The sequence below is a fragment of the Crinia signifera genome, chromosome 7 (assembly GCF_055691185.1).
Source record: "Crinia signifera chromosome 7, ASM5569118v1, whole genome shotgun sequence".
Taxonomy (NCBI): Eukaryota; Metazoa; Chordata; class Amphibia; order Anura; family Myobatrachidae; genus Crinia; species Crinia signifera.
The window spans coordinates 184,833,795-184,955,690 of NC_139223.1; the positions used below are offsets into that span (position 1 = coordinate 184,833,795).

The 121,896-nt window shown below is 45.4% G+C and overlaps 2 protein-coding genes across 36 annotated transcripts; one reads left to right on the plus strand and one right to left on the minus strand.

Annotated features, from left to right (window-relative positions):
- Positions 1-25,477: 25,477 nt before the first annotated feature.
- Positions 25,478-98,992, minus strand: PCBP3 (poly(rC) binding protein 3). Of its 33 annotated transcripts, none has more exons than XM_083154649.1 (16): positions 98,861-98,992; positions 94,945-95,065; positions 88,532-88,642; positions 59,346-59,449; positions 55,350-55,373; positions 54,541-54,573; positions 52,986-53,102; positions 51,635-51,766; positions 50,917-51,045; positions 48,009-48,083; positions 44,586-44,627; positions 39,112-39,187; positions 38,719-38,778; positions 32,846-32,898; positions 31,164-31,333; positions 25,478-27,721 (listed from the first exon to the last, which is right to left on the minus strand). In XM_083154649.1, exons 4-16 carry the CDS (start codon positions 59,412-59,414, stop codon positions 27,685-27,687), a joined length of 1,017 nt encoding a protein of 338 aa, XP_083010775.1. In that variant the 5' UTR covers positions 59,415-59,449; positions 88,532-88,642; positions 94,945-95,065; positions 98,861-98,992; the 3' UTR covers positions 25,478-27,684. The 33 variants fall into 33 exon arrangements, with proteins under 33 accessions (XP_083010775.1, XP_083010774.1, XP_083010762.1 ...); XM_083154648.1 differs by having other exon boundaries at positions 39,112-39,190; XM_083154636.1 differs by having other exon boundaries at positions 47,940-48,083.
- SLC19A1 (solute carrier family 19 member 1) lies at positions 98,892-118,131 on the plus strand. Of its 3 annotated transcripts, none has more exons than XM_083154623.1 (6): positions 98,892-99,123; positions 99,884-100,158; positions 111,306-112,059; positions 112,692-112,884; positions 114,570-114,711; positions 117,178-118,131. In XM_083154623.1, the coding sequence occupies exons 2-6, from the start codon at positions 99,898-99,900 to the stop codon at positions 117,358-117,360; spliced, it is 1,533 nt and encodes a 510-aa protein (XP_083010749.1). In that variant the 5' UTR covers positions 98,892-99,123; positions 99,884-99,897; the 3' UTR covers positions 117,361-118,131. The 3 variants fall into 3 exon arrangements, with proteins under 3 accessions (XP_083010749.1, XP_083010750.1, XP_083010751.1); XM_083154624.1 differs by lacking the exon at positions 98,892-99,123 and adding an exon at positions 99,155-99,279; XM_083154625.1 differs by lacking the exon at positions 98,892-99,123 and having other exon boundaries at positions 99,889-100,024.
- The last annotated feature ends 3,765 nt before the right edge of the window (positions 118,132-121,896 follow it).

A 121,896-nucleotide genomic window follows, 5' to 3' on the forward strand; every position in this document is an offset into this window, starting at 1 on the left:
CTGTAGTTAGTATTTCCTTTTGAGTTACCCCTGACGATCACTTCTCCTTTGTCCACTCATAGACCTAGCTGCATCGGGGTTGGAGCGGGCCTAACTCGCTCCTTCGAATGCGGCGGCCACAGGTGAAGCCTAGTTCCCGCAGGGATTGGTCATCTGCCCGGGGTACTCAACAGAGTTAGTATAGGGTTCGCTGTGGCCATCCTAACCGGCGGTCCCGGCTACGGGCTCACGCCTGACCTCCCATTCCGTTCCCGGTTTTCTAGACTCTGTGCCTAGCGGCAAGCCTAACAAGGGGGAGGGCTGATACCAGTGGTAGGGCAGATACCAGCGGGAGGGCTGACAGCAGGGGGGAGGGCGGATACCATGAACAGGGTAGACATTGCGCGTAGTGCTTACACCAGGGAGAGGGTTGACACAAGCAGTAGCGTAAAGCTGCAGGTGCGACTATGACAAAGATCACATGAGTGGCTGCCTGGGGTAGAATATCCGCGCCCTGTCATGCACCTGAGGAGTGTTACTAAACTGGTTGAGCAGCGACCATTTCCTATTGCTGGAGAGACCTTCCTGCAGATGACCATTCTCTGGTGACCCCTTCCACACGCCTCCGTGACCACAGCTTGTCAGAGAACACCCACCAGTGATAGGGCAATGAGTCCCATATGTAACCATGGCAGCCTACATGAAATGGAATGAAACCAGTCATAGTCATACTTTCATAAGATTAATTCCTAATTACCTGAATCACATGACATATGTCAGAATGTCTTCAGCAGAACCCTTATCTGGAGATGCCGCAAGCTGGAGGAGCTACACCTACATCAGCTTGTTCCACCAGGGAAATCCCCACCGCCTGTAGAAGCCACAATCATTATTCTCTAGATGTGGCTACTTGGGTGGGGCTGTTCCAGGGGGGGTGACAGGCTGTTATGTGGCGATCATTGTTTCACCGGTCCCCTCAGATCAATATGGGTTGTTAGGTCGACAGTCAAAAGGTTGACCACTATTGGTCGACAGTCAACACATCAAAAAGGTCACCATTTTTTGGTGTCTATGTCGACATAGGTTGACATGGACACCGCATTAGTGTACTGCGTCCTCTCATCTGGCTCTCAGCGCTTGCCAGGCTTTGGGATCTAAAGTATTTAAAAAAGTGTTTTTCAAGTGTCAACCTTTTGACTGTGGAGCTAATGAGCGCATCCCGTTCCTTTATCTAAGGTGCAGGTGTATTCCTTTCATCATCCCACACTTGGAGTGTATACAGTATTTAAACAATCGTGTTTCCTCTGCCAGCATAGAAGTACTAAGGTGGATACATGATCATCACCATATCCCTACCTACATACCTGTATTTCCCTGGTCTGTACAGAAGATTTGTCGACCTAAACCCATGTCGACCTTCACTCATGTCGAAATAGAACCCTGTCTAACTTGATGCCTGTCGACCCAACGGTGTCGACCTAATGACTGTCGACCTAAGTTGGGTTGACAATACGATCCACAACCGAAGAAGTATGGAATGACTGAATAGGATGCAGAGTTGGCAGTATATAGCTGAATATATGATCTGGTTAGAGGAGGAGTCAGCCTCTTGTTCTGGATCTTGCCGCCCTCCGCTTTTTAGTGATGGAGGGTGTTTTTTTGCGTTAGCTATCTTGGTGGGAAAGAATGGCTGGTTAACTGGTTTAGGGTCGTATTGAAAGGGTTTATTTAATTGCTTGTGGTTGTTTTTGGTGCGCTCACCTTCCTTGACTATAGGCATCTGCTTGATCACCCGGTCGGGGACAGCAACACCACCCGGAGGAGTGGTCTAGTGGATATCGCTTGTTGTTAGGATGTTGGTTAGATATCGTAGATGTTATGGGTGGGGTTAGAAGATAGCCGTTCTTTCTGGGCCACCATTATTTAATTCCTTTTAATTATTTTAAGTTAGAAGTGTTAAATAAATTTCGTTAACATTTTCCCACAGTGAGATTTTGACTAGATAGTCAAAATCTCCTAGGTTAGCCAAAATTTCCCAAGGTTTCTCCTGCTTAGTCAATATTGTCTAGCATAGATTGCGATAGACTATGCAGGCAAGGCAATTTTGACTAGATCACAGACTATAATTAGTTAGACAAAATTGCTTAGTCATTATTGGCCATTAGCCAATATCTCACCGTGTAGCGTCAGTATAGAAAAACTGGGAGATTCTGGCTAACCTTCTAGGAAATTTTGATGATCTTGTCAAAATCTCCTACCTAAATCTGACCGTGTGTACACCCCTTACGAGCCTTAGTTTATTCTGCCAGCACAGTAAATACAACTGTTCCTTATGAGTCCTTAGAAGCTGTTGGCCTGGACCCCACCCTCAATCATTTATGACTCACCTGTTACTTGTCATCCTGAATGAACTCATTTCCACCGTTCCGCTAGGAATGTTTCGGGGTCTTATATATAACAGGTTAGCTTTATTTTCCTTCATATTTTACAGGTTTCCATCCTTGTTCCTGGGATGCCCTGACTTACATTTTCCAGCTTGGTAACATAAATTCATCTTGACTGGTTTATTAACAGCAGAGTGTCCCCTGGGGTTCACACTGGAGAGCGCTGTTCTGCAGGAGTGTAATACACTAATGATGGGAGATCAGAGCCTTTGACTTTGAGGGGAAGCAGGGGGGGAAGGTGTGTTGTAGACAGGGTTTATAGCAGGTCCACAGTGTTGGCTCAGTGTAATACAGTTCTGGTGCCTTCATATCCTACGGCTTCTGGGCATTTTATTTTAACTTTTATAATTTTAAAACAAATGTCAGGAACGGAATGTTCAAATTTAGTGTTTTATTTGAGTCATTTTCAGAAGTCATAATGTTACTGTATAACATCCTAATCTAATGTTCCATTACAACGGTGCTAATTAGGCTACACATTTTGGGCCTGGTTATTTATGAACACACCTGCGATCCCATTACAATTTGGAGCAAACCTGCGCAAGATGTGGGCGCGCTGACACAGTGGCACAGAGAGGGGGTACTAATTACCTGAGCTTCTTGGAGGGGCTTGATGGGGGCCGTGTACTGGCAGGGTTTCCTACACCTCCACAATTAGGCCATGCCCCTTTTCATTACCGGAGCCAAGGAATCCTTTCTTCAGCCCTGGATAAGTGTAACCATCATCCTTCTCAGCAGGGACTATTACACCAGCCTGTGCTAGGCACAGATTTGTCTGAAACAGACCATTCCCTGCCCACTCATACTACTGTATGTGCAAACACCCAGTTGTCGCCCCATTACACTCATTTTCTCATAAGTTTAAAACTGGCTATGTTCCGTGAGTTTACATACTGTGCTATTCAGGGTCACTTTCTAATTGATTTGGACTAGTCCAAATGGAATAGAAAGTTAGGGGTCGATCCTATTAGGTGCGGATGATTCGCACTCGCGAATCATCACGGCACCGGGCACACTTTACGACGGACTGAATTTGCTTAAAAGTACTCGCACCTCCATAAGGGTGCGAGCAATTTTAAGTGAATTTGGCCCTGCGAAGGGTGCGAGATCGGCTTAATTTGGGTGCCTATTTAAGCGTTTAAACGGCACCCGAACAGCAACTCGCACCCTTCGGCACTAATAGAATCAACCCCTTAGTCTGATTCACATATGTAAATCCACATTCGATGCCGATTTGATACCGATGTGCGGCCCGCCAGCATCAGGATCGAAAGCAGAAATGGACTGTGCAGGTAAGTCTATGGGTTATTTCACATGCTCCGGCACCTGCCGGGTGGCGAAAACCCATACGGCCAGGAAGCCGTACAGCACACAGTAGTTTATCATGGAGGGGATGGCCACAGCCCGGCAGCCGTCCCTTCCAGTGGCGGGATCCGGCTGCAACCGTGCGGCAGAGCCGTGGCCGTCCCGTGTGAATGGACACAATAGTGTCCATTCACAACTAATGTGTGCAGCACGGCTCCCTGGCTGTGCAGGATTTCGCCGTCCGGCAGGAGCCGGAGTGTGTGAAACCGGCCTATCTCTGCTCCACTTGGGCTTCATAATCTTCAATAGATTTAGTTTCACTTCTCTGTTGGATGTGGTGGTTTGTAGCTGAAGTTAATAGTTGGAAGGGTTAAATGTTCCGAGCTCTTGTTGTATGGTTTGTGATTGGCCAATAGGATTGTAGGGGGAGGGGTTAGCAGAGGTTATATAGGTGTAAGGAATTGAGTATTCTTTCCCTATTCCTGGCAGTTGGAGTTTGTCTGTTTTCTTTGGTGGCTCTGTGTTGGCTGTGACCATGCTTCGAGCGCAGTCCCAGGCACTCCGCTAGCCAGATGCAAGGACTGAGCCTCGCACAAGGTTCTGCGTCCCAGGCACCAGCATCACCTGCACCCCTCCCTATGGTCCTCTGTGTTACAAGCAGAGGGTCAGTGTGTTTGTTACTGTTTATGAAGTTCTAGAATGACTCAGAGCCTCTTGTGTCTCCCCCGCAGGGTACATCCAGGGTGACGTGTAGCAGAGATAGTTTGGGATTTGTTATTCATTTATTCAGTACTAATTGATTTTACAGACTTGCTCAGGTTATAAAATACGGGAAATGTAAGACAAGAACTCTTCTATTGTAAAATATATTTTCAGTACAGAAGTTGCCAAATCAACCAATGAGCTTTGAGGGAGCATTTATCCAGTAGACTATATAAAATGGTAGGTAGATGCTGATTGGTGGCTAGGGGTAACATCTTCACTGGTCTACTTCTATGCTCTTTTCACTGCTTGATACATCAACACCTTTATCTCTCTCTCCCCTTTATCTCTCCAAGCTTCGAAACATCCCCCCATTGTTTCAAACGGAATATTCTCCTCCTCCTCACTACTTCAGAACTAGTAAAAACATGCACATTTCAGTTTATCAAATAAATGCCTATATTTCCAGGATATCTACAGATTTTTGAGAGATCTTCCATATCACAGGATAATGAGCAACACTACCACACCCCACCGATATCTCATGTGAAAGGAAAGGAAATGCAAGTGGGTGGCGATGAGGGGTTGGAATAGTCATGTCATTAGACTCCCCCCCCCCCAATGTCACATATTCCCTGTATTAATTTCCCCATTAAGGTGCCGGGGACTACCTGAAAACTTGGGTGTCTCCTGCACAGCCTAAGTAGCACACCTCCCAACATTCTTAAAACACAAAGCGGGACTCCCGGAAAGGGGGAGACTTCCGCAAAAAAGGTGTGGTTCCTCAGCTTCCCACATTTCTTGTCACTATGGGGGGCATGGCCAGAGGCTCTGTGAGCTTCTTGCCATGCCCCCAGCCCCTTTGCCTCAACATGGGACAATGCAGCCCATGGGTTAGACAGTGGGACAGTCCCAAAAAAAGGGTCTGTCCTGTGAAAATCGGAACAGTTGGAAGGTACTGTATGGATTAGACAAAAACAAAGGCTGATATTTATGTAATGAGTGTGGGTCATAGGGTTCTCACTATGAAGATCGGCCACTGAAGGTGCTCGACGTGGCTAAGGGGGACAGGATCGGAAGGACGACACAAACATTAGGTCGACAGCCAAGAGGTTGACATGAGTGTTTCACTTTTTTTAATCTGAACTTTGGCCTAAATCGACATGGACACCGGAACCGTGTACTACGCAAGTGCAGAGCGAGTCCTGCGCTATCCGGAGGGTGACAATGGTTTTTCAAAATGGGGGAGCAAAGACGCAGTGCCTGCACAATAAAGTACGTCCCTAGCAGGTCAATATTGTAGTCAGCAAACTTGGGGGGTGGGGAGCAGAGTAAAATCAGCCGGGGGAGAGTCGCAAAACTGTTTAATCTGTTCGTGGGCTCAGTATTACTAGTAACAAGCTGGAAGAATGATTGTGGCTATGAAGGAAGTGACAGCGAGGTGGGGGGTACCCCCCCTTCTATAATACAGTATTACGCAGTTTTAGCAGAAAAATATACACTAAACAGAACATCTGGAAATCCTAACTAAAACAATCTGCAGGGAAAAGAACTTGAAAGATTTTCCAGGCCCCCCCAGACCCAAGCTAATCGTCCCTGGGAGCACAGTCCCTGTGGTTTTATTTAGTAAATTTAGTGTGTGGAGTCCTGTATTAACCATTGGACAGAAGGCAGAATTTAGCAACAATTTACACAAACCAAGTGAGTGTTTATGTTCCCAAACTCAGCTGCTGGCCTGTGACTTCCTACACTCACTGACACGCACACCATATACTCCCACTATCCCAAAAAAAGGCATTATTATTTCTATGTGAATGGGGACAGAAATCACCCTGGTTCCTCTCACAAAACCGGATTCATGGGGGGTAGACACCAGAGGTCTTGCCCATAGTTGCCTACCCTCCTGCATTCTGCAGGAGACTCCCTGAAATAGCAGCAATCTCCCTCTCTCCCTCATTAGTTTAGCAATCTCCCTCACGTGACCTAGCCCACATTACACTGTTACATATTTGGGGGGGGAAAGGAACGAGAGGCAGATACAGTTACATTGCATCATCAGCACCATTTCCCGGCACTTTACCAAGTATAGTAGCTCTTACTAACTGCTTTGGGGCTCCTCTACATTTGTATATGTCATTTTAAATAAGTCAATTTCTGATGGCAGTCCTGCGTTAAGTGCTGCCTTAGCCTAGCCTCATCATACCTTCATCATTGTATATATCGCTGCAGTGAGAATCTACAACATTGGGGGACACAGGGCCAGATTAAGCATACCTCCCAACATTTGAGTTGAATGAGGGACTTCTAAGGGGGCTTGCCCTACCGATCAGGGGGCGTGGTGTCCCTGCCACAAAGCCACCCCCCCATTTTTACCACTATGGGGGCATGGCCAGTGGCTCTATGAGTTGCTAGCCACGCCCCCAGCCCCTCTGTCTCTGGGAATAGACACAGCGTCTATTCACCGCTGTTCTGCTAAACAGAGCAGCAGGTTGCAAGGGGGACTCCCAACTGCCCCCTCCCCTTAACCGTGGGACACTGCCAACCCCGGGGAAGACCGTCCCCCAAAAAATGGGGCGGTCCAGCAAAAATAGGAACAGTTGGGAGGTACAGTATGGATTTAGGTTTGTGAAAGCCAAGCAAACTTTTGGAGGCCCCTTACCAAACCCTCACGAGCTCACCTTCTATGAATCTATCCAATACGTTCTGTACAGTGACAGCACTTATTAGTTGACATGGACTCAGAGCTGGAAGTGGGGGCCATATTGTTGTGCCCCAATAGTGTAGAGGTGCTATGTGTGATCTTACATGTGGGCACCATAGAGTAGACATCAACGCCAATTATCTGGTACTGGGTACTGTGTGGCAGCACACATGAATAGTATCAGACAGAAATTGTGATACAGACATTTTCTTCTCACAGCAACTTGTGACCCCGGTATAGAAGTCCACTCACTGGTGGAAGTCACCGTACTGTTTTAATCATTGTCCTCATATCCTCCAACATTTATCTGTTTAAAAAACAATACAGATAAGCGAAGGGGGCGTGGTCATCGGTAAAGGGTGCATGGTCAGTAGTAAAGGGGGCAGCATAATTAGGCTGAGTCTTGCTACACTGATTGTTTAAAACCATTTTGGGGTAGGGCGGTTAACCGGTGCTGTAAGGCTACTGTTAACCGGAATGGAGAGAGCAACCTGTCAATGAGCACTGTTGGAGCCCATGTCTCCCCAGTATGAATGGCCATCGTTGCCTTTGCCATCGTTGCCTTTGCCATTGATGTCAAAAGTGCAACTGGCCATCGTTAGTGTAGTATCATTCAATGGATGACCATCAATGTTTTTACATATTGATGGTCATCCATTTTCTTTGAAAGATTGGTCTGTGGGCCAATCAAAATATGGGGGCGTGGCTTTGTGGGTGTCAGGGGTGGAACTATGCTCAGCACCTTGGGGAAAAAAGCAAAACAAAACTATTTGTTTAAGCTTGACATCGATGGTGGGAAATCATCTGGTTCTCCCCATCGATGGCAAAACGATTCAACATCGGCCATAAACCATTGATGAAACGTAAGCCACTTTCCTTGTAGTTCCACAGCCAGACATGGAAAGTGGACCTACAGTATGGACCTACAGTATGGCGAGGTCACCCCATCAAGCCCTGTAGCATGGCGGTGATCAGCGAAGCTAATGAGAGGACATGGTAAAAACGTATACTAAGGGTTTTACCAAAGTACAGATGGAAATTCATATCAAGATGTCAGATGGAGTACCTGGCAGGTGTAGAGCTGGAGAAGGTGGGGTATTGTGTCCGATGTGTGTTGTGTCCAATGGCCGGTGATGAAGCAAACAATGCAGGGCTGGTTCGGTCACTGTTTGTAGCACTGTGGGGATCTTTGGACCAGGGGTGCAGAATGGTGACTGACGCATTTCGCTGCTTCCACGTGTGCAGCTTTAACAAGGTCCAGGATGGAAACATTCTTCAAAGGAAGTGAAGTCTTAGAACATGAGGACATGCACTGATACTGGAGGGACTTCAGGGGAAACATGCCTTCACAGAAAGGGTAGTGGATAGGTGGAATAGCCTCCCATCAGAGGCTTGGGATAGTCATATAGAATTGAGACTACATAAAGATAAAAACAGGGCAGGCTAGATGGGCCAAGAGGTTCTTAGCTGGTGTCAAATTCTGTTTCTATCTAAGAGTGAGGTTTTGTAAGAGCCATGTAAGGTGGTGATGGGTCCTTATCATGTAAGAGGAGTGAAATGGTGTCCACCATGTCTATCTGACACCCCTCCTCCTCAGTACTGGTAAGCCAATATCACCAACATGGCCTGGCCTATCAATCAGCTGCTCAGTTATCAGCAATAACCAATTTTATTGATTTTCTTTTGCAGTAACCGAAAATCATTGTTATTTAGGATTGCAGTCATATTAACGGGCACAGGAATGCCAACATGGATGAGGATGCTGACGCCGAAATTCCAACAGCCGGCATCCCAACAGCTAGGATCCCAAACATAAGTATGCGGGTTAGGGTCAGGCCGGGGGAAGGGGGGGTGTTAAGTTTCTGCACTAGAAGAAAACTTAGGGCCAGATGAATCAAGCTATAGAGTGATAAACAACCAATCAACTCTCAACTGTCGTGCTACAGCCTGGGTTTGTAAAATGACAGGTAGGAGCTGATTGGCTGGTCGTTTATCACTCTCCACTTTATGAAGCTTGATAAATCTGGCCCTTAGGGTTAGGCTGCGGGAGAGGGGAGATTAGGGTTAGGCTGTGGGGTACACAGATTAGGGACTAAAGGGAGGGTTAGGGTAAGGCTGTGGGGGTGAAAGGTTAAGCTGGGTACACATCTTTACAATCGACGGGCCGTTCTTCCGTTCTGGGTCGGACGTTGCTGTTTAATTTTCATCCGACAGGACGGGCCCATATCAGAAGAAAAGTGCAGTGTGTACGCACGCTCGATCGATATGCTGGACGTTCTTGCGACTATACTGCCAAAGCTGGAACACCCATGTAGGCGTTCCATAGCAGCCCAAGAAGCGTTCACCTCTCCCCATGTATATTTAAAGAAATAATCATAATATACATGCACCCATCTTTATAGCAGGTCGCCGTAAAGTACACTATAATAGTGCCACAAAAGTAATTGCTGCAGTATGGTATATTGAGTGAATAGCAATAACATTATAAACTGGGGTAAATCAAAAATTGATAGACTACACTAGTTGCTGCAGTGTAGTATATTTAGTACATTGCATTCAGATAACACACTTGAATAAATCATGTGTGGAGGTGGCGCGGTTAATATGGTTCACGGAGCCGCGGCTCAGAGAGTGAAGCCGCTGCTCATGATATATATGTGCAGGCTGTCAGACAACAGATACAGGATTTGAGCAGCACAGGCAGTCAGACAAAAGCCCTTAAAAGGGCTAAGGATATTAATGCACAGTCGCTGTCATTTCAATTTTGCATTAAGTAATATAACACACACGGTTAGGAGCGCTCGCACGGCTAAAGGATGCCATACGAATGCTACAGTATGTATGGATCAGCCAATAAAGGTAGAGGTGATCCTAGTCATTAAATAGTCACTGAAAGTCCATATGATGTCAATATTCCTTATATCTGTGAGAGCCGACAATTGTGAAACAGAGAGAACAGGGGCGCAGTACTGTGGGTGGTCTGAGTGCGGCGTCCCGCTGCTCAGACAGATGTAAAGTTTTCAGGCACCTCTTTAGAGCATTGATGGTCAGTGGTTTTCCTCCCAGGACCTGCCAGCATTTCTGTATCCCACCTCTAATTTCAGGGAAAGCGTCTACAGTTAGCTGGCAGGCACAGATACAGCAAACTGCTATAAAGATGCGGAAAGCAACTACCTAGTCACTTTTCCGTATCTGTCCATAGTCACCCTGCCGACTGCTATTAAAGATGCGGAAAGCGACTACCTAGTCACTTTGCCGTATCTGTCCACAGTCACCCTGCCGGCTGCTATAAAGATTCGGAAAGTGACTACCTAGTCACTTTGCCATATCTGTCCATAGTCACCCTGCCGGCTGCTATAAAGATGCGGTAAGCAACTACCTAGTCACTTTGCCGTATCTGTCCATAGTCACACTGCCGGCTGCTATAAAGATGCGGTAAGCGTCTACCTAGTCACTTTGCCGTATCTGTCCATAGTCACCCTGCCTGCTGCTATAAAGATGCGGTAAGCGTCTACCTAGTCACTTTGCCGTATCTGTCCATAGTCACACTGCCGGCTACTATAAAGATGCGGTAAGCGACTACCTAGTCACTTTGCCGTATCTGTCCATAGTCACCCTGCCGGCTGCTATAAAGATTCGGAAAGTGACTACCTAGTCACTTTGCCGTATCTGTCCCTAGTCACCCTGCCGGCTGACGCGTACCCCGTCTTTATAGTGGTCCACCTATATATTTTGTTTAGGTTCTGTAATCGCACCTCTTTGTTTTGGTATGCCCTTAACCCAGCCCATTATGATAATTATGTTTATATATCGTGTCAAAAGCACAAATCGGGAGAGTGTGTACGGTGGCACAATCTTTTTCTTGCGACTGTTTGGACGGGAGTACATCGGACGTCGCAAGTAAAATTGTACAGGTGTGTACGCGCATATCGGCTGTTGTTTGTGGACGGTCCGACGGGTCTACGGTCAGTCGCAAGAAAACAGGGATTGTATAGATGTGTACCCAGCTTTAGGGTCAGGTTGCAAGCAGGGAGGGTTAGTTTTAGGGGCAGGGGGAGAGGGTTAGGTCACTATAGAAGCCCCTATCGGGATTTTCTGAACCAGCATCCACACTGGAGGGAAATGGTTGGTATTCCATTATTTCACGTATAAATTAATAGTGACTAGGTACCTGCAAATACTTAGCTGTATTGATCTGTTTCACCTCCTTGTGGACATGTTCAAAGTCTATTGCAACAGCTGGCTTAAATCAAAAGCACAGCGTGTAAGATTGTGTGCAGACAATGACGTAAGAAGACACATTATGATATTAGTAAGCTTTAAAGTCTGGGACTATGTAAAAACCGGACCCGGACTAGACTCCAGACCGCCGGACAGGATATCAAAATCTGCAGCCCAGAGCTTGTAGGGTCCGGTCCTGTCCGGGTGGTGTCTTGTCCGGGGGTCCCTGTGATCGCTATCACCAGGGACATGGGGGAAGGGAGATTACAGCCTCCCCGTGTGGTCCAGACGTCCGTTTTTTGCTACATGCCTGGACCATACAAGGAGACTTTATTCTACCCCTCCACCTCTACCTGGTTACAGGTGTCACAGTCAGCCCCCCCGGACAGGACACCCCCGGACAGGACGCTACAAGCTCCAAAATGCAGAATTTGATGTCCGGTCCGGCGGTTTTGTCCTAGTCCGGTTTTTACCCATACCCTTAAAGTCTCATAGCATCTTTGATCACCCATTAGAACGCAGTGTATTATATATGTATATGTAGTATACTACTACAGTGGTGTTGGAGCAGAACCCGTGTTCAGTGGTTTTAGTACGATATCCGTGTTTAGTTATGACATATGATTAGGGTGGGACTGTAGTGGTTACACTGTGCCCACAATGGTCAGTATAGAGATGCAATGGCTACAATGTTCCAGTTATGGTCAGGATGAGGCTATGATTCATTCAGAGTGGTTTTCAAGTGTGTCCCAATTCAGTGGGCATAGCGGGGCAGTGTTCCACGTAGTGGTGAGATAGGGTGTGGTAGTAACAGACACTTGAACATAAAGCCAGTCTGTTACAGAAGTCATTATACAGTTTGTACCACACCACGGCAGAAAACCCGTCATATCCAGCTATGAGTAGGACTTAGAGGGAGATTCATTCTGCCAGAAATAGCAGCATTGAAATGATTTAATTATAGGAATTTGCTGGGCAGATACAGTGGAAACATATATATACACACACACGTTACACAGAGACCAGAAGCAGGAATTGTGCTGTGGAGGACAAATCTGTGGACAAACAGAGCCCTCTAGTGGACAGTGACAGCAACAACAGCACTTAACCATTTTTTTTTATATTTACTTAAGCTGTTACTGTAAATGACGTCATTCAAGACAAGTTCAATAAAAAATTACTCTGCTTATTCTTATTTATACATCTATATGTCTGGTATACTAGAAATAAAAAAAGCATGTTAAGAATCACATTTATGATTCGGGCAGTGCGGACGGTGTAATGGTTACCGCCTCACAGCACTGAGGTTATGGGTTCGATTCCCACCATGGCTCTAACTGTGGGGAGTTTGTATATTCTCCCTGTAATTGCGTGGGTTTCCTATGGGTACTCCGGTTTCCTCCCACAAACCAAAAATATACAAGTAGGTTAATTGGCTTCCAAGAAAATTAACCCTAGAATGTCTGTGTGCGTGTACATGTGGTAGGGAATATAGATTGTAAGCTCCACTGGGGCAGGGACTAATGTGAGTGTTCAAATATTCTCTGTAAAGCGCTGCGGAATATGTGTGCGCTATATAAGAAACTGTAAATAAATAAATTAACTACTAGCTTATATATATATATATATATATATATATATGTGTGTGTGTGTGTGTGTCTCCTTTATATTTATCTATTCCTTCCCGAAACACACTTTTTTCCCAATCCCGTCACTTTCTCCCCACCACTTTTTACACGCCCCTTTCCCCTCTTTTTACTCTAACACCCGCCTGTCCATCTCCCTACACCCCTACTCTGTGACACAGCTCCTAACGGAACATCTATCACTGTGATGCCACTGATCCCGAACACTGTTGCACTAGCCGTCAGGGGATCGACTCCTTGCCCTTATACAGTACATTTCTGATGTATGGGTGCTTCAACTCTCTCATGTGCATCACTGACACAGGGAGGAGGGGGCCAGAGGTTATACCAACTGTCATTACATTTCAGTGTAATGACATCATTACACTGAATCATTTCACCAGTACAATTTATTATATAGAAACAAAACATAAAATACAATTTAAATTACAGCTGTACTTCTGTAGAGAGATGACAGCTACTGTATTAGCACAAAGCCATAAACAGATGCATTGACAATTAGGGAAGTTTCTCTATATAAATTACGATCTGCAATGTGAAGTTTTTATTAAACAGCTAATTCAGCTCTACTTCGGATAGGTCATGCCCTTGGCTAGTGCTGGATTCCAAACTCCACTGTTAAATCTGCCGAATGGAGAAGCCCTATTTGTTTCCACTCTTGTTACCCTCCCATATTATGCATTGTCACACATCAGGCTTCCAGCCAACTTTACCTGACACGGCGCTGCTGCTTCCTGACATTTGAGGCTCTTGTGGGCCACTAAAGACTCAATCAAGTAGGTAGTCGCAGGATCATTTCTCATATTGCTGTCAGCTGACTCTGATCACCAACCAGAAGCTACTCTAGGATCTGCTGATCCAAGGAGCCTATCGGGAGACAGAGCTCCCTATTTAAGGCTGTTCTGGTGAGCAGACCAGTGTCAGAACAACCTCACTCCTGTGACCTGCTAATGGCCGCTATGCCTTGGTATGGTTGCTAGTTGTGCTCCTGTTTGCTAGTTCCAGCTAGCAGTGGTTGTTTGCAAGTACCAGTATGTATTCTATACAGTGCACTAAAGTCTGCCAGTGCCCGTGTACATTCTACACAGTGCAGTGTACAAGTACTAGTATCTGTGCTAAGCAGTGCACTTCAGTCTGCAAGGACCAGTAACCAGCTTTACAAAAAAATGAAAAGAGGAGATAATGCCCATAGCAACCAATCATATTCTGTCTATTGTATTCTCGGATGCAACAGAGAAATGATAGACAGAATCTGATTGGGGTTGGTGCATTTCACTTTCATTGAGAAGCAGTAGTAGCGTTGGACAATGGACCTTATTTTGGTCTGTTAGCAGCCAGTGTTGGTTTGCACGGGGACCGATGTTTGCCGTTTGCGCAGGCGCAGCCGCATCGCTGCGCATGTGCATACGCCAGGTGCATGCGGTCATGGCGAACAGACTCTCACTGGGTGCACGCACCCAAGGCTGTGGCTGGAGGGGCGGCGGCGGAATAGTCGCGCTCATGGAAACGCCCAGCATTTCATTGGCGTTCCCATGTGAATGCTGGGCATTCCCATGGTAATCGGGCCATGACATCGGTGCCGGGGGCGGACAGCTGACATCACCGGATGTTTATGTTAAACATCCATTCGCAGGCCCTGGGTGAGCGTACCACCATTTGCAGGGTGGGTTCTGGTTGACTCACAAGGGTGCGAATTCGCATCTGAGCAAATCAAACAGAATAACCACCAATGTCTGATCAATATTTTCCATTATTTTTGATCAATGGCTGATGGATCCCAATCCCACTCATTTTGTCCATAACGCACCAAGTAGAACCACAGAATTGGTCAATCGAGTTTCTGAATGAATGGGAAATATTAAAGTGGACTTTTGAGAGTGAATTCACCTTTTTTTGTTCCTACCGTAAGTATTGTACAGTTTGTTCTGGAAATATTCATCTATATTTAACACAAGAACAAGGAAAAACAGTTTCCATGTAATGGCATTGTCACCTTAGCAGATAAGCCTTATAGATGAGCAGATCCAGGCATGCAGCTCCGTGTAACCCTCCTGCGTTGTAAGTACCCAGCTGATCATCCCCAACATGGATGTTCATTATTTTGTTTTTGCCAGGTTGTTACCTGGGGAGAGATGTATGAAGCTTTAGAGAGAGATAAAGTACCAACAATCCGCCTCTGTCATTTTCCAGCACTGCCTGTTTGGCTTGTTACTGTATCTCTCCTCAAGGCTTGGTACGTTTCCCCCTAGTAAGTGGAGTAATGTGGCAGGTTGCACAGCATCACCTGTGTGACATCTCTCCGGCACAATCTCACAAATCGCACGCATGCATATTCACAGCTGCAGTCCAGTATGTATCTGACAAGCACATGTCTTATCAGAAGGCGGAGAGACGGGACGGTCTGACACAGGCGGAGTACAGTAATATATAGGGTCTAATTCAATATGATTTTAAGTTTTGCAACTAACTGCTAAACTTCAACTCCTTGCACTAATACGTGAGGGGCACGCAGCAGAGGACAAGGCCACCCCGCATGCTGGGCTGCCATGTTTTGGGTCAAAGAAGCTGTATGTGATGTCATACGGCTGCGCTATAAGGACCACGCCCCCTCTAACACCGTGTCAACACCCTGAAAGCGCTCAAACGTCACCAACCTCCTGCCGCCAATTTGACTGCGGTCGCATTTTCCAGAATGCAACTGAAGTTTCAGGGCTTGTGCAAGCGCAGATTACCAAAAATCACCTGATAGCAGGGCTTGCTGAATTACCCCATTATCTCCAGATACAAGAGTAATATCTCTAAAACTTATCTTACTGAGACATCAGTGAATAGGAGTAAGGAAAAAGGGGCAAGGGATTAATTCCGCACTGAAAAGCGTCCTTTGGTTCGCCTTTTAGGCTCTATCTGCTATCTCTTAATTATTCTATATTGAGTTTTTTAAGGTATTAATTTATTTATTTTTGAAAAAGAGAGGTGGTGCTACCCTTCTCTAGTATTTGGATATACAATGAGAAAAAAAGGGGGGAGGGAAAGTAGAGAATTGGTGGGTGCACACTGCAGATAGCTGTATACGGCGGCCAACTGATAACAACAAACTTAAAAATTAACTTTTATTCGACATATTTGTTTAAAAAAGAAGTGTGCTAATTACATCTTCTTGTTAGAATGATAGTAAAGAAGTGATTAAAGTTTTGAAAAAGTGATTAAAAAGTTTGTGATATAGATGCTCTCTTATACTGGTGTTTCACTGACTCCTAATGTCTCCCCTCTCTGTTGTTTCAGAAAAAGGATGATGTTCAGTATGTGCTTGTAAGCTCTATCTCTGACTGGTGTCTCATCTGTCTGTTCCTACTGCATATTTCTCTTCCCAGCAAAATGCCTGGTACTGTTATGTGTGCAGTATCCTATTACAAAGTTGCCTTTTTCACGTTTATGGAAACTTTGTTAGGGATAATTGGATACAGTTATGTGTCACTTGTAGTCAGATGTAAGTTATTTTTAAATAAATCCCATCTCACACTGTTTATTCTCTTGTTTTTTTTATTTTTTTTGTGTTCTATTGCCCCACAACACCTTTTTTTTATGCAATCTTAGTAGTTTTTACTCTTACACAGTGCCAGATTAAGCCTTGGGGAGGCCCGGGGCACTTTAGACAGGGGGGCCCCCTTGCACTTGTCATTACTGGCCGCAAACTGCGTGGGGGAATATTACACTGTCAAAACACAGAGTAAAGGCAGTATAAACTTGGCCAATGGGTAACTTCAGGGGATATATATATATATATATATATATATATATATATATATATATATATATATAGTGCATGTATCTACATAGATTCCCATTCAGGTCCCAGGTAGAAGAAGAGGCGGCACTCAAACTGACTTTTTTAAATCAAGGTTAAGCTTGTATTAAATCATGAATATAAAAGGCAGTTCGACAACGTTTCAAGACCAATATAACGGTCTTTTCATCAGGTCCATACAATAATTACATAGTGCAAAATGTGGTCACAAAAGTATCTTACCTGGTAAGATACTTTTGTGACCACATTTTGCACTATGTAATTATTGTATGGACCTGATGAAAAGACCGTTATATTGGTCTTAAAACGTCGTCGAACTGCCTTTTATATTCATGATTTAATACAAGCTTCACCTTGATTTAAAAAAAGTCAGTTTGAATGCCGCCTCTTCTTCTACCTGGGACCTGAATGGGAATCTATGTAGATACATGCACTGTATATCTTATGTGGAAGGCACCCCGGCATCAACACAGTGGTCCTGAGTGCCAATCCCTTCTCGCTATATATATATATATATATATATATATATATATATATATATATATATATATATCGACACAGTATTGGCCAGCACACCTCAGTAGTATTCAGCTTGGGTGGTGCCTTCCCTGGTTTCCCTGCCGGGATTCCAAATCCATATACCTTCTGTAGGCGGCACTCACTTCATCAAGAAGACTCGAACACAAGGAGTAGTTGAAAATCAATTTTTCAACTACTCCTTGTGTTCGAGTCTTCTTGATGAAGTGAGTGCCGCCTACAGAAGGTATATATATATATATATATATATATATGTGCACAAGAAATGGATATAGAGAGCGCTATATAAGAACCTCCACCTTAGTGTGTTATACAACAGTGGGTACAGATTTTTACAACTTGTAAAATGATTTTATTAAAGCATGAATAATGGAATCGACGTCAGACATTATTGATGGTACATTTATGATACACGAATTTCAGATGAGTCGGGACCCAACGCGTTTCGTCGCTGTACGACTTCCTCAGGGGTAATAGACTCTAAGGGGGAAATTTACTAAAGGAAATTTGTAAAAAAAAATAGGTGTATTTGTATCCAGAAATACACTTATTTTTTACATTTACAATCCCGAAAATACGGCAATTCGTAGTCGTATTGATGTGCTATCAATACGAATATGAATTGCCGTATTTTGGGGATAGTAAATGTCAAAAATAAGTGTATTTCTGGATACAAATACACCTATTTTTTACAAATTTCCTTTAGTAAATTTCCCCCTAAGAGAATATAAACAGCCCTTTAGGTATTTATCATCATTTCTAATCAATGGTGTTTGGTGGTATGAATAATAATTTATACATACCAAATTTTCTGAGCTTTAGAAGATGTGTGTGGAGTTTTTAAAAAAACTTTTGTTTGACGCTGTGATGACGTCTAAAAAATTAAAACATATATATATAAATAAATAATGAATGAGGAGTGAGCATGTAATAGGGGGATATGAGTAAGTGAAGTAATGGCGCTTTTGGCCTCTTTAAGGGCACGTACCCTTTGATGCCGGAAAGTGAGATCCTGCAGAAAGGCTGGATTCGCTGTCCGAGATTGCAATAAATACCTAAATGATAATGTGCCTTATTAGTCCTGGGTGGGGTATCTATATATATATATATATGGGATATAGATAGGTGCAAACAGCGCTAGTAACCAAGTCCAGCAATAAACAGTTCTCTCAGAGTCCTGGGAGAAATATCACCAAAGTCCCAAAAGTTTATGGACTGCAGCTTCCTTTCCAGTAATATCATCCAGGGTCAGGATGTAGCAATCTAGAAATAAAATAGAGGAAAGGTGCGCTCCATGGTGCAGGTAAAAGATTTTATTTTGGAGACAAACAAATATACTCCGACAAGTTTAAAAGGCAAGTGCTCGTACCATATACAAACACGCTGTGGGTGGTATCCAGCCCACAGCGTGTTTGTATATGGTACGAGCACTTGCCTTTTAAACTTGTCGGAGTATATTTGTTTGTCTCCAAAATAAAATCTTTTACCTGCACCATGGAGCGCACCTTTCCTCTATTTTGTTTCTATATATATATATATATGAAGTCAGTGGACCGCGGCTCTCAGGACTTGGCGATGAATGGACACGTAGCCACTCTGGTGACGTTTCAGCCTCTTTATTAGGCTTTTCTCAAAAAATAGCTTACATTTTTTGAGAAAAGCCTAATAAAGAGGATGAAACGTCACCAGAGTGGCTACGTGTCCATTCATCGCCAAGTCCTGAGTGCCGCGGTCCACTGACTTCATATAGATTGGGGCCCAGCGGCTGCTGTGACCCCACCAAAGGAATCCCCATTGGTGAAGCTGAGTGCCGGCATCCAACACAGTATATATATATATATATATATATATATATATATATATACACATACATACATACCACATGAAAAGCCTGTGTTTGTCCCTCTGCACCTTACTCTGTAGGATACCTCACAGTCCCAGTGCTGCCTCTGATTAAAAACCCTCCCATGACTAGGCTGCTGCTTCTGTTATCCATGGGCCTGAGAAGCATGTAATGAGCTCCACCAATCAAAGCTCAGCACAAACGTCTCAGCCTCTGCCCTCTGGTGCAAAGTGTCATGGGACTTAGTCAACTCCCAGTAATACACTGCACACTTGTGCAATCAGTGTGCCTTGGCTCCCTGTGCTCAGCACCATTAATCATTGTCACATTGGCAGATAGGTGAAGCTGCAGAACTACCCCACTCCCATGCACAAAACCTTTAGCTAAAAAAAAAAAGTATTTTTTTTTATTTATTTTTTAAAATACATTCCAACCACAGGGGGCCCCTAGCTAGAGGGGGGCCCAGGGGCACTGACCCCTTGTGCCCCCATTATAATCTGGCCCTGCTCTTACATGCATTCTGATTCTGCTGTTTTTTTTATTTTTTGTGTTCTATTGTCCCACAACACCTTTATTTTAATGCGATCTTAGTAGTTTTTACTCTTACATGCATTCCGATTCTGCTCAGTGCTGTATACCCCTGTGATATGTCACTTAATACTTGGGTTTTCTGCAGCTTAATATGCACACTATAGTTGGGCTGACGTCACTCGTCGCGTACAATGCCTGAGCACTAGCCGTCCCTCCCGTTACTGACAGATACACACTATCCAATCTCAGGTCTTTTAGCCTTTATGTTGGATTCATGGGATATTAATGATCCCTACCTCATGCTGCTTAACTGATATACCGGTTTTCTCAAGCTGCTGCTTGTAGATAATCAAAGAGTTTATCTGATATTGATACTCTTTAGTAAGTACGTTCCTCTGCAGCTTATCCGGTATCAGTAATGTACAGTTTACTGTTCAGTCCTGTTTTGTGTGGTTCTGTATATTGTCGTTTCTGGGTCTTTATAGTGTGTATTAATCCCACTTAATGTAGGTTGTTAGGATTTATTACAGTGTGACCCTTAATACTCTTCTCGTTCACCACATACCGTGTGTGAACGCCGGCCACTTCTCCTGATATTGGCTCTCGATGTGCAAGTGGGGTTTGTGACAATCATTTTATTCACAGCATGTGTGGAGTGCCATAAGTATTTCAGATGTTTGTCGGCTTATGCTCTCATGTTTATGAGACCATCTCCAATAGAGATCGTTATTCACAACATATTATGCCCCTGACGTTCATCTCATGGAGTGTGTGAGCGCCGGCCACTTCTCCTAATGTTGGCAGCGCAATCTCAGTATGCAAGTGGGGTTTATGACAATAATTTTATTCCCAGCAATAAACATTCATAGATGGTCTCATAAACATGAGAGCATAAGCCGACAAACATCTGAAATACTTATGGCACTCCACACATGCTGTGAATAAAATTATTGTCACAAACCCCACTTGCACATCGAGAGCCAATATCAGGAGAAGTTGCCGGCGTTCACACATGGTATGTGGTGAACGAGAAGAGTATTAAGGGTCACACTGTAATAAATCCTAACAACCCAGTAGCGCACGCAGGGGGGGGGGGGGTCTCTGAGTACCCAGAAACTTCCCCAGGAGTCTAAGGGCCCTCAGCTGCAAGCTGAGGGTCCCCTCTTTCCAGGGGTACCAGAATTGTAAAAATCGGCCCTTGGAAACTGGAGATATCTGACTTCAAAGCAGTGGTCCCCATCCAAGCCTGTTATTTGCTCTTCCGAGTCAGATATTTCAGGTTCTGTCTGACTTAGAGTTTTTCTGAGGATATATTCCAAAAGCTGGGACTCTTCCCCTTTGAAGGACACTAGTAGCTTGTCTCTAATGTTCCCAGAACCAGAGATATCAGCCTTCCAGCAGCTGGCTACTGCTCCAGCTCCACACACCTGGTATGTAGTTTTATATTCTTGTTGGCAGATTGTTCTGCCTCCTGAACTCTGATCCCCTAGTCCCCAATACCATTTGGTAGGTGGGATTCTCTAGTTTTTAATTTCATTAAAATCTAAGAAATCTATTTCCGGGAACTGGAGATATCTGCAGTCAAGCAAGCTGTCCTCCCACCAGAAAATTATGAATAATAAGCCCACTCCACTATACACCCCTCCTCTGCTTATTAAACCTCCTTTACCACCCTGGAAGTTATGTATCAGGGCCCCTTCATTCAGCCCAATGCCCCCTTCTCCCACCTCATCTCCCACCATCTGTGCAGTAAAGGGGTAATTAGTGGAAATTACTGATCCAGGCCCTACATGCAGAGCGGTTGATATAATACCCCCTACCACCGGCAGGACATCAAAGCTTCCCCCACCCCTACCGCTGAAGGATCGGTAGGGGCCCCAATACATTGCTATGCCCAGGGGTCTACACTGCTGTTGACACCCCTGTATGTATGTATATGTATGTATATTTATTTTTATTATTATTATTATTATTATTATTATTTCTAAACATTTGGTCTATCTATAATACTTTTATGCCCCTTTCAGACCGCACTTTTAAAACGGTAAATTGCCGTTTTTTTACCGTTTTAAAACGGTAATGTGTGCGGTCTGAAAGGTCCAGTCCCACTTAACCGGTTAGAAAATGCCGTTTTTTCTAACCGGTTAAAATGCAGGGTCCTACCCGTTTCTGAACCGGTATTTTAGCGCAAAAATCGGCTCAGAAACGGTATTTAGGACCCAGCCAATGAGCTGGGTCCTAAATTCAGCACAGTGAATACTTAATGAGCGCTCATTAAGTATTCACAGCACTGGAGCCCCCCCCGCGCGTGTCGACACCCCCCCCGCGCGTGTCGACGCCCCCCGCGCGCGTGTCGACGCCCCCCACGCGCGTCGACGACCCCCGCGCGTGTCGGCGCCCCCCCGTGTCGACTTACCCCGTGCCGGTATCTCCGTTGTGGTTCCCGGCACTGCAGCTCAGTATGCTCGGAAAGCACTTATGAAAAAAGTGTCTTTCAGAAAATGGCTGCCCCCCATACGGAAGACAGTTTTTTTAAACTGGGTTTCCTATGGGGCAGCCATTTTCTGGAAGACACTTTTTTCATAAGTGCTTTCCGAGCATACTGAGCTGCAGTCCACAACGGAGGTACCGGCACGGGGTAAGTCGACACGGGGGGGGGGCGCCGACACGCGGGGTGGGGTGGGGGGGGGGGCGTCGACATGCGCGGGGGGCGTCGACATGCGCGGGGGGCGTCGACATGCGCGGGGGGCGTCGACATGCTCTCGGTCGACACGCGAGGGGGGGGGGGGGAGCTGCACGGAGGGGAGGGCTGAAGGCTGCACTGGCTTTGACCCTGTATTTGGAAAGTTTCCAAAAACGGGTCTGCCAGTGTCAAAAAATCGGCACTTAAACGGTAATATACCGTTTAAGTGCTGCGGTGTGAAAGGGGTTTTATCTGGCAGACCCGTTTTTGGAAACGTTTCCAAATACAGGGTCAAAGCCAGTTATGCGGTCTGAAAGCAGCATAACTGACCCGGCATATACTGGGTCACCTAAGTGTCCATCTCTGTGCTTTGCTCCGCCCCTCTGGAAACCCCCTTATGAAAATCCTGCGTTTGCCACTGCAACCTACATTTAGTGGGAGTAATACACACTATAAATACCCAGAAACGACAATATACAGAACCACACAAAACGGGACTGAACAGTAAACTGTACATTACTGATACCGGATAAGCTGCAGAGGAACGTACTTACTAAAGAGTATCAATATCAGATAAACTCTTTGATTATCTACAAGCAGCATCTTGAGAAAACCGGTATATCAGTTAAGCAGCATGAGGTAGGGATCATTAATATCCCATGAATCCAACATAAAGGCTAAAAGATCTGAGATTGGATAGTGTGTATCTGTCAGTAACGGGAGGGACGGCTAGTGCTCAGGCATTGTACGCGATGCCGACAAGTGATGGCAGCCCAACTATAGTGTGCATAATAAGCTGCAGAAAACCCAAGTATTAAGTGACATATCACAGGGGTATACTGTACAGCACTGAGCAGAATCGGAATGCATGTAAGAGTAAAAACTACTGTGAGATGGGATTTATTTAAAAATAACTTACATCTGACTACAAGCGACACATAACTGTATCCAATTATCCCTAACAAAGTTTCCATAAACGTAAAAAAGGCAACTTTGTAATAGGATACTGCACACATAACAGTACCAGGCATTTTGCTGGGAAGAGAAATATGCAGTAGGAACAGACAGATGAGACACCAAAGTCAGAGATAGAGCTTACAAGCACATACTGAACATCATCCTCTCTCTGAAACAACAGAGAGGGGAGACATTAGGGGCAGTACTCAATGAGAAAAATTCTCTGTGTTTTATGGAGAATTTTTGCTTTTTTCGCCTTGGACGGAGCATTTTGCTCTCCAAAAGTGAACCACCCTATTCAATGTGAAATATTCTCCGTCTTTCTAAGTGATTTTCGCCGTCTCTCTCCGTGTAGAAATTCTCCATCTTTTGATGGAGATCTGGAATGTGAACTTTTAAACTAAAAGGTTTTTTTTTTTTAATTTTGGTGTAAAAAAATCAGGTTTTTTTTTCTGTGAAGGGGCATGTTATTTTTATTCATGTGCTTATAGCACATGAATATATATTTAATTAAAAAAATATATATTTTTTTTAATTTTTTTTTTTTTTTACACAGTGCAGCCAGCAGGGGGCCGGAGCGCTCGAGCCGCTCATTAGATATTCATATATTCACTGCACCCGATCGTTAATATGCACGATCGGGTGCAGTGAATACTGGGTCCCCCGCTGGCTATAGGGGGGGGCAGCCTGTGCTGCCTGGGTCCTGGGGAGCCCGCCTCCCCTCCACATTCCTCTGGAGCAGCCTGGGAGACTATAATCTCTCTGGCTGCTTCCGTCCCCCGGCTCTCTGAAAGCTCCCTGCAGCGGACGCTCGTCTGCTGCAGGGGTTAAGACTCGCCGCGAGTGGCGGCGAGTCTTAAATACATTGAATAGTGGATAAAGTGCCGTGACGGAGAATCTCCAAACATGGAGAATCTCCGCAAAAACACGGAGAGTGCATGGAGAGCGAAATAAAACGCTCGCCATGCACGGAGAATTTTCTCATTGAATACTGCCCTAGGAGTCAGTGAAACACCAGTATAAGAGAGCATCTATATCACAAACTTTTTAATCACTTTTTCAAAACTTTAATCACTTCTTTACTATCATTCTAACAAGAAGATGTAATTAGCACACTTCTTTTTTAAACAAATATGTCGAATAAAAGTTAATTTTTAAGTTTGTTGTTATCAGTTGGACGCCGTATACAGCTATCTGCAGTGTGCACCCACCAATTCTCTACTTTCCCTCCCCCCTTTTTTCTCATTAAGACATCAGTGACCATGGGAGACCAATACTGTGATTACTCTGTGGGCCTTATTCTAGTTGACTCGGACGGATGCGTATTTCGGACGGCCACCGAGTGTTTTTAGCCCCGCCTAGCGTGCGGATCGCTCACACCGTCCGAATGCGGCCGAAGACGCCGAGCTAATGGACCGCGAGTGGATGTTTCATGTGAACACCTCCCCCATCCTCCGATGGTTGACGACCATTGAATGATGGACCGAGCGGTCAGGCAGCCCGGAGTGCTACAGACCACTCGGGCATTTCTCCGTATGTAAGCAGAGATATGGGCGGGCACCTGACATCCGCCTATGTCAGCTGTCCGTCCCCCCCCCCCCCACATGTGCGTCACGGCCGGATTACCATATGGAACGCCCATGAAACGCGGGGCGTACGCATATGGTACTGAGCCCAACGCCCCTGTCCACCCCCTGCTCGGATGGTTCCGTACGATCCTTATCTGCACGGAATTCACGCCGTGTTCGGACGTGCGAGACGTTTGCACATGCGCAAAAATGCCTCTGCATATGCGCAAACACAATACATCAACCGTCCCACCTAACACGCAGCCGTCCGACTCAATCAGAATAAGGGCCTGTATACTGTATATCAGGGGAGGCTCCAGAGGGAAGGCTGCAGCACAGTTTAAATTTCAAATAGGGAAGACACCAACTGTCACCAACTACCATTCAAATCTGACTCGCTGGCAGTTGGCGTTTCTCCACTATTTGAATTTTGAACGGTGCCGTAGCTCCTCCTCTGGAGCCGCCACTGCTGTGTACGTATTCTTACAACGCACCAGATATTGCAAGCCGGCTTGCCCTGACAAATAAGCAGTCGGAGTCTGTAATGTGCACAGAATAATATATATTAGACTTTTTGAATAAATAATTATTGCATACACATCAATATTCTCAAAGAAGAAGACAACATTATCATACTTAAATGAACTAAGTTTCATTCCACAGCGGAGACATCAGAAGCGAAGGGAGCCCCAATAATGAAATGAACAGTAAAATCAGATGCGTCTGGAGCAGGAGGAATGATCAGTATAATGGAGGATGAGGTCAAATAATCTCTCTGAGTACTGAGGTAATGAGGATGCATTGTTATTTGCCTTTCAGCAAAAATATATCTATGTACATACTGTAGCTGGTGTTAGGGACTGTCATTAAAACCTAATGAAAGCATAGCGAGAAAACGTTATCAGAAGCAGGGGGAAATACATTGTCGGAGTACAGAGGGATCTCATAAGAGAGGATCCGTAGGGCGGGAATTCTTCAGATGTATACCGCTTGCTGTTCCTTGTTTTGATGGCTGCTTTTTAAATAGAAAAAGATTACCCATTGTGTAAAAGGACTTGAACACCTTTGTACACCCCATTGTTGGTTACCCAAACCTCCCGTCATGTACTTTTTCCGGTGAGCCGCCATCTCTAGGTCCGCATTGTTACCGTCGGACGGTAAGGGTACAAGAGGGGAGGTGTGCCTAACCAGACGTGGTTGAACAAAAGGCGTTTACTGTCTTTAACCCTTTGGGGGGAGTATTCAATCCCGGCCGCTAATTCCGCCGGCGGAAATAACGGCCCCCAGCCTATCAAATACAGCCATTTTAAACAGTATTGAAGGCAGTTTTTCGACAAAACAGATCAGACTTTAAAACTATTTGGATATGTTTTGTCAGAAATAACCGTGGATTGTTGAATTCTTGGCCGTTTTTTTACAATCCGCGGCCATTTTCACCAATCCTCTGACTTTCAGACACTTGACAGCCGGAACATTGAATTCTGACTGTCGAGTTGCAGTCGAGAGAAACGAAAACGGCCTAGGTTTTCGACTGTCGGGAGGTTTCAACAGAATCCAAGATTGAATACCCCCCTTTGGGTGGCAAGTGAATTTCTCAAAATAGGTTTGAAAATAGCCAAACAAACATTTTTATTCATCATAATGACCTGTAATGTTTGCCTTTTTACACAACATTTTTTTATTTGAATTTATATAACAAATGTGAGCGACGCTGGCATTTTTAGCGAATATTTTGGACATCTCTCACAGAGATCTTGGCACTCAAAGGGTTAAAGAAATGTCCACAAGGAACATCAGTGGGAAGTTGTCATTTGAATATACCACACGAGGCCAAGAGCAAATCCTGCGCCATGTAGTCCGCTTCCTCTGCTCATCTTTGGGCACTTTCCGGCCTACTCAGTTCTCTGGGGGGATTATTTCATTTAATGTAGTGCAAAGAGCAATCCTCCAATGTAACTGACAGCAACCAATCAGATATTAACTTTGAGCACTGTAGAACAGGCATGGCCAAACTATGCCCCTCCCCAGCTGTTGGGGAAACTACAAGTCCCATCATGCCTTGTTACAGTTTTGCTATTAGGGAATGCTAAAAAATATGGAAAGGCATGCTGGGATGTGTAGTTTCACAACAGCTGGAGGGCCACAGTTAGGCCACACCTGCTGTAGAGTAATCAACTGTAACCGAATATCTGAGTGGTTGCTATGGGTTACAGCAAATGTAATCGATGTGATGTGAACATGCTAATTACCAAATGACTAAACACAAATCCATTCACGTTCAGTATCACATTACCAATCCATTCAAAATGAACAATTACAATAAATAAATGAAACAGCAGCGGACGATTCATTGGACAGAATGGACTTTCCAATATTTCCGTGTTATGATTGTCAATATTAATATTTACCCGTCAGCAAAGTGTATGCTGCATGCACGTGCCGCTGCCTGAACACCAATGTTATATATGCTGACTATGGAATCTAGCTAGAACATAGAAGTAATGCGGTGACCATGGCTCAGCATGCATGTATTGCAATACATATCAGTTGTACATATATGCAGGCCTGTAATGCAGTGCTGTCTTCCTGCGTGACTGGCATGTCACATGCTGGAGCCACATGTAACCATGAGCGGCTTTGGCAAGTCCTGCACCTATCATACAGCTCTGTCGTGTGGCAGGGAGGATGGAATAAAGCAAATGTTCTTGAAGACAGTCAGCAGTGGCCAGAGGAGTCAGAGGAGGAAGACTTAGGAGAGGAAGTTACAGCGCGCCCATTCCAGTAACCTCAGACGTCAGCCTGGGAAAGAGAAGATGGAGGGAGACGAGGACATGTAGGAGGGCGAGTGAAAGAAAGGGAAGGAAATAAGCGGAGAACACACACACAAAATGGCGTAACGTCACGGGGGGGGGGGGGTGTAGGTGTGAGGGGATTGAAGGGGAAAAAGAAAGACAGCAGTTAGTGACAGTAGAATAAAGTAACATATCCCATAATGCACTGTGGCTAGCAGCTTTCAGACTAGGTGGTGCTGACAGGAATTAGGTCCCTGGGGCGCGCTATACCGATATGCACGCAGTTGGCCGATGTTAGCAGGCGCCGCTGTGTGCTAGTCCGAATCATGCCCTAAATGTTCATCGTTATTGTAAAGTCAATGGTTTAGCACTGGGGATGTGGACATTCGGCCGACAGTGTCTGGGTCGACAGTCAAAAGGTCACCCACTGTTGGTTGACAGTCAAAAATTAGACACATGGAAAGGGTCAACATGCATTAAGTGTGCCGTGCACAGTGAGGCTCCGCGCTCGAAGCATTGCGAGCCATGTGGGGGGACGTAGTATTATATGGTATCCATGTCGACCTAGACATAAAAATAAAGAAACCTCATGTCGACATGTTTCCATCTCAACATTTTTTCATGCCGACCTTTTGCTTGTGTCAACCGATTTGACTAAATCGACCTAATGCATGTAGACATTTATGTGTCGACAATAGTGGTCTACTTCTTGACTGTCGACCTAATAACCCCTGCCCTAGCCATTTAAGATTAGTGACAGTTCACAACTGTAGACACCCGCGGCAGCGCCTCGTGGCTTGGCGCGGCTTCCAAAAGCCCCCTGCGATGTCCTTTCAAAAGTAACGAATAGATCACCTTTCAAAAGGAAATGGATCACGGTAAGGAACCGGGTCAACCTCAGCCAGACGTGAATCCTGGATTAGGAAGAGAACTTTCTGCACCCATTGTAACTGATAGGTAGTCTCTGATAATGGATGGGAACCGTCTGTCACATGTACATGATCAGGGAATGTGCGCTGAGGATACGGACAGCGTATATGGCCGGGCTAGGAAGGATTATTCGAACAAGATGTGAATAAATTGTGAAACTTTCTATCACATCATAAATTTAGGCTGTACCCCATCAGTGTCCTCACGCACTGTTCTATTTCTGATGTCTATGACAGCTGAGGCGCATGGAATTATAACATTCTGTTCACCAAGATCAAGGCTTTTGTCCGAGCCAAGATGACAATGGAGCATTTGGATACAAAAAGGTTTTTCATCAGCCATGAAACAAAATAGAGATTATTCAGGAAATTGTGTAACTAACACATAAAGAGCAGCGCAACAGCTCTCTATCGATCCAGATAAATGTTTGGATATGATGAGATACTTCCAAAAATGTCATTGTCTGGCTCAGGCAGATAATACTGTACATCCAGATTCAAACTCAGAGGTGACATAATTATTCTGGATAACTCGGAAAGGCAAATTCTTTCTCAAATGGACAAAACCATGTGCACTGCAAGTGGGGCAGATGTAACTTGTGCAGAGAGGATGCGTATTTTCGGACAGGAACCGAGTGTTCTTAGCCCCGCCTTCCGTACGGATCGCTCACACCGTCCGAACGCGGTAAGACGCCGACCGAACGGCCCGCGAGTGGATTTTTCATGTGAACACCTCCTCCATCTGTGGGAACCTCCCCCATCCTCCGATGGTCACTGACCATCGAATGCTGGACCGAGTGGTCAGTCAGCACCGAGTGCTCCAGACCACTCGGACATTTCTCCGTGTGAAAGCAGGGATATGGGCGGGCAGCTGGCATCCGGCTATGTCATATGTCTGTCCCCCAAGTGCATCACGGGCGCATTACCATACATTCGCACATGCGCAGATATGCCTCTGCACATGCGCAAACACCAACCATCGGCCGTCCGTCCGCATTCGGAGCCATCCGACTCAACCAGAATAACCCCCATGGTTTTGTCCATTTGAGAAGGAATTTGCCTTAGCGAGTGAAACAGAATAAGGGCCAAAATGGCCATTTCTGCGGAGAAAAAAAATGGTTATGCCCCATTCTGGAAAGCAGAGGAGGAACCTTGCATTGCACACTCTCCACACATTAATGCAAAATTATTATTATTATTATTGTCTCTCTGCAAGACATTGTTAATATTCTCTTTTCCTTAAGGTATCGGAGGTCTCCAAGGACCCTACAGCTCTTCCTTAGCCTACGGAGCATGTACCAGCTCCTAAGGGGTCATTTTACTAAGATGGGAGTTCCACTGAAGATGGGATTTTGCCCATAGCAAACTATAGTATTAGATTATTTCTATTATCTTCTTGTACAAAGGTTCCCAACCTGGGGAACATGAATCGGTACTTATGTAATATCTGGGCTCCCGTTTTTCTTATGAGACCGCATCCCCTCGCGGGGCTCGCTGCGCTGGCCACGCTTCGGGCACGGTGGCTCGCCACACTATATAAAATCAACTCCATGCGTAGTTGGATAGTAGGGGTATGAAAAAATGGGGTGCATTTAACATGGGAGCCCAGTTAATACATAAGTACCCATGAATCCCTGTGGATACACTGCAGACCGTATGGGAGTACTTGAAAATAATATTGGTAATGGTGGAAGAAGTCTCCCGAGGGTGGAAGACGTCTCCCTTTGCCGTATAGATGAACCACGTTGCGTCACTTCTGGTTCCGTCTGCAGTGCCCTCAGCGTCTCCTCGTACTTTGGCCCGACCAGCAATCCACTGGGAGCTACCTGCGCTGCCCTCAGACATCAGTGATCATCTGCCCCGCGCTGACACGGGTGGAGGAAGCAGCGGCATTAATCCTACAGGCGTTAGCGGGAACCCGGAAGGCAGTACACAGCCAGCGGTCAGACACAGAGGGTCACGGTTCCTGACCGCACACTACTCCTCCGCTACTCCACGCATACCGCTCACTTCCACTCCACTCGTAAGTACTGTGAATATTTCAAATTGAGAGGCGGTGCTCATAAATGAAAAAAATAATCAAAGTGTACGGGAGAAAAAAAAAGTCTGGGAACCGCTGTTCTAGAAGGTGTTAGATAAATAATAAGTAGAACTCCCATCTTAGTAAATTTACCCCTAACTGTCACATGTTTGAAAAATGACCATTGTGAGCTGATTGACTGGAGCACCATTTATCATACCCAAAGAGTTTTAAAACTTTGAGATAAACGAGCCCCTGTGCCTGAAAAATGACAGGAGCTGATTGGTTGAAAGTTCATACCCTTCCAGGGCTTAGTACATCTGCCCTATTATGGAACGAGCTTGGATTTAGCCACTGACAGTTAGGTTATAACAAGTGTCTCCTGCAGAACGTGTGATGTGGTTATACTGTATTGTAAAGGGATTCTTTATTATAGCAATTGGATTATTTTGTTTGTATCAGCCCCCTGGACAGAGAGCAGATGAGCAGACCCTGGGTACCTGGCGTTGATGAGGTACTGAGCGAGGCTGATGTTAGCTGGGCTCCCGGTGATAGTGATTTGACGCTCTGCTGACCCCTCCATGGCGCTGGCAATTTTGATCTGTGCTCCAGACATCTGTCGAATTTCATTGATTTTGGTCCCTTGGCGTCCGATGATGCAGCCTATTAGCTGGAAAATGAGAGCAGCCGAAACACGTCCATTGGTGGGAGAGTACAGGGATGACGAGGGGGATACACAATAGTCATTTGTACAGGTAATATGTTGTATCTGTTACTTCTACATACCCCTTCAGCACAGTGCTTGAAATTCTAAAGGTACACTATACTAGTAAGCCCGCCCGCAGCTAAAGCTTCGAAAGCTATTAGATGTAGTTTCACTTGCTGCCAACAGATGGCAGTGTAACTCCGCCCAAAGCTAGAAGATGTGGTTCGATGTAAACACTGTACAGGTGCACGGTGTCCCCTCCCATGGCTTGCTGTGCTTACCATGATTCGGGCAAGGTGCCTCGCTATTCGGGGCACACTGTTATAACCTAACTCTATGACCACTTGAATGATCCAAGCAAGCTGCACCAAAATAACATGAAAAACACATCAACCACGTGAACGTCAATGCTGATCAATATGAATAGGAGGCCACTGTAAATGTTGCACAATATGAAAAGGGGACAATAATGAGTCATGTTCTGTTCTGCTTATTCTTATTATGCTTATTAGTAACATGAAGGGCACTATGATGTTACACTGTAATGTGGTATAATATGAAAAGGAGGTACTATAGTGTGGAATAATATGAACGGGGGCACTCACTGTTACAATGAAATAATATGAACTGGAGAGCACTCTAATGTGGCACAGTATAAACAGGACAGGGAACAATGTAATGTGGCATAATATGAACTGGGGACACTGTGTGGCATTATGTGTATTGGAAGCCCTAAAATGTGGCATCATGTAAACCAGGGAACGACAATGGTTCATAAAATAAACTGGTGCACTACTATGCAGCATAATATTAACTAGGGCACTACTATGGTCCAGAATATAAATTAAGGCACAGTTATGGGGCACAGAATGAATAGCTACTGTGTAGAGGGATCTCTCAACAAGCAAAGGGACAAGGGTGCCTTCAGTATGTTTCTATGTGGCCAATAAAATTCTGGTTGCGGCCATGACTGTAACCCAGTTTCTGTAACAGGAAAGTTGTCTCTAAAAATAACAATGTTAGGGCCTGAGGCTTGTTCGCTAGGCTGAACGCGCCCCCCCAAAAGGAGGCTCCTGAAAATCAGGTCCTCCTCCCGGCCCCCCAGAAAGGTGGGCAACCCTTCGACTGACGCCCCCCCCCCCCCCCCTCACGGCAGCATTAATGTCCCGCAATTCACAACTTCTATGGGGAGGGGCAGGTGCAAGTCACGTCCTTTAGCCCTGCCCCCTCCTTGAAGACCTGTGAATTGCGGGATTAGCTGTACTGGGGGGGGGCATGGTGACGTCTACATCAGGCCCCGCCCCCCGAAGTGCTGCTGACAGTGTCCTCTCCGGGCTTCTACCATAGTACAGACCTGACACCTACATTGTGGCTCTAGAACCATAATGCAAGTTTTCTTCATTTTAATTTATTCAATAAGTTTTGGAATAAATGAATAAATACTGAAAGCAATTGATCAGGGATGATCGTACTCACATCATTTGGTATGGTGAGTTCATGAGTAGTTGCCTGGGGACTGGCATCCATACCTATTATGTGAAGAAGGGGTATTAGCGCGATATAAAACAAATGAATGTCCCCATTAATATCTCATCCTCAGCAGCTCAAACTCTTCTTAGTAGTTCAGTACGAAAAGGCTTATATCACAGGTATCGCCACTTTCACTCACCTTAATAGAAAAAGTACTTACAGGTATAAGGGTCTTACAGTGCCACTTACCTGACCATCAGCTATGCAGTTGGTATGTAGGTAGGTAGTGTTGTCATTTTATAATTCTTTGTACAACTCAAGTCACACCACCAAACGAATGATAATGGAGACCAACAGCACCTACCTGCGGCAAGCACGCTATCATAATAGCAATATAATACTACACGAAAAGCATGACTGGTATATAGCAAATGTCTAAGCAAACATGGAGTAAACACAGGACAATGTCAAGAAACGGTGTTGAGTAATTAGTGTCATGTAATGAACTGCACACAACACATCCGCCCAAACATTTATATATATATATATATATATATATATATATATATAACATACTGGTACTTATAGGGGTATATTTACTAAGGTGCGAGTTTATAGAAGCAGAAATGTCATCACAGTGACCAATCAGATTCTACTTAACATTTATCTAGCACCTTCATTCTCACCAGCACCTTGATAAAAAGGTCTAAGGACCTTGAAACGTCGGTTTTCTAAACCTGCTTTGCTGTCTATTTATTTGCCGAGTGCCGCCGCCCCCGTCCTCATAGCACCTTCTAGAAGGGGAGAGTTTTCCTGTTTGTTTTTTTAAAAACGGCAATCATTTACATGGCTAAATCAACCAGGTTTTTCTGTGTAAATGATTGCCGCTTTTAAAAAATGGGAAAACTCTCCCTAAATCTCTCACTTTCTGATTCTCTCATCCTATTACATTTGGTCCAATAGCTGTAACCTGATTGACCTCTATGGACAACATCTTCACTTATACAGACTCACACCTTAGTAAATATACCCCTCTAGCCTCTGTTGTACCTGAGATCATGCACAAAAGACAAACTTAAGAATATCTCAAATATTAAACACCAATCACAAAACAATCAAGATAAACCTGACATTGTCCGGCCTCAATTCCAGCCAAGAAAGAGAACAAACCGATCTAATTACTGCATTCCTGTTATATTAGTATTATGATTATATTTGAAGCTAAAGTGTGACAATTAGGGATTCTTATTTAGGACCATGATGAGGGAGGGATCTAGGAAGTGTGCTGCTTGTGACGAGCTGGTGTTCACCGAGGTGCACAATGACATGACCTGCACAGTACACATGATTGTCACAGCCAGGAGTTTCAATGCACCCCTGTGGCCAAGATACCCCCTTTGCAGGCTAACTCACACACCTGTCTTTGTTTATAATACAAATATACAGCACTGATCTCAGGGTCTGAGTCATTATACTCAATTTCGTATGTTAATTTGACAACTGAGCGAACCCATGGATCGCACAGAAATGTACATATGCATATTCAGTAGTGACAATCCCAACAGAAACAGCCGGGCTCTACCTCTTGATACACACTGGCCCAGTGTCGGAACTTGTGGGTGGTAGCCCCAGGTGCAAAAATATAATCCTCCACCCCAACCCAAGCTCACAATATGCAACACGGCAGTGGGTGACAAGAGTTGGCAGAGTGTGACAGGGAAACACAGTGGGTGACAGGAACAGAATGACAGGGGCAGCAGTGGGCTCCTTAGTGGGCCCCGGTGCACTGCTCCTGCTGCCGCAATGGTAGTTCCACCTCTGCAGTGGCCAGAAACACCTACAACAAGCTGGTCTCCGTTCACACACGCACCTGCTTGTGACTTTGCACACACTGGGTGGACACAGTGTTTTGCGATTTAGGTGCATGGCCAGAATTCTCAAAGACAGAAGAAACGTCCATTTCACAGATACGTTATGGTTTATAGTAATATTAAAGGAAAGGCCAGCAATGAAGATATGACTATTGCAGACATTGTGTAAGCCATTTCCCCAGTCAATGTCCAATGTCTCTGTCATTTCCAAGCTATAATTACAGCTGTGCTTATAAGTTTACATACCCTAGCAGATTTTGGGATTTTCTGGCCATTTGTCAGAGAATATGAATGATAACTCATAAAGTTTTCTTTCACTCATGGTTAGTGGTTGGGTGAAGCCATTTATTGTCAAACAACTGTGTTTACTCTTTTTAAATCACAATGACAACAGAAACTACCCAAATGACCCTGATCAAAAGTTTACATACCCTGGAGATTTTGGCCTGATAACATGCACACAAGTTGACACAAATGGGTTTGAATGGCTACTTAAGGTAACCATCCTCACCTGTGATCTGTTTGCTTGTAATCAGTGTGTGTGTGTGTGTGTGTGTGTGTGTGTGTGTGTGTGTGTGTGTGTGTGTGTGTGTGTATATAAAAGGTCAGTGAGTTTCTGGTCTCCTAAAAGACCCTTGCATCTTTCATCCAGTGCTGCACTGACGTGTCTGGATTCATGAGGAAAGCAAAAGAATTGTCAACGGATCTGCAGGAAAAGGTAATTGAACTTGATAAAACAGGAAAGGGATATAAAAAGATATCCAAGCAATTGAGAATGCCAGTCAGCAGTGTTCAAATTCTAATTAAGAAGTGTAGACCAACAAAAATTTCAGCTACAACTGCCAGGAAAATTGTTCGGGATGCAAAGAAAAATCCACAAATAACCAGCTGAAACACAGAACAGAAAAAAGTGGTGCGGTTGTTTCAAGATGCACAATAAGGAGGCATTTGAAGAAAAATGGGCTGCATGGTCGAGTTGCCAGAAGAAAGCCATTACTACGCAAATGCCACAAAGCATCCCGCTTACAATACTCCAAACAGCACTTTTTGCCACAACCATAAACGTTACAATTGGAGAGGAGTCAACAAGACCTATGATGAAAGGTACACCATTCCTACTGTAAAACACGGAGGTGGATCGCTGATGTTTTGGGGATGTGTGAGCTACAAAGGCACTGGAAACTTGGTCAAAATTAATGGCAAGATAAATGCAGCATGTTACCAGAAAATACTGAAGGAAAATTTGCACACATCAGCCCGGAAGCTGCGCATGGGACGTACTTGGACATTCCAACATGACAATGATCCAAAACACTAGGCCAAGTCGACCTGTCATTGGCTACAGCAGAATAAAATGAGGGTTCTGGAGTGGCCATCTCAGTCTCCTGACCTCAATATCATTGAGCCACTCTGGGGAGTTCTTAAACATGCAGTTCATGCAAGACAGCCCAAGAATTTACAGAAAATAAAGAGCCTCATCCACAACTACCACAAAAGACTTCAAACTGTCATTGATGTTAATGGGGGCAATACACGGTATTAAGAACTGGGGTATGTAAACTTTTGATCAGTCAAACTCTGGAACTCTCTTCCCAGAGAGGTGGTAACGGCTGGCTCATTAAATGCATTCAAGGCAAAGTTGGACAAACATTTACTGGGTAAAAACATCCATGGGTACAGTTAAGAAATATATTCTGTCTGTAAAATATCAGAACCTACCAAATCAGCAATGGATATCTATACCAGGTTGAACTAGATCTGGGGTAGCCAACCCTAGTCCTCGGGAGCTACCAACAGTGCATGTTTTGCAGGTCTCCTCACAGAATCACAAGTGAGCTAATTAGCTCCATCTGTGGATCTTTTAAAATGTGTCAGTGATTAATGAGTGCAGCTGTGCAGCAGCTAGGTTGTCTGGAAGATGTGAACTGTTGGTAGCTCTCGAGGGCTAGGGTTGGCTACCACTGAACTAGATGGACGCAAGTCTTTTTTCAGCCTTACCTACTATGTAACTATGGCCCTTATTCTGGTTGGTGCGGTAATATCCACGTGCGTTCGTGCCGCCGATGTTTTTTGTCTGCGCATGTGCAGAGGCGTCTCTGCGCATGTGTGAGCGGAATGCACGGCCAAATTCCGCATGAAATGTGTACACTACGAACAGGGGGTGGAGAGGGGCGTGAAGGGCTGTTTGGGCTCATTACCATATGCATACGCCCTGCGTTTCATGGGCGTTCCCATGCAAACCCTGGGCGTACGTATGGTAATGCGGCCGTGATGCACGTGTAGGGGGCGGACATATGACATCGCCGGATGTCAGCTACCCGCCCAGATCCCTGCTTTTGCACGGAGAAATGCCCGTGTGGTCTAATGTTGCGGGAGCTGCCTGACCGCTCGGTCCTGCATTCGAGGTTCTGTGACCATCGAATGATGGGGGAGGTTCCAAGAGATGGAGGAGGTGTATCTGTAAGAAATTCACTCGTGCTCCGTGCGGTCGGCAGATTACCGCATTCGGACGGAGTGAGCGATCCGTACGAAAGGCGGGGTTAAGGACGCACGGTCCTGGCCGCATATTCGGCTCCGGACGCACCGACCACAATAAGGCCCTATGTAACACTGGGGCAGATGTATTAAGCCTTAACAAGAGATAAATGCAAGGGTGATAAAGAGAGATAAACGTCCAGCCAATCAGTTCCTTACTGACTTTTTTCAAACACAGCCTGTAATATGACAGTTAGCAGGTGATTGGCTGGACATTTATCTCTCTTTATCACTCTTGGATTTATCTCTTGTTAAGGCTTAATACCTCTGCCCCTATGTAACTATGTCACTTGGGTAGTTTCTGTTGTCATTACTCTTTTTAAATCATAAACACAGTTGTTTGACAATAAATGGCTTCACCCAACCACTAACCTTGAGTGAAAGAAAAGTTTGTGATTTATCATTCATATTCTTTGACAAATGGCCAGAAAATCCCAAATTCTGTTAAGGTATGTAAACTTATGAGCACAACTGTATGTTTCTGCTGAAAAATCACTGTAGCCAATCATCAGCTACATCTGGGGCTAATACATCAGGGAGAATCTGGGAAATCACTGTTTTTCTCAATGATTGGGTCGGTACGATCGTCAAAATCCAACTTCTTGGACATTGTTCGATTTGCCAATTCCAAGCCAACACGAGGAATATCGGCGCTAAAATGTAGGTATATGGCTATGCAGACTAGACACAACATGAACGGCACAGGCGCCAGGATTTCCTACGTAAAAGCTTGCAGCTGACATCCGATACATGCCACGAAAGGTCCAGAAGGCTCCTGCATTGTCCCAACCAATCCCTTTGTGATGGAATCTTCTTTGCGCATGGGATTGTAGCAACACCTTTGTGCATTGCAAATGCAGCACAAGTCCATTGAGCGATAAGTGGCATTGCGTACAAACATGGATAAGGCCCATTGTGTGGATACTATCATGGGAATGTTCAATTTGTGGAGTGAAAACGGAATACAGAAAAAGACAATGAAGTGGAGTGGATTGTAGAGATATTACGATTATTACAGAAATTTCTGTGGCTTCGCTACGGACTACAGGCTGGAATTACTTCCAGATGCACAGCATGGACATCACTCAATCTGGGTAATAGACGAATGACAGATAATCTAACAAAACTCTCCGTAAATCATAGGAATGGCTCTACCACCGCCGCATATAAGTGCCAATTCTATTGCCCCTGACCCACCCAAGTTGGCGGTGTTGAAGTTAGCATAATCTTGATATAACGGTCATTAGACAACTTCTGTACAGGGATGCCATCAGAAACTATGGGGCCCAGGACTAACAAAATAGGCTGGATACATGGTAGAACCCATAGTACCTGCACCCCCTTCACCCACAGGCTGGGTAGGAGCCAGGGAAGGGCTCTGCTCTTTTCAGACCCAGAACGCTAGTCGCTGCAGCCCACCCCTGATGACAGCCCTGTGTGTGAATGTATCTAGTCTTGCTATGGGAGTGTTACCTGCTGACTGGCCCATCAAGTTTTGAGCTTCTTCAGAGGAATGTAAGGGCAGCTTTTCTCCTAAGGAGAAAGAAGAAATATATTTAACTTTCTTGCCCATTTGCACGTTTTACATCATCTCAAAAAGCTCAGAAACTGATGCTAAGAAGTATAGAATCCAGCAGTATTTATAGCAGAACTGACTTGACTATCGGAGAACAACCAACAGAAAAGATCTAAGACCCAACCACATAATATGGACTGTAACCTGATGGACTTATCACAACGTTACTAATTGTAGTGTAATTACATGAACATTAGTGCATAACAGAATACATGAACAAACAGTGAGATGCCTGAGACGTGAGAAGAGAAAAGAAGGAAGACTCTAGAACGGGAAAGTTGGGTACGTACCAGGGAAAGCAGGGGTGGTCTGTCCGAGGGGAGTAAAAGGGGTTTGCTGCATGGCCAACTGGTGGAGCTTGGTCAACTGCTGAGGGGTAGGAGGGACATTAGAACTAAGAAGGTTATTGTTAGAGAGTACAAGAAGTCACAGGCACAAGAAAACAGAATCAAATAATAAAATAAAACAAAATAAATTACCGGGGAGCCATGGGACACGCGCACAACCAAGAGGAGAGAGGACTTGCCCTGGAGGCCTCTAGTTATTCCTTATACCACAATTACATCTAGTATTTAGATAGACCTTGTTTGCCAAACTGAGCAGGAGGAATGGAAACTGGAGTCCTGTGTTGTACTGTTTTAGGACTACAGTCATCCAGGCTGCCCACAAGGAATACTAACGTGTACAACAAATATATGTTGGTGGTTGATAGTTTAAGAGAGTAGGTGTCTATCACGCAGACTCCATGCGGGCCACCTCCTCTCTGTGGTGCAGTAAAGTCTGGCATTGTACCAGAGTCTCCGGTAAAATGGCTGCCGCACCCTCTATAAATAAGACAATGGTCTATGCAGTTATTGACCATTTTAAGGGAAATCAATAATTCAGGTCACGGGAGCAACTTAAAAACTGGTGCTGAAACCTATTCTACTAACCCAGGAAAGAGTGTGGCTTGCTTGGCACATTTAGGGGAACTACACATCGGTTATACATCAGTAGGGTGTGTAGATGGCCATTCCGACAGAGGACGAGACCCTGCATTGGCACGTGCGTAGACACTTTTGCAGTGCTAAGGACGAATTTGCGATCTAACAACAAAGGCTGCATTCGGCAACATGGCATCATTAGAGATATCTTCTGGTTGACCTTGCAGCGGGGCCAACTAGTACAAGTCGCCTGAGATCATGGGATCACACAAATCGGACATACACACTTAAAGACTTGCCTGGAAACAACACATTGGGCAGATATAGTTCCAGTGTGCACCCACCCTAACTCTTTCTAATGTACTGCAAGACAGATATGCTGTTAAGAATTTCAAATGTGTCATATTATTATTATTATTATTATTATCTCATATTTGTGAATGTATCTGCAGTGTCATACATTGATTATGAAAAATACATATTGTAACCATAAACACAAGTATAAAACCAAGACAATGAAGGAGGGAGTTGAGGGAAGGATAGAGAGATTTACTAATGCTTATAGAAGCAGGCAAAGATGGTTCACACGGGAGAAGGGAGCACAAGGCACAAGACACTTTATCACTTCACTGAGCTTAATAAATCTACCCCTCAGGGGTAGATGTATGAAACAGTAGTAAGGGAAGAGAAGTGATAAATGCCTTGTACTTTATCATCGGCCAATCAGCTCCTGACTGTACGTTTTTAAACCCAGCCTGTAAGTTAACAGTCAGGAGCTGATTGGCTGGTGATAAAGTACAAGGAACTTTATCGCTTCTCCTCCCTTATCAATGCTTCATACATCTACCCTGCAATGAGACTGTACCCACTAAGTGGGCAGGTAGACAGAATCAGAGCCAGATAAATCATCCCCAAAAACTGGAATCAGAAAGCCAATATGGGTAACTACTGTAACATACAAAGCCTAAGAGATTGTAATTACTTTAGATTCTACTTGTGTTGATTGTATAGTGAATATACATTATACTGCGACTGCAGACCTGATGTCAGACGGACACTGGACTCAACGTCGCCAGTAACAATGGGAAAACCTATGGCTAATTTCTGCCAATGCAAAGTGATAGTAAGTAAAAAAAATGTTTAAACTACAGTATGTGGCGGCGCTGTGGGGGAATTGAATGATGTTATTTAATGTTTCAAATGTTAACGAAGCCTATTAAACATTGGAGCCAAAGGCATCTGCCTAGCTCTGCCAATTGGCAATGCCAGTCCTGCCCACTTTCATCTTAATCATTACAGAGATCTAATCCCAGAGTATCGACAATGTCCTGTGTTTATCAAATAGATGTTCCAGCAGTGACTAAAGACCATCATTGGTTAGGAAATAGAAGGCCGGAGCTTACTCTGTGTGGTCCTTGACAAGGTTCTGTTCTGACTATGGACAATAAATATATATGGGATTAATACGTTTAATCGGACGTCACTATGACAATGCTGGAAAGCAGGAGCCACAGTTAACATGCTACTTAGGGGAGTATTCAATATGTGCCAATATTTCCCGACAGAGAAAATATCGGCACTCGCCTATTTATTGCTGCCGTTTCCAACAACATCGAAGGCAAATTCCAACATGACTGTAAAACAAGTCGGACCTGTTTTGGCAGAAACGGATGCGGATTGTTGAATTCAAACCCACTTTCCGGCACTCGACAGCCGAAACATTGAATACCGGCTGTCGAGTTGCAGACGAGCTGGGCGAAATCGGCCCAGGATTCTGACTGTCCGTACGTTTCCAACAGACGTAATGCTATATTGAATACCCCCTTAGAGTCTACACACTAAAGAGAAGGAGAGCTGTTGGGTGGTGAACTTGTAATAAGACAAGGTAAAGGGGTGATTGAATGAGGGGAGTTATTAATAATAATAATAATAGTAGTAATAAATAATAAAAACAACAATAATGTAGAGTACTTCATGTATATCAAAATATGAAGTGCTTACATCTGAGGTATGGCCACCATACCCTGCCCTCACCCAGCCCATCAAGGAACGTAAGCTTCCTCAGGTACCCCAAATGGTGCCTCAAAAAGGCCATGAATCTCATGCATAACAAATGTTGAATCACCAAAGGACGGGATGTATTAAAATACATTGCCGCCCCTCGCCGCGCCACCGCAGTGATGCTATTTCATCGATTAGCATATGTCAGTACATATGCGATTAGCATCGCAATGCGGTGATGGAGGCCCCCGCGATACCTGTGATGTGGTGTGTGCGGGGTCTCCATCACCTCCACGGGCGTCTCCTCCAAAGCTGGCGATACCCTGCCCAGCGAAGATGCAGCGGCCGGGTCTTAGTACATTTGAAAATGCGGTAAAACCCCTGAAAACAGTGCATCCCGCCCAAAAAAGTGCATCCCGCCCAAAGCACTGAATTTGTGTTGCCTTTGACCTTTGAACCGTAGTTATCAATTTTTTGCATGACCTTTAAACTATGGGCATTGCTAGGAAAACTATGTTAAATGCCCCCCCATTGGTAACGACACCCCACTATCAACGCCAACCCGAAGCGTGGCGAGCGCAGCGAGCCCACGTGGGACAGCGGTACGCATCCTCTGACCTTTTCATATCCTCACTATCCACGTCGGTGTGGAGTTGATTTTATATAGTGTGGCGAGCGAATTAAAAAACTTTTGAAGATGTTTGATGTGATCATTTTAGGTGCCCGAGGAAGCAAAAGGGGTTTAACCCCTTCAGTGGTAATCCCGAGAATTTTCTGGGCTATGCCTAAATGCCCAGACTGGAAAGCCCGGAAAACCAGCGCCGGGCAGCACTTCTGAGTTGATCGCTGAACTCAGCAGGTTTCAGCCCTTCCCTCTCCTCCGCCTCACCTCCTCCTCTCACCGTAGTTCCACAACAGCTAGAGGGCCATGAGTTTGATACCACTGCCCCAAAGGATCTGGTTGGAATAAACCAAATTAAATAAAAGTCCTTTTAACATAATATTGTGAGTGAATATATATTTGTATATCACTTAGTAGGTGGTTCAACACTCTATTTTATATATGATTTATATCTCCGCTTTGGTAAACATGATCATTATTCATAAGTCATTTCAACACTCAGGGGTACGTTTACTAAAGCTTCTAAAAATAAAGGGGTGGTATTGCCCATAGCAACCAATCAGACTCTGTATATAATTTTTAGGAAGAAAAAAGAGAAATGATAGACTCAATCTGATTGGTTACTATCGGCAAAATAACCTCTTTTCCTTTTTAGAACCTTTAGTAAATTAGGGGTAGAGGTATAAAGCAGTGATAAGGGAGGAGAAATGACATGGCAACCAATCAGCACTGAAGTAACATCTATAATTTGCATAATATAAAATTATACAGAGCAGCTGATTGGTTGCTGTGGGCCACTTCTCCTCTGGCTCACTTCTCATCCCTTATCACTGCTTCGTACATCTACTCCTGAAACCCTTGAATTTCACAGAATAAAAGTTGAGCACAAAGGACTGAGCCCCTGAAAGGGGCTGATGCGGAGTTGAACGTAGGCCCATTATGTTTTTTTCGTACTGTTATGGAGCAGAGGATACACAACTATTGCATCTCCTCTTGTGGAAGAGGTGTCACTTGGGTACTAGTGGCAGTGGCGTAACTACCTAATCCCCCCCCCCCCCCCCCTGCCGCAGATTTTTCGGCGCCCTTCTCCCTCTCCTTGGCGCCCCCCCTCCCTCCCCTCGGCGTACCTGCCTGGCCGCATCTGCGATTACGGTCCCGTCTCTCCCGGCGCCGGCTCCTGCTGCTATAATGAAAACGGACTCTTACAAAATGGCTGCCCCCATACTGCAGACAGAAAACTGTCTGCAGTATGGGGGCAGCCATTTTCTAAGTGTCCGTTTTCATTATAGCAGCAGGAGCCGGCGCCGGGATAGACGGGACCGTGACGGCAGGTCACCAAACAGCAGCGGGTAAGTGGTAACTATAGCCCCGCAGACCCCCGGCGCCCACATGTTCTCTGTGCCTCCCCGCCACCGCGGGGGCTGTGGAGCTATAGCTACGCCACTGACTAGTGGATTCTTTGCACCTAGGCAAGGTTTAGCAAAGGCTGGTAGAGGGAGTAATGGCATAGGGATGGTACAAGTGCACATTGATAAAGGTGGTGAGATTGCACATATATAACTCAGCATACGGGTGAATATATATATATATATATACCATTAGTTTTATGCAAACAATGTGGGTGCAACCGCGGCCAACCTGCAATCAGCTCTGCATTAGTCCCTATTTGTCCTTTTTTAATTTTCTGTCCCTCTACACCAAAGGATTCTTCTTTTCTGTATTAGTTCCCCAGAAGGACTTCTTTGCGCTCCTTCCTTCACTTCCGCAGCTGAAACACTAGACTGGTTCGGGATTAAGGTTTTTCTATAGGGCGAATCCAATTCTGTGCCATCGACGCGATTTGATGTTCTGGAACGGCAAAACGCGTCCACAGGTCGACTCCCCACTAGCAACATAGGGGCTGCAATAACTATCTGCTATGTATGGAGCCAGGCATCGCGCTGATGCCCAGAAACCGAATTCCCTCTTTAGCGGGAGAATAATATTAGTATTTTTTATTTCTGTAGATATATTTAGTATAAAGCCTCGACTAATAGTGCCAAGTCCTCCTTCTATTGTGACACACGTCCCATTGCTGCCCACAGTATAACAGATACAGAGCTCCCATCTCAGACATATTAATATTATAGTCTAATATTAATTATCAGTAACACCAGCATGCTGGGGAAGAAAGTGTGAGGAAGAGGAGGGTGGTAGAAAATGAGAGATGAGAACTCACATCAGGGTGGGGGATTGCGTACTGTCCTTGGATGGAATAGGCCTGAAACAGAAGGGGAAATAAAGGCATGTCAGTACGGTGTAGCACATAAGGAAACAGCACCTTAGATACAGGTTGAGGATGACTACGATGATCTCAATATGTTTAACCCAGGGAGGGGAACAAAAGAAATACTAAACATGCATCATCTATTTTACTATGTGACAAGAAGAGAACGATGAGGCAGATGTATTAAGAATGGTAAAATGAGAAAGTGAAAGGTGATAACATACCAGCTAATCAGCTGTGTTTGAAAAATGACAGTTAGGAGGTGATTGGCTGGTGCGTTATCCCCTTCCACTTTATCAGGCTTAATACATTTTCCCCGATGTTCTTTATCGCTTTTATGCAGTTGCTCAAATTGCTTTATGGATGCTCTCAAGTTGGACCCTCACTATCGGGGCAATATACAGCAGTCAATTAATATGACCCCTAGTTGTTCTAAGCAGTGGCGTAACTATAAATTTTGCTCCTCCCTGCCAAAAAGTTTGTGACCCCCCCCCCCTCCCCCCATGGGCTCCTCTCCAGTGTGTTTCCCCAGCGTGTGACGTCCTCACGTCACACGCATAACGGAGAAGCTGAAGCAGGAGAGAGGAAGAGAGACCAGCATACACTGCTGCTTCCCTTGGCTCTGACGCATCCCAGGCCGCCCTAGCATGCCCATCTGCCCGCCCATCCTTTACACAGTAGCCAATAGCCGGCTCTGTGTACAGTCAATTGAATCAGTGGGGGATTTGTCGTCTCTGCCATGGCCGCACCCGCGCTGCGGCTGACTCGCCTCCGGTGCTCAGCCAGTGGGCAGCGGCAGGCAACAGCATGTCAGTGCGTTGAGTGGGTGCCGGCGCCCACACAGACCCTGCAGCCGCTTGCTCCCCCAAGCGGAAGCTGGGGTTGCCTTACAGTAGTTACGCCACTGGTTCTGAGAACACAGCATAAGAATGACCATTGTGACCGATAACACTAATGATTAAAGAGCTTGAATCTGCCCCCTCATTTACTATCATTGGCATTGAGAGACTGAAGAACAGAGGGCATCCCGTGATTAGAAATGAGGCGTTAATAGCCCTGTTACATTCCATCTCATGCAGAAAATCCAGGGTTGGTATTCAATTGTTACAGTATATCGCGCCCGATCTCCCATCTAAACTGATGGGAAACTGTAGTCCAATATTCAATTGATCTATTGTTTTACGCATTTCAGGCTAATTATGGGTCAGGTGTAACCACCCATTCGCGCATTTTAGCTCTTGACAAAAGATATGACAATCTTGCAGTTGGGTATGTATTCGCCAACACATAAAGAATATCTTGACGTATAAAGTTTGCTTTGTATCTTTACATTATTATCAGGAAATTGCTGCGTGTACTCATACAATGTGCTCCGTAGATGATGCTGGGAAATAAAAATAAGACTTTCAGTGGGAGGGGGGATTTGAGGCTTGGGACCATTGCTTGTATACCCCGGGCTCCTGGCGGGATACGGTCACTAGGTCTACAAGTATTAGGTCGATAAGCATTAGGTCAACACCACTAGGTCGACATGCAGGAAGGTCAACATGGGTTAGATCGACAGGGTCATTAGGTCGACACAAGCATTAGGTTGACACAAGCTTTAGGTCGCCACAAGCTTTAGGTCGACATGGGGTTTTTCACCTTTTTTGGGGGGGAACCGACATGTGCTGACAGGCGGTATTTCCTGCCCTACCATCCACTAGGGCGTTGTTGGAGAATAAAATAGTGCTACGTTTCAGTGTCCATGTTGACTGTGCCGACATTGACTGTGCCGACACAACTGTGAAAAATCCCATGTCGACCTTTTGACTGTCGACCTTCCCCATGTCGATCTATCGTTTGTAGTCCTGGTCTTTTAATCCACCACTGCTTTCAGATATATGGGAAATGACTCCTTTTCTCCTTTTATTCATTAGAGTTTCTGAGTAGACAAGTCTTTGACGCTTCCCTCTGTGGCTGTGTAGACACGGGGGCGATTTTGTGTAATATCGTGTGCACCGGTGATATATCGCCGGGTGCGCGCTCCCATTTTCTCCCCCGTAGTGATCGCTGGTCGCAGGAACATGCTCCTGCGACCAGCTGATTTCCACTGCCGGGCTCCCCCGGCAGTTTCTTTTTCATCAGCGACAATCTTTGGTCGCTGATGCAAACGGGACACTGAGCGATGTATCGCTCATCACGAGCGATATATCGCTCGGCGATAATTCCCCCCCCCCCGTGTGTACGGGGCTTATATCTGCACTGAGAGATACAGATAGCTCTAGCGTGGGAGATGAAGTCACTGCTGGGTACAAGCTGTTTCTAGTCTACACACTTCTACATAGCACCAAACATATGCGGATAATTACAATCTAGACATTGTTTAGATGAAACTGCTATAAAAACAACTCCCATTAGTTCCATAATTAAATTGAAAACAGATGAAACAACTAGATTTACCCTCCCATCATGCGTAGGATGAGAGACCATTAGCTTTGAATATCACTGCCGGACCATTTTAAGTACATTAAAGTTCAACTGTGAACGGGCCACAAAAATGACTGATTGTAGGAATTGAAGCCTTCACATTCCAACATGTAACTTGTGTGTATATATAACGTGACAGGGGCAGGCGCTATAAATGAGGGTATCAGATTATGGAATCAGTATGTTATGTAATTAAGTGATACATGATGTACTGTAAGAGCCACGGCGTGGGCTAATTGGCAGCTGCAGAGACAGCCAGTAAAGCATCAAGGCAGGCGTGGCCCTCCAGCTGTTGTGGAACTACACATCCCAGCATGCCGTGCCATAGTTTTAGCATTCCCTAATAGCAAAACTGTGGCAAGGCATGATGGGACTTGTAGTTTCACAACAGCTGGAGGGCCATGTCTGCTGTAAGGGGTAGTTGAATCAAACCGTCCAAAGAGGAAAAGCTTCTAGTGATCATGTTACAGAATGAACTAGATAAATACTAGCAACAAGCTGATTGGTTGCTATTGGCAAATTCTACTTTGGGACATTTGATACATCTCCCCCTACATACTTCCTCCATGACAAATACCATACAGGCGAATCAAACCATTAACCGATAAAGTGCTGCCCAACGGGATCGATGCGGCTTTTGTCTGCAAACAGGAACAATGAATCGATCATCAAAGTCCGTAGAGCCGGGTTGCCCTAAACAGCAGATTCTGCTAGACTGTGTATTAGCTATGTGCATGGCGGACGCTAGGCCGGCAGTGTCTCAGAGCTAATGCTCCAGTCTGATGAGTGATAATCAGCAGGATGAAAGAACATGCAAGAAAATCTGTGCAAACTAACGGGCAGAGGCTGGTGTTGCAGCAATAGGCTGAGGTTGGCAGTGGAGGCACCCAGTGGGTCCGCTCTTACCTGACCACCTGCAAAAATGACAGGGGCGGAGGCGGGTTTTGGACGGTAAGGGATGGTGGCACCTTTTGGTGGGGACTAGGAAAAGGGAGGGAGAGGGAGAGACAATATTAGAGCACCCCCCCAGAAACAGGAAACAATCACCAGGTGTAAAATATCCTCAGATTTACTAATATTCAGGAGACAAACTGCATAATGAGATCAATGTGGGGTGCAAAAACAAAATAAATGATACCTGGTTGAACAATGACATCACCTATAGTCAAAGCAAGGTCTTGCACATATTTGAAACAATTTCCAAGAAGAGGATATTCAAAATTCAAACTGGGGAGCCACAACCACTGCCAGTGAGTCAGTTTGGCATGGCAGTTGGTGGCAGTCAGTGTGACTCCCCTGTTTGAATTTTAAACTGCGCTGCAGATCCACATCTGGAGCCTCCACCTGCGATATCTTTTATCGTCCTGTTTGTACGCACCTTAAAGATGCATGTTGTCAGACTATTTGGACCAAGTCTGGGAAAGGCTGGGATGTAGCCACAGGATATTTGTGTATAGATGACAGGTCCGGAATTGCCTGTAGTGTACCCAGTGTGCAGATGCCAGCAGGGTAAATGTGTCTTGTGTCTGTAGTTATTACTGGGCTTATTGTAGAGATGCTGCCAGCCCTTAGGTACTAGCAGTTCAAGATAAACGCACAATTACACTTGCCTCACAGTCTAGCAGACAAGGGTTTTATTCCCCTTTAAATCGTTATTGTTGCGATGAGCCAGATAAAGTGTGTGCCTAGAAAGTAGGGGTTAAATCCATTTCATTCTAGTTTTTTTTTTTTTTTTACAATGACTACATGGGGTCACAGTAATTTAAAACACACAGAAACCTGATAGCATTCATGATAATAATTGGCTTGCCTGCATACTAAACATAATGAGTATCTATAAACCACTAGTGTGAGAGCATAAAGGGACTGCTAGTAACTTTAGTAAAGGGGATGGCTGGGCTTCGTGTCGGGGAAGTTTTTTTGGACAAAGAAAAATTTCTATTTCCTAGAAACGTTGTATATTGGGCCTTATTCATGTTTGTGAGTAGAGGCAATTGCGATTCTCTAGGCTAAGGAGCTGCTAATGCTGGGGGTCCAACCAGGGACGCCCCCTGCCTGTCACTCAGGCTGCGAGCACCTCGGCGAAGGGAAAACTTGCAGAAGGCGCATGCAACCGGGCCCTGCACATGCATATTAGCCACTATGCGCATGTGCAGTGGCCCACAGTCACCAGAGGGGCCAAATTCAGCCCCTATACACGACTACGTCGAACATGGAAGCTAAGGGTTGGTCTACGGCTACTCAGATTGGCCACAGCAGTGGCCGCTCAGATGCCATGTATTTGCGCACACGATCATGCAGCCATCAGATGCGTTGTCCGTAAATGCCAATGACACACCTGCATTTCCCCAACCACTCCACCTGAAAATTATTGTTAGCCCCTCCAAACGGCCACTTCTGTCACTCACTCTGCTCCAATCCATATGCATGAGCAGTCATTCGATAATGGATCGCCTATACGAATCCGCACAGCAGCGATCAGGCCTGAATGACCCCCGAAGTACCCAGTGTGAGCGGGATTACAGCAGCACTGTCGCACTTTGCAATCGCAGAACATTGCGTGAACATCCGCCTTTACGTACAAACATGAATTCACCTCAGAGTGGCATAGTCTGAGAGGAAATTGTTAATGGCGGCCATATTGTGTGCAATTATCGGATTACTAATTGGCTGAATGGGCAAAGTGCACCTTTGATCGGTCTGTCGGACATGATGAATCTCTCCTGTGTACTCATGTTGACCAGGCCTTTATGTAAGTGTATTATAATTTGTTTTGCCTGTGAATGCTCGATAATCTGAAGAGATATTGGATATTGGGAGGATACACTATATGGCAACAACATTGGATGTTTCCAGCATATCAGGTAATCGGTCCGTCGATCTGATGGCGAGTTTTACCTGACTGTGTGCAGTATACTCAGCACTAGAAATGCAATACAAGGCAGACTAGCAACTGCAGACGGTCTGGGCCCCCACCCACCTGTCTGTGTGGAAGCTCTTGCTTTGAATATGTTGGAGCAGTTCATTTACCAAGTCATTTACATCTTTTTTTTTTTTTGCCCCACTGTGTGTATGTCTGACTTCTCTAAATGTCACTATATTATAATATTATTGGTTATTCCAAGTATTAATATCATCAGCTTCTGAAAATCATTTATCTTTCATAGTCTTTGAAATGACAATAAGAGGCTGACTTTATCTCTCTCAAAGACTTATTACACTTACTCTCATGTAAATTGAAGCTAAAATGATTCCACGACATCATAAATGATTAAAATGTCTCCTCAGTGGAGGCAGCCATTTTGTTTATCTGGACCAATAATTATGAAAACACGGCTTATGCATTCACAAAGTGCCTCAGTGATGTCAATATGTCTCAGTCAGCTTTCAAAATGGCTGCTCCTACCTCGTACCCACAAGTATCCTCTAGAAATGCTAACATTTCCACAAGTATAGGGGAAGATGTATCAAGTGGTCCGATGCTTGATACCATCCCCCTACTTTCTTTGCTATGTGACAACCTCACGTTTACTTATATGCTTATTTCAATTTGATGACTCCAAAAGAGGCACGATTGGGTGTCATTGGCCCATTATAACCTGTTGCTGCACCATGTCCTACATAGTCTGATCTTTCCTGAAATATGTATGTTCTTGACACTTTCAGCACTTCTCTCACCAGTCCCATAGGGGGCGCTGTCTCTCACACGATTCTGCCTACACTATCATTGGTTTTCTGTCTTCCTAGTGAGGTTGCCTTATAATAGGGTGTGGATTGGGTGTTTATACATTACCGCAGCTCCGGCACACTGTACCTCCAGCATCACCACACATATCTGCTTCACACATTGGATGATGGCGTCAGGAGTGCCCGAAATGGTTACCGCCCTCTCCGTGGAGTTGGGCAGCATGTCTCCGGCCACCTGTACTTGGGCCCCTGTAGACTGTACAAGTAGGAATGCTAATTAGTACATAATATCACCGGCTCACCTTATCACACGATGGGTCGCCAACAGGGGGTGAAAGGTCAGAGCTGACTGGGCTGGTGGGTATATACTTTAGCAGTGCCGGGCCTACTTCCACTGATCTCTCAGGCGACACTCTGATGTTCCCTTGTGGGGCCATGTGTTAGCAAATGAAACAGACCTCAGAGGTACATCGGCACAACAGGAATCTTCTCTTTGACCTCTATTGCCCCCCCCCCCCTCCCCCGCTTCCCCAATATAGAAGAACTTGTTGGTTATATTGCTAATGCATTTGAGACTGGGTAATATTGGAGGATGTGCCATGTGTGATACTAATTAGTCCCTTAAATTACCCCCTCAGCACTGTTGCTTCTAGCACACTCTGGTCTGTATATCGGTGCTGAGATACAGACCAGAGTGTGCTAGAGCAAAGAGTGGCACCCCAAGCAGGAAAGAGGAACTGCCCGGGTTGTGACAGGTGCAAGATGCTATAATGAACACTACATTGTTTGTCCATCCATAGGACTGTACTTTTTAATACATGGTTTAATGTTCCTATTGCACTCACCTCCCTAATTTCCTTGATTTTGGAGCCGCCTTTTCCGATTAAGGAGCCGCACTGGCTTGCTGGTACTACAAGTCTTAAAGTCACTGGTGGTTTGCTGGTTGCGGTGCTATTACTCATTGAGTTTATAATGTCCTGTGAAGAAAGGATATTTCTCACCCAATGTAACATTTGCCACTAGAGAACGTAAAACAATCCTCAGTAAAGGAGTTATACTGCCCTCTGCTGTGAGCTGAAAATATGGCATCATTGGGAACATTCAAAATCTACTGTATTTTACTTAAGTAAAAAAGTAAAGGTCCATACACACTGGGTGATGAGGAAAATCGCTGGGCTGAAAATCGCTCAGTGCATACACACACTGAGCGTTTGTTTGCCCTTCTGAGCAATTTTCCCAGGGGGGAGAAGACTTTCCAAAGTAGGACGTGATGGAAAGGCATCCACCCTGTCGCTAATCTGCTGGTAATACCTGGAGACGAGCGACGTTCGCCAGCGATGATGCAGGAGCGCACATCGGCGCTCACTGCTCATCGCTGCCCCGTTCACACTGGGAGGCTTTTGAGTTGAAAGCATCTCAAACGACAAAACTGAGCAGATCAACGTCACCTAGTGTGTGTCGGCCTTAAGAGGACAGGCCATATGCTGAGTTGGGTAAAGTACAGAAATTCTGGCTTACATGAGAGAAAATATTTTAATATTTATTTTATTTACACTGAAAAATAATTGCACACTTTTCTTTGAAGTTCTGCATTTTTTTTTTTAAACACTGGACATGCATACACAACTTTGTAACTAGGGTTAGGCAGTGGGGTGGGGGGGGGGGTAGGTTTAGATGGCAGGGAGCTGGGGTTAGGCACTAGCAGGATGGATTGGGGTCAGGTTTTGGAGCGGGAGGGTTAAGCTGCTACAAGGGAGGGATAGGGGTGTACAGGGAGAGAGTTAGGGTTCCTGTGGAGCCTCCACTGGGATTGTCTGAATGGGGATGCTGGGGATGCTGGTGCAGTCTTTGCGGGGCACAAGCACCTCTGGGGTTCAGGGGGGTCAACACTGCACACCCTGAACCCATTTTTGTCAATACCATACAGGGTTTGTGTCGGCTGCAGCGGCAGCGCTGACAAAATCACCAGGAAAATGTCGCGGCACCCATTTACCTGGCGTTTTGAGCATGTGCAGTAGACTCTGAGACAGCAATAGGGTCCTCCAGTAATCCCTTGTTCCCAGAGTCTACAGCGCTGCCAGAAGGAGAGGAGGGGGTCTCCTTCTCTCTAGAAGCACCCCTGCTTGTAGCAATCCACAAAGTTACCATTGCTGGGCAAAAAGTAGACGCCTCCGCCACTGAGCTCAAAACTCTTACCTCTTCAAACTTATAAGCGATCATGGCAAAGGCCTTGAAAATAGCATCTGTAGGTCCGGTGATGGTAACGATCCTCTCTGGACAGTTCCCTTCTGAAATGTTTATTCGAGCTCCACTCTAGATGGTACAAATAGGATTTTATACAGTCATTTCAATGACCACAAAGGCACGGGATAGTGATCAGTGATGGCAGAGAGAGAGGAGTATTTTGCTTTTTCCCCGATGGATTACCGATAATCGATGTTGGCAATCTGTATTTTAGATTGCCATTGGGGAACAGGAACGGAGAATGGCGGCTCAGATATATGGCCTTGTATAACCCATTTGGTGATCAGATTTAGTGGAAAATGAATTAGGTACAGTAGGTAGCAGCGGGTTCTATTTCTGCAGCTGACGGGCTGGAGACATAGTTAGCAGATCCCAGAGCCTCTAGCCATGGCCTCACAACAGCGAAAATGGGGGTGTGACCTTGTGGCAATAGGCCATGCCCTTTTTGCAAGGCCACAACCCCAAAATGTTGGCATCCCTCTTCCCTCCACTTCAATGTTGGGAGGTATGTGTTAGTAGCACTTTCACCTCTACAACTGGATAATCCTCTTCTGAATCATGCTTCATTACAGACACCCCTGATGCTAGAAGACAAGGCCAAATGCACACACTTTCTTCAGCCCATTGAATAATACCAATTTTTTTTTTTTTTTTCATTTCTAATTATAGTGGGCAGTATAGGCCCATAGGCATTCAGGGAATATATGGGGAATGCGTCCAAATACTTAAAACAGGCTTTGGGGCACATTTTCCCTTTAGTACATTTCACCGTACTTCAATCATACAAAATATGTAATACATTTCACACCGCACAACTATGAAGTGGGGGAAGTAGAGAGAGAGAGAGTGGACTTAGTGAAAGCCGGCAAAACCAATACACCCAACGAGCTCATTGGTAAATCAGTCAGGTTGGGCAGCACGGATGGTGTAATGGTTAGCATTACTGCCTCACAGCACTGAGGCCATGGGTTCTATTCCCACCATGGCCCTAACTGTGTGGAGTTTGTATATTCTCCCCGTACTTGCGTGGGTTTCCTCCGGGTACTCCGGTTTCCTCTCACATTCCAATAATATACTGGTAGGCCAACTGGCTCCCAACAAAATTAACCCTAGAATGTATGAGTGTGCATGTACATGTGGTAGGGAATATAGATTGTAAGCTCCACTGGGGCAGGGACTGATGTGAATGTTCAAATATTCTCTGTAAATCACTGCGGAATATGTGTGCGCTATATAAATATCTGGTAATAAATAAATAAATAGTTTCCCATCTGTAATTAAATAAATAAATTGCTGCTTTATTTTTATTTATAAAATGTTGAGGCCTTAATTTAATTTTGGAACTTCGTCATTCAATATATATTCGTTCTGCGTGCTGCGTATGGCACACACGTTGGGACGGGATGGGGGGGGGGGGGGGGGATGCTGACCCCTGGGCTACAGAGTGGGGAGTCTACCAGTAACATGTATCAGTACCTGCATTACATGTCGCTGTGATGACACTCACCTCTTCCCGCATCTTTTTTACAGTTTCTCCTTTCTGTAAAAAGAAAAATGAGTATAGCGTCATTGTATCAGTCACCAGCAAAACAGAACCAGTCGCTGCTCTGTGTGAAATTAGTATTCTATATTTTTAGACAACTAAAATATCAGCATCAATACCTGTCAGGGGCCCGAATCCCAGGTGCGCACAATATATTCGCAGTTGGCCATTGCTTATACTACTACACAGATTCTCAAACTCGTTCCTCAGGACCCCACACGGTGCATGTTTTCCAGGTCTCCTCACAGAATCACAAGTGAAATAATTAGCTCCACCTGTGGATTTTTTAAATGTGTCAATGAGTAATGAATGCACCTGTAGGGTAACCTGTAAAACGTGAACTGTGTGGGGTTCTGAGGACCGAGTCTGAGAACCCCTGTTCTACTGCGTATGCGTCTTGTTGATATATTGGTGTAGCGGAATGTGGAGCATAACGTTAATACAACATACACTGTGCAATTTGGGCCCAATTTGGGCGACATTATGCTGTCCATATACAAAACCCAGTATGTTTTTTTACATTTAAACTAAATACGGCTTTAAATTTAATGACTGTCTCACTGCACATCACAGAGTATATGCTGGGATGTGTAGTTCAATAACAACTGGAAAGTGCTTTAAACCGCGTGCAGCAAAACAGTTTTCCTCCACTAGATGGCAGACGAGCTGCACAGACGGAACATCAGCTTTCCAGCTTGTAAGGTACCTAATTAATTTTGTGTTTGTATCACAGTTTAACAAAACATTGAAGCTGCGCTCCAATCGGCTCTTACCTTCCCAATTATGCTGCCAACTTCCTGAGGAGAAAAAAACGCATAAATTAAGTGTCAAGCTTCACAAAAGGTACAATTACAATACAAATGAGTACAGTAATAAAATAATAATGATGATGATAATAATAATATTGGCCCATCTGCAGCAGCAGGTAGCTGTCAGCCCACCGAGAAAGTTTTTTTCATTTTTATGTACTAACTCCATACTTTTGAAAATTCATGTCAGGCAGATTGTGAAGATGACACCTAGGAGTGCGGACGTGTCCTGCTACATCTGAGAGGTGTCATACAATGACTTACATCCAAAGGTAGATGAGCCCCAAAGCTGTTAGTAAGATCTACTGTACTTGTTGAAGAACAGACACTGACACGTCAGCATACATGTGATGTCAGCTGCCCACCCCCGGCTTGCATCGGCCCGCCCCCGGCTTGCATCGGCCCGCCCCCCGGCATGCATCGTCCGCCCGCGTACCCATGGGAACGCCCAGCGCTTTCACGGAGATGCCCAGAAATCTATGAGAGTTCCCATGGGTCAGCTCCCATTTGCCCCGGCCCTCCCTCCCCACAGTGAACGGCCCGGCAGAAATGCCCACGCGCAAACCCCCGACGATCGGGGCAGGGTCTGAATTCGGATCGCTGCATGCGATCCTGAATCGGCCCTGGTTAACATTAACACACAGTGAAGGAAGCAATTTTTGGGGGCTATATGGTGACACCAGGTGCAGGGCCACACATAGTGCACCCAGCTCTGGCAAAAAGGGGCATGGACCTGTCAGTAGCAGACTTGGCCTCACGTCCCGAATCCCCGTTTTCATCACTCGGGGGGCCTGGAGCTGCTGGGTTGTACCAGGAAACCAGTCTGCTTGCAGTGCTGGCTCTTACACTGTAATAGGTGCTGCATGTAATGTTACAATGCAGCATCTGACTCCTGTCACTGAGAAGGAGTCAGCACTTTGGTGTCACCATTGGTGAGTGACACCCGGGGGCATCTGCTCCATTGTAGTAACACCACTGGCCTATACAATATCGTGCTTTAATGATGACAGTAGTTTGTAGTGAATAGATACACTGCACTGTAATGAACATGAAGGGGGAAATTTACCAATATGAAAAACCTAGTTTTTCGTATTGGTATTTTCCCTACGACTGCATACGACTGTTTAAGTCGTATGCAAAGTCGTGTTCCGGAGGATCAGTTACAAAGCAGTCAGATACGACTGCTTTGTAACCCACCGATGTCGTAGGAATTCGTATTAGCAGCCGTATATACGGCTGCTAATACGAATTATTTGTAGGCAGTCTGCACGGATCAGTCAGATCCGTGCAGGCTGCAAGGTGTAAAAAAAAATTAAATAAATAAATAAATAAATAAAAAAAAAACGGCGTGGGGTCCCCCCCACAGCCGAAACCAGCACCAGGCTGACAGAGCCTGGAGCCGGTAATTAAAAATCAGGGAACCCGACAAATAGGGGTTCCCCGATTTTTAACAACCAGCCCCAGGCTCCTGCTCTGGGGCTGGTTCCCAAAATACGGGGGACAAAATGACTAGGGGTTCCCCGTATTTTAAGAACCAGCCCCAGGCAAAACAGCCAGCAGGGTAATGCCACAGCCGGGGGGAGACTTTTTATGCAAGTCCCCCCGGCCAAAGCATTAACCCTACCGACCAGTCAGCCTGGCCAGGGGCCCTGGGGGAGTGGGGACCCCCCCAATAAAGGGGTCCCCCCCCTCCAGGACTTACCTGACCAGGCTGAAGCCTGGTGCTGTCCTCGATGCCCCTGGGCGGTGGGCATCGAGCTGATAGTTGTGTAAAAAATAGAACAAACCATTGTTTTTTACTGTGGCACTACAAGTGCCAGCAAGCCTCCCCAGCAAGCTGGGATTTGGAGAACCACAAGTCCCAGCCTGCTGGGCATTAAAGGGCCCGCTGGGTCTTGTAGTGCCACAGTAAAAAAAATAGTTAAATAAAACACACTGACACCCATTTTAAATAAAAGTTTAATACACACATTACACACATACTGATACTTACCTATCTTGATCCCGTTGGTAGGTCGCTGGCTCCGGTGTCGGCGGCTCCGTGTCGGCAGCTCCGTTGTCGGCGGCTCCGTGTCGGCGGCTCCGGGGTCGTCGGCGTCCTGTCCGAAGATAATCCATGTTGGACCTGTGGAAGGAAATCCTACTCACCCAGGTCCTGCATGGATGGTCTTCGTTCTTCATCTGTCGACATCCAGGTCTTCTGACAGCTGCTGGCGACTTCCAGCAGCTGTCGGCATCTTCCGCGACGCTCCCCGGCTTTCAGAGCCGGAGAGAACCTTCCTGGTCGGCGTCTGGGCTCAGAATGAATTCTGGCCAATCAGGAGCCGCCTAGCCGCCTAGCGGCCAATCAGGAAAGACCTTTCCCCATGAATTCTGGCCAATCAGGAGCCGCCTAGCCGCCTAGCGGCCAATCAGGAAAGACCTTTCCTGATTGGCCGCTAGGCGGCTAGGCGGCTCCTGATTGGCCAGAATTCATTCTGAGCCCAGACGCCGACCAGGAAGGTTCTCTCCGGCTCTGAAAGCCGGGGAGCGTCGCGGAAGATGCCGACAGCTGCTGGAAGTCGCCAGCAGCTGTCAGAAGACCGGGATGTCGACAGATGAAGAAAGAAGACCATCCATGCAGGACCTGGGTGAGTAGGATTTCCTTCCACAGGTCCAACATGGATTATCTTCGGACAGGACGCCGACGACCCCGGAGCCGCCGACACGGAGCCGCCGACAACGGAGCCGCCGACACGGAGCCGCCGACACCGGAGCCAGCGACCTACCAACGGGATCAAGATAGGTAAGTATCAGTATGTGTGTAATGTGTGTATTAAACTTTTATTTAAAATGGGTGTCAGTGTGTTTTATTTAACTATTTTTTTTACTGTGGCACTACAAGACCCAGCGGGCCCTTTAATGCCCAGCAGGCTGGGACTTGTGGTTCTCCAAGTCCCAGCTTGCTGGCACTTGTAGTGCCACAGTAAAAAACAATGGTTTGTTCTATTTTTTACACAACTATCAGCTCGATGCCCACCGCCCAGGGGCATCGAGGACAGCACCAGGCTTCAGCCTGGTCAGGTAAGTCCTGGAGGGGGGGGACCCCTTTATTGGGGGGGTCCCCACTCCCCCAGGGCCCCTGGCCAGGCTGACTGGTCGGTAGGGTTAATGCTTTGGCCGGGGGGACTTGCATATAAAAGTCTCCCCCCGGCTGTGGCATTACCCTGCTGGCTGTTTTGCCTGGGGCTGGTTCTTAAAATACGGGGGACCCCTAGTCATTTTGTCCCCCGTATTTTGGGAACCAGCCCCAGAGCAGGAGCCTGGGGCTGGTTGTTAAAAATCGGGGAACCCCTATTTGTCGGGTTCCCTGATTTTTAATTACCGGCTCCAGGCTCTGTCAGCCTGGTGCTGGTTTCGGCTGTGGGGGGGACCCCACGCCGTTTTTTTATTTATTTATTTATTTTTTCTATTTTTTTACACTGAAGCCTGCACGGATCTGACTGATCCGTGCAGGCTAAAACGCAAATACGACATGAAAATGGTGTTCTATTTTCCTGTCGTATTTGCGTGGGTGTTTTACACCACTAAGCAGCCGTATTATCAGTACGGCTGCTTAGTAAATCAGAAACCACCATTCTTTTGAATGGTGATTTCTGTCGTATTCTATCGATGGTGTAGACATTCGTATTTGTAAATACAAATACGAATGTTCCATCTTTAGGACTACGAATTGTTGTATTTTTGGGATTGTAAATCCTGAAAATACAAATTCGTAAAAAAAAGGTGTATTTCTCCCTACGAATACACCTTTTTTCTACGAATCCATTTTGGTAAATGTCCCCCGAAGTGACTGCATGCACATGCAATTAAACATGCACATAAATAAACATGCCTTTTACCTGCATCCACACAAGGATCATACATGGGAGACAACATTGAAAACTGGTAACAGCAGACGGCCCTGTCTGATTGGCTCACCTTGCCATGCATTAGGAGTCGAATCGTCAAGGTGACATTTAAACCTCCTTCTGAAACTTTGGATTCCATCTTCTAAGTGCAGGGGTGAAAGTTCTTTGGGGCACCTGTGATAAAGACATAATATAGGCAAAAGCAAATCAATGCACTCAATAAAATTGCAGATGGAAAGTTTTCACAGCTGCTGTGTACCTGTTAATTAATCTCATGGAAGGAACGAATACAAGGAACAAGTGAGAAGAAAATGTTTAATTTATAAAAATTTCAATGTTCAATGATGCATTTTCAAAGACAGCGATGTTCCTTATATGGACGAGCCGTGGAGAACAGAGACTAATAATTCAGGGACCAGAGTATCAGGATTTCGGTGGGCGGTCACAAACTACTATTTAGTGGGATCAGCCACTGTTCATGGTATCATTTTAAGAAAAGTTATGTTCCATTTTGTGCAGGGATTGGGAGGCCTCGCTCCCAAAATTCGCAATCAAAAACTTTTTTAAATGAGAGACTTACACCGCGATTCTCCCAGATCCTTTCCAGTAGCGCATTGAGAGAGGTGTTCAATCTCCATTTTTCTCAGCAAAATGACAAAATAGCGGCCTATCTATGGAATTCACATTCCTTCTATTCAAAATGTTTTCCTATTTCATTTAATTCTTCAAAAACAATCCAAAAATTGGAAAAGACGTAGATTCGCAAATCCACATCTTTTTCCAGACGGAAATTTAAAAAAATTCCACTAATGCAGATTCGGGTTTTCAAAGAGCCGGATCTGCGAACACGAATCTTGGCCATTTCCCTTGTGAAAACATCTGGGACTGAATAGTGAAATCCCCTTGTTTCCGATAAATCAGAAATAAGGGGAAACATTGAATACCCCCCTAAATGTTTGTTTTCTAAACTACTGCTTGGAATGAAACCTGAACCTTTATGAATGATCCCCCTTTTGTGCTGGAGAATTGACCACTCGCTTATATCCTCCCATTTTGTATTTCATTTGTTTTCTTTTTTTCCTGGACCCGCCCATGCTTCATGGGATGTTCTCTATAGTTACTTACATGGAATACCTTCCATGTACAGTACATACAATTGTTATTTGGTTGGCTGATTGTCTAATTGTATAATAAGCAAAGGGGGTTATTCTAGTTCATTCACTCCCCCATCCGCAGACGCATGTGCAGATGCAGGGTGCGTGTGGCCACGGTGAACAGGGTGTTCGCTGGGCGAACGCACCCACGATTGCACCGGGCGTTTTCCACATGCAAATCACCCGGTGACGTGGGTAGATGACATCACCGGATGTCAGCTGCCCGCCCACTTACCCCCGAGGGTGCACGCATATCCAAGTGACCTGAGAGTCACTGTAGATATGCGTGAACCTTCGCCATCATTCGATTGGGGGTGGTTCCCCTTACCCAGCGAATGGAAGTTTATGTTGAACATCCTTTCACAGCGCGAGGGTGGACGGGCAGCCTTGCAAATTCACAGCCTTGCAAATCAACCAGAATAACCCCCAAAGGGGTTATTCTGGTTCATTTGTTCCCCGGTACGCTCGCACAGGGGGAGCGATGTGCAGATGCAGGGTGTGGATGCAGATGCAGGATGTGTGCAGCGACGGTGAACAGGGTGTTCGCCAGGCACACACACCCAAAATTGCGGCCGGGGGGGGCATACGGCGTCGGGACCGGCGATTTCCCCATGGGAACACCCAGCATTTCATAGGCGTTCCAATGAGAACGCTGGGCATTCCCATGCAAATCGCCCAGTGACACGGGTGGAGGGGCGGTCAGCTGCCCGCCCACTTCCCCCCCCCAGGCCTGCTGTAAAGCAAATGTCATATGTAGAAAACACATAACCCACCAGAATGGCATCTTTTTTTTTAAAGTGTATTATACATCCTAGGTAAGGCTGAAAGTCTTCTATCTGCATCCAGATGGGCCTAACAAATGGAAGGTAGAGTAGTGGCCAGTTTTGCAGCATACACTACACATGTAATAGTTACATAGTTACATAGTAGGTAAGGCTGAAAAAAGACTTGCGTCCATCTAGTTCAACCTGGTATAGATATCCATCGCTGATTTGGTAGGTTCTGGTATTTTACAGACAATTTATATTTCTTATTTGTACCCATGGATGTTTTTATCCAGTAAATGTTTGTCCAACTTTGCCTTGAACGCATTTAATGAGCCAGCCGTTACCACCTCTCTGGGAAGAGAGTTCCAGAGTTTGACTGTTCTGACCGTAAAGAAATTCTTTCTACTAGCTGAATGAAATCTTTTTTTCTTCTAATCTATACTCATGCCCTCGTGTCCTAGATTCCTTTCTAGTAGAAAATAGGGTGTGTGACAGTTCCTTATATTGGCCCTTGATATACTTGTACATGTTGAGCATGTCCCCCCTTAAACGTCTCTTTTCTAATGTAAATAGTCCCAAATTGCTTAATCTCTCCCCGTAGCTTAAATTCTCCATTCCCCTAATAAGCTTTGTTGCTCGTTTTTGGACTTTTTCTAATTCTATGATGTCCTTTTTATAGTGTGGGGCCCAGAACTGTACTCCGTACAGTGGCATAATTACCCATGAGTCCCTAGTTTCCATTCCCCTCTTAATACATGCCAGAATTTTGTTGGCCTTTTTTGTAGCTACATTACAATGGGCACTACATCCTAGTTTGCTGTCTATTTGGACTCCTAGATCCTAATGCACTTGGCTGCTTCTGTTTGCATATATTGTGATCATGGTACGTGACTCCATAAGATGTCTCATAAGCAACATACATGAATATAATTTCCTATCAAATCAGATCTTTAGAGAACTTAAAAGCTGATCTATTTCTTAGGGAAAGGAGCAGATGCCCAGGCTGGACCAATTACATGCCTTTATTTGGCTGGACCAATAACAAGCCTTTATTAGGCTGGACCAATAACATTCATTTATTAGGCTGGACCAATAACATGCCTTTATAAGGCTGGACCAATAACATGCATTTATCATGTTGGACCAATAACATTCCTTTATTAGCCTGGACCAATAACATGCCTTTATCAGGCTTGACCAATAACATGCCTTTATTTGGCTAGACCAATAACATGCCTTTATCAGGCTGGACCAATAACAAGTAGGAGTTTCAAACAGTTTTTCATGTTATTAAAGCGACTTACTTGTACCTCTTTTGGAAACATACATCCTATGTGATCAAAATTAATGCTCGCTATACACAGCAACTAAACACCACAATGTATGAACGCATCATAATATAAATTGTGTAAAATAAATAGTTTCAGGCTGGCGCCACCTAGAGGGGATTAGGTCAATCATAGGTTGCAGCCTTGGGGAGATATTGGACCTTTCTCAAAGGGTTGAGTCTAAATCCAAGTCGGCTAAAGAACCTTGCCCAAATCTAACCCTAACCTTTATTTTGATTTCTATTTCAAAACACCAATATATAAAATCTGGCCATAAGACGACCAGGGAACGGACCAGTTTTATGTGCACTAGTAGTTGCTGCCCAGTCATCGTTCAGGAACGTCTATCAGTTTTCTGTCATATTTATGGTGCATCTTACTGACTGCGTTACTGATACCTTTGTCCTCGCAGCAGCTTAGCGTATGCGATCCTTAGCAATGCAGATGCAGGAGGAAGTGCATTTCACCCCCTGCCTGCATTTGCTAAAACTGCAATGCGATCACAGTTCAGGAGAAACATCACAACCAATGATCGTAATGTTCAACATCAGTAAGTCTGAACTTGCAGTCGGAGGCCTTCTAAGGCCAAGGAAACTGTGTCCGTGATGCAGTTCTTGGCCTCGTCACACCCTGGAAACGAGGGGGGTAACACGCCGTCATCTTCCCAAACGCCAGCCACCTCTATCCCACCCCGCTTGTGTGATCCAACCTAAATAAACCCCCAACGTTCACTATGAAAATAGTCCTAATATAGCAAATTGTCATTTTAAAACAGAGACCACTTCAATAAACATTAACAACATATAGGTAATTAAACACTTTAAAAAAAGAACGTAACAAAAAACAACAACATAAATTATGGGTGAAACAGAGTAAGGCCTGAGATGGTAACATGCGTGTCAACTTTGTATCTGGAACAAACCATTTTGCCATGCAAGGGAAACAAACCTCTTTATACAGATTTATTTTTGAATACTGTCTGCTTCTGTATGTAGCCCACACATGTTACAACCATATGATTATGCCGCAATTTGGACTTCAGTTTGGCCACATCCCACACAAATCCCCCCTGCAGTGCAGCATGGTTTTGCCCGGATGCACAGATACTGTACGTGCTTTTTTGTAATGAATTATTTCGAATATAAATCTATGAAATACAAATATACAATGGTCTTTACTCCGCTAATGACCAGCGAACATTTTACTGTTAATCTGTTCACTTAACATGAGTGAGTGGCAAGAATGAGCCATCGTTATTTGGGGATTACCCCTACACAAAGGCCCTCATTCTGGTTGACTCAGTAAACTGCGAAGCTCGCAGCTTACCGAGTCCCAGAGGGCCTGCTCCTCCACCCGCCGTATCACCGCCCACCGCTCCGCAACCATGCAAGGGGATGGTTCATGGAGACACATCCCCATGCAGGTCTTGCTGACGGAGAAATCACTCCATGGTCACCAGCCATTGAATGATTTCTTCAGGCCACGCAAATATAAGTCAGTGGAGACTGACATATTTTCGGCCATTCCGCCGAAGACAGGCGGGTGGCTGATGTCATGTGCATGGGGAGGCCCATGAAATGCTAGGCGTTCCCATGGGTGACTCCCCCCCAACCCCCTGTTCACACAAACCCCCCCCCCCCCCACACTGTACTGCCCCATGTGAATGGCCCAGCGACATTGTAAATCACTGCGGCCGTTTGCACAGTGGACCTGCACATGCGCACAAAAGACCGTGAGCATGCGCAGTCCACCAACCATCGGAATGGGGCCCCTCTAAATGGACTAGAATGACCCCCATGTCAAAACCAGTTTAGGAACCAGAGAGACAGTATTGGCAGCTAATTATTTCCATACGGATCTACACATGCCCACAGATGGTACACATTTTCCTATACGTATAGTTATTTCTTCTTTCTCTTCTCTCTTTTTAAGACCCCCATCTATGTATTCTCTATGTTCTGTTGGAGACCTCTCACAATACACAGACCTGCCTGTATGTCGCTGAGCGTCACCAGCACTGACAGCCCGGAGCGGAGAGAGTGCAGGCAGGGAGAATATTCCCCCATCCTAATCTCTGAAGCAGCTCTGGGGGCTTGTGTTCTCCAGCACGGACAACTCTGAGCTCTCCCGGACGTCACTGCTGCCGACGCACAGCTGCAACACTCTGATGACTAGCAACTATCGATGTTCCCGATCCAATGGAAATGGTTTTCCATCGGATACTAGGTTTGCGATGGTTGCCGTACCTTTGGTGCTTCTTTCCTATGCTCATCTCACCTGCATTTTCACCTGCGGACACCTGGAAGCTTGACTTTACTGCTGCATGCCCATTTGTTAACTGTGATTTCCAATGGCGGCCCCGCCACCGCTATTCGTTAGCTATCTTAAGATGACTATCTGTACTCTGTGGGGGGGTGTAAGTGGGTCTGGTACAGGTGTCCAAAGATGTACAACTCCTTTATTGGGCAATAATATGCAATGGAAAATTCATTGTAACCTGTAACTAGCTCGTAACCGGACGGAGGATCTACCATGTTTTGGTCAACCACTAGTGGCAGTGGTTAGATGCCTACACTTGGTCGATGGTGCCTAGATAGACAGTGACGCCAGATTGACGCAAGTAAAGGATCACCAGGAACCTGGTCGACAGCAGTAAGGTCGATATGAGTTTTTTGGTGCCGATCCACTTGATTCATACTGTACTATTCAAGCGGACATAGGACCTTATTCAAGGGACCGATGTTTTGTTATTGCACATGCGCATGTGTATTTCGTCGCATACGAACAAGTCAACCAGAATAACCAATGAGTAAGATTATAATAGTGTGCCGAGCATATCGAGGCACCGTGCCCGAGGCATGGCGAGCGCAGCAAGCCATGCGAGGGGACTCTATGCACATACGGAGACCCCTCTAACATTCCGGACCAAAAAAAACACGAAAAACTGACATTGACCTTGCTACTGTCCACCACGTCCCTGTTGATCCTTCACTTATATTGATCTAGCCTCACTGTCTATCTAAACGTGGTCGACCAAGTTTAGACGTCTAACTAGATGCCGTCAACCATGGTATTGTCGACCTAAACATGGTCGATCCTCTATCCCGGAACCTAACTATCTCTGAACCATCTAATGCCATCGATGGGTCAGCAAACTGGCGCAGCGTTTCATCCGATAAACAGACCAGCAGACAGATGCAATGGGGTACATATACTTAAGCTTCTAAAAATGAAAAGAGGTAATGTTGCCCTTAGCAACCAATCATGATTTTATAGGATGCAATAGAGAAATGATAGACAGATCTGATTGGTTGCTATGGGCAACCTCACCTCTTTTCATTTTGAGAAGCTCGAGTAAATTTACACCTAGACAGACAAACAAGGCGAAAAACCGGCGTAAGTACTCGGGACTGTAAATGTTACAGCTACAACATACTCCTAGCTGTAACAGAGTATACAGTAATCAATAGGAGAAAGACAGGACCGACACATTACATCCAGCACACCACATGCTGACAAATACATAAATTAATTCCCATGTCTGTGTAAATGTTTCCAATTGACTGAAAAAGTGGGTCATGTGCTGGAGCGGTGAGATCTTCCAGGGTTATTGGATTAGTCACGCTTCACGTCCCCTCTACTGTCGGGAACACTAGTCTTTTCTTACCCATCGGAGAGTGGCCAGAGATGCGCACAGTGGCCTCCTCCTAAATGCACACATCCAAGCGCTGTCCTAGATTGGCTGTGTCATGCACTTATACAATAGCGGCAGGGACAGGAGACAGCGATGACATCTACTATACTAACATGTAGGTGACCGGTAGTGTTCTGAAGGCTTTATGTACTGTTTCTGCGACCGTTTGTCCCCTAGATCACCAACAATTCTATTTATACTATATGATATAGAATTTCATATAAAGAAACAATAAACAATATTATATAGAATTTCAGATAACGAACAATAAACAACATGATATAGAATTTCAGATAACAAACAATAAACAACATGATATAGAATTTCAGATAACAAACAATAAACAACATGTCGTAGAATTTCACACAATAAACAATAAAAATATGATATAAAATTTCATAAGACAAACAATAAACAACACAAAATAAAATGTCATAAGGCTAATAATAAAACAATATAATTTCAAAAACACTGCACAAAATTGTCAGCAAACAGATTTATTACCCAGAAAGCTTATCATGTCCAAAAATCACAAAGAAACACCAATGTAATGAAGCTCCATTAATAAGGGATGTACTCCTATGTATTGTAAACTAGTGTTTTTTTTCATACTTGCAAGTATCAAGTGACGTTTGCAACGTTGGTCACGTCCCCAGTGTACGGTGCTGTTGAATATACTCCTACTTTATAAATATATAATGGTGACAAATCGCTCTGTGTAGCCTCTGCCATGATCTCCGGAACAGAGCAGATGCTGGGTTAGTGCAGAGGGAAGAGAGATTATAGCTTACATGATGCATAATTCACTAAGCAGCAGAGCCACTCCGCTCTCATAAGTCTGAGGGCTGATATAATGACGGGGGGTTGGAGCTAATGACATGCATAAACAGGGGGAATTCCTGCATGCGCTTGTCATCATGGCACGTGAACCATTTGATCTCTTGTCTGAATCTAAGGTGACTTTGCTGCTCTATAGCCGATACCATCCCCCCCCCCCCCCAAAAAAAAAAATAATATAAGGTATAATTTTCTGTACAAAAATGAATCTATGTAAGTGGGTAATACACCATGAAACAGCAGGACAGCAAAACATCTACTGTATAATGATTATTCATCCAGGGCCGGCTCTACCACTAGGCAGCTTTAGGCAGCTGCCTAGGGTGCCAGGATCTAGGGGGCGCCACCAAGTCTGCCTATAAAAAAATCAAGAATGTCTGTGAGGATCCTTGTTGTACTTAATGCAGGCGGTTGCTGTGGAACCTCTACGACCTCACCTCCATACTTTCTCTTGAGGCATACGTCCCTATTTTGCTGCCCTATCTTCCTGTACTCTGTTGTGGGCGGCAAAGGGGAGGGTGCAGGGGAGTTGCCAGAGAAAGCAGGGGTCTTGCCCACCTACCTGAGGGGCTGGGAGGACCACTCAATTTTGGGAGGCTCCTTGCCATTCCAGAATGTTAGGCAAGTATGCATTAAAGTATTGGTAAATGGTTATTGGTGGCAGTAGAGGGGGGGGGGCAGCAGTAGGTTGATGTTGTGCCTAGGGTGCTAAGAAGCCTTACACCGGCCCTGTATTCATCTAAAGCAGTGGTTGTCATATTCAATCCCCAGGACTCCACACAGGCCCAGCTTTTCCAGGCCACCTAACAGGCGCATGTGTATTTATTACTCACTGACACATTTCCTAGATCATCAAGAGCATTAGCGCAGGTGTACTCATTAGTAGTAGTAGTATTTGACAATCAATGGTACAGTGACTGGTCAGGGAACCGATGAGGACAGCTAGCTGGGTGCCGGATGACTACCCGACAGTCGAGACTCCGACAGTCAGTACTCCAACATCGGAATCCCGACTGTTTAAACACCCGACAGTCTGGATCCCGACTGACAGGGGCTATTCTCCCTTGTGGGAGCGAAGCGAGCCACCGAGCCCCCAGCATGGCAAGCGCAGCGAGCCCGCAAGGTGCTTCTTTGCATTCACCACCCCTGTCAGAGCACCGGCAGTCGAGATTCCGATGTCGGTATCCCGATTGTTGAACTGCCATACCACACCCCAGCTAGCAAGGGTACTGGTATTTAGTAGGTGTCGGGCTAGGAACCAAGGGAGGTATCTGACGTGGGAACCAGTGAGAGATAATGGCCTGGGAGCCAATGGAGAACACTATCGGTTAGGGAGCCGATGGTATAACGGATGATGGGGTTCTTTGGCCTGGGAGTGATGTTAGTATTCTGGAAACCGATGATGTTTTAACAGACTGGATCTAATGATAGACTAATCGGTCTGGGATCCAATGGTAACACTATCTGTCTGGGAGCCAATGGTAGGCTTTTGGCCTGTGAGCCAATGGTGACCTCTGCTGAGGATATCCTGGACTAATCACTAATACCCCTTTCAGACTTGCAAAAATATCCCGGGTTTTTGCACATGAACGCGCATCAACCCGGGATTTAGTGCAGTGTGAAAGGGTCTTGGTTGAATATCCCGTTTTCAGTATTCTGGGATCTCCGGGGTAGAACCCAGAATCGACACGGTATGCGGTCAGTGTGAACGGGTATTCCGGGTCAGCGTGACCCAGATCCCGTTCACTGCAGTGAAAATGCGCCACTGAGGGGTGCTGACACCTCCCAGCGCCGCCCCGGCCAAGCCTCCAGATGATGCCACCCGCCCGACTTCATTCAGGGTCGGGTGGCCAGTGTGAATTGGTACATTCCCGGGTAGTGTCTCGGGTTGCACCCGGGACTGCGAATGTGAAAGGGGTATGACTTCTTCAGGTAGAATGCTGAAGATGGTAATAGCTTGGAGAGAATCTGGCAGATGAAGAATTAACCAGGGAGCTGGCGAACAGCAGCAGGACACAGGTGCACAGGTAACGGTGGAGCAAGGATTAGCCTCGAGCCTTAGAATGCTGACTTGGGAGAGTAACACAGGGAACAGACTAGTTGTTCAAGGCACTGGAGGGCTCTGGGAGCCTTGCTTATATCCCCCTCAGTAGCTTGTCATTGGCTTGTGATTGGCTGCAAGCCACAGCACCAATTAAGCCAGCAATAACCATGTGACAAGTACAGTGGTCAGAGAAATGCAGTCTGCAGACAGACAATGGGGGTTATTCAGATTCAATCGGTCCCCCCCGCGTGTTCGCAAGGGATACTCACCCTTCCAAAAACACACAAAAATGTAGCGCTATTGGAAAATGGGACAATTGATATTTATTAAAAAATATATTAATTAAATTGAAAAAGAAAGACACATTTAGAGTTTTTATCTGTACTCCTGTTTATTGAAGATTGTTTATACAAGACCTAGATATATAAGAAATGACTGTTTAATTATACATCTAGACAACTTATTTTACACTTATTATTGCTGATTATTCATAATTATTCAAATCCCATTTCTCTTTTTGTTATTTTAGTTGTCGACATATTCACTACTGATTGTATGGAAAGAGAAAATTGAAAATGTACGCATTGTACACTGTTATTCAATGTTACCTTTTATTACTATATTTCATTCTTTGCAATAAAAAAAACAATTTTGAAAAAATAAAAAAATATATTAAATTAAAAAATATATATTCAGATTGAAAATATAGAATGGACTAAACAACAGGGATGCACACTTTAATTAAACCACACCAGGACCCAAACCAAAAGCTTTCATGTGTTCTGCATTCAATAAACATTGATACTCTTTGAGACCCCCCCTAATAGACTTGCATTTACAAAAACCCCTTCATAAATTTCAGCAATAGTTTAATTATTATTAATGTAATATATATTTGTATCGCTACAATGCCCTGACTGTCACACGTGTTATATTCATATTGGTGTTGCATTTGTTAGTCAAGGTCACGCATGACTCCGCTGCTTGGAGGGATAGTGTTTGGGAAAACATTTCCTTCTTGGAAAACACTGTCCACGTGACACACTGTAGGGTATCGGTTTTATTTTCTTAGCTGTGAGAGACAGTAACCAACATCAATTCCAATTCTTTTCACTAATACCCCTTTCAGATCGCAGCTAAGTACCCAGTAATAGGTGCGATCTGAAAGGGCTCCAGCAAACCGTCATCAACCCAGCATTACGAACTGGTAAAAAAAGCAGGGTTCTTACAGGTTCATTGCCGGGTTACTGTGCAGTGTGAACCGGTTAAGTTCCTGTTCACACTTATGAAGGAAGCAGTGCTAGGAGGAGTGCCAGCTCCAAGTGCTGCCTCCTCCCCCGACCCAGATGATGCTCCACCCCCACATGACGTCAGCAAACCGACAAAATTGCCGGGTCGCTGAAGGGACCCGAGAGAGCAAAATGCAGGGTCACTTCGGGACTGAACTGTTTCCAAGTCCCAGTGCGACACTGCATTTCGTGCTGTAAAAGCAGCATTAATCTTCATGTCACAAGACGTTTTTCTCTATAAACATGTAGGTAGTATTGTAATGTTGCTGACTCTTTTGCAATAAGTATCTTTACATTTTTTTCAAATACAACTGAGTTCTTTATCAGTAACTAGCGTGTAAGTTCATTGACTAAATGATTGCTAAAATAGGTCAAAATAGAATTGTCAGTTTCCCTGACCACTTCCCAGTCTTGCAGCTTCTGCCCTTAAGGGACTGACAGCCTGGCAAGAACACAACATGGACTGAGTTTACAGATAAATCAGTGTAGGCTTATTGGTATTGATTGCTATATGTGAAGGTGCCCATACACGGTACAATTATTGTATACAATATTGTATACAATATCGCATTGCGTAGGTTTTGCAATGCAATGAGATGAGATAAGATGAGATCTAGTACAAAAAGTGTGTGCAGCACATACTTTTTGAGCTGTGCGATGAGATGTGTGATGGGAGTGCGCATCTCATCGCACCCAACAATTGGACCATGTATGGGCACCTTAAGTGAATAGACAAATTGCTATTTTAATTATAAAATACAGAGGCCTAAGTGTAAGTCAGGAACTTACATAGAGGTCCTAACTAATCCAAACCTTAATATCGAGAAAGACTAAAGATCAGGCGCAAAATAAATGAATATATAATATTTATTAGTCTCTCAATTAAGACTTAATATGTATACTGTATGCATAAAAAAACAAATGTGCCACTGTATCAACAGCTGCTCCCAAATAGTTGGTTAGACTACTGGATAGAAACAAATAAATATTCACAAGGGAGCGCTTATAAATAATCAAGTATTCAAAAGAAGATAAGTTAAACCAATCTGAGAGCAGTGAGTATATTTTGGTCAAGAGTATTAATACAAGTTTGATTTTACGTTGTATTTTATTAAATAATATTTTATTGTCTTTGTTTTTACATATGTCATTGTTACTGAATTGATACACATTGTATATTAATAAGCGCTCTCTTCTTTTGAATACTTGATTATTTATGAGAGCTCCTGTCAGGCGCCGCTGCAGGGTCCGGGCAGCTCCGAGCGCATCGCCATAGCAGGCAGCGCCGGAGCCGCGGGACGGAGCGGGCGCCGCCATCTTCATTGAAGAAAGCGTCGGGCGTTGCCTAGCAACGTCCCGAGCTTCCTCCTGCTTGCGGCCGGCGTCGGGAGGTTGCTAGGCGACCACCCGAACATCCGGCTAAGTGCGGCGTCAGCGTCCCTGACGTCAGCGCAACCCTGGGCGGCACCTTTTGAATAAATAGCCGGCGTCTGCTGGGAACAGACGCCGGTTATAGCTTTGGTTTGCCCCGCAGCCTTGGTGTTCCTGGTTCCAGCAGCTTTATTACAGTGCCCCGTGCCGTGATCCTCGCTGGTTATTCGGATAAGTCTGTGCATTAATTATATTGTTATATTCCATCCTGTCAGCATTGTTGCTAGTACTTTATATTGTTATATTCCATCTTGTCAGCATTGTTGCTAGTACCTTTTATTGTTATATTCCATCTATTGGGCATTGTTGCCGTTATTGCCACTGTATACAGTTATTCCACCTTTACGTATTGTTACGTCTGGTATACCCCTTGGATCTGTCTTGTTTCTTGCGGGGTTGCCCCGTGGGTATCCGGGGCCTCCTTGCCTTCCGTGGGTTTAGGTAGTTGTACCCTTGCTCTCTATTAGCCTTGGCGGCCGTGTTGTCCCCACGTAAGACCAGGTGGCATCGAGGTGGGAGCCTGACTAACGGGCTCTCACGAACGCGGCTATTATTGGTGAAGCCTAGCTCTCCGCACACGTCCGCCAATCCTGGTTCGAGGCAACGGAGGTAGGGGTGGCAAGAGAGTCCCCGGATCCTAACATTATAACCGGCCCAAAGAAAAGATAACACACCATAGCATCATGCCATATAGTGGTTGTGTGTTTCCCTGATCAAACATGGACCCTAATGCGGGGGTTCCGGTCCAGGTTTTTGCCGACCAGATACACCATCTCACACAGCAGTTGCAAGACCTCACCATTAGGGTGGAGTCTCAGGAGGAGGTTCGTAGAGCAGCTCCAGCCATGCCTATGCCGGTTAAAGAACCTAAGATGAATCTCCCCGATCGGTTCTCTGGTGACCGGCATCAGTTTTTTAATTTTAAAGAGAGCTGTAAACTCTACTTTCGTCTACGACCTCTCTCCTCTGGGTCCGAGTTACAGAGAGTAGGATTGGTGATATCACTACTCCAGGGGGATCCACAGACGTGGGCCTTTGGTCTGAAGGCAGACAGTCCGGCCCTTCGTTCTGTGGACGCCTTCTTCCAGGCTATGGGGATCCTATATGATGACCCAGACAAGGCAGCTGCAGCCGAGGCTCATCTCAGGTCCCTTAGACAGGGTCGCAGAGTGGCAGAGGCATATTGCTCCGAATTCAGGCGATATGCCAATGATTCGGGGTGGAATGATCCAGCCTTACGCTCCCAATTTAGAATTGGGCTGTCCGATCAAATTAAAGATTCTTTGGTCCAATATCCTGCTCCAACTTCTTTGGACGACCTCATGCAGTTGGTCATCAGGGTTGATCGCCGACTCCGTGAGAGACGTTCCGAACGAGGGGCAGGGTTTGCGCCATTGCCCAGTGTCCCCGAGGATTCTTCAGTCGATCTTGGGGAGCCTATGCAGTTAGGTGTGACTCGTCTATCCCCACAGGAGAGAGTGAGACGCCGATCCCAGGGGCTCTGTCTGTACTGCGGAGTCCGGGGACACTTGGTGAATTCCTGTCCTGAGCGCCCGGGAAATGCCAAGGCCTGAGGATGCAGGGAGACATCTTGTCAGGCCTATCTCTTATTTCTCCCAATAATGCTCTTCTAATTCCCATATGTATTTCATCGGGGGTACATAGGTGGGAGGGACAGGCGTTCATTGATAGCGGGGCGGCAGGTAATTTCATTGACTCAAAATAGCTCAGGAGCAGGGGATTTCGCTCATTCCTGTGTCCCCAGAGATTTCTGTTTACGGCCTAGATGGTAACCGTCTGCCCTGGGGTGTTATTACCCATCGTACCGTCCCTTTACTGGTTCAAGTTGGGGTTACCCATTCTGAATTGTTGTCTTTTTTTGTTTTTCGTAGTCCTGTTACACCCATAGTGTTGGGGTTACCCTGGCTTAAATTACATAACCCACGGTTTGATTGGTTGTCAGGGGAACTTTTAAGTTGGGGGGAACACTGTACCTCGAATTGTCTGGCTCTTCCAGTCCGTATGGTGACTCCTTCTATTGCAGGGTTACCTGAACCATACATTTCTTTTTACGATGTATTTTTCCAAGAAAAAGGCGGATGTATTGCCTCCCCATCGACCTTATGATTGCGCCATAAAACTCATATCTGATGCCAAATTACCCAAGGGGCGATTATACTCCTTGTCTCTTCCCGAGGAAAAGGCGATGGAGGAGTACATTGTTGAGAATTTAAAAAAAGGGTTCATCAGGCCCTCTAAGTCGCCCGTCGGGGCGGGGTTCTTTTTCGTAGGGAAAAAGGACGGTTCCCTCCGCCCTTGCATTGATTTCAGACAACTCAATGCCATCACTGTTAAAAATTCATATCCTCTTCCTCTGATCTCGGTCCTCTTCGATCAGCTACGTAAGGCATCTATTTTTTCTAAAATTGATTTGAGGGGGGCGTACAATTTAATCCGCATAAAAGCGGGTGATGAATGGAAAACAGCGTTTAATACGCACACCGGACATTATGAGTATCTGGTAATGCCGTTTGGTCTCGCTAATGCACCTGCTGTGTTCCAGGATTTTATTAATGACGTGCTTAGGGAATTTTTGGGAGTCTTTGTCGTAGTGTACCTGGATGATATCCTAATTTTCTCGTCATCTCTGGAACAACACCGCTCGCATGTGTGCGCAGTTCTCCAAAAACTGAGGGAGAACAATTTATATGCCAAGCTTGAGAAGTGTGAATTTGAGGTGGAGAGTATTTCTTTCCTGGGATATATTATTTCTCCTCAGGGGTTCCGAATGGATCCAGCAAAGCTTCAGGCTATCAAGGATTGGGTTCAACCATCAAGCCTCAAATCCACTCAAAGGTTTTTGGGGTTTGCCAACTATTATAGGAGATTTATTCCATTCTTCTCTGATATTGTGGCTCCCATAGTTGCGTTAACTAAGAAAGGCGCCAATCCTTCGGTCTGGCCTGATACCGCCGTGGATGCGTTTAAAAGGTTGAAGGCAGCTTTTACCTCTGCTGGGGTCTTGCGGCATCCTAATCCTGAGTTGCCCTTTATCGTGGAGGTGGATGCCTCAGAGATAGGGATTGGAGCAGTCCTGTCACAGGTGGATAGGCTGGATGGTTTTTTACATCCTTGTGCTTTTTTCTCCCGAAAGTTTTCCACAGCCGAAGGTAATTATGATGTCGGTAATCGGGAACTTCTCGCTATAAAAACAGCCTTGGAGGAGTGGCGGCATTGGCTGGAGGGGGCTAGGTTCCAAGTTACTATTTTTACTGACCATAAGAATCTTGCCTATCTTCAATCAGCTAAAAGAGTTAATGCCAGGCAGGCAAGGTGGACGTTATTCTTTGCTCGATTCAATTTCATTATCACATACAGACCCGGATCTAAGAATGTCGTTGCTGATGCTCTTTCAAGGAGTTTTTCTGCTGTTCAAGACTCTCACTTACAGTTGGAACCTATTCTTCCTGCCTCTTGTATCGTTGCTGGCGTTGCTCACAGTATTCTTGATCAAGTCATTGGGGCACAAGCCTCCGCTCCCAAAGCCGTCCCAGAGGGTAGACTTTTTGTTCCGGTTGAGCTCCGGAGAAAAAATTTTTCAGAGTTTCACCACTGTAAGTCGGCGGGTCATCCCGGTATTGAGAAAACTTTATCTTTACTGTCAAGGTCGGTCTGGTGGGCCACCATGAAGAGTGATGTCAAAGAATGGGTGTCGGCTTGTGACGTCTGTGCTAGAAACAAATCTCCTCGTTGTCCTCCTATAGGGCAGTTAATTCCTTTGTCGATACCCAGGAGGCCATGGTCACATATCTCCATGGACTTCATAACCGATCTACCGCAATCTTCAGGTTTTGATTCTATCTGGGTAGTGGTAGATAGGTTTAGTAAAATGGCACATTTTGTCCCCTTGAAAGGGTTACCTTCCGCAGAGAGGTTAGCCTCCTTGTTTGTGTGTCACATTTTTCGCTTGCACGGCCTTCCTGCAGATATTGTTTCGGATAGGGGTGTTCAATTTGTGGCCAAGTTTTGGAGGTCTGTCTGCTCCGCATTGCAGATTAAGCTCAGTCCATCTTCTGCTTATCACCCGCAATCTAATGGACAGACGGAACGTGTGAACCAGACACTTGAGCAGTTCCTGCGGTGTTATGTATCTAAATCCCAACAGGATTGGGTGGAGAACCTACCATTTGCAGAGTTCGCCTATAATAATGGCTGGCATTCCGCCACCAAGATGTCTCCTTTCTTCTGTAACTATGGTTTCCATCCTCGGGCAAATTCCTTTTATCCTGTTCCCGCCAGAACAGGTAATCCCAGGTGGGTGACCAGTAGGAGGGGCACCTGGGCTATGGTCCGTAGGGCTCTCCTCTCTGCGACCACGGCCGCAAGGCGCTTCTCCGACCGTCACAGGAGACCTTGTTCCTTTAAAGTTGGAGACTGGGTGTGGTTATCCACCAGGAATATCAATATCCATCAGGCATCTAAGAAGTTGGGTCCTCGTTTCATTGGTCCGTACAAGATCGTTAGGAGGATCAATCCGGTGGCCTTCCGTCTCCAGATTCCACGTTCCCTGAAGGTCAATCCCACATTCCATGCCTCATTACTTAAACCTGCCCGCCGGCCGTGTGCTCACAGACCAGCACCGGTCATTCGTCAGGACCGCAGGGAGTTTGTAGTGGAGAGTGTTCTGGACTCTAAGATTTCCCGAGGTCGTTTGTTCTTTCTTGTTCACTGGAGAGGGTACGGTCCGGAGGAAAGATCCTGGGTTGTGGATAAGGATCTTCATGCCCCGTCCTTGAAAAGGTTATTTTTTAGTCAAAACCCATTGAAGCCGGGAGCTGGAGGTCGGTTGACCTCTCCTCAAGGGGGGGGTACTGTCAGGCGCCGCTGCAGGGTCCGGGCAGCTCCGAGTGCATCGCCATAGCAGGCAGCGCCGGAGCCGCGGGACGGAGCGGGCGCCGCCATCTTCATTGAAGAAAGCGTCGGGCGTTGCCTAGCAACGTCCCGAGCTTCCTCCTGCTTGCGGCCGGCGTCGGGAGGTTGCTAGGCGACCACCCGAACATCCGGCTAAGTGCGGCGTCAGCGTCCCTGACGTCAGCGCAACCCTGGGCGGCACCTTTTGAATAAATAGCCGGCGTCTGCTGGGAACAGACGCCGGTTATAGCTTTGGTTTGCCCCGCAGCCTTGGTGTTCCTGGTTCCAGCAGCTTTATTACAGTGCCCCGTGCCGTGATCCTCGCTGGTTATTCGGATAAGTCTGTGCATTAATTATATTGTTATATTCCATCCTGTCAGCATTGTTGCTAGTACTTTATATTGTTATATTCCATCTTGTCAGCATTGTTGCTAGTACCTTTTATTGTTATATTCCATCTATTGGGCATTGTTGCCGTTATTGCCACTGTATACAGTTATTCCACCTTTACGTATTGTTACGTCTGGTATACCCCTTGGATCTGTCTTGTTTCTTGCGGGGTTGCCCCGTGGGTATCCGGGGCCTCCTTGCCTTCCGTGGGTTTAGGTAGTTGTACCCTTGCTCTCTATTAGCCTTGGCGGCCGTGTTGTCCCCACGTAAGACCAGGTGGCATCGAGGTGGGAGCCTGACTAACGGGCTCTCACGAACGCGGCTATTATTGGTGAAGCCTAGCTCTCCGCACACGTCCGCCAATCCTGGCAACGGAGGTAGGGGTGGCAAGAGAGTCCCCGGATCCTAACAGCTCCCTTTTGAATATTTTATTCCAAACCTTCTGTGTGCCACTTAAAGGTTTGCTGCGTACCGCATCGGACATGCTTGGTGGGACTTGTTGATCCATGGTCTATGTGAGGGATGGGGAACCTTCAGCCCTCCAGCTGTTATTAAACTACACATCCCAGCATGCTCTGCAACAGTTTTGCCATTTGGCCATGCTAAAACTGTTGCAGGGCATGCTGGGATGTGTAGTTCAACAACAGCTAAAGCGCCGAAGGTCTATGTATTAGGTTGGACCATACTTGCCTGGTCTCCTGGAATGGCCAGGAGGCTCCTGAAAAATCGGGTGGTGCTGCGGTCACCTGGGAAAGTGGGCAAATCTCCTGGAGCCACCAACACCCCACCAACCAGCTGTCAACTTGCCGATTAAAGTGGGCAGACTGGGCACGGAAATTCATCATCGTAGCCATGCCCACCATTGTACAATGCCAGTAGTCTTGGCATTATATAGTGGCAGGCTGTGCCTGATTAACCAATAGGCTGATTAGGCTGCAGCCTATGGTGCCAGGACTGGGCGCCTTGCAGGTGACACCCAGGGATTACAATTAAGGCCTAATTTATTAAATTCTTGTTAGCGATCACCGTCCCGTGAGCTAAAGTTCTAAGGTGACTGTCAGGTGCTAATGTGACCATGTATCTTACTGTAGGAACCAATAATTATGTACATTGTGCTACAGTGCCAACTGGTCAGCTTCTAGCTAAAGTCTCCTTCACATGCCACAAGCATTGCATTGTATAACCTTCATTACATGCACATGGGCAGTATGACTGGCGGCTGCCATGAGCATTACAAGGGGAGCTACATGTGTTAGCCTTTAATCAGGCCCCGGGGAGAGGTGTGGCCAGAGGCACAAGTTCATTCCAATCACCCGGAGGCAAGTTGGAGTTTGGTGACCCCCCTTCCTGCTTTAAAAAAAAAAAAAAATACAAATGTGTGTGGAGCCCACGGTTGATTGGTAGCTCCAGATAGGCTGTGTGAGCATGGCCAGTTGGTCAGGGTTAGACTCACACACATTCAGGTCACTTGCTGCAGCACAGGTCGAGTGGAACCAGGCAGAAGCCACCCTGTCCCCTATTACAGGTGTTACCAGGGCTCCTGGGGATAGAGCCAATTAGCTAAGCGGATGCGCTGCAGCGATCCAGTGGAAGATCAGTGGTCACATTTGGATCCCACTGTGAACCACACAGGTGCTTCTGTATATGCAGGTGCCCCTTCAGGGCTTGGATCCCAGAGGCTGGTGCCTCCACTGCCTCTGGAAGTTACACCCCTGGGCATGGCTTAGATGATACAGACACACTGCCATGCCCATGCCAATTGCCTCTTACACCAAATCACGCCCCCTCCCCACCCCCTATGACAAGCCATAGCACCGCAGCCACAAAGTTGTCAACTATGGTTACTCTATGGCTACCGTGCTAAAGTTAATATACTGCTTGGGATGTTTAATATTGCTGCTTTATCCCATAATGCTTTTCTGCACTGCAGGGGAACAGTGTGATAATGTGACATTACCAGTGTGTACCATTGTCTGTACAGAAGTTGTGACAATTGTCAACGTAATGACAGCAAAGTTTATCTTAATGGCTAGGACTTAATTCCCCAACATTATTGTATTCCTATAAGGCGAGTATAACTTAGTAATAATCATATACTGATTATCAATAGCAATACTACTACTACTTAGAAACATAAAAACATAGAAACATAGAATTTGACGGCAGATAAGAACCACTTGGCCCATCTAGTCTGCCCCTTTTTTAAACATGTTACCTCAAACCATATTTGATCCTTATTTTTTTGTAAGGATATCAATATGCTTATCCCAAGCATGTTTAAATTGTACTACTGTATTTGCGTCTACCACCTCTGTTGGGAGGCTATTCCACTTATCTACTACTCTTTCTGTGAAGTAATTCTTCCTCGCATTTCCCCTGAATCTTCCTCCCTCTAGTTTCAGTGCATGTCCTCGTGTTCTGTTGCTCCTCTTCCTGTGAAGAATGTCTCCCACCTGTACCTTGTTAAAACCCCTGATATATTTGAAAGTTTCTATCATGCCCCCCCCTTTCCCTTCTCTGCTCTAAAGTATACATATTAAGATCTTTTAGTCTTTCCTGGTACGTTTTGTGATGTAGGCCATGCACCATTTTAGTTGCCCTTCTTTGTACAGTCTCTAATGTATTTATATCCTTCTGGAGATATGGCCTCCAGAACTGAACACAATACTCTAGGTGAGGTCGTACCAATGACCTATACAGTGGCATTATTACTTCTTTCTTTCTACTGCTGATACCTCTCCCTATGCAACCAAGCATCTGACTTGCCTTCTTCATTGCTTTGTTACATTGCCTACCTGCCTTTAAGTCCCCTGAAATAGTGACACCTAGATCCCTCTCTTCCTCAGTAGTTTCCATTATAGTGCCATTTATACTATATTTAGTCTTTGGATTTTTGCAACCCAAGTGCATGATTTTGCATTTTTTGGCATTAAACTGTAGTTGCCATTCTCTTGACCATTCCTCTAATCTACCTAGATCATCAATCATTTGTTTTACCCCTCCTGGTGTGTCTACCCTGTTGCATACCTTTGTGTCATCTGCAAAAAGGCACATTTTACCCTCAATTCCATTTGCAATATCACCAATAAAGATATTAAAAAGCACTGGTCCAAGTACAGATCCCTGGGGTACTCCACTTGTAACCTTTCCCTCCTTTGACTGTACTTAGCAACATACATCGAGTGCTTGGAAATCATGACTCTTCTTTACATTGCAGCCTGACACATCACATTAACCATTATAAGGTACACTAATGGAACAGGCACAGAAAGAGCCCCGCAGGGCCCTGAGCATTCAGTACAATTGACAATTATGTCAATGTTCAGAGGGTAAGAAAAGCCCTTCATAAGTGGGACTAGGACAATACGCTCCCTCCATATAGCAGAGGGAGAGTTCTAAAGGGATTTTAATGACTACACTGTTATATACTAGGGAAGATTTGGTCACATGACCCTAATGCCACCCATATGCCTGCAGATCTGGGGGCAATAAACTTTCTAAAAATAAAACTTGCCGAAGGCAACCAATTAGATTACATTGATCATTGTCTAGTGTATTAGTGAAATGAGAGCTAGAATATGATTGGTTGCAATTGGCAACTAGTAGCAAGTCATAGTTGCAGTGGCGTATTTATCATAGGTGCAGAGTGTGTGGTGCACAGGGGCCCCTGAGTCCCAAGGGGCCCCACAATGCACATGCTGCACCCATTTTTTTTTTATACTTACCCTCCAAAGTCCAGTGGCTGCAACAGGAGCGCTCTGGAAATTGCAGCCAGTTCCCTGGCATGTGCAGTGGAGTCTGAGCGTTCTAGTGCTCCGACTACACAACGCTGCTGCCAGCAGCAGCAGCTATACAAAAATCACCAGAAAAATGTCCGCCGCACCATTTTTCCGGAGATTCACACAGAGTTTCTCCCAGCAGAGAACAGATGGCGCGGCCAGAGGAGGCTGCACACGGGCCTCCTCCTCTCTTAGTGGGACCCTATACTTCAGCTGCAATTGAAGGTGCATAATAACATTTAACACATCAGCAGTGGGTTGTCAGATTAATGTGGAACCTTATATAATATATTACTATATATGTTACCCTACAGCTTCTAGCGGCTCTTAAAGGGAGAAGACTGCTGGTCTTAATTATAAGTTGCATAGCGGCCCCAGAGCAAGGCATCATGGTAGTCCTGCACTCCTTGATTTAGGCAAGAATGCCAAGATATCAACCAAAGGGATGGGTACAGGATCCTAACTGTCAAATGATCAAAATCCCGAGAGGGGCATCTTACTATTACAATGGGTGTATTGTATCTTTAACATAAGGAACATCAGGTGGGCAACCTGCATCACAGTCAGGGCCATCTTACCCGCACTGAAGGCCCTGAGCAAAAGCAATGCAGTGGGCCCCTACCCATCTATTCACGGTAATAAATACATTTTACAAATACTCATTGGTTGCTACTGTATGTGCAACATCCAATCTTCAGTAGAACTCAACAGAGATCACAATACTCAATGGTCACAATCTCAAAAGTATTAGGATCAGGGTTAGGTTAAGGCACTAGAGTGAGGGTTAGGCTGGGGGGGGGGGGGTGATTAGGGTTAGGCTGCAGGAATGGAGGGTTACAGTTAGTGATGGCCATAGAGGAGGGTAAGGCTTACAGTCTGGTCCTCACTCTCACTCCTAAAGTAATGTTAAAACCATGTGACAGTCCAATGAGAATGGTGCCCAATTATTTGCTGCAGAGTTCCATCTTGATTATTTAATCTGGTTCTACCCCTAACTACTGTACGTGAAGGTGAGAGGGCCCTGCTCGTAAGAGCTTACATTCTAAAGGGGAGTGGCAGACAGACGGGAGTGACATAGAAGGGGTAGAAGTGTTCATAAACAGAAGGTTAGGATGAGAGATGGCTGGGTTTAAAGAAGTGGGTCTTGAGAACCGTTTAAAGTATTGTAGGGAGGTGGAGGGTCTGATAGGGAGAGAGAGATTTCCAGAGATAACGGACCAAATCTTGGAGGCGGGAATGGGAGGAAGTAACCAATAGGCAGGAGAGGCGGCAGGCATTTGTGGAGCGGAGAGAGCAGGTGGGAGTGTAAAGAGAGACAAGGTCAAATATGTAGGTGGGAGAGGAATGGGTGATGGCTTTGTATGTGAGTGTGATGATAATAAGATTATGCCAGGTGAGCCAATGGTACAGGCCGCTGTCAATCAGTGCATGGTCAAACAGGATTATACTACAGCAATGAGTAACAATTTAGGGGCAAATTTAACAAGGAGTGATATTCTTAACATTTGATACAAATAATAAATGGTGCATAGTTAAAGGGTCTATGTGTTACTACAATGAAATTAATGTATTTTTATTTTTTGCATCTACAATGTCATTTTGCAGATATTAAGAAATCCTACTGGTTACAGTTCTCTCAGAAGTCACACAGCCAGAATGAACTGTCTGTCATACGAATCCCAATGTAGGCATACAAATCACAGTACGATCAGCTGACAGAAGCCTCTGCTGAATACCTGCCGACAGAAATGGCTCACTGACCCAGCACGGCAAAGCAGGGGTCATAGTCTGAAATCAAGTACATGCCACATCTGTCCACTAGGTGGAATAGGTGAGTTTGACTTCTCTACAATAAAACCACATATAAAACATTTAGAATTATATAATAGGGGTGATTCAGATGTGGACAGACAGTGGCGTATCTAGGATGGGTGCAATAAACAGGATGCTAAAGTAGGATTCTGTAAAAATACAAAACGTTGGGGGCTATTCATACCTGATTGCTAGGCTGCTACTTTGTAGAACTCTGCGATCAGGTAATCACCGACCAGCCGGAGTGAAATCCCGCCATGTGCAAGCTTGCGAAAATATTGCAGCCCTGCGTAGTGAGTGCGATAGAAACAGGCCAATCGAGGCGAGAGCGGACGTCGCAGGCCTTCTCTGAAAATGCCTGGGCACGCCTGCTTTTTCCTGACACTCCCAGAAAACGGTTTCCACCCCCAAACGACGACTTCCTGTCAATCAACTTGCCAAAGGCCAGCAATAAAGACAGATGCTGGATTGTATCACAGGATGGCCCTCACGAATACGTGCTACGAGCCGTACACATGCGAATTCTATCCATTATTGCTTGGCCTGCGAAATCGCAACCTTACAATCAGGACTGAATAAACCCCATTGTTTCACAGCAACCCAACAGTCATCCTACATTGATCTGATAAGCCTCTGTTCTGTTGAGAGGGCTCAGGCTTCTTCCACTATTAAATGTTCTGTCGGCTACAGCTTCTTACTTTCCTAAACACCATGAGTCCTCATCAGTCACATCATGATGTAGCCGTGCCCTCCCAACACACCAGGGCACAGTCCATTGCCTTCCAAGATCAGCAGCAAATACATTTGTTGTGGGGAACATTCTGAGTAACGCTTTGTTCTCTCTCTGTAATGGCAGGTACATCTCCTGGGTAGGCCGAAGGTGATGAGTTCTCTGTAAAGGCATGGGTATATTCTGGGTAGGCCAATTGTGAGGAGTTCCCTGAAATGGAATGGATATCTCCTGGGTAGAATGATCATGAGGAGTTCTCTGTCTGTAATGGCATGGATCTCTCCTGTGTAGTTAGATCACAAGGAGTGTAGTGGCATGGATATTCCAGGGGTTGACCGATCTTGAAGAGCGCTACCTATGTAATGGCATGGATCTCTCCTGGGCAGATCAGACGTGAGAAGTTCTCCGTCTGTAATGGGATGGATACAGTATCCTGGGTAGGCTGATCATGAGGAGTTCTCTGTCTGTGATGGCATAGATATATTCCCTGGGTTGACCGATAATGAAGAGCTCTACGTCTGTAATGGCATGGATCTCTCCCAGGTAGGCCGAACGTGAGAAGTTCTCTTTCTATAATGGCATGGATATCTCTTGGGTAGGCTGATCGTGAGAAGTTCTCTGTCTGTAAAGGCATGGGTATCTCCTGTGTAGGTCGATCATGAGGAGTTCTCTGTGTGTAATGGCATGGATATCTCCTGGGAACGCCGATCGTGAGGAGTTCTGTCTGTTATGGCATGGATAGCTCCTGGGAAGGCCGATCGTGAGGAGTTCTGCCTGTACTTGCATGGATATCTCCTGGGTAGGCTGATCACAATCAGTTCTCTGTAATGACATGGATATCTCCTGGGTAGGCTGATCACAATCAGTTCTCTGTAATGGCACGGATATCTCCTGGGTAGGCTAATCACAATCAGTTCTCTGTAATGGCATGGATCTCTCCTGGGTAGGCTGATCACAATCAGTTCTCTATAATGGCACAGATATCTCCTGGGTAGGCTGATCACAATCAGTTCTCTGTAATGGCATGGATATCTCCTGGGTAGGCTGATCACAATCAGTTCTCTGTAATGGCATGGATCTCTCCTGGGTAGGCTGATCACAATCAGTTCTCTATAATGGCACAGATATCTCCTGGGTAGGCTGATCACAATCAGTTCTCTGTAATGGCATGGATATCTCCTGGGTAGGCTGATCACAATCAGTTCTCTGTAATGGCATGGATCTCTCCTGGGTAGGCTGATCACAATCAGTTCTCTGTAATGGCATGGATATCTCCTGAATAGGCAGATTGCAATCAGTTCTCTGTAATGGCATGGATCTCTCCTGGGTAGGCTGATCACAATCAGTTCTCTATAATGGCACGGATATCTCCTGGGTAGGCTGATCACAATCAGTTCTCTGTAATGGCACGGATATCTCCTGGGTAGGCTGATCGCAATCAGTTCTCTATAATGGCATGGATATCTCCTGGGTAGGCCGAACGTGAGAAGTTCTCTGTCTGTACTGGCATGGATATCTCCTGGGTAGGCTGATCACAATCAGTTCTCTGTAATGGCATGGATCTCTCCTGGGTAGGCCGAACGTGAGAAGTTCTCTGTCTGTACTGGCATGGATATCTCCTGGGTAGGCTGATCACAATCAGTTCTCTATAATGGCACGGATATCTCCTGGGTAGGCTGATCACAATCAGTTCACTGTAATGGCATGGATCTCTCCTGGGTAGGCTGATCACAATCAGTTCTCTATAATGGCATGGATATCTCCTGGGTAGGCCGAACGTGAGAAGTTCTCTGTCTGTACTGGCATGGATATCTCCTGAGTAAGCGAATTGTGAGGAGTTCCCTGTAATGTAATGGCATGGGTATCTCCTGGGTAGGCTGATCATGAGCAGTACTCATAATGTAATGGCATGGATATAACCTGGGTAGGCCTATCATGAGTAGTTCTATGTAATGGCATGGATATCTCCGGCATAATTTGTGCCAGAGTTAAAATTAGTAGTAGTAGTAGTAACAACAATATTAATAATAATAATGTATATACAGTATATAACATAGACATGTTTTCAAACAAACAAAAAACATATGTAGTAACTTAATGATTCATAAATTGTTATATATGATGACTAATATACAGTACATATAAATGTGGTACAAATTGATTATTCCTCAGTTGGAAATACACTCTCCTCCCATCCTTCAAAGTACAGAAATTGAAACTTTTCATCTTGGATCTGGCTATGTGCTGACTGTTCTTCGGAGAATTTGTACTACTGTCCCCCTACGCCTACTGTCCCCCACTGACCCTTCCCTCTTGCTGTAAGTTACAAGTATGTAGGATGCTACATTGGACCATTCTGTAATGGCTGCCAGACTGACAATATCAGATCGGGCTATTTTCTATTACTTCGCATTTTGTAGATGGATAACTATTTTGTGCATATACTTTTATCACTAAAGTGCATTATATAGTTTAACATGGTTAAAAATCCGCAGATCTGGACACATTGCATTATTCCGCACATAGGGGGTCATTCAGTCCTGATCACTGCTCTGCTAAATTGCAGAGCCCTACCATCAGGTATTCGCCACCCAGTCCGAGTGAAATCCCGCCCTGTGCAAGCCTGCGAATTGCTTAGCAAAAATTAGATGGATCGGCAATCCAATGATGGTTGGATCGCCGATCCAACCATCCAATGATTTTTCAAGTGTGTCTGTGCATATTCCAGGACTTACTCAGCGGCTGCGATAGAAACAGTTGGCCAGAGCTGACATCACATGAATTCACCCAAAAAAACACTTTGGCATGATTTCCCTGACACTCCCAGAAAACGGCCGGTTATACCACCCACAAACACCGGCGTTCAGTTAATCAACTTACCTACGGCTAGCGATAAAATAGTAGCCGTATTTTATCGCTGGACGGCCTTGCGCATGCGTACTAGTTGCCATACACATGCGCAGTCCATCGTTAATCGTCCAGCCTGCATATTCGCAGCCGTGCGATCAGGTCTGAATAACCCCTTTAGTTATTGCTGAACTACCCAAATTAGACAGACAGTCATTAAGTTGACCCCATGTGTTCGACATGCAAAAGGTCAACAGGGTCAAAATGGCGACAGTGATAAGGTCGACTGTGTCTAAGGTTAACAGGTACAAAATGTCGACAGGGTTCAAAGGTCAAGTTTTTGGGCCAAAATGTGTCCATTTCACAGTCCACGCCCACTATTGGTGCAAACATGGCCCATTCTGCAGGCAAGGTTACTATTCCCAATCGTAGTCCACATGGTAAATGAAGCACAAGTTGACATTAAACACCATTACACAGTTGACCTTTTAGCTGTTGAGTTTTAGATTATGTTGACCTATGGCCAGTGGGCCTTTGGGGTCAACCTATTGACACTGTCTATCTGTACATCGGAATCCCTAGGGAGGTCGGCAGACAGCAGATTTCAACCAGTCTATTTCTCTGAGATATTTTCTGGGATAATTGACCGTTTTGGGCTCATATATTAATTAACTTTTTTCTGGATCAAAATAACAAATTTGATCATCCAAATGACTAGGTAGAGCGGGTGGCCCCAGTCTTGTGAGCATGGGTTCCATCAACCCAACGACATGTACTATTTTGTAAAAGAACATTAGTCTTTGCTGCCTGGAACAAGCCATATGCTCTACAAATAATGCTACGTACTTATCATCTCTTAAAGTATTCACATTCATGACTACAAAATAATAAAGACTCACAATATCAGCGAGGGAAAAATAAATCCAGGAAACCTGAACAAAAACTTTTCAATAGTGAGTTGACGATACAGCACAAGTACGTGACACGCGTCACGTCCATCATACAGTCGTGACATCTCATTCTGATATGCTGCTGTCTATTAAACAAAAACTGGGGTTGACTGGATAACAATTAGTACTAAGGCAGTGCGTATATTCTCAGAAATCACATAGACGTAAATATAAACTGTATATTTTTTTTAAATTTTCTTTCCGTTAATTAATTTGAACGAAACAATTGTAGCGAGGGCGCTGTTCTTCCAAATTAAACCTTCTTGAAAAATGTTAAAAAAATAAATAAATTTTGTTTTTAAATGCTACATTCGGTGCATTAATATGATTCATGAATCCCGATGAAATTATACACAGCAATGAGATTCTCCCTCCCTCCTACTGTATTCCATAACCTACTGTACACTCTAAAAAAAACACATTTACTGGGTTATCCTCCATATTGACAGCTCAGATTTACATATATGCAAATAGATTGGATAAAATACAGGATCACTGGACTCAAGAGCAATGGCAGGGAACCCATGTTGCCATTTCTGTCAATAAATCACCTAAAATGCTATATTACGCCATGTGGATGATTTTCTAGGACATACTCAGCACACAAATATATCAACCGGAAAATGATCAAATCCAGACGTCTTTTTTTAAAATATAATGAATTTACATTTTTAGACCTTTTTAGAAATACAGTCTATCAAATGAAGCTTTTTCCATTGTTTTCATACTAGGGTGACGATTATAAAGACTGGGTGCCGTTGACTATGTCTTCTCGATTATGAGATGGAGAAAGCGGCGTAGAATACACATAGGATTTATCTCACAAAATGGATGCCTAGGGGCTGAGGGAGATGATATTATTGGGTACTCCAACAGAATGGGGCCACATTTACCATGATGACAGATAACGATTTTACCGTTGAACGAGGGATTTTTTTTCTTAGTATACTGAGATGTTAACGTGTATGAACAAACATACCCTGTAATATCATTGTATTATGGTACATTGGCCTTTGTGCAGTCATTAAATCATTTCACCATCTCAAATATGTTATTTATGAGGTAAATGAGCTCCAACCATATAATGCCACTAATATTATGCATTAAATGACATAAGCAAACACATATATTAACTATAATCGTATACCTTGAAATAGGCAGCCATATATCTTTATAGTGCTGTCCATAATTCAAATAATATTTTAACGTTAATTGAATTTATAGTCGTAGCTCCATACTACCATTTCCATTGGTGACTGTGTATTAAACCATAGCAGCCGGAAATTTCCTTACCGTATAAAAGCCTGGCGGTGGGTTTTACTCGATAACCTTTACGAGAATTCTTTCGGTAAGGCTGTTCGGTGGGGATGGATTCCTTTCACCGCTGGGAGAGAATCAGAAATGCTGAGGGAAAAAAAATAAGTCAATTCCAAAAGAGGTTTTGTTCCGAGCTCAGAATGCCGAAAAAACCTTATTGGCCCTACGAAAAAGCCACATGACCAGCAGCGTCGCGCATGTGACCTATTTTCATTGCAAATCCCTTGTTTTCTGTAAATTCGATTCAATGATGGAGGTGCCCACACAACAACTCATCCAGCTGCTCCTGATCGCTGTGACTGGGCTCCACTTAGGCATATATGGGGCAAATGCCACAGGCATCCATACCAAAGCACCGCGTCTCTGGATTGTGGAGAGCGTGTAATGATTCAGGTCAAATTCCCCATTAACGCCCATCGCAATCAAATGATCTCAAGTGAAGTGCAAGTTTAGGCTCAGCCTAGTGCAGGTTATGGTAACTTATCAGTCACCGATATTGGAGCGCAGAGAACAAATAAATATCAAAGGAATATTTGAGCACACAGGCTGTTGGCACTCGCTGATGGGTGCAGGAGGGGGGGAGAACGGGGGTCTAATGCCCTTTATTTATATCTGTACTGCAACTATACATGTATATACAGTGACGTCCCCACATGGGCAGATAAAACGGGTCATCTAGTGTACTGTAAAAGATGCTAGCAATCGTACAAGCTATTGTTGAGTGTGGCAATAAACTAGAAGTCGTTAATAAAGCTTGTCTGTTAACAAGTACAAAGGCTCAGAGATCAGCAGACAGTAGGAATTCTAGAACAATGTGAATGCAACAGTCCATAATGTTCCACCGTGGCGGGGAAAGAGTTAAGTGACAGCCTGGCTTTCATATCAAATGTGTTCAGTTTTAGTGATGGAGGGAAATAAGGATTAAGAGCCTCAGATTAAACTGATTCTGCTGTCACTAAAATATCACCCCTCACCCACGTCAGCTTCTATTGCATGCAAACATTTAGAAACAGTAAAGTACACAAGTGTCATATATATATATATATATATATATATATATATATATATATATATATATATACGACTTACTATTATCATCACTTAAGCATTCTTGCGTAATAATTATTATATTGTGAAGAAATATGTGAAACTACTCAGTGTTCTCTATTATGAATAAAACCACCGGGCCTTAAATATGGCCATAAAATTCCTTGAAGAAGTCTAATATCCACTTATTTTAAATTACAGGATATACTGTATAAAAGATTTTTTAAGCCGATCGAACAAACAAAAACAAAAAAAAAACATTAAGGTCTTAAACGTCTGCTCAACAATTCCTTTTTTAAAATACTGTTTTTACTAACACATTGTTTCTTAATACGATAACGATGTGAACAAAAAATGTCAGGGGCATCACAATGAGGACAAAAATCTATATGCAACAGGACAACAAAACGATCCAAAAAAGAAAGACTGAACCAAAAGTTCCATTCCGGAAAATACGTTTAGATATCTTTATTAACGATTCTAAAATGTAAAAAATAAAAACAAATTCCCAGTCTTATCTTTGTAATCTGATTTGGGGGCCATATAACAATTGTATTCGCACAAACTTTTTTTTCCCAAAAACTTTGTCACAGCTAAGATAGGAGACCTACTTAGCTCATCCCGCACAAGCATTCAGACGTAGGAAGACTCACCATGTACTGTAGGGTCTGTGACCAGGGTGGGTGTCATCCAGTGCTAGAACCACTGCTCATTGTCACCCTATAAGTAACCTCTGTCATGGCTCCCAGCAAGGTCAGCTCTATAAGAGGGAGGAGGCCCCGCTGCTGTGGCATTAATCCCTTCAGAAGGGCGTGAAGGGGAGCAGGGAGACGAGAGTGGGAATCCGTGCACATGTCATAGGAAGAACATCCTCGGGGCAGGAAACAATGTTGTCTCAATCCCAAATCAATGGTGCACCTTCCAATTAACCTTCAGCCGTTAATGAAGCAGAGCCAATGGCTGAGTAACAATGTGTTAATGACAGAAGTGCATAGCTCTGTTCTCAGTGATTACTCTCTGATTTTTAAAGCACCACCATACTCAATAGCAGCCTACAAGTGAGTCAACGGAGAAACGCAGCAATGACAAATAAAAACTCCAAGCAGATAGTAGTCCTAGTACCCAGGACAGCTTAAACAGATGCGCCTCATTCATTTGTCTGAGAGACGCACAAGGATGTACTTCAGATTAGGCCAAAGAGGAAATTAAATGATGCCATGCTCCTAAAAGAGTTGCTCCTGGCTTCCGGTGATTCACAAAGGTTCATCTAAGGGGATCCGAGCTGTAAGGCATCCGTTAGACGTGACACACTGTACCGTCTACATATATTTATTACAAGCAAATGATTGTAAGCTCTTGTGAGCAGGGTTTGCATTACTGATGTGTAAATACTGTATATAAAATGATAATGTTATATGTGACACGTGTACAACTTGTACAGCACAAGAATATGTTGATGTTCGTTAAAAATTATAATAATAATGTTATTTCATGTTGTCCTTTGGGTAAAAGATATATTAACTCCCAGGTTTATACCACTGAAAAGAACACGACATTAGCAGTACATTCCATGTATAAGGAGAGCAGCGATGGTTACAGTCAGACTGATTCTTGTATCCTCTCCCATGTGACAGAACATGTAGGAGTTAAAAGAGATATGACAGTAGGGAGACAGATGGGAAGGGGGTGGAGGACGGGGGAGGCATGCATGAGGGGGGTGTAGACGATGTCTGGCTATGTAGACTGTGGCCCACCGACTAGCTGACCTGTTTCTGTCTTGTCTATAAAAATTGCAGGATGCCCAGTTGTAAACTAGTACCCGATATCCAACATCAGATCTGAGATTTGATGTGATGAGCAATCATTGCAATTGTGTTTCTGGAGCAAAATGTGTCTCTTTTCCCCCTTACTAATAGCAATCCAGCAGATAAACACAGAGCAGTACATGAATACGGGCATTCTGTCTCCCTCTTCTAATACAGAAGGCACAAAAATAATTTTTTTTTGTTTTTTTTCATCATATAATAAATCTAATTATGAAGAATGAATCCCTAGCGGAATTGCTGAGATGGCGATATAAAATAATGGTTCCGCATTTAACGAGCGAAATATAAGGCGCAGTTGCCGACATTGCCTCAGGTAAGACACCCAGTACTCCCAGAATAGCAAGCACCCCCCATCCCCCCAGTGCACGTTCTTGCCAGCATGGTGGGAAGCAGATGGACTGAATTGAAACAACTTTATATAAAGAGACCAAGACAGCCTCTTTTTTGGGGCGTTTTATTGACCCGCTTATGCTAGCGTTTAAAATACAGGTATATTGTATGAAAATTGAAAATCTTGCTTAGGGATCCGCCAATTTAGAAACATAGAAAAATAGAAACATAGAATTTGACGGCAGATAAGAACCACTTGGCCCATCTAGTCTGCCCCTTTTTTTAAACATGTTACCTCAAACCATATTTGATCCTTATTTTTTTGTAAGGATATCAATATGCTTATCCCAAGCATGTTTAAATTGTACTACTGTATTTGCGTCTACCACCTCTGTTGGGAGGCTATTCCACTTATCTACTACTCTTTCTGTGAAGTAATTCCTCCTCAAATTTCCCCTGAATCTTCCTCCCTCTAGTGTCAGTGCCTGTCCTCGTGTTCTGTTGCTCCTCTTCCTGTGAAGAATGTCTCCCCCCTGTACCTTGTTAAAGCCCTTGATATATTTGAAAGTTTCTATCATGTCCCCCCTTTCCCTTCTCCGATCTTTTAGTCTTTCCTGGTACGTTTTGTGATGTAGGCCATGCACCATTTTAGTTGCTCTTCTTTGTACAGTCTCTAATGTATTTATATCCTTCTGGAGAAATGGCCTCCAGAACTGAACACAATACTCTAGATGAGGTCGTACCAATGACCTATACAGTGGCATTATTACTTCTTTCTTTCTACTGCTGATACCTCTCCCTATGCAACCAAGCATCTGACTTGCCTTCTTCATTGCTTTGTTACATTGCCTACCTGCTTTTAAGTCCCCTGAAATAGTGACACCTAGATCCCTCTCTTCCTCAGTAGTTTCCATTATAGTGCCATTTATACTATATTTAGTCTTTAGATTTCTGAGACCCAAGTGCATGATTTTGCATTTTTTGGCATTAAACTGTAGTTGCCATTCTCTTGACCATTCCTCTAATCTACATAGATCCTCAATCATTTGTTTTACCCCTCCTGGTGTGTCTACCCTGTTGCATACCTTTGTGTCATCTGCAAAAAGGCACATTTTACCCTCAATTCCATTTGCAATATCACCAATAAAGATATTAAAAAGCACCGGTCCAAGTACAGATCCCTGGGGTACTCCACTTGTAACCTTTCCCTCCTTTGACTGTACTCCGTTTACTACAACTCTCTGTTTTCTGTCCTTCAATTTCATTGAAAAAATGAAACGGGCGAAATTACTACAAGATCAACTGGGAACTCACTAGACTTTTTGAACGACTGGTCATTTTCCGATGGCTCAGAATGACAAACCGTTCACATTGTCCAGTGCGTATGCACTATCGCACACCCCCGTGAGTCGTTCTTCGCGACTTTAGGTAACTAGTGCATGCAGCTCTATCTGATGATAGAATAAACTATTTTCAACGCATCGTGCAATGTGTACGCACTACCTGATACATATATGTATATAATATATACATACTGTGTATATCATTAATGACCAAATTACTTATATATCATGGGTCATCTGTAAGATTGCACAGTGTGTATGCACTATGGGCCAAAATTGGCAAAATGACAGGTACTTGTTTCCTAGCACGGCACCCGCGATTTTGATTGCATTGATCGCGGCCGCAAAAATCGCATCGATCGCATCGCATGCAACCAAATCGCATGCAACGCGATCGACGCGATTTTTACATTGCAATCAATGTGAAATGGTCCCTGAGACCCAATTTTACATTGATTCCAATGTAAAAAGACCCAAAAACCCAAATTTTAATAGCAAACCCCCCCTCATGGTTGAAATGGCCCCCCATTGTTAACGCCACCCCACTATTGACGCCAACACGAAGCGTGGCGAGCGCAGCAGCACTTTATAAGATCAACTCCACGCCGTAGTGGATAGTGGGGGTATGAAAAGGTCGGAGGACGCGTACCGCCGCCCCTCGCGGGCTCGCTACGCTTCAGGTTCACGTCAATAGTGGGGTGGCATTTCACATACTTCAAAACCAATAGGGGGCATATACAATGAGAAATTGGGCACATTGGCCCATTTCCCATCGTTCCCTATGTAAAATCGCGTCGATCGCATCGCATGCGATTATAATGGCATGCGATGGACACGATCAACGCGATTTTAACATTGAAAGCTCATTTTACATTGAGCCTTATGTAAAATCGCGTTGATCGCGACGGTCGCATCGCATGCCATTATAATGGCACGCGATGGACGCGATCGACGCGATTTTCTTATTGCTGGCAATAAAGACCGGTAATTAAAAGAAAATCGCGTCCATCGCATTGATCGCATACCTTAAGTTACCTTAACTTAAGGTATGCAATCAAGTATGACGGGCGCCGTGCTAGGAAACAAGTACCAAATGACAACGCACCAGGTCCCTCCCCACAATGTACCCACAAATTTTTGTGCAGGCGCTTCACTACACAATGAAGTGATTGGACACTACCGCCTGTGAAGCCAGACCATGTTTCGGGGGGTGATTTTGCGCAGCCCTCACCCTAAGCGGTCGGAGCAACCTGCGATGTCTCCCACGAAACGGTTGGTTGCAGTCCCTCGTCGCAGTCATTGCCACCCCACTGCCGGCTCCGGAACCTCAATCACAGTTTCCGGGCTTTTGCATGCGTGCTCTGGCGCTGGCACATAAGTATAGCTTTCCGCACTTCATCGTCTGGGTCTGAATCAGACCCAATATCGTTTGTCCAAAAGTTCAAGGGAAATTGGGGTGACCAACGCATCGTTTGCACATTGTCTATTGTGTACCCAGTTTAAGATTACGCACCCTATATTTACTAATTAATTTCCATGAAAAATAATTGCTTTTTATAATTATTTAAAAACATTTTTGGAAAACATGTAATTTGTGTCTTAAATTACATCAAAAGAACATTTCCTTAGAGTTTCCGGAGTGAGAGTCATCGACCATAAATTATTATAAACCATCGATGGTACATGACGGATGTTAACTAATTTTACCATAATTGTCAGTGAATCTTCCCTGTGCGCCTTATGGCCAATCCACCCCAACTGGTGATCTTCTTATTTAGTTAGTTATTACTACCAACCAATCAGCTTTTTAAACATCATTTTATAGAATATACTTGATACACACTACCTCAAAAGGGAATTGTCTGCTTTGGGTAATATCTTCTCTGGTCCACTTCTCCACTCTTACGACTGCTTGATACATCACCCCCATAGTCGTCATACCATGCCAGTTGAAAAGCAATGTGCTATTTGTCAGAAAAGGGGAAACAAAAATGTTTGGAAAGATAAATATGTAATAATTCTAACATTATGTAAATAAAAATAAGTTAGGGTCAGATGTACTATGCCTTTAGCTCCCAACAACACACATTGGGGCAGATGTCTTTAACAAGAGATAAATGCAGGGGTGATAAGGAGAGATAAACATCCAGTCAATCACCTGCCAACTGCCATGTTACAGGCTGTTTTTGAAAAAAGTCAGTAAGGATCTGATTGGCTGGACGTTTATCTCTCCTTATCACACTTGCATTTATCTCTTGTTATGCTGTGTACACACGGGGGAGATATATTGCTCAGCCATATATGGCTGAGCAATATATTGCTCAGTTTCTACTTTACATCAGCGACCAGAGATGGTCACTGATGAAAAAGAAACTGCCGGGGGGAGCCCGGCAGTGGTAATCAGCTGGTCGCAGGAGCATGTTCCTGCGACCAGCGATCACCACAGAAGCAAAAACGGGAGCGCGCACCCGGCGATATATCGCCGGTGCACACTCCCATTGCGGGCAATATGGTCGCTCAGCGACCATATTTCCCGCGATTTTGCACTAAATCGCCCCCGTGTGTACGCACCTTTAAGGCTTAATACATCTGCCTCATTGGCCCTTATTCAGATCTGATCGCAGTACAAATTTGTTTGGAAAATGGGCAAAACCATATGCACTGCAGGTGGGGCAGATGTAAATTTGGGTGGGGTGTGTTGTAACTGAAATCTAAATTGCAGTGTACAAATAATGCAGGCAGGATCTACCCTGCACAGAAACAAAATAACTCACACAAATCTAACTCTCTCTGCACATGTTACATCTTCCCCACCTGCAGTGCACATGGTTTTGCCCATTTTCCAAACAAATTTGTACTGCGATCAGATCTGAATAAAGGCCATTGTTTGGTTGCTCAGCGACCAAATTGCTGAGTGTCCCATTTTCCAGACACTGCCGGGGGAAGCCCTTGGGTGCAGGAGCATGCTCTTGTAACCAGAAACCTCCACAGGGGTGGTCGCGAGAGCGCACTCCTGGTGACCATTGCCCGCACGGGTATATGGTCGCTGAAATTGCCCCATGTGTTCGGGGCTTTTGAGAGAGATAAAGTGGAGAGATAAAGTATCAACCAATCAGCTCCTGTCATTTATCAAACAGACCCTATAACAGAGCAGTTTGGATTGAATTTTTGGTGCTTTATCTCTCTTCACGGAACATAGCTCCGCCCCGCCCCCCACACACACACCCACGAAGCCCTGCATATGTGTTTTGATTGGCCCACAGGCCGATCACTCAAACAAAATAGATGACCATCGATATGTAAAACTATCGATGGTCACCCATTCTATAGTTTTACACTATTGATGGCCAGTTGCACTTTTGCCATCGATGGCAAATATTGATGGCAAAGGCACCGATGGCCATCCCTACCTAGATACCTAGATGTGCAGCAAGAGTAATGGGGTTATTCTGTTTGCGAACAGAGGGGAATACTGTAAGTACCAATATTACCAGTTATGTATACAGCGCACACATATTCTGCAACGCTGTACAGTAAAGGTATTTGTGTATTATCATGGCACCCGTCGCGTCGCATCGCATACCACTAATTAAGGTATGCGATGGCATGCGATGGACCCGATTTGAGGCTGTTCCCGGGATGAGTGTACAATTTATCGCGTCTCATCTCATGCCATTATAATGGCATGCGATGCGATGCAACGCGATTTCAATGTTAAATGCCCACCCAGACCCGATTTTTAATTGTATCCCCACCCTGATGGGTAATGACAATGTTAAATGCCCCCCATTGCCCCCCCATTGTTAACACCACCCCACTATAAACGCCAATCCGAAGCGTGGCGAGCGCAGCGAGCTCGCTCGGGTCGGCGGTACGTGTCATCCGACCTTTTCATACCCCCACTATAGCGAGCCACCGAGCCCGAAGCGCGGCGAGCGGCCGCGCATTACTTCACAAGTATTACACGTCCGCTCGCCACGCTTCGGGCTCGCCACACTACATAAAATCCACTCCACGCCGACGTGGATAGTGGGGGTATGAAAAGGTCGGAGGACGCGTACCGCCGCTGCTCACCACGCTTCGGTTTGGCGTTGATAGTGGGGTGGCGTTAACAATGGGGGGGCATTTTACATTGTCATTACCCATCAGGGTGGGTGTACAATGTAAAATCGGGTCTTGGTGCCTGTACAATTAAAAATCGGGTATAATCGCATCGCATGCTATCATATCATACCTGCGATGGAAATCGGGGGCGCCGTGATAATACACAAGTACCCAGTAAATATTTGGCCACTTACATTATCCCCATCACCAGTAGAGCTTACAATCTATATTCCCTACCACACATACAGTACAGGTAATAGAGCCTATTGACCTACCTAATATATTTTTGTATTGTGGGAGGAAACCCGTGCAAGCACAGGGAGAACATATTGGGCCTGATTCTGGTTGGCTTGTTAAGCTGCGAAGATTGCAGCTTCCTGAGTGCCAGAGAGCCGCCATGCCAATCCCCTCGCAACCATGCGAGTGGTTGTGTAACGAGGACACATCTCTTCGCATACCGCAGCTGCAGGATAAATCATTTCATGGTCGCTGCCCATCGAATGACTCATCCTTCATTTGCAAATAAAAGTCAGTCTCAACTGACGCGGATGAAGACAGGGCAGACAGCTGACGTCATGTGACGTCAACCGACCTTACAGGCATCGGCCCGCCCGCGTCCCCATGAGAACGTCCATAAAACGTTGGGTGTTCCCATGGCCCAGTGCCACCACCGCCCCTCCCTCCCTGCTGTGAACGGCTCAGCGAGTAAGTAACTCGCCGCGGTCATGCGCGAACCCCAACCATCGGTGCAGGGGCTGAATTTGGATCACTACGAGTGATCCAGAATCAGCCGCATGATCTCCACACCGTTACACTCTTCCTAATAGAACTCTGTAGCTCAGAATAACATATAATCAAAATCCTAAGGGCTGTTTCACACAGTACGGTTCCTGCCGCACGGTGAAATCCCGTACGGTCAGGGAGCCGCGCCGCACTCAGAATTTTATAATGGCAGGGATGGCCACAGCCCGGCAGCCGTCCCTTCCAGTGGGGGGATCCGGCTGCAGCCGTGCGGCCGGGCCGTGGCCGTCCCGTGTGAATGGACACAATAGTGTCCATTCACAACTGCTGAGTGCGGCACGGCTCCCTGGCCGTACGGGATTTCACCGTGCGGCAGGAACCGTACTGTGTGAAACAGCCCTGACAGTTAAAATCCCGTCAGCTATTGGCCGACGGTCAAAATACCGACAAGGTCAAAATACCGACATTTAAAATGAAGACAGGTCAAATATTTGACATGAGTTTTTCATTGAAACCGACTTGTTCATAATTTACCATCCCAGTAGACATGGAGGGGGAATATAATAGTGTGCCGAGCGCAGCGAGCCATGCAAGGGGATGTGGTGCACTCATACGGGGTTCATGTCGACCTATGTCAACATACAGACCAAAAAAATAAAAATATGAAAAACTTGTGTCTACTTTTTGACCTGTCTATATTTTAAATGTTGGTATTTTGACCGTGGCCAATTGTCAATACTATTAATGTTCTAAGCACGTTTGTGCATCCAGGGGGGGCACCCATTATTGTGGAACTACAAGTTCCAGCAAACTAATGGTCCCAGCTACTGAGGCTGCCCAGTGCCCACTGTACCTCTGACTGACACACAGCTCTCCTCTAAACCACTAATCTAGAACCACAACTACGGTACTACCTCAGTCATCATGTCCATTTACCGCTTCATGTCGAACAATAAAGTTGTTGTTGTCGTCAGAGATGCATGCCGGGAGGTGTAGTCACACAGGGGAATGCCGGGGGGATGAAGTCGCGGCTACCTACGATTGTGTTCGCGGCTTCGCGCACGGCATGCCGGGAGATGTAGTCACTCCGCACAGTTCCCGCAGGGCATTTACTTGACACCGAAGAAACAGAAAGGGACATTTTAAAAACGTGCCTGTGACTGAAGCAAGTCAACAAGTGAGTACACAGGAGTGATGCAGCCGGATCACCTGTGGGAAGGGGAGAAAGGTGCAGCTGGGCTGGTGCTGGTATAGCTATAGCCAGCCCAGGCGACAGACCACGAGTCCACTGCATAAGCTACTGTCACTCCCTGTCAGTGGCGTATTGTCAGATGTATGTGTAGTATGTATTTATGTATGTATGTATGTATGTATGTATGTATGTGTGTGTGTGTATATATATATATATATATATATATATATATATATATATATATATATATATAATCCCATAGGGGAGGGGTATTGGGGTGTCAGGGGGAGCACATGGCATGATGCAGACAGTAGCATGTAGTGTGAGTAATCTATGGTGGCTGTGAGGTGATAGTTGGACTCAGAGCAGAGTGTCAGGGAACCGGTGCAATCCCATATATCACTTGGTCTCTGTCCCTGGGTGACCCTAGGGTGGCTGCAAGTACAGTAGCTGCGAGCGATGTTCATGCAGAGTTAGTTCCACATGTGTAGCTGCATAGATTATCCTGGGTGCCAGAGTGAGCCCCGTGCTGCTTATACACTGGAGTCTGCCGGCATCACTCCATAGACTTTCATGTTAGTAAAATATATATATATATATATATTATAATTTTTTTTTCTGGCAGCAGCCATAGGACCGTTCTCTTCCATTCGGGAAACTGTCAAGGTCTCTTTTTTTTTGATGGGCATGAAGGGGATATAATAATGTCTCATAATGTAACATGATGTGATTTATGTTTTTGCAGGATTTAATGCAGAAATGGCTCCAGACTGTGATCGGAATGATGATCTAGAACCACCGGAGGAGGCTGCGGAGGCAGACAAGGAGCAGCAGCAGTCTCCTATAGAAGAACCGCAGTCTCCTTCCGAGGACCAGCCGCCCCCAGGTGAGGACATTCATCGGTGGAAGCTTCTGCTCTTCTACCTCTGCTTCTATGGATTCATGAACCAGCTGCGCCCAGGAGAAAGCTTTATAACACCTTTCTTATTGAGCTCAGAGAGGAACTTTACAAAGGAACAGGTACAGTATGCAATACACGGAGTCCCTCAGGATTGTTTAGGATTCATACATAAGCTTTCTGTGACCCTGTAAAACCGGTCTCTTCTTCTTCTTCTTATTATTATTATTATTAATATTATTACAATCTGTTATTTAGAACGAGCCACAAGTGTTCCTTGATACTGTACAATTGTATAGGAGGTATCTGCAAGGGTTTCGTACAGCTACAGTACCTTGGTTTCTTTCATTTATTCTTTAGGAATCCTACTCAAGTCTTTTAATTATTGTGTTCAGTAATTCCTGGCTGAATGCCTGTAATGAAAGCTTTGGCCACAGATTCAGCCGTGTGCCTAAACACCTAACTCATTTAACCAATTGTGCCAAGTGAATTTGTCAAAATAGGTGTGAAAATTGGCAAGCAAACTCTATTCTTCATAATGGCCTGTAATATTTACCTTCTATAGGAAATCTAATCTTTGTTTTATACAACTTTTTTTTTTAATTTGAATTTATATAACCAATGTGAGCGATGCTGGCACTTTTTTAGAGGAATTATTTAACATCTCTCTCAGATATTGGCACTCAAAGGGTTAATAACCTCAGTGCATACTCTAAAGCCCTGTATACACACACATCGATTTGCTTTTGATTCGATGTTAGATTCGATTTTCTATTAGATCTGGCATTAGATCATCCCATTGGATTTGACATTAGATCTGTACTTTTGCATAAAATTCGATTTCGTTGGCTGCACAGTAGATTTTTCTATTCGATTTTGAGAAAACGGGAGCGGGCATCGAATCGAATGCAGATCGAAAGTGTCCTAAAAACCATTCGATGTGGATTCGATTTTGCTTCTATAAGCAAAATCGAATCGAAAACAGGGAAAAATCTAAGCGTGTGTACACAGCTTTAAGCCCTGTACACACGCTTATGCTGTGTACACATGCTTAGATTTTTCCCTGTTTTCGATTCGAAGCAAAATCGAATCCACATCGAATGGTTTTTAGGACACTTTCGATCTGCATTCGATTCGATGCGCGCTCCCGTTTTCTCAAAATCGAATACAAAAATCTACTGTGCAGCCAAGGAAATCTCGAATTCGTTCCAGTAAATCGAATGAGTACATTGTGCCAACACTGTGAAATCGAAATCGAATGCAAAAGTACAGATCTAATGCCAAATCGAATGGGATGATCTAATGCCAGATCTAATAGAAAATCGGGTACTTGTGTATTATCACGGCGCCCCCGATTTCCATCGCAGGTCATTGTAAAACGAAAAATCGCGTCGCATCACATGCGATATGATCGCATGCGATGCGGCCGATTTTAAATTGCACATGCACTTAGATGCCTAATTCCTATATTAAATGCCCACCAGACCCGATTTTAGATTGTACACCCACCCTGATGGGTAATGACTATGTTAAATACCCGCCCCCACCCCCCCCCCATTGTTAATGCCACCCCACTATCGACGCCAACCCGAAGCGTGGCGGTACGTGTCCTCTGACCTTTTTATACCCCCACTATTCACGTCGGCGTGGAGTTGATTTTATATAGTGTGGCGAACCACCGAGCACGAAGCGCGGCGAGCTGACGCGTAATAATTGTGAAGTTATGCACGTCCCCTCGCGGGGCTCACCACGCTTCGGGCTCGGTGGCTCGCTGTGCTCGCCACACTATATAAAAACAACTCCACAGCGACGTCGATAGTGGGGGTATGAAAAGGTCGGAGGACGCGTACCGCTGCGCTCGCCACGCTTCGGATTGGCATGGTTAGTGGGGTGGCGTTAACAATGGGGGGCATGTAACATACTTATTACCCATCAGGGTGGGGATACAATTAAAAATCGGCTCTGGGTTGGCATTTAACATTGATAATGGCATGCGAGGCGACGCGATATTAAAATTGTACACTCTGCCCGGAAAAAGCCTCAAATCGGTCACATCGCATACCTTAATTAGTGGTATGCGATGGGCGCCGTGATAATACACAAGTACCGAAAATCTAATCTAACATCACATCTAAGCGTGTGTACAGGGCTTTAGATTTGATGTTAGATTCGATTTTCTATTAGATCTGGCATTAGATCATCCCATTCGATTTGGCATTAGATCTGTACTTTTGCATTCGATTCGATTTTACAATGTAGGCACAATGTACTCATTCGATTTACATGATCGAATTCGAGATTTCGTTGGCTGCACAGTAGATTTTTCTATTCGATTTTGAGAAAACGGGAGCGCGCATCGAATCGAATGCAGATCGAAAGTGTCCTAAAAACCATTCGTCGTGGATTTGATTTTGCTTCTATAAGCAAAATCGAATCGAAAACAGGGAAAAATCTAAGCATGTGTACAGGGCTTTAGATTTATAAGGGGCTTATTATAAAAGGAACCTTTGTAGCCCTTCGACCCGCTAGTAATAAGAGGATTGAAGCATTTCTCTTCTACTGTGCCCTTTAATACAGAACAGTGTTTAATTAGTTGACTTCTGTAATGAGAGTGATTATTGGTGTGTTATGATTTTCTCTTGCTTTACTTGCTAAGGAATGTTCTAAGCGGGACCTGCTGTGTAAGCATGTGAGCTATAACCTTTGTTCATTCCTTTACACCAGACCTGAGTCATCTCGCGGCATACTTAATGGTTTATATGCTAATCGGCAGGTTATGAAACCCTCCACTTCTAATCGTGCTTATGCCCAAAACTTGCTGGTAAAAACTGTTTGCCATTTTAAATGAAGAAGACATTTCAAAAAATATTTTTGGGCCGTTTATTAATATCACCTCTATATGTTCTACACAATACATTATTTTGAGCGTTCAGGCAACAGCAAAACTTCAATTGACTTCAGATCATTTTCCAGCAATAACTAAAATGATTCATATTCCTCGACTTCAACCCTGGCATTTTTAGCGGATTAAATAAAACTGCTAAATCCACAACCTCATTACTCTGTCACAGGCGTTCAGCTTCCTACCCATTTGTCTTGGACACATGCGAATGAATGGAAGGGGAAACTTAGGAGTCACATATTGACTGTAGCTAACTGTTTGGTCTCAGCCCAGAGCTTCTTTCGCTTATGGGTAACTTTAGTGAAGTTTTTAGAATGGTTGCTATGGGCAACATAGCTCAAATCAGATTCTAGCTATTATCCTCTAGAACAGGGATGGGGAACCTTTGGCCCTCCAGCTGTTGTTGAACTACATATCCCAGCTTGCCCTGCTACAGTTTTGCTATTTGGCCATACTAAAGAGTCGAATTATACTCACCGATAATTCCTTTTTCTTCCTAGAGATCCCATGGCAGCCGTAACACTGGGATGTTCCCTTCCCCCATAGAATTAGACAGGATAATTTTTCTCTAGGACCGCCCACCTTGGGTATAATAGCCTCCTCTTCCTCCTCCTCCATGTCTTTTCATGTCTCCGAAATATGTCCTGGAGAAAAATACATAACATAGGGAGGGGAAAACCAGTGGCTGCCATGGGATCTCTAGGAAGAAAAAGGAATTATCGGTGAGTATAATTCGACTCTTTCTTCTACGATCCCCATGGCAGCCATAACACTGGGACATACCCAAGTAAACACACGGGAGGGCTAAATACTGCATGAATTATTTTATATATATATATATTCATTCGCCCATAAGGGCTTCTTGCAATACATGCGTCCCAAAGTGGGCAGTAGAAACGTTAAGTGAATAATGGTTTGAGAAAGTATGGATTGATGACCATGTTGCTGCCTTACAGATCTCAGCTGTTGACGCCTTCGCCTTATTTGCCCATGAGGTAGACACTGCCCGGGTAGAGTGTGCCTGCACAATGGAAGGTGGTGCTTTGCCCTCTTTCTCATAAGCGAATAAGATGGTCTCTCTAATCCAACGAGATATGGTCTGCTTCACAGGCGCTTTGCCCTTTTTAATTCCTTCCGGAATCACAAACAGGTGCTTAGTTAACCTGAAGGCCTTCGTTCTTTCCAGATACAACGTTATCCCTCTCACCAGGTCTAACGTGTGCCAAGCCTCTTCTTCTCTATCTTTAGGCTGAGGATAGAAATCAGGTAAGGTTATCTCCTGGTTCAGGTGAAAAGCTGACACCACCTTGGGAATGAAATCTGGATGTGTCCGTAAGACTACCCTATCAGGGAATATTATAAAATATGGTTCCTCCATCCACAGTGCCTGAAGCTCACTGACCCGTCGAGCTGAAGTCACAGCTACTAGAAATACCACTTTCCAGGTTAGATATTTTAGCGGGCAATCTTCCAGTGGTTCAAAGGGATCCTTTGTCAACACCGTCAGGAGCAGGTTTAGGTCCCAGGGGGCCACAATTGATTTAATCGGCGGTCTGATCCTCTTCATCGCCCTGCCGAACCTCTTAACAATTCTCTCTTCTGCTAGAGGCCTGTCCAATAACACACTTAGTGCAGATATCTGTGCCTTGATCGTTGCTGTGGCCAACCCCATCTGGAAACCCTCAAACAAGAATTGTAATACTTGATCAGTCGGAATGTCCATAAAGTCATCTTTGAACTGTCCCCAACTGATAAACTTATACCAGGTTTTATAGTAAGCCTCCGAAGAAACTTTCTTCCTGGCTCTCAGCATCATCTCCGTCACCTGGGGTGACAAATTGTGTCTCTTTAGGATCTGCCGCTCAATTTCCATGCCTCTAGTTGTAAACTCGCCGGCTCTGGGTGCAGCATAGGCCCCTGATGTAGGAGGTCCGGCCTGCTTGGTAGCTGCCATGGTCCTTGTATCGCCATCCTTAAGACATTCGAAAACCAGGCTCTTCTTGGCCAATGTGGAAGAATTATCAGTACTAGTACTTGGTCTTCCCTGATCTTTTTCAGTACTTTGTTTATCATAGGGAATGGAGGGAACAGGTATCCCAGTTTGAACGCCCACTTGGTTGAGAAAGTGTCTAACGTCTTCGCCTGTGGATGATAATACTTTGCGTAGAATTCGCTCACCTTCCTGTTCGAATAGGTGGCCATCAGGTCCACTTCTGGCGTTCCAAAGATCCTTGTCATCTGTAGAAAAACTTCGCCGTTCAGCTCCCATTCCCCTGGTAACACAGTCTTGCGACTTAGATAATCTGCTATAACATTTTTCTTGCCTGGAATATAAATTGCCGAGATTGACTTTAGGTTCTTCTCCGACCACTTCATAATCTCTTCCGACATCCTCATCAATTTCAGACTTCTGGTCCCGCCTTGATGGTTTATGTGTGCGACTACGGTCACATTGTCGGACATAACTCTTAGATGTGTGCCCCGAATCTTGGATCTTTGGAATCACTTTTATACAGGAAACCATCATTCCTAGTAACTGTACCCCTTTTATTAGGGGAATTTTCTTTCCTTGCAGGATTTCCAGAATTAACTTCCTCATTTTCATGCACCTCTCGAGTGATAGGGTTACAGAATAATTTCTGGTATCTATCCTTACCCCCAAAAAAAGAATATTTTTGGTCGGTATCAATTGACTTTTGTCTTTGTTTATCACCCATCCGTGGCTCTGCAGGGTTTCCGTGACGAGATTCAGACTTCGCTTCACTCCTTCCACTGAGCTCCCAGCTATCAATAAGTCGTCCAAGTATGGCCAGATCTGGACCTTCTGCTTTCTCATCTCGGCTACCAGTGTAATCAGAACCTTGGTGAAGACTCTTGGGGATGTTCTTAACCCGAATGGGAGGCACGTGAACTGGAGATGCTGACCGGCCACATAAAACCTCAGGAACCTTCTGTGTTCCAGACAAATTGGAATATGGTAATAAGCGTCTTTGAGGTCGATTGACACTAAGTATTCGTCCTGTCTTATGCCCGTCACTATGGATGACAGACACTCCATGCGAAATTTTATTTTCTTGATAAAACAATTCAGATCCCTGAGATCCAGGATCGTCCTGAATCCTCCACTGTTCTTTTCCACCAAGAATAGATTGGAGTAGAATCCCTTCTTGTGGTAAATCTTGGGTACTAACTCGATCGCTCCCTGCTCCAGTAGTTGACTTATCTTGGAGCATAAAGCTGACCTTTTTTCTTTTTCTATAGGTACCCTGGATGTCAGGAATCTGTTCTGTTGCGGAATTTCCATAAATTCGATATGATAACCCTGTTGGATTATCCTCAGTACCCATCTGTCGGATATGGTATTCTCCCATTGACTTCTGAACTGGAGGAGTCTGGCTCCTATCACTGTCTCTTGGACATAGTCATGATCTTCCTCTGTCAGGCTGAAAGCGCCCGCGAAAGGGCTGACGAAAAGCTTGCCGCGAAGTATTCGCTCCACCTCTCCTATAGTAGGGCCTTCCAGGCCTATAACTCCTAGAATCCCTATAGGATTGCTTGGTCGTGCTAGGATACGGAAAGCGACTCTTCCTGTCCTGCGGGAGACGTACAGATTTTCCTCCTGACAATCTCTGTATCATTGTGTCCAGGTTCGAGCCGAACAGAAATTTCCCTTCAAATTGCAGAGTAGTCAGCTTGTTCTTGGAGTTCGCGTCAGCGCTCCAGGGTTTTAGCCACAGGGCTCTCCTTGCTGTTACCCCTGCCGCCATGGTCTTCGCCGCAAAGGCCACTGAATCTAGGGAGGCCTCGCACAGGTAATCTATGGATTTCTGCATCACATCCAAACTCTTCAATACATAATGTTTAGAGATTCTTTCTTCTATGTCTGTCTGTAGGTTAGCTGCCCACAGTCTCAGGGCCCTGGACACTGATGCGACTGCTACCGTAGCTTTAAGAGACCCAGCTGAGGCCGTATGAACCTTTCTTAGTCCATTCTCAATCTTTCTATCCATTGAGTCCTTAAATGCTGCTGCGTCCTCTACCGGGATAGTAGACTTGGAGGTCAGCTCTGCTACAGCAGCATCTACCTTAGGGATAGAGCACCATCCCAGGAACTCGTCATCTTTATATGGGTACATCTTCTCAATACGATTCCCCAGAGTCAGTTTTTTATCCATATTAGTCCATTCCTTGGAAATGGTCTCCCTGACCATTTTGTGAACCGGGAAAGTTCTTCCCTTTTTCTCCCTATCCTCGAATAAGGGGTTCTTTGCCTCCGACGTGCCTGGTTCTTCCTTATAATTCATAGCTTTATAAATGTTTTTTTTGCACATTTTCCACTAGTTCCAAATTAAAAGATCTCACATCTTCTAATTCGCCTTCATCTGTAGAATCCTTTCTGTCACCCTCTATTTCCTCAGTTGAGCCTTCCTCCTGGCTAAACTCTGCCTGGGTTCTGGATCTTTTCTGAGTCTGTGACTGCGCAAACTCCTGTTTTGACACAAAGGATTCTTTCATCCAGTCCATGAGTTCTCTAAGAACATCTGACTTCTTTTCTTTCTTCTCCAATCTGTCCTGTCTTGCCTCACATTCTCCACATAGAGATTTATTTTGGGCAGATGCAAAGGATTTATCACATGACATGCAATTGGTCTGTATAAATTTCTTTTTGGCTGTTCTCTTCTTAGGAATAGCAGGTACATCCTCATCCTGTTCTATAGGCACACTACAAAGAAAAAACACTAAGTACTATTCTGTAGTATTGCTACAAAATAAAACCACTAATGCCCACAAAAAACCAAGGGCTTACCTCTGAGGGGCATTATCCGGCTTATGGGGAGAAGGCTCATCCATGATGCACACCGCGGTCAGACAGCCAGGCACTGAGAATCCAGTGTAAAGCACGCTTGTTCATTGCGTCTTTAAAAATGGCGTTCCCTGGTTCACCCTAGTTCAGGATGGCCGAGCGGAACCAATATGCTTCCCCTTGTTTCCGTGGGGAAGCATTTATCGCCCGTCCCCCAGCGTTTCAGGCGGAAGTGACGCACGCGCACACTTCCGCCCCGTCTGCCTGATATCTCTGAAGCGTGCAAACGCGGCTTCCAGCCGGTCTGCATCTACTTCACGTGGAGCGCGCATACAGCCCTGCTGCCTCCTGCACCATGACAGCACCAGGTACCTATGCTCCACGTGGGACTTTACCATTATTCACAAGTGTACCATAGCGCTGCCTGCGCCACGCGTTGTATACAGGCAGGAACACTGTAGTAACATAGCTAAAGCTAGTTAGACACTTCTTCTCCCCGGGTAGCCACCCCTTCAGCTCCATGCTGCGTGAGGTAACCCTGCTTAAAACAAACATAACAGCCTACTCTGTCCTAACTCTAACGGAGACAGGAAAAAAGACATGGAGGAGGAGGAAGAGGAGGCTATTATACCCAAGGTGGGCGGTCCTAGAGAAAAATTATCCTGTCTAATTCTATGGGGGAAGGGAACATCCCAGTGTTATGGCTGCCATGGGGATCGTAGAAGAAAACTGTTGCAGGGCATGCTGGGATGTGTAGTTTAACAACAGTTGGTGGGCCGGAGGTTCCCCATCCCTGCTCTTGAAGGTGCTACATAAATAGAATCTGATTAGTTGCTATGGGCAACATTTCTCACTTTTTTCTAAAACTCTCACACTTTAGTAAATGTACCCCTTAGAGCAGGCATGTCCAAACTGTGGCCCTCCAGCTGTTGTGAAACTACACATCCCAGCATGCATTGCCATAGTTTTAACATTCCCTATTAGCAAAACTGTGGCAAGGCATGATGGGACTTCACAACAGCTGGAGGACCATAGTTTGGACAGGCCTGCCTTAGAGTATAGGAATTCGGTCGTTAAGTCGACAGTACAATGTCTAGGTCAACAAGCATTAGGTCAACCACTATTAGTCGACAGGCCATAGTTCGACACATGAAAAGGTCAACATGAATTTTTTTTTTAAGAAACCGACTTGATCATATTTTGCCATCCTAGCGGGCATAGAGGGAGAATAAAATAGTGTGCCAAGCGCAGTAAGGCACTGTGCCCAGAGCATGGCGAATGAAGCGGTGCATTTATAAGGTGTCCATGTCGACCTATGTCAACATAAACACCCAATTATTATTTTTTAACTCATGTAGACCTAATGCTTGTGTCGACCTAAACCATGTCGACACTTTTCAGGTGTTGCCCAATAGTGGGTGACCTAAATTTTGTTGACCTTATGACCCATAGCCTGAATACATACATGCCTTTTTAGCATTGTACACTTGTGTCCTGGAATAAGTGAGTGAGCGACTTCAATTCCCAGTACATGGCGCCAACGCATTCTATAGAACCTTTTGCAATTGATATCTTGGCAGATATCTCTGCTATCTATTGTCATATAATTCACAGTGACCATAACAACGTATCATGATTCAAAACCAACAGGAAATTTTAATCTCGCATACAACAAGGGTGCACAGTGACTGCACCACAGCAGGGAAGGCAAGCAGAGTGCAACTGTGTAGTGGGCAGTCTGTGGCAATGGTACATGCCAGTCCAATAACAGCAAAATCTAATGCTGGGGCAAAAAGTAACCTCATCGCTGAAATAGCACAACATTCCCTTTCTTCTATGGGATTCCAGAGCCGACACCATACTTGGGTCCTATTGTTAACCTCCCAGCACAAGACTGAGTTAGTGAACGCCACCTCTAGACGCAAGATGACTGGAAAAGTTGAGCCTGGTCCAACGAGCCAAGGTTCCACCTGCTATGGACAGTTATGGGTGTGGACCCTGCATGTCAATGAGGCGCAGTCCAGGCCAGTGATGGCATTGTTTTGGTGTCCCGGATACATCTGCAGACATCACTGACCCACGGATGCTACATAACCATCCTTGGTGATCATTTGCGCTGATTCACGTCAATCATAGACTCAAACAGGAGTTGGCTCTTTCAGCACAGCAATTTTTATTCCGCCACTTTATGGCTGAATGAGTATTCTTTTGAGGGGGTGATTCAGATCCGCTTGCTAGGCAGCGACTGTCAGCAGACTGAAGAATAGAATTAAGAGGAAGTTTGGAAGTCCAGAGAGAATTTCCGGTACTCTTTACCTAGCACGGCGCCCATCGCGGTCATCGCGGGCATTAAATGCACTTAAAAATCGGGTGCGACGCGATACCCGCGATTTCCCATAGGGACCAATGTTAAATTTCTCAATTGACCCGATTTTTCTGTTCAATGCCTCAATTGACACGATTTTTCCATAGGAAACAATGTTAAATGGCCCACACAGGCCAAATAGGCACCCTGAAGTGTGAAATGGCCCCCACAATTGTTAACGCCACCCCACGATCAACGTGAACCCGAAGCGTGGCGAGCGGCGGCGGTACGCGTCCTACGACCTTTTCATACCCCCACTATCCACGTCGGCGTGGAGTTGAGAATAGAATAGTGTGGCGAGCGCAGCGAGCCACCGAGCCCGAAGCGTGGCGAGCGCAGCGAGCCCCGCAAGGGGACGAGGATACCTGTGAAGCCCGCGAAGGGACGCGTTTACCTGTGAAGGTATCCGCGTCCCCTCGCGGGGCTCGCAGCGCTCGCCACACTATTCTATTCTCAACTCCACGCCGACGTGGATAGTGGGGGTATGAAAAGGTCGTAGGACGCGTACCGCTGCGCTCGCCACGCTTCGGGTTCACGTTGATCGTGGGGTGGCGTTAACAATTGTGGGGGCCATTTCACACTTCAGGGTGCCTATTTGGCCTCTGTGGGCCATTTAACATTGTTTCCTATGGAAAAATCGTGTCAATTGAGGCATTGAACAGTAAAATCGGGTCAATTGAGAAATTTAACATTGGTCCCTATGGGAAATTGCGGGCATCGCGTCGGTCGCGTCGCACCCGATTTTTAGTGCATTCAATGGCCGCGATGCCCGCGATTTTTTTACCTGCGATGCCCACGATCAAAATCGTGGGCGCCGTGCTAGGTAAAGAGTACCGAATTTCCTTCCAGTAAGACAATAATCATGCATGAGAGTTTTGGTCGCGTCCAATGAGAGAAAGGGCTTGGTTTCTGAAACATTGCGTATCCACCGGTGGTTAGACTTTGTTGCTATATATGTTCCTCCATCCATGCTGACGTGACCTTAGGTACTGTTGCTTGTAAAACAACCAAGTTGAGCTTCTGTTGGCGATCATGTGAAACCACCAACAGTCGCACATCTTTGTCCCCGAAGTCTCCTTTTGTAACTATACTAGTCCTGATTATAAACAACAACTCCATTACTTTTATACGTGATGATGTAGGTTGCTTCTTACTTGGTTCCTTTAGGATTTGACTACCTTCTTCTCTGTCTTTCTAGGTCACCAATGAAATCACTCCGGTTCTGAGCTACTCGTACATGGTGGTGTTGGTGCCTATTTTCCTTCTGACCGATTACCTCCGCTACAAGCCCGTGTTGATCCTGCAGAGCCTCAGTCACATCTCTGTATGGCTGATGCTCATCTTTGGTACGGATGTCATCACTATGCAGTTCATGGAGTTCTTCTACGGCATCACCATGGCGGCTCGAGTTGCTTATTCATCCTACATCTTCTCACTGGTGTCTCCGACCAGGTTTCAGAAGGCAGCGAGTTACTCCCGATCCTCTGTGCTTTTAGGGGTCTTCGTGAGCTCTGTGTTGGGACAGCTTTGTGTCACGCTGGGCGGCGTCCCGTTTCAGACTCTCAACTACATCTCACTTGGTTTCATGGTGTTTGGACTGATCCTCACCTTCTTCCTGCAACGCCCCAAGAGAAGCCTTTTCTTCAATAAAACTGTTTCTAAGCAGGAGAACGGGGTGCATCAGTCTGAGCTGCAGAAGATAAATCCCGAAGGCAAAGAAGAAGGACTGTGCTCAGGGTGGAGGGAGTTTGTGATTATCCGAATGCTCTTCGAACTGAAGGTAGCGGCCCGTCATCCCAGACTACGAATCTGGTCCCTGTGGTGGATCTTTAACTCTGCCGGGTACTACCTTATGTTGTATTATGTGCAGATTCTGTGGAACGAGATCTACCCTGCCGTGGACAACCGCAGGGTATACAATGGCGGTGTTGACGCTGCTTCTACGCTTCTCGGTAAGAAGGCTTACTTTGAGTTATGTAATATAAATGAGAATTGTGGTGAAAACAAAAAATATGGAAGTACCAACCAATCGGCCCCCAACTGTAATGTTACAGGCTTAAATTACGGTAAAAGGCGGGTAGGGGGGGAGCATCGGCAAGTGTGTGTGGGGCTTTAGATTAAGTGCAGTTGTTCGTAACTATCAATACCCGCAGACACTTTCTCCAAAATTGTTCTACACTTACTTTAGGTGGTTTCTGCTCGCCCAAAGCCTTCTGTTTAATAAAGTGTAAACTTCTGCAGCTTTTGAAAAGAAATCGGGGGCGTCTTCTGGTGTAGTACTATAGTATACAGTTGTTGCCAATTCTACTTTTTAATTCCTATAGTTCTTACAAGAACTTTGTGCTAGAAACTTTAGATTTTTTTTTTTTTTACCCAAAAAAATGTTCTGGTATTTAGCCCAGGGGTGTGTGTAGCTGGCGTCGTACTAAGATTGCCCTGCCTAATACTTGGCCAGTTATTTCTGCAATGTATAAGCATGCGGCAACCCATGCACACGTGAATGTGGAGACACTGTCACCTCTGTAGTGTATTTCGTATTCTTGGAATTCTCATGTTAAAGACATGGTTTCTGCTTGGCCTTCAGGAGCCCTGACCTCGTTTGCCGCCGGCTATGTGAAGATCCGCTGGACTTTGTGGTCGGAATTGGTGATTGGATTGGTCACCGCTCTGCAGGCTGGACTCCTCCTCCTCATGAACACAACCACAAATATCTGGGTGTGTTATGTGGCTTATGTCCTGTTCCGCAGCTCCTACCAGTTCCTGGTTCCCATCGCCATGTGAGTATTCTGGTGGTTTTACCACTAGCTTGGCCATTCACAACTGGGATGTACAAATTTCAGGATGCAGTTAGCCAGCCTGCTCTCTGGGGGTCATTCTAAAACCCTTCTAGCAGTCAGGTCTTTATTTCAGCAGAGATACAGACCAAACTGTGCTAGAAGCACCACAGCATAGAGCAGTGGTTGCCAACACGTCGCTCGCGAGCTACCAGTAGCTAGCCTGAGCAAAACTGCTCCCAGTCCGTCCGCCCACTGTTGCCACCGACTTGCACCGCTATAGCCGCTGCCTTGCCCCTCTACAGCCGCTGTTGCCTTGGCCCGTAGTCCTTGTTCCGAGGACCGGAGGAGACAGGTGCTAGAAGTCATATTTGACCTCTAGCGTCTGGTAGGGAGCACCGCACTAAGCGCTCCCGGCACTTCTGGGTAACGCTGCAGTGCTGTGTCCCTGTCAGATGCGAAGTCAAATATGACTTCTAGCGGGGTGTGGGGGAAGAACGGACGGACTCCTTAAGCCAGCAGGGGGGTGATGGAGCTCAGCTCCGAACGCTGCAGCAGCGAACAGTTTATTATGGTGCAACTGCCCACTATGCCCATGTGAAGACGGGCATAGTGGAGGGGGCAAGCAGTGACCCCCTTGTCAATAAGCATTAACCCCTGGCAACAAAAATTAACCCCTGGCAGAAAGCAGGTAATTTACATTTTATTTTATTAGAAGATTGACTGTGGGACATATTGTGCAGAATCATGTGGCATAATGCATTTTTGGGGGCTGTCCTGTGTCCCACCTGGGGCCGGCAGTGTCGTCCCCCCCCCCCCCCCCCCCCCCCCCTCCTAATTTCCCAGATGTCCCTTCTCCTCTGCCTCCAATGTTGGGAGGTATGTATGCGGCATGTTGGGCATTGCAGTGTGTGGCATATTGTGTTTGGGGCATTGTGGTGTAATGTGTCAGGGGCATTACAGTGTGTGGCATAAGTGTAAAGGGCATTTTTTGGTTATTATACAGATTTTTTTTTTTTTTTCATTTAAGTAGCTTTTCAGGCGGTTTATCTTGTTGCGAGTAGCTCACACCCCAAAAAAGGTTGGAGACCACTGGCATAGTGACACTACAGGCAGGAAAGAGGAACTGCACGTGTTTTGAAAGGTGTGGGGTGCTACAATAAAAACTAACTGCTGGCGCTCAGCGACATAGAGAATCCTGGACGGTCCTGGGTAATATAAGGGGTGTGGCCGATTTGAGTAATTGTGGCCATGCCTCCTTACAAAAACAAAATACAAAACTCTACATTTTTGCAGCCACTCCCCATAACCACCTCCAACCAGTCCTGGTCTGTCAATCACCTTGCAGGTTAATCCTCCCTGCGACCTCCATCGCGGAACATGCGCAGGTCAACCTAGACGCAGACTACAGATGACCACTCCGCTGCGGAAACTTTGGATCTGTGGCCATCTCCGAACCGGGCCGCATGTCTTGTCTGACCACAACATTGTGCTGTCAATCAAAAAGATGCCACCAGCAGAAATGTGACACCTGATAGTCAGGACCCCAATAAAGAATCCCTTTGGGACCGCTTATACTTTGGATATTTCATTTAAAAGCGCGTTTATAGTTTGATGCAGAATATCATGTAACTATGTAAAGTGTGGTTGTCCGAAAATCCTGTGCACTAAATATTTGTCTATTTCAGTTTCCAGATTGCAAGCTCCTTGTCCAAGGAACTTTGTGCGCTAGTGTTCGGAGTTAACACTTTCTTTGCCACAGTCCTGAAAACAGTTATTACGGTTATAATCGCTGACAAGAGAGGCTTGGCTCTGTCTGTGCACCCACAGGTAATAGAAGTGTGAATCTGCAGCAGCAACAGAAATGTTTAACCTTGTAGAGAAACATTAATAGGCTTGATCATTTAACATGAGAATCATCTATCTGTGCATGTCAAAGGGCTTTATGGTATGTGTGTCTGAGTGTACACGGCCTGATTCATTTTTTAAGTATAGCAAAAAAGCAACCAACTAGGGAAAACCATGCTGCACTGCAGGTGGGGCAGATGTAACCTGTGCAGAGAGAGTTAGATTTGGGTGTGAAATCTAAATTGCAGTGTAAAAAAGCTGTCCAGGCTTTGTGTCCTACATGCAAAAGCAGACCGTATTTATCCAGCACAGAAAAAATATAACTTGCCCAATCGTAAATCTCCCAGCGAATGGTGGGGCTGGCGTGTCATCCACATGCAAAGCTTCGAGTCGCAGCTTTGCGTGTGGACCAGAATAAGTTCCTAATTGTACAGTACTGCGCAGTGATTAGCATTGGGATACAAGGGGAGATGTATCCAACCTTCTAAAGGGAACAAGTATGACCTATACAATGATATCTAGAAGCTGATTGGTTACAGTGGCGACCTCCTCTCTAAAAGGTTGAGCAGGGTGAACACTGGCGCGGCCGTCATTTGTTCTGACCTTACTGGAGATTTCCCTTGAGACAACACACACTTGCTAACGACTGAACGATACATCGGTGCTTGGTCGCATGCGATTTTATCGTTGCTCCTGTACACACTAGAACAACCATCATTGCTCTGGGGAGTTGAATGAAGTTGATGTCAAGTCAGTGCAACATATTGTTTTCCCTGCTCCCTGCACAAAGAGCACCAGTTCGGGGTATGGATCATTGGATAGACAGCAACTAGGTCGGCATGCAGAAAGGTCGACACAAGCATGTGGTCGACGTGGAGTTTTCCCCGTTTTGTCGTTATGGACACTGAAACGTAGCAACACGTCCCCCCCGCTTGGCTCGCTGTGTTTTCTGAGCTTTGGGCTCGGCGCCTCACTACGCTCGGCACACTATTCTCCCACCACGCCTTAATGGATGGTAGGGCATGAAATACTGCCTGTCGGCACATGTCGGTTCCCCCCAAAAATTTTTTAAGGTACTTGTGTATTATCACGGCGCCCGTCGCATCACATACCACTAATTAAGGTATGCGATGGACCCGATTTGAGGCTTTTCCTGGGATGAGTGTACAATTTTAATTATAATGGCACGCGATGCGACGCGATTTCAATGTTAAATGCCCACCCAGATCCGATTTTCAATTTTATCCCCACCCTGGTGGGTAATAACAATGTTAAATTGTTAACGCCACCCCACTATAAACGCCAACCCAAAGCGTGGCGAGCGCAGCGGTACGCGTCCTCCCGACCTTTTCATGCCCCCACTATCCACGTTGGTGTGCAGCTGATTTTATATAGTGTGGCGAGCGCAGCGAGCCACTGAGCCCGAAGCGTGGCGAGCGCACGCGCATTACTTCACAAGTATTACGCTTCGGGCTCGCTGCGCTCGCCACACTATATAAAATCAACTTCACGCCAACGTGGATAGTGGGGGTATGAAAAGGTCGGAGGATGCGTACCGCCACCCCTCACGGACTCGCTGCGCTCGCCACGCTTCGGGTTGGCGTTGATAGTGGGGTGGCGTTAACAATGGGGGGGGGGGGGGGGGGGCATTTGAACATAGTCATTACCCATCAGGGTGGGTGTACAATGTAAAATCGGGTCTGGGGGGGCATTTAACATAGGAATCAGGCATCTGGGTGCCTGTACAATTGTGTATAATCGCGTCGCATCGCATGCGATCATATGGCATGCGATGCGATTTTGTGGTAGTACAATGCCCTGCGATGGAAATTGGGGGCGCTGTGATAATACACAAGTACCAATTTTAAAAACCCCATGTTGACTGTTGAGCTTCCCCATGTCGACCTAATGACCTTGTTGACCTAATGCTTGTAGACCTAGGGACTGTATGATTCAGACCTGTTGGATAGGCTGAAAACACTCACAGCCTAGAGAACAGGTCAGTGCCGAATGCCCCCCGCTAGCACCGCCTGTATCCTCTTGCATGTGGCTGAAGGGGAGAGAATTAATTCAATGTTCGCCATCCATCTGATGCTTCTTCTCCCCTTTCTGCTTTTTCGTCAGCCACCTGCCCGAGTGCGTTTCCAGGGAGACAACCATAAAACACTAGGTGTCCCCCTACCCCTCCCTCCCCTATCCGTGTGAATACTCTCTAAAGCCGTTTGCGCAGGCGGTCTACATATACGCATGATCAGACCCACCACCACCACCATCTGCCCTGTCCGATCAGAGTTGAATCAGGCCCATTGAGCTTACACGCTGATCAATGTAGGCAATCTGTCGGTCCGCTTTGGATACATCTCCTCCCTAGTAACAGAATGATCAGTATTACGTACACTGTGAAGCATTCTCCCCTTGTTAACTTTTATTTTTTATGTTTTTCTTTAGTTTTATGTGTATTTTGCCTACTTTACGTTCCTGGCTGTGGTATACCTTATTGCTGCCGCCGTGGTGATCATCAAGTACAAGCAAGCTGAGCGTACTGAAGCGAAAGGCAAGACCCAGCCTGAAGCACCCACTGAGCAGAAGACAGCGACGGATATAAGTTCCGGCATGGAATCTCCTGCATAAATCCGGTCCATCGCCACACCCACGATAACAGTATTCCAGTATTAGCATGTACTCCAGATCAGCCGGCACAGAAAGCAGAGCTGCTGTCATTAGGACAATATCTGTAGGAATAGCGAGACCCAGTTGTGCTAGTGTCAAGGTACGTGCCACAAGATCCTGCGGCTTAGTATAGAGTAGGTATACGTGGCTGCTTTGGGTCATTCCAATCTAGAACAGTTAGCACTGGTTGGCGGACTGAAAACGGAGGATCGAGTCCAATGCAGAGTGACGTGAGCAGAATCTCAGGGATTTGACATTGATAAAGGACAGGAGTTCTTGATCCTGGATGTTCACAAAGATCTTTCTATGCCTTAGAAAACATTCTTGCTGCAGCCGTCCTGGGAGGTTAATCTTCGGAGGTCTAGTCCAACACTACTGAGTGAGAAGAGTCACCTACTGTAACTGGAACTCTGACAATAAGAGAAGCTGTGTCAGATGTCTACTGATGTACAGTATTATACTGTAGTCACTGGAAGACCAACAAACTGTGAAATTACCGAGCACAGATAATCCACTGTCTGGTTCATTTTATTTAATGAAAACCGTTCTAAAGGACGGTGATGAGCTCATTTTGATGGGCTCCCTCTAGGGGCCTAAAAGTGCACTTACAATTTTTACTGCTCTAGCTGTACAGTGATGTACTTTATGCGGTTCACATTACAAACACCTGTTTTTTTTTTTCCTGCAGTGCTGTACCTTTGGACCAAAATAAATACATAGATACAGAGCGTGCGTATGAGTTCATGTGGATGTTTTTTCTTTTATTTACTTATATACACGTGTGTGTGTGTGTATACAGTGTGTGTGTGTGTGTGTGTGTATGTGTGTGTGTGTGTGTATATGTGTATATATATATATATATATATATATATATATATATATATATATATATATATATATATATTTTAGCCCTGAAGAGTGAGAGAGTACCAGCCAATCAGCTCCTAACTGCCATGTTACAGGCTGTGTTTTAAAATTGACATGAGCTGGTTGGTTGGTACCTTATCGCTCTCCAAGGCTTAGTACATAGTCCCCATAGTAGCATACAGGAGGCGTCTATAACACAAAGCTGATACTCGTATGTAGTATAGGTATAAAGAGAACCAGAGATTGTCCAGGAGGGGTTATGCCAGGTAGGGGCGAGTAAAGAAATGATAACAGCCTTGTAGGGCGAGTGCCGTCCTGTGTCTGAACTTAGCACAGATACAGGATCATCTCTGACCCTCACAGAAGATACATAGACTATAAAAGAGCTATAGTCCGTTGTGCAAATAGAGCAAATGTCACATCGGGAGAGACAAAACATCTATTTATACCCAGTGTGCATAGACCGTTCCAGAGCCTTAAGGCAAAATGTTTATAGAAATATGATAAAATTGCCCTATGCGGATGATGTGTTTTCACCAGGAGAACACACTGGTCTACAGAGGAAGAAATCATTAGGGGGATGATGTAAGAACTGGATTTATTCCAGCAGTGTAGATAACACACCCACACACTGTCACACATCTAGCTGCAGGGAACTCCGCAGAACCCTATAGTGGGGTGCCGGTCATGGTCCTGATAGTCATTTACCCAAGGTCGGGATCCCATAGCGAGCCACCGTGCCCGCAGCGTGGCATGCACAGCGAGTCCGCGAGAGGCTTTGTTGCGCTCGCCATGCTGTCTGAGTCCGGCCAGTCGGAATCCCGACATCGGGCTAATGACTGTCGGGATCCCAACTGTCTGAACCCTATACCACACCCCCTATAGTCTGTATATATCACTGGGACATGTCAGCTACTGCATCCCTGTAACACATGCAGTTAATGTATTCGCATTACAGGGAGACCAGAGGAGTGGCCCATAGTCACATTGATCAATCAGGTATTGAACACCGCGTAGTGTCTTGTTCTGTTTAGGGACTTATCCAGCAGAGGCTGACCAAGGATTGTGGAGATGCCCAGATAACTCCTCCTGTACAGCCCTGTAAGCACTTTAAGCATTATGTAGGCTATCTAATATACCATTTTCCACATGGTGCTTCACCATCAAAGTGTAGCTCCGCGTCCTTCTGAGCGGTGCATCACAGTAGCCCAGTGTCCTGAGCTGCACGTCACAGTAGCCCAGTGTCCTTCTGAGTTGCACATCACATTAGCCCAACGTCCTCCTGAGCTGCACATCACATTAGCCCAGTGTCCTTCTGAGTTGCACATCACAGTAGCCCAGCGTCCTCCTGAGCTGCACATCACAGTAGCCCAGTGTCCTGAGCTGCACATCACAGTAGCCCAGCGTCCTCCTGCGCTGCACATCACAGTAGCCAAGCATCCTTTTGTGCTGCACGTCACAGTAGCCCAGTGTCCTTCTGAGCTGCACGTCACAGTAGCCCAGTGTCCTTCTGAGCTGCACGTCACAGTAGCCCAGTGTCCTTCTGAGCTGCACGTCACAGTAGCCCAGTGTCCTGAGCTGCACATCACAGTAGCCCAGTGTCCTCCTGAGCTGCACATCACAGTAGCCCCGCATCCTTCTAAGCTGCACATCACAAAAGTACAGAGTCCATCTAAGCTGCACATTACTGTACATCCTTCTGAGCAGCACATTACAGTAGCCCATCATCCTTCTGAGCTGCACATCACAATGTAGACTAGCGTCCATCTGAGCGGCACATCACACAGTAGCCCTGTGTCCATCTGAGCTGCACATCACACAGTAGCCCTGCGTCCATCTGAGCGGCACATCACACAGCCCTGCGTCCATCTGAGCGGCACATCACACAGTAGCCCTGCGTCCATCTGAGCGGCACATCACACAGTAGCCCTGCGTCCATCTGAGCGGCACATCACACAGCCCTGCGTCCATCTGAGCGGCACATCACACAGTAGCCCTGCGTCCATCTGAGTGGCACATCACACAGTAGCCCTGCGTCCATCTGAGCGGCACATCACACAGTAGCCCTGCGTCCATCTGAGCTGCACATCACACAGTAGCCCTGCGTCCATCTGAGCTGTACATCACACAGTAGCCCTGCATCCTTCTGAGCGGCATATCACAATAGCCCAACGTTCATCCCCCTTTTTTACATATTACGGGCAAATACATAAATGCCCTCACAGTGCCAAATACATAAATGCTCCCACAGTACCTGTGCCGGCGACGAGGGAGGAGTGTAGTGGGACAGGGGCGAGTGGGCCGCTGCTGAGCTACTCAGTCAGGTCACGCTGTTCTGAATCTTTCGCCGGCGCCGCACAGCATGCACAGGCTGGCCCACCCCATATCCGCATATTACTCCGCCAACGGAATACACTCTTCCCGCTGTCCCGGCATACTGTTTCCCAGGCGGCGGGTCCGGCAATGCGGGTGCTGCAGCTGCAAATTAATGCGGCAGCCCAGCAGCGGGACTCGGGGCCCATGGGTGCTCCTCAATTTCTGTGGGTGCTCTGGCCCTTGAGCGGGACTCGCGCCCATGGGTGCTCATCAATTTCTGTGGGTGCTCTGGCCCTTGAGCGGGACTCGGGCCCATGGGTGCTCATCAATTTCTGTGGGTGCTCTGGCCCTTGGTAAATGCAGAGTAAAAAAAAGTGTAATTTTATGTAAAAACTCAATAAAGTTATTTTTAGCCAGGCCAATGGGACCAGAATGGGTAATGGGAAATAACACAGTAGTTGGGGAGCTGAGAGCTATGCTATATACACTATGGAGCATGGGGAAAGGCGTACAGTGCGCTGGTAATAACAATGAGGATGTTAATAAAATTATTATAATGGTTGGAGGCTTCTGATAGGTGATTATTTATAGAAACATATTATTTGTATGTAAGTAAGAGATACATGAAAGGCATTAGTAATTACATCATAACTGGGATATAAATGCTTGAGTGTATCTGCTGCTTCATCATCAAGAAGAGGACATACTACAAACGGAGAAAGGAAAACTGAAAAGAAGACAATGAAGAAATAAACAAAATAGGACCAGAAAAAAAATAAGAACAAAAGAAAATACTGTAAAATGAATATATTATAACACTTCCTTAATGCCTATTTGAATGTTTTATCTTGGTTGTACTTAGTAATTTATTTCTTTACTGATTAGTATCCCTGTGTTACATGTATGCATGTGTTACTTAGAAACATGGCATTTGAACCATTTGGCCCATCTGTTCTGCCCCAAACACGTACAAGCACACTCTTAAGCTGAGTACAGATATATACAATTGTCGGGCCGTTCTTTCGTTCTGGGTCGGACAGCAAAAAAAAATTATCTTGACCGTCCATATATATATATCCATATATGTATACTAGAGACACAGAGATCCTTCTTCCTCTGCGTCTCTGCTCAAAATGATTTCTGGCCAATCAGGAGCCGAGAAAGTCGGCTCCTGATTGGCCAGAAATCATTTTGAGCAGAGACGCAGAGGAAGAAGGATCTCTGCGTCTCTAGTGTATAGCGGAGCAGAGCGGGTACCAGCAGCCGGGAGCAGCACGTCTTGAAGTGAAGATGCCGGGGTGGACGCCAGAGGAC

Excerpts from the sequence above, each read along its gene's own strand:
- PCBP3 (XM_083154631.1), bottom strand. The coding sequence starts at position 59,414 with ATGGAATCCAAAGTTTCAGAAGGAGGTTTAAATGTCACCTTGACGATT. Across the intron at positions 53,103-54,540 it reads TAAAAAAGATGCGGGAAGAG|AGTGGAGCTCGAATAAACAT; the intron begins GTGAGTGTCATC and ends TGTACCATCTAG. Across the intron at positions 51,767-52,985 it reads TCGCTTATAAGTTTGAAGAG|GACATTATAAACTCAATGAG; the intron begins GTAAGAGTTTTG and ends CTTTCTTCACAG.
- SLC19A1 (XM_083154623.1), top strand. The coding sequence starts at position 99,898 with ATGGCTCCAGACTGTGATCGGAATGATGATCTAGAACCACCGGAGGAG. Across the intron at positions 112,060-112,691 it reads CGCTGCTTCTACGCTTCTCG|GAGCCCTGACCTCGTTTGCC; the intron begins GTAAGAAGGCTT and ends CTTGGCCTTCAG. Across the intron at positions 114,712-117,177 it reads CTCTGTCTGTGCACCCACAG|TTTTATGTGTATTTTGCCTA; the intron begins GTAATAGAAGTG and ends GTTTTTCTTTAG.